At 43.1% G+C, this 144,179-nt stretch overlaps 4 protein-coding genes across 5 annotated transcripts in view; 2 read left to right on the forward strand and 2 right to left on the reverse strand.

Moving 5' to 3' along the window:
* Positions 1-1,440: 1,440 nt before the first annotated feature.
* IRAG2 (inositol 1,4,5-triphosphate receptor associated 2) lies at positions 1,441-66,497 on the forward strand (the record flags this gene model as incomplete). Its single annotated transcript, XM_081330669.1, has 38 exons — positions 1,441-1,774; positions 2,401-2,511; positions 5,007-5,211; positions 6,343-6,389; positions 7,555-7,621; positions 8,138-8,296; positions 10,371-10,488; positions 12,212-12,262; positions 15,114-15,286; positions 16,642-16,705; positions 17,633-17,689; positions 22,737-22,796; positions 22,917-22,981; positions 23,088-23,190; positions 24,322-24,435; positions 25,791-25,889; positions 27,506-27,669; positions 29,834-29,940; positions 36,105-36,368; positions 37,781-37,842; positions 40,206-40,277; positions 42,309-42,393; positions 44,093-44,234; positions 45,104-45,185; positions 46,224-46,261; positions 46,345-46,406; positions 48,047-48,166; positions 49,895-49,955; positions 52,796-52,823; positions 55,337-55,477; positions 56,579-56,710; positions 58,782-58,929; positions 60,654-60,691; positions 63,009-63,086; positions 63,181-63,242; positions 63,563-63,664; positions 64,743-64,844; positions 65,588-66,497. The coding sequence occupies 38 exons, from the start codon at positions 1,441-1,443 to the stop codon at positions 65,829-65,831; spliced, it is 4,161 nt and encodes a 1,386-aa protein (XP_081186795.1). The 3' UTR covers positions 65,832-66,497.
* On the reverse strand, positions 66,491-92,431 carry DNAI7 (dynein axonemal intermediate chain 7). Its single transcript, XM_081330994.1, has 13 exons — positions 92,399-92,431; positions 89,290-89,391; positions 88,147-88,284; positions 86,567-86,713; positions 85,845-85,948; positions 84,297-84,558; positions 82,816-82,921; positions 80,235-80,398; positions 77,759-77,909; positions 76,057-76,271; positions 75,414-75,584; positions 73,873-73,986; positions 66,491-66,788 (listed from the first exon to the last, which is right to left on the reverse strand). The coding sequence occupies exons 3-13, from the start codon at positions 88,216-88,218 to the stop codon at positions 66,510-66,512; spliced, it is 1,785 nt and encodes a 594-aa protein (XP_081187120.1). The 5' UTR covers positions 88,219-88,284; positions 89,290-89,391; positions 92,399-92,431; the 3' UTR covers positions 66,491-66,509.
* Positions 92,432-99,867: 7,436 nt separating this feature from the next.
* On the forward strand, positions 99,868-106,748 carry ETFRF1 (electron transfer flavoprotein regulatory factor 1). The gene is made up of 3 exons (XM_081330997.1): positions 99,868-99,957; positions 105,694-105,790; positions 106,457-106,748. The coding sequence occupies exons 2-3, from the start codon at positions 105,746-105,748 to the stop codon at positions 106,664-106,666; spliced, it is 255 nt and encodes an 84-aa protein (XP_081187123.1). The 5' UTR covers positions 99,868-99,957; positions 105,694-105,745; the 3' UTR covers positions 106,667-106,748.
* A 7,746-nt stretch (positions 106,749-114,494) lies between these two features.
* The window catches only part of KRAS (KRAS proto-oncogene, GTPase), a 39,295-nt gene continuing 9,610 nt past the window's right edge, over positions 114,495-144,179 (reverse strand). Inside the window, exons 2-6 of one of the 2 annotated variants that reach the window (XM_081330995.1) lie at positions 139,927-140,048; positions 134,112-134,290; positions 129,927-130,086; positions 120,396-120,519; positions 114,988-115,107 (exon numbers count right to left, since the gene is read on the reverse strand). In XM_081330995.1, coding sequence (XP_081187121.1) covers positions 120,400-120,519; positions 129,927-130,086; positions 134,112-134,290; positions 139,927-140,037 — 570 coding nt within the window. In that variant the 5' untranslated portion in view covers positions 140,038-140,048 and the 3' untranslated portion in view covers positions 114,988-115,107; positions 120,396-120,399. Of the gene's footprint in view, positions 115,108-120,395; positions 120,520-129,926; positions 130,087-134,111; positions 134,291-139,926; positions 140,049-144,179 lie in introns of both variants that reach the window. The other variant, XM_081330996.1, reaches the window with a different exon arrangement.

Consider the following 144,179-nt stretch of genomic DNA (forward strand, 5'->3'; position numbering starts at 1 on the left):
ATCCCTGCTTCAGACAGGAAGGCGGTGCAAAGGGTGGTGAGGATGGCAGAAAAGGTCATTGGCAGATCATAATAAGCGTTGCTTGAGCAGGGTCTACAGGATTGTCTGGGACGCTATACATCCTCTTCACGACCTGTTTTCCTTGTTACCTTCTGGGAGGATGGGGCTCCGTGGTAGACAAAGCAGAACATCCAGATTCAGCCACATGTATCATCATCATCATCATCATCATCATCATCATCATCATCATCATCATCTGCGTGATTATGGAGGAAACATGTAACAGTGATACCCATTGTCATCGGGGCACTGGGAACTATGTCCCAAAACTTTGCAAAACACATCAAGAAATTGCAGCTTCCTGCAATAACTCCAGCAAAGCTACAAAAAACTGTACTATTCGGAACCTCTTACATTTTAAGGAGATACCTGGTTGATACCTAGGATGCTGGCAGCAACCCGTGTCAACCATTAGTGCCAGTCAATTTGAGTGTTCAGTTGACTGAGTTTCATGTTTAATGAATAAAAGTTTTATAATAATAATAATAGTCCAACCCCCTGCTCAGGCAAGAGTTCCTATAGCACTTCAGACAAATGGCTGTCCAGTGTCTTCTTAAAAACTTCCAGTGTTGGAGCATTCACAGCTTCTGGAGGCAGGTTGTTCCACTGGTTAATTGTTCTAACTGTCAGGAAATTTCTCCTTAGTTCTAAGTTGCTTCTCTCTTTGGTTAGTTTCCATCCGTTGCTTCTTGTCCTGCCTTCAGGTGCTTTGGAGAATAGCTTACAATTGTGTGGGGGGGTGGGGGGGTATGGGTGTAGGTATATACATATGTATGTATATAGCATGTGTCTAGGTGTGCTTTGTATGTGTGTGGGTAGATGTATACTTTTGAGAGCAGGCAACAGAATTTCATTTTTAATGTGTGCCAGTGTGCCCACCGTAAAAAAATGGCAATAAAGGTTATCCTATCCTATCTGACCCTGAGATGCTGCTACTGTCATAAATACATGCCAACTGCCAAATGCCATGGCCATGGGATGCTGGGATGGTTATAAATGCGAGGACTGGTGTTAAGTCTCTTTTTTCAATGCTGTTGTAATTTTGAACAGTCACTGAATGATTGCAAGTCAAGAACTTCTCATATAAGAAGCTGAAAGACTCTGTAAATCTTGAATTATATGGATAGAATGATGGGATATATACATTGAGGGGGCTGACAAAGTTTAGAGACCTGACCGGCTAAATTATATTGTTCCCACTGAACACTAAAAACCTGAAAAATTAGTTAAAATGGCCATCTCATTCTTTTAAAATTAAGTTTGAGTGCTCTTGAACTTCAGCTTTGGCTACATGAGGAGTAACAGAAGGTTCAATCTTTTCATTTTTTTAATTTCTACCTTCCCCCCCTTTTTAAGGTGACCTCCCAAACAAGGGGCAGAATGTCTTCCAAAGATACTTGTGGGAAACGGCATCATCCTGTGGCCAGCCTTTGCAGGAAGCTCCAGGCTATCAACATGATGGACCAAGCTTCAAATCCTGCCTTGCAGATTCCAAAATTCCAATCCAAAAACTTTGACAGTCCACAGAGTAACACAAAGAAGAATCTGGAGGAAATCCTGAAGAAAAGGACACTCAAAAGCAACAGTGCCCTGGATACCGACCTCTGTTTGCTAAGCCCTTCCAGTGACAACTTGTTCTCTCCAGGCCCTGGCATGATGCAGACACCACGTCATCGACGTATTTCAGATATTCGCTCCGAGTCCTTTTCACTGGGTGGGAATAAAGAGAAGCCGAACAAATCATGGGTCTTGGTAAATCAGAGAGGGAACGGTTCACCACATTTCATTAAACCTGGAGAGTTAATGTCTGATTATCTTTGTGACAACTCTAATATTGAGCCAAAGGTCGCATCGCCTCTGGAATGCAGCTATTTCACGTCGAGTCCAGATTTATCTATCCAAAGACCCAAATCCGTACAGCCCACTTTTCCTTCTCCTCCACCCAAAAGATTCTCCTTAGGTAAGGACCAAAGAAGGACATGCGGGCTGCTTTTGTATTATTTTACGTCTGGGTTTTTTTAATGAATATCCTGCACTTTTATGGTATTACTTTGGCCGGTTTGCAGAAACTAACAATGAGGTGGCATTCCTGCAAAGACAAAATGGCTGTTTCAACCTGATCACCGATGTAATCGGCGTACAAGCTGAAGGAAAGAAAAGATGAGCTTGGGAAGGGCTGAATTTGAGAAGCAGCATTGTTTAGCTTCAAAATTCAGAAAATATTTGTTCTAGATAAATATACATGACATAAAAAAGTAAGCAGGAAAGCCAGTTAAAAGCAACTCTCTTAGCTACATGTGGAAAAACAAACCGGCTTCCAATATTCTTTTGTCTTCGTAGGAAGGAAGCTGGCAGTGGACAACATAGATGACGAAGACTCTGACATAAGTCTGATCTGTGAAGAAGACCTCTTGACTACCATGTTTTCTGCATGTGATGTGGAAAGAAGAGGTAATTTAACTGTCAACACTGCTAACATCAGATGTTCTTGCTTTGACAATGTGGAGAGGCAGTTTTGCTTCTTTAAAACTTGTGTGTTACTTTTAAAGTTAGAATTAGTTGATAGCTGGGTGGGGAGTAGGAAGAACTTCTCTCAAGGCTGTTTTGAAATAAGAGAAGATAAGAATTTGGTGGTGTTGTGATTCAGTGTCAGCCTGTGCAACCAGCAGCTGAGTCTGAAGAATCTGAGGAGGAGGAGGAGGAGGGGTTTGGAGAGCCTTTAGTGTTGGAGGGAGGCTCTGATGCACCACAGGACTCTCAGCCTGGCCCCACCAGTCGTGTTCCTCATGAGGCTCAGCTGTGTGAGGAGGAGGTGTCGGACTCAGAGGAGTCACAGCTGAATCTGCTCAGAGACACTAGAAGCAGAAGGCAATCCAGCAGAGCTGAGCAGAGAAAATCAGTGAGGCAACTCAGTGAAAAGAGGAGAAGGCATTGAGAAGCCACGCCTTGGGACAGATAATAAAAGGGGAAGGTGTGGGCGGTGCTGGTTGCTGAAGGCAACCGTTGGTAGACATTCAAAGAGAATCCTGGTCTGTTCTTGCTAATCTGTTTGACTTGTTTGTTGTTGGACTCTTGTTTGCTGTTTTGAATTATGTATTGGAAGAAAATATTCTGCTGCTTTTTTGTTCGAAACACTTTATCAATTTGGAACTGTAAATAAATTTGGGTTGGGTTTTTTCTAGCCTATTAATTTGTCAAAAAGAAAAAGGGGTTGTCCCTGTCACACAAACAAGGCCGGTCATAGGCTGGAACAGAACAGGTGGGTTGTTTAACAGAAGGGAAAGCGTACAATTCCAACTAATTGGAGAATGTGATTTAATTAGAGGGAGGAACTGCATTTTGATACTGTGTGCTTAGATTTCGGCTTGACCATGTACATGCCGAAACTATGCTCTTTTGATTAAAGACTCCTTAAGGTAAACAATGCCTTCAAGTTCTTAGAAGAATTTCATCTGTCGGAACCATGACATTAACAGCTGAAGGGTTCCAAAAAGAATTTGGAAGTCTACTTATACAGGTGGTCCTCCATATATGACCATTCAAACTTACAACAGACCTCCCCAGAACTATTTACAATCTGGATTCACAGTTTTGATGGCTACCCCCCCCCCCAGTGATATGATCGCATTTGGGGTATTTGGCAACTGGCCTACACTTTCATCTGTTCGCAGTCTCCTGCAATAGAGCCAGTTTGGTCTGGTGGTTAAGGTATCAAGCTAGGAGCCAGGAGACTGTGAGTTCAAGTCCCACCTTAGCCATGAAAGCCAGCTAGGTGACCTTGGGCCCGTCACTCACTCTTTGCCCAACTCACAGAATTGTTGTTGTGGGGCAAATAGGAAGAAAGCGTATTGGATACGTCCACCTCCTTGATAATCATGAGAGAATATAAATAAAATACATGATCTGCATGTACAAAATCCTAGATTTTTCTCCTCCCATAGATCTGGAGAGGTAAAACATAAAAGACAAAGGAGTCACTGCGGATTTTACTCCGCTAGTTGTTGCCAACTGTGCTCATCTCTGTTTCAAAGGCCTGCATGACGACATTTCCGCAGTCATGTGGCCAGCATAATGTCACAGAGTGATTAAGATGCTGGGCTGTTGCCTGGAAAGCTGGCAACTCAGGTTCGAGACCCGAGCCCCACATGACAGGGTGAGCTCCTTCTTTGTGTCAGCTCCTGCCAAACTAGCAGTTTGAAAGCAATGCAAATGCAAATAGGTAAATAGGTAGCACTTCATTAGGAAGATAACAGCGCTCTGTGACATCGTAGAGCTGGATAGGGTTAGAAAAGAATTTGTTCCAAAATCCTTTGGAGCCACTGCAACTTAATTTAACAATTAAGATGCATAAGTCTAGCAGCTTCTCATGTTCCTTTTTGGGACTCTTGCATTTAAATTCCAGAGCTGCTTTTATCTTCATTGTTATCTTTTATGTTACGGGACTCTTATGTGCCTGCTCTTGGAGGTAAGCCAGGAGCAGATAGGGAACCAACACAGGGCAATGTCTGCATGTCTCTATAATATAATTATCTTTCTGTCTTTACTGATTTAGTGGAAAAACACACAGTGGCCCAATCTGGATTACATCTACAGGTAGTCCTTGACTTAATTCGTTTAGTAACCATTCGAAGTTACTAAAGTGACTTACGACCGTTTTTTACACTTACAACCTTTGCAACATCTCGATGGTGGTGTGTCAAAATCTGGATGCTTGGCATCTGGTTCATATCTACAACGATTGCAATGGCTGAGTCTCTACAATGCGAGTTTTAGCAGCAAATTGTGTTGCCGAAATTTGTCAGCGGGGTTTGCAGTTAAAGGTCAAGGGTTTGACAGCTGCAGCCAATTGGGCTAATTGTCTACCCATCATTTAAAGCAAGCTACATTTAAAGGATGAACGTTGTTTGAACATGAACCTCTGTGTTAACTTTCATTGTTATGTCTAGGCAAAGTTGCTGTTTCTAAATTAGTTGACTTCCTGAGGAACACAACAAGTCGGAGTTCAGAAGACAGTGGTCTTGAAGGTTTATGCAACATGCTTGATCCTGATCATAGGGATATTTCTATGGACATGGAGACCTACCATGCCATCATGAAAGAATGGATTGAAGATTGCAGAAGGAACTGGTACCTGGCCATTATCTCTTTTCTGTAACGCAAGGCATGATAACCCATATATATATATATATATATATATATATATATATATATATATATATATATATATATATATATATATATATATATATATATATATATATATATATATATATATATATATATATATATATATATATATATATATATATATATATATATATGTGTGTGTGTGTGTGTGTGTGTGTGTGTGTGTGTGTGTGTGTGTGTGTGTATGTATATTAATCCCATTTATATCCCGCCCTTCTCCGAAGACTCAGGACGGCTTACAATCTAAGCACAAATCAAATGTGCTTAGCAATAGCCTTCATTCTATGTATATGCCTGCTTATTAGGGCTTTCGCCCCCCCCAAGCGGCATTATTACAAAGTCAGCTTATTTGAACAAGCTGGCCTGGTCTGATGGGTTTGGGGTTTTTTTAATATTAACTGTATTAATTGTATTGGAATTGGGCTGTATTATTTAATTCTTTTTTAACTTTTGTACGTTGTATTTTTACTGTATTTGCCCTGTACACCCCCCTGAGTCCTTCGGGAGAAGGGCGGTATAGAAATTAAATTATTATTATTATTATTATTATTATTATTATTATTATTATTATTATTATTATTATTATTATTATTATTATTATTATTATTATTATTATTATTATTATTATTATTATTATTCCCAACAATCTGGGTCCTCATTTTACCTACCTGGGAAGGATGGAAGGCTGAGTCAACCTTGATCTTAACTCTGTTAATACCCTTTACATAAATTTTAAAAAAAACCTCCAACCTTCTAGATCTCTTTGAATCCTTAATGGATTCCATATCTGGTGGTTCTCCATTGAAAAAGTAATAATGTATTCCTGCTTTTTATTTTCTGCTTTTTAGCTAGTTAACAAACCATTAAAAAAACAGATCCTTTTATTCCATGGGGACTAAATATATAAGATTCTTTGGTAAGAAGTTAGGATGCCGTGTAATTACCGGTATAAAGGTTATAAAATTGAAAATAGGCCACAAACCATGAGAAAGAAAAAGTTTTTTCAGTATTAAAAATGCAAAAATGTTTAATATCAATTCAAGCCATTTCTGTTATTTTGTATTCAATTACACCTTTCCCCCTGCTGTTTTTCAGGCATGAGCTACCCACCAAGGAGGCCAGCCCTGAAAATAATTTCTCAGGTGTGTCTTTATTAGATTTATTGAGCCGCATTCAGAACAATGAATAAAAATGCAAACAAATTAGAATAATATTTTGGGTATTCTGGAAAAGTTAAATTTAGTGAAATGTGTTGAAAGTGCTAGTGCAGTGATGGCGAACCTTTTAGAGACCGAGTGCCCAAACTGCAACCCAAACCCACTTATGTATCATCCGGTGCCGGGTGGGCATGGCCAATTGGGTGGGTGTGGCCATTTGGGTGGGTGTGGCCAATTGGGTAGGTGTGGCTGCGGTGGTAACGGCAGACTGGGTGGGACTAAAAAGTTCAATCCATCGATTCCAACTTTGCGAGACTTTTTTTCCCCTGCGAGAAGTTGAAATTGATTGATTGAACCTTTTTTTTTTGGCACACGGTGGCGAAGGCCTTAAGCGAAAAGATTTTATAAATCCCAACTGAAGGCCTAGGACTGTGGGCCGCATGCCCACAGAGGTTTCCCACCAAGGTGCTAAAGGTTAAGTCTGTTTCCTGCTGTCCAATAAGAATAGTCTCGTTGGTTTTCAGACCATCGTTGATGAGTGTGTAAACCACCAGCCGGTAGAGTTCCTCATTTATTGACAAGTTATCTTCCCTCCATTGTAGCATAAGGTTGTGAAAAAGACGTTTGTGAGGTTTCCCTGTGTCTTCAGGGTCACCTGAGTGGCGCAAATGGGTGTGGAGTCTTCTTGGCTGAAGAATGTTTTCTGCCCTGTGTCCCTTCACTCTTGAAGCCACAGGTCAGAAAACATCCTGCAGCCAAGGGGCTCCACACACATTTGCACTACTCAGGTGACCCTGAGGACGCAGGTAAACCTCCAAAAGGTCCCAGTTATTCTCTAAAAGAATGCAAATCACCAGCTGTCTGCAAGCGATGTAAATCCTTCCACTCCCCACCATCCAGTCAGAGCTGAAAGAAGCATCTTGGTTGAGAAGTGACATGTTTTCCAAGAAGAAACAAAAAAAGGCCAGTTGTCTCCTGAAGAAAAAAAAAAAACACATTTGGGACAACCATGCCTGGATGACTTAGAATCTCCATAGACATGTAATATCATTCGTACAGAGGCAACAATTGTATTTAAAATGTTTTATGGGACGGACCGGTCCGCCCTGGGTTTATTTCTTGCCTTACAACCAAAAACTTCTTTTTGCAGTGACAAGGTTGAACGTAACGTTTGGAAGCCTCGAAGCCCTCGGCGGCGACGTGTCGAGAGGAGACTTGTGAGTCCTGCTTTAGTTGACGGGTTCAGAGATGGGAAACGAAAGAAAAACTGGAAACCAAGATCCAAGATAGAATTAGGCAGGAATAATGGCTACACCAAGTCTTTGAATGACTGGAAGGATGTGATAAGAACATTTTGCTGTCTGAATGGCTGCCACACCGAAAGTTATTCTGCGTTATTTAGTCCCAGAGGGCAGGATATATAGAGCAGTGGGTGTATGAGATTGGAAAACAAAACACAGTTGAATGTTGGGGAAATAGTAGCCTAATAGTAAGATCAGTTCAACAGTGCAACCACCGAAAATGCAGAGAGGCAGTGGGTTTCTGTTGGTTGGCTGTACAGGTAGTCCTTGACTTTCGACCGTATCTGACCCCAACATTTCAGTTGCTAAGGTGCAGAGAGGGAGAAATTCTCTGAGCATTAAAACACCCATCCTGCTGTTGGTCGTCTCCATTAAAAATATGGGACAATAGAAGGTCAAAAGGATAAAGCCCTCTCGTCTTTACCCTTCCAGAGAAACATCCGACTTGATTACTTGTGTCGCGGATCTTCAGTTCAACAACCAAAAGCTTCAAGAGGAAAATGCCCAGTTGAAGCTGGCGCTGGATGCCATGGAGGAGACTAATAACAGACTGGTGGAAGACGGCGGGGAACTTCGGAATCAGGTTAAAAGGTGCAATGCTTTTGAATGAAATGATAGTTCTTTTGCGGGCTTAGCAAGGGCATCCAGTTTTGGTCATCGGGATGTAAGAAAGATGTTGGGACTCTAGAAAGAGTACAGAGAAGAGCAACAAAGATGATCAGGGGACTGGAGGCTAAAACATATAAGGAACATTTGCTGGAATTGCCTAGTCTAATGAAGAGAAGGACAATTGGGCGATATGATAGCAGTGTTCCAGTATCCCAGGGACTGCCACAAAGAAGAGGAAGTCAAGCTATTCTCTAAAGCGCTGAAGGCAGGACAGATGGAAACTAATCAAGGAGAGAAGCAGCCTAGAACTAAGGAGAAATTTCCTGACAGAACAATTAACCAGTGGAACAACCTGCCTCCAGAAGTTGTGAATGCTCCAACACTGGAAGTTTTTAAGAAGAGATTGGACAGCCGTTTGTCTGAAATGGTAGAGTTTCCTGCCTGAGCAGCGGGTTGGACTAGATGACCTCCAATGTCCCTTACAACTATTATTGTTGTTGTTGTTGTTGTTGCTCTGTGTAAAAAAAAAGTGGGAGTGTCTGGGTAAAGTCTTGTTTACCATAACCACCCATATGCAGAGGACAAATTCCTACTGTATTGAGCTTAGTTGTCCTCTGCAGATACTAATAATGTATGACGAGAAAGTCTGGCATGCACATACTTACTCAAAGTTCTATTTCCTTGCAGAGATCATTGGAAACTGATGTCGATATAAAGTTTAATCAAGGTCTAGTACAAATGAGGAATCACAGCCTTAGTATTGCAATAAATTCTTCCAGAAGGTTGCATTTTTAAAGAACCTAGTACCTGTTGTGACTCAGGGCCAGCCTGTGGGTCCGACAGCCGGGTCCGATGTATCGGAAGACTCAGATGTGGGGGAGGAGGGAAACGAACCGGCTGATGATGATTTGGAGGCTTTGCAGAGTCCTCAGCCGGGGACCTCTTCTCAGCTGTGTGAGCCCGAGAGTGCGGAGGATGATGACCCACAGCTGGCCCTGTTCAAGGACGCCCGACGCAGGAGGCAGACGAGCAGGGACAAACAAAGAAAGACTATGGGACTCCTCGGGAGGAGGCACAGGGAGACCACGCCCTGAGCTCTCTATAAAAGAAGTGTTTGGGGAGGGGCTGGTTGCTGAAAGCAACTTTTCCGCTTGAGAAGACAAGCTCTTGTGTTTTTGTTAACTGCGTAATTAAATCTTGGCAGAAGCCTTTTAGCCTTGGACGCTTTCCAGACTCTTCTTTTAATTAGGGGTTGCGAGAAGAGGGCTGGTTCAGAACAGTACCATAGGAATTTCTTTCTCAGCTTTATTATGTCTGTCTTCTTGTTTGAAGTCATTGCACACCTATGGGGGGTGGGGCCAAATCTAAAAATGCAAATGAGATACTGAATTGTGTTTCGAAATATGGAACCTCAGCACTTGATCAAGAAGCCTTGACGCTAATAAGCCCCTGGTTCTACTCAGAGAGTTATTCCATGTACATCGAAAGACCAGGTTCAAGAAATGTGTTCAATTTTGAACTGTCATTGTTGTAAAATTGAGAAGATAGAGAAATATGTTTCTGGCTGACTGAGGAATTTTGGGAATTGAAGTCCACACATCTTCAAGGTGCCAGGAGAAAGACCGATATATATATATATATATATATATATATATATATATATATATATATATATATATATATATATATATATATATATATATATATATATATATATATATATATATATATATATATATATATATATATATATATATATATATATATATATATATATATACTGTTTTAACTTTTAGTTAACTTTAATCATTATATCGAGATTTCATTTATTGTATGCTTATTTCGGTTTGCCAAGTTTCACTGCAGCTGTAGTAAAAATATATTTATTGGCATATCATATTTATACAGTCACCCATCTCACAGAACGCATCCTTGTGGCATACAATAAAATAAAAACACATTAAACAAAATCTACAAACCAATATCAGGGGGGGGGAAAAATCTTACAGGTTTCCTTCTCTACCACAAACGTTCTTCCTCGGTTTTGGCTTTCTAGCTTCCAGCAATCTGCAAGTCAGGTGAAAACATTAAAAGAGGAATTGGAAGAAGTGAAGAACACCCTGGGTAGTTCGGAGGAAAGGAGGCAGATGACGGCAATCCAGAATAAACAGCTTGTAAGTTGATGTTTGCGTGCAGGAGTCTAACCTTGGCCGTCTCTTACAGTCCAAGTTGTGTTGCAGTTTTCTGGTACAGGAGGCAAGTGCAGAATGTAAGTGAACATCAGGTTCCTGATAAGCACCTGATTCAAGACCTGTAATCTGGTCTTCCTAATTGAAAAAAAAATACTTTAGGAGTTAGGCGCTTGGGGTGATCTAAAAAAGTGTCCCTTTCTTTTGGCAGTAGCCTAAATCCCTGCCGCCTCTTGTGTGCGCCACATTTGATGCAATTTAACCAAAATCACAACAAGTGATGGACGCTTTTTGTTATACCCAGGGGTGGGATTCAGCCGGTTCGCACCAGTTCAGTAGAACCGATAGCTAATTTTTTGTTGTTGTTGCCCAGGCCCAGAATGGACTTCCGGAAGCGGCTCCCACACAGAGAACCGGTTGTTCACATATTTCAATCCCACCATTACTTACACCCTTGTGGTATCACTGCTCCACAAACTGCAACTTCCATTGAGTTCCCCAGGTGTCAAGCACCAGAGAAATAAGGGGATCCAGGCAGTTCAAATGAGTATAAAGATTCATTGTAAGCTTAAGCTCTCCACAAGAATCTGAACTACTAAGGGTCAAAGCAATTTAGCGGTAGATAAGGAATTTAAGGTGGGTTACACTTAGATCTCTTGTGGGCATGGACTCATGACTGATGATGCGTTTGACCCCTCCTTCCCTCGGGCTCAGCCTGGTCATCCCTCACATCAGGTACAATTCACTGTGCTGGTTATCACCTATACAGCCCAGGTTGTTTGAGTGGCCACTTGTGATCCATATATGATTGGGCAGAATTGCTGCACGTTGGGTCCTATTATCAATGGTAGTTAATTAGTTGATTAATGCCATCTATTGGGACCTAGAATGTGATAGAATGTGACCTTCTTCATGATAGTGTCTGCCCTCCGAAATAATATCTCCCCAGATATTTGGCTATTACCTATCTTTATTGTCTTCTAGTTGTCTTTAAAAAAATGGACTTATATTCCAGGTCTTGGGTTAGGGTGATTGTGGAGGCCCTGTTGTGTGTCTTTTTGCAGCATAGTCTGTCTGTTCCATCCTTGGTTTCTTCTTAATTATTGTCTTTACTTTTTTCATATGTAAGCCTTCAGAGTCAATTCTGGCGTCGGGCACTCTTTAAATCTCATAAATGAATGAACAAGATTATTTGCGTATGTATAAATAGATTAGGAGGAACAAGAATGTTTCAGTGGATCTGATTGAGAACACTATGATAATAGGGTGTTTTTTTTAATAGCAGTAGTGAATTTGTGCTGTAGTGAATTTTTCCTTTAGCCATCTTTCAATATCTAAAATATATCAGGCAATACCTGTGTTGACAATTGATGTACCATTTAAATGGTGGCAGAAGAATATATCTGTATGGCAGAGGAAAAATATAAAATGTATATATCGCTCAAAATAAATATGCACTTTTTTGGGAAAAATGGTTTGCAAAAGTAAGTAGGTGGATAAAATTGAATATAATAATATTTTGTTTGAAAAAGGTACAGATGCATTCATTTTGGAACTAAAATTTCAGATGAATATAGAAAAGGGAAGATCAATTTCTGGTTCAAAACTAATTCATCTTGAGACAAAGAAGCAAGTATTAATTTATTAGTTGTGTATGCTGTCTGTAAGTGTGCTATAAGTATACCAATTGCTTTCCTTTCATAATCAGGAAAAAGAGAATCAATCTTTAGTTCTTAAGATCTCGTCTCTTCAAGAGGAGGTAAGAATAAGTATGAATTACTTTGAGTCATGATAAGTGTTTTTGCTATGTAATATAACAACAACAATAATACAATAATAATATGTGTGGTAGTCCTCAACATGATCAGAACTGACCCCCAATTTTCTCTTGCTAAGTAAGACATTTTTTTAAGTCACCCTCATTTTGTGACCTTTCCTACCACAGTTGTTAAGTGAATCTTTGTACTTAGCAACACAGTTGTTAGGTCCATCTGGTTTCCCCATTAACTTTGCCTATCAGAAGGTCGCAAAAGGTGATCACGTGACCCCAGGACACTGCAACCGTCCTAAATATGAACCAGTTGCCAAGTGTCCAAATTTTGATCACGGGGATGCTGCAGTGATTGTAACTGTGACAAATCCGTCATAAGCCCGCTTTTTTCAGTGCTGATGTAACTTCAGATAGTCACTAAACAAATGGTTGTAAGTCAAAGGCTACCTGTAAGAGCCAGACACAGATGGCATTTCAGCAACCTCCGCCGAATGTACGGGCAGAACAATTAAGTGAATAATTCCCCCACATTTCTCCAGAGGAAGAAGAAATTGTCCAAGAATTTCTCAAGGCCAGGATCTGCTGCTATGGGTGTCATCCCCTGGTAGAAACTGTACTGAGAGGATAGGGTTACCTGTGCCCTATTTATACCTGTCCAGGTGGTTGAACAAATCTTTATTGTCAAAGTACAACTATGTATACATTGAGATTAGCTGAGCCTCCCTTTGTGCTCCCACCCCCCTACACACAGTGACAACAAACCCTCCATCTTACTACACCATGTGAACCACCTACGCCACACACTGGCCTCCCAAGTCAATTCTGCATAAAATTCACACAAGTTATTTCTCATTCAAAAGCCTAACAGCCTACGGATAAAAGGTGTTTTTCAGCCTGTTGGTGCGGCTGGCTATACTCCTATATCTCCTACCCGATGGTAGGAGAGTAAAGAGATACCGTCCAGGGTGTGAGTCATCCCTGAGAATTTTCCTCACTCTTCCAAGGCAACGAGCCCTGGCGTTGTCATCCAGTGGTGTCAGGGGACAGCCCACGATGTCTTGTGCTGTGCTCACTACCCTCTGTAATACTTTCCTATCCGCGGCTGTCAGACCAGCATACCAGACCACAATACCGTACGAGAGGACGCTGTCTATAGTAGACCGGTAAAAGAGGGTCATTAGCCGTTGTTCTACCCTGTTCTTCCACAAGACCCTGAGAAAGTGAAGCCTCTGTTGGGCCTTTCTAGCCACCTGGGTTGTATTAACTTTCCAGGTCAGATCTTCACAGAGGTAGACTCCCAGAAATTTAAAGGAGGAAAGTCTCTCCACACAGCCCTCCCCAATGTAAAGTGGGGCAGGTTCCTCCTTTTTCCTCCAGAAGTCTAGCACCATCTCTTTCTCTTACACTTTCCAGCCAATAGATTTAAACCTGGCTTTCCCGCCACGAGTCCAGGTACATTTCCAGCCAATAGATTTAAACCTGGCTTTCCCGCCGAAACGCTGCTTCCTGCCGCAGTAGTTTCGGCCCAGCGCCACCTGGTGTATCGATAGAGCCGATGCTTGCATTGTTATTAAACCCCATACATAACACTCTTGACCTCTCGGATTTTACGTAGGTGTTGAACACCACACTCTACCCCAAGAATTTATCCCAAAATACTTTCTTTTATGAAAACACAAAAGTATAGAAAGAGCACAGAGAAGAGCAACAAAGGTGATTAGGGGACTGGAGGCTAGGGCGGTATATAAATAAAATTATTATTATTATTATTATTATTATTATTATTATTATTATTATTATTATTATTATTATTATTATTATTATTATTATTATTATTTCTGACAAACCTGCCTCAGTGCAAGAAAAGCATCAACGGAGAGCCACAGAAACAGATTCAGAAGTTTTTTTGCCAATTGCAGCTCCCCAAGGTTGCTCTCTTCTATTGCAGAATCTGACATGTTTGTGTATGTAGGCATGTAGACCTGAAAACCTGGTTTTTTGATCTATCAGGCCTGGACTGAAGGGGTTTTAGCTTTTAATATTGTTTTAATTGTTGGGCTTAATTAATTTAATCTATTTTAATTTTATACTATTTTTATATTGTATTTTATGCTGCCCTGTAAACCGCCCTGAGTCCTTTGGGAATAGGGCGGTATAAAAATTTAATTAAATAAATAAATAAATAAATAAATAAATAAATAAATAAATAAATAAATAAAACATATGGAGAACAGTTGTAGGAGTTGGGTTTGTCTAGTTTAATGAAGAGAAGGATGAGGGGTGACAGGATAGCAGTCTTCCAATATCTCAGGGGCTGCCACAAAGAAGAGGGAGTCAAGCTATTCTCCAAAGCACCCGAAGGCAGGACAAGAAGCTAATGGGATGGAAACTAATCAAGGACAGAAGCAACCTAGAACTAAGGAGAAAATTCCTGACAGTTAGAACAATTAACCTGTGGAACTGCTTGACTTCAGAAGTTGTGGGCGCTCCATCACTGGAGGCTTTTAAAGCAGGACAACCATATGTATGGAAATGGTACAGGCGGGTCTCCTGCTTGAGTAGCAGGTTGGACTAGATACAGGGGTAGGCAACCTTGGCTCTTTTACGACTGGTGGACTTTAACTTCCAGAATTCCTGAGCCAGTCATACTGGCTCAGGAATTCTGGGAGTTGAAGTCCACGAGTCGTAAAAGAGCCAAGGTTGCCCAACCCTGGACTAGAATCTGATCTCCAAAGTCCCTTCCAACTCTGTTATTTTGTTAAAGCAATTTTTTTCATCAGATGGAATGAGAATTAGTAGAAAAGGGAACCAGTAATAACAAATGTGTCCTTTAAATCAGAACATTAGGAATGCTGTTGATTCCGACTGTCTCCAGAAGAAGATTGAGGAGCTGTCCCAGAATATTAGCGAACTCCAAGTAAGTGGTTCCTACATTTTGTTGCAGTGTGGGCGATGGCAGAGATTCAGTGCGATGCTTCAGATATTTGAAATGTTCCAAGTGATTGATTCAAGGTAATCAATTTGATTATTTTCAAAAGACCCCACAGTAATTCCTCCTCTTGAATTTCCAGTTAGGTTGCATTACAGAACCCAACGTGCCTGATCACTGGTTATGCTAGCTTGGGATGGTCAGAGATTGCAGCCTTACCAAAATCTGACAATCCACAGTTAAAACTAGAAGTGGATGTGTGCTGTTTACATTTGTAAGTTGGTGGAGGAACGTCAGAGAACCTTCAAAAAGCAACACGTAAACATGAAGATTGTGATACTGTCTTCTAGCTGTTAAATTATATCTTTAAGAGGAATTTGAGCTGAAACCTAACTAAGCCTAGATTCTAAGCATTATATTTACATCTCGCTTAGCAAACGTTCCGGGTCTGAATAACAGATGACGGTGTTAACAATGGTGGGATTTTCTGTCTCCATCGCTTGAGATGTGCATAATTGGATCAAGAGATTATTATAACTTTCTTAACTACAGTTAAGGAGAACTTTCTCCCACAATCTCTTGGTCAGCTCTGAGATATTTCATTATTTTGATGATATCCCTGTTAAGATTCTTCAGCATTTCTGAACAAAATGGGCCATCAGCACAGAACACCATATAACTAATTAGAGCATGTAAGATTTTGCAAAGCATATTGGTGTGAGCGTTAAAGTGTTAATGTATGCCTGTCTTCTGAAACACTTGACACGGTTACTTCTAAGGCTTTCTTCTGATTTCTCCAGTCAATTATTCATTTACAATCATTTTTCTGGTGCTCCAGTTTGTGCAAACAAACACTCCAGGGTACCATTGGGACTTATGTGTTCCCTTCTGCAGAAACGAGGGCTTACCAAAACAGATGGTGGTCAGGGTAGTGTAGTCTGTTGATTTTTAATGTGATGCACATAAACAGGCACAGAAATTCACAGCGTAATTTTGAGCCAGTCCCCCCCCTCTCTCAACCCAGAAGCCAGAGAGGTGTTGTCAACATCCAGCTCAGGAATCCAACTACAACTCCAGGTTCATTCTGTTTCCAAAAATCTTACTGTTTATTGAATACACTGCATGGTAATGTCAAAGTAAAACTAACTCGGAGGTTCCCAGACACTGGTTCATAGAATTAAACAATAATTTCTCCAGCCAAACTCCCAATCTCTCACGTAATCCAGGTAAACTATTTCACTTTGTTATGGGAACCGTCTGCTTCCTCTCCACACCTGCTGCGGTGCCCTTGGAGAGGTTTCAGGCTCTCACGATCTTCAGCAGAATCGTAGAGGTTTCCTTTCTCCATTCTAAAGAAACCTCCCCACCCCTTACTCTAATGGCAAGTTGAAACGATGAGGCATGTACGGTACCTGCCAAAGTTTTGTTCTTGGTTCAGTGGCTTAATGACGCTGGAGACGGCCTTTGCTCCAGTGGTTCAAGTCCTAGCACTGCGCGGCAGGGTGAGTTCCCATCACTCGCCTCAGCTTTTGCCCAGCTAGCAGTTTGAAAACATGTTTTATGAGAGTTGATAAATAGGTACCACTTCAGTGGGGGGGGGATGAACCGGCATTATGTGTGGACAGTTAGAATCCTGCTGGCGATGGACCTTCCCAGTTGCAATTCTCGTTTGTGAGGTGGCTTCAGTGGACAGAGAGGGCTCCAGATGACAGTTCAGGAAAGGGACTTGTCTTTCTTTTTGGTGCAGAGCTAGCTCTCCCTCATGCGGTGCACCTTGAGAAGCACATGGGCGTTAACCAAACAGGGTAGCCAAACAGCTACTCTGCATTAGCATTGTAGCCTCCTGGCTAATATAACTTCACCATACGTTAAAATAAGTAAACAAAACACCCAGAAGCCAGCAGGATGTGGTTAGTGAAGGTGCTGGACTGCGAGCGATACAGGTCCTCGATCCCCCTCAGCCACAGAAATGTTCTGGTGATTTTGGACCAGTCCCTCTTTCTCAGCCCCAGACTAAGAAATGGAAATACTTCTTTCTATCAACTCATGCTCAGTGGTGGGATTCAGCCGGTTCGCACCACTTCGGCAGAAGCGGTAGCTAATTTTTTGGTTGCCCAGGCCCAGAACGGACTTCCTGAAGCGGCATCCACACAAAGAAACCGGTTGCTCACATATTTGAATCCCACCACTGCCCATACTGGACTAATGTGGCAGATTATACAGTAGTTCATAACTCTCAGCGAGGAAGCCTTTATCGTTTGATGGGTTGATTAGGATTAATGATAAGAGCACAACAAACAACACGGCAGTTCTTCTGCTTAGAAAAAAACAACCACCCATTGAGGGAAAAGAGAAATAAAATAATTTTAGTGTTGTTTCTTCCTGCCAGAATGCAAATTCATTGCGGGGCATTGTTCTTCTTTTCGCAGATCCAAGCACACCTTTATGAAAGCAAGATGAGAAATAAAGACACAGCACTCCTGAAGGTTCGTGGGTACTAGGACTCATTGAAGGCTTTCTGGCCTGGTTAATTTTGGAAAGGTTGGACGTAGCAACATTTCAGTGTATTCTGGAAGGGGTATAAGTAGTTTTCATTTAACAACCACTGATTAAGCTACTATTTGAACTTAAGATTGCTCTGAACAAGTAATAGTTATGACCAGATCTCATACTTATGGCCACTGCGGCTTCACCATGGACATGTGGTCATGATTTGCAACCTTCCATGATGGTTTCTCACAAGCAAAGACAGTGGGGAAGACTGCAGGAAATCAGAATAGAATAGAATAGAATAGAATAGAATAGAATAGAATAGAATAGAATAGAATAGAATAGAATAGAATAGAATAGAATAGAATAGAATAGAATAGAATAGAATAGAATAGAATCTGGAAGGGACCTTGGAGGTCTTCTAGTCCAGCCCCCTACTTAAGCAGGAGAACCTATACCGTCTCAGACAAGTGATTGTCTAATGTCTTCTTAAAAATTTCCAGAAGTCACAGTCACATAAGGTTCTTGCATAGCAACCCATCTGGTCCTCATTTAGTGATGGCAACTGGGACTGCTGGAACTGCTGTTGCTAAACAGCATGGTCACATGGTTTTTCAACTTAACTGTGTCACTTAACGAGGAGGTTTTGGCTCCCAGTTGGCGTAATTAAACAAGGACTACATTAGGGGATTAAGAGAAATATATTCTTATGGAAACGAATTAGATATTGCTCTATAGCAGGGGTCTTCAATCTTGGCCCTTTTTATGACTTGTGGACTCCTCAACTCCCAGAATTCCTCAGCCAGGCACGCTGAGGAGTTGAAGTCCACAAGTCATAAAAAGGGCCAAGTTGGAAGACCCCTGCTCTACAGGCTCTTGACTGACGGTTATAAAGACAGCTGTGGAAGAGTTTGGGATGAAGTCAGTTAGTACAGGATGGCCTTAAGACCCATCTCTGAGGTTTTGAAGAGCTGTGGTGGTGCTGTAGTTAGAATGCTGCAGGCTACTTCTGCTGACTGCCAGCTGCCAGCAGTTCGATTCTGACCGGCTCAAGGATGACTCAGCCTTCCATCCTTCCGAGGTCAGTAAAATGAGGACCCAGATGGTTGGGGGCAATATGCTGACTCTGCTTACAGAGGGCTGTAAAGCAGCGGTCCCCAACCCTTTGGGCACCAGGGACCAGTCCTGTGGAGAAAGGTTTTGTGCGCTGCCTGCATCCCACAGAGGCGGCTTTGCTTGTTTGCATGGCCCGGTTGCTGGCATGCTGCGGACCGAGACCGGTCCAAAGACCGGAGGTTCGGGACCTCTGCTGTAAAGCACAATGACACAGTATATAAGTCTAAGTGCTATTGCTATTGCTATTTTGCATTCCAGACGTTTGCAATGCAGATACTACTAGGGGATGTAATAGCTACTTGTTTTCATATTTACATAATACCCATTGATGCTTAGAACAAATGAAAAGGACACGAATCCTCAAACAATCAATGTACACAACACAACAGGAAGTAAAACCCAGTACACTGAAACAAAAGCAACATCTGAAATAAGAGGCTCTCCAGCAACAATGCGTTAAAAACCAACCTATTACAGATGAACCTCGACTTGCAACCACAGTGAACCCCAAATTCCCATTGCTAAGTGAGACAATTGTTAAGTGAGTTTTGCCCCCCCCCCCTTTTATGACCTTTCTTGCCACAGCTGTTAAGTGAATTACTGCAGTGGTTAACTTAGTAACACGATTACCAAGTGAATCTGGATTTCCCATTGACTTTGCTTGCTAGAAGATCACAAAAGGTGATCACCTGATCTCAGGACGCTACAGCTGTCATAAATACGAGCCAGTTGCCAAGCCTCCAAATTTTGATTCACGTGATGTGGGGATGCTGCAATGGTCGTGTGAAAAAGAGTCATAAGTCACTTTTTTCAGTGCCATTGTTACTTTGAATGGTTACTAAACAAAGGGAGGGAGGGAGAGAGAGAAGAAGAAGAAGGAGAGAAAAGAGGAAAGGAAAGGAAATAAAAGGAGGTTTAATGAATTAGAAATTTCATTCTTGCTAAAGAATACAGCACAGGCATACAGGAAGGAAGGGAGGGGGAGGGAGGGAGAGAGAGAGAGAGGAGGGAAGGAAGGAAGGAGAGGAGGGAGGGAGGAGAAAGGAAGGAAAAAGAAAGGAAAGAAAGAGAGAAAGAGAAAGAAAAAGAGAAAGAAAGAAAGAGAAAGAAAGAAGAAAGAGAGAGAAAGAAAGGAAAGAAAGAAAGAAAAGAGAAAGAAAGAAAGAAAGAAAGAAAGAAAGAAAGAAAGAAAGAAAGAAAGAAAGAAAGAAAGAGAAAGAAAGAAAAAGAAAGAAAGAAAGAAGAAAGAAAGAAGAAAGAAAGAAAGAAAGAAAGAAAAGAAAGAAAGAAAGAAAGAGAAAGAAAGAAAGAAAGAAAGAAAAGAAAGAAAGAAAGACAGATGTCCACACAGTTCTGGAACTCAAGAGATTGTACTTTGGGCACCGAAAATGGGAAAATTCATCCTTAGGAGTAAACTTTTAACTAATTGGCAGGCCTACTTAGGGCCATACACCTACAACTTTGCATCTCACATGAAGTATTTATAAGAGGGCATGTAGATGATGAACAGCTTTGGATTGAGGAGTGAGATGATAGAGTGATCAGGGAATAGATGTTAGGATGAAAAGAGAGATAATTGAAAGGTTAACCGGAAGGGAATAGGTGTAACTAGGTAGAATTCTATACTATTTTATCTATATCTGCTGCTTCTCCTGTCGTCCTCCTACAATTAGTTAGGCATTTGTGCTTGGAGCCCAAATACAAATTGACAACTCGTGCACCAAAATGTAATGCAGTAACAGAGAAGTGACCCAGGTTGTTGCAATAGATACGTGCAATCTATATTCCGGTTTGGGGCTTGATCCCTGCAAATACATCGGACAGCTATGCAAACCCAGGCTTAGAATAGCCTGTATTTGTGTACACTTTTTCCCTAAAAAGCCTTTGCTATCCAAGCCTCTGCTTTGCATAGATTTGTCTTCCTTTTCTTCCAAACTCTTGCAGCTAATTTGAATGTATGTAAAAAAAAAGCAACTAACCAAACATCATTAACCCTGCTGGGATAATATCTATTTTGCAACAGTGTTTTGCAATGATGAAGCATCATTCCATTTTTGTGTTAGTGTACATCTCACCTGCACTGCAATCACATCACATCAGTTTGGGCTTTTCCTGTTCTTAGAATGAATATGGATTAGCCTCAAGAGCTATCCTACTCAGAAGCAATCTTTATCTGACTATTGGATGTTTATGGTTAAAGAGGGATAGAATTGTCTCTTTACTCCCCATTCACACGACTGCATTTCAAGGCCCTTGGCAACCAGCTCGGTTTACAACTGGCTGCAGTGTCCCTTGGTCATGTCACCACAATTTGTGATTTATTTATTTTTTTGCCAGTTTCTAGTGTTTTTCAGCACAGCCGCTGTTTGGAAAAATAGCTTTGCTTAATGACCACTTCGTTCACATAAAAACCATCACAAAAAATGTTCAAGACCCAGGTCTGGATACATGGGTGCTTCAACTTATGACCTCAGTGACTGACAACCAGATTTCCCGTCCCAATTGCGGTTGCAGGTTAAAGGTACAGGTATTGTACAGCTAGTCCTCAACTTAACGACCATAAATGAGCCCCAAATTTCTGTTGCTAAATGAGACAGTTGTCAAGTGAATTTTGCCCCATCCTATGATCTTTGTGGGACGCGGTGGCTCAGTGGGTTAGGACGCTGAGCTTGTTGATCAGAAGGTCGGCAGTTTGGCGGGTCAAATCCCGAGTGCCGCGTAACAGAGTGAGCGCCTGTTATTCGTCCCAGCTTCTGCCAACCTAGCAGTTCGAAGGCACGTAAAAATGCAAGTGGAAAAATAGGGACCACTACGGTGGGAAGGTAACAGCGTTCCGTGCGCCTTTGGCGTCTAGTCATGCCGGCCACATGACCACAGAGACGTCCTCGGACAAGCGCTGGCTCTTCGGCTTTGAAACGGAGATGAGCACCGGCCCCTAGAGTCGGAAACGACTTGCACGCATGTGCGGGGGAACCTTTACCTTTACCTATGATCTTTGTTGCCACAGTTGTTAAGCGAATCACGTCATTTGTAAAGTTAGTAACGGTTGTTAAATGAATCTGGCTGCCCCATTGACTTTGCTTGTCAGAAGGTCGTAAAAGGAGATCACATTACCCCAGGACACTGCAACTGTCATAAATATGAGTCAGTTGGCAAGCATATGAATTTTGATCACACGACCATAGGGATGCTGCAGTGGTCACGTGTGTGAAAAACGGTCAGAAACTTTTTCCAGTACTGTTGTAACTTTGAACAGTCACTAAACGAACTGTCGTAAGTGAAGGACTACCTGCATAATTTCAGCTAAGCACCCTAGGGAAAGATTTAAACCAGGAGTCTTCAACCTTGGCCCTTTTATGACTTGTGGACTTCAACTCCCAGAATTCCTGAGCCAGCATGCCTGGCTGAGGAATTCTGGGAGTTGAAGTCCACAAGTCATAAAAGGGCCAAATATGAAAACCCCTGATTTAAACCCTCATCATTGCTTAATAAGTATCATACTGTTCATTTTAGCTAGCGTGGATGAGAAATTGTTTCAGTTAGCATTTTAAGACAAACAAACCCCAATATATATTCCAGCTGCAGTGTAGTTAGTCTTACTTTCAGGCCAAGTTTACATGTTATGCTAAAAAGTCCCTAGTTGAGAGAGATGGGTAGTTCAGAAATGTCAAATATAAATCAATAAACCCTAGTGGGGCTCACTCACAGCTTAAAAACCATAATTCATGGCTTAGTGCAGTGGTCTCCAAACATGGCAAGTTTAAGATTGCCAGAATTCTGGGAGCTGAAATCCGTAAGTCTTAAAAGTTCCCAAGTTTGGAACTTAGTGTGTTGGGTAAAGCCAATTGGGAGTTGATTTAATAAAACGTGGTTACTTAAGGCGTCACCTGGTGTAACTACTTCAGTCTTACTCTTCAATCCCTGCAGAAGGAGTTGGATATACGAGAACTAAAGTCTTCCTTGAAGGAACACACATCAGTGATAGAGGTAATGTTACGATACTTCTGTGGGGAAATGAGAAGAAGGTAAGGGATTGCTTGCTATTTGCTCAGAAAGCCTTTTTCTAAACATCTTTTTTGGGGGGTGGGGGGGCGATTCCAACCGTAGACTCTGCGCATAGAGAAAAATAAATTGTTGAACAACGTTCAGCAGATGCAGCAAGAACTGATCTCGTGAGTATTCTTGGAAATCGAGAGAAAAAAGACGCCGGTCGTGGTGGTTTCTGCGCTCTAGATGTTTAACTCTTTAAATGTCCATATCTACATTTTTTTTTGCTAGGAATGGTATCAACTTTCCCTTAATCTACAAGTTCAACAGCAGCTTCCTTGAAGCCACCAATTCATTGCATTGTGAACTGGAACTTGCCCAGGAGCCATCAGAGGTCAGAAACGTCTTTCAAAGGATGGGATGATGAAATGCAGATATAAAAATCTCAGGGGCGCTTGTCTGAGCACTTTCAAACTCCCCTTGCTAAGCCAGACTTGGGATCCCTAGTGCAGGGGGGTCCCCGGCCCCCGGTCCGTGGACCAGCACCAGCCCACGGCATGCCTGAAACCATCCGCGCAAACAAGCAAAGCCCCATCTGCAGGATGCAGGCAGTACGTGAAACCACGCCCCCTCCGGTCCACGGAAAAACTTTTCTCCACGGAACCGGTCCCTGGTGCCCAAAAGGTTGGGGACCTCTGCCCTAGTGGGAAGGAAAGAATCTTGAACTATACTTCTGTGTTGTTCAGGTACTCCTCGACTTATTTTAGTGACTGTTCAAAGTTACAACAGCACTGTATGTTTATTGTTTTTATTGATTAGCCCTTGGGCCATATGAAATACAACAGCATTGAAAAAAGTGACTTACGTTTTTTATACTTAACGACCGTTGCAGCATCCCCATGGTCACATGAACAAAATTTGGATGCTCAGACACTGGCTCATATTTATGACGGTTGCCATGTCCCGGGATGTCATCACCCTTTGCGGCCATCCGACAAGGAAAGTCAATGGAGAAGCCAGGTTGACTTAACAACCGTGTTGCTAACTTAAGAACTGCAGTGATTCACTTAACAACGCTGGCAAGAAAAGTCATAAAATGGGGCAAAGCTCACTTAGCAACTGTCTTGATTAGCCCCAGAAATGTGGTCAATTGTGGCTGTAAGTCGAGGACTGCCTGTAATATCCCCTCTTTAATGAAGCACAATGCAAACATATCTTAGCAATAGTCTTGTTCAGCTGGGTCCCCGGCATCATTTCATCCCCAGTTTCTATCCAGGAGTATGGAAAGATTCTTAGCTTGCATTTTGTATGTGCTTCTAGGCCAGGGGTAGGCAACCTTGGCTCTTTTATGACTCGTGCTGGCTCAGGAATTCTGGGAGTTGAAGTCCACGAGTCATAAAAGAGCCAAGGTTGCCTACCCCTGGCCTAACCGAAAAACAAATGTTTTATGTTCGGTGTAGTGTAGGGGCCGTGTTCCAGGTCAGGAGTATAATGTGACTTTTTCAAATTACTTTTTCTCATTAAGATCCCTGGAATTGAGTGGACAGCACTTGATGAATCACTGGACAGAGAAGTCCTCCTGCTTTTTGAAGGGCCAGAGCGAGTAGGAGAAAAGTTCAAGGCCACCATTTTAAACCTGGTAATGGAACATGGTGGATGTGGATAATGAAGGAGACTTGAAAACACTTTGTCTAAATTTTTACTAAATTCAACAACATTGTTTGCTGCTTTTCCTCCCATTTGGGTAACATCTAGGTTCTTCTCACTAATCAATACTGCTAGTTGTGTCCAGTCTATAAAAGACAATATATCATATAAATCAATATATCATATAAATGCTCTGTTCTAAGTGTTCCAGCCATTCCATTCCATTATTTCCATCCATGCCATCCCATCCCATCCCAATACATTCTGTTCCGTTCCAATCCAATCCAATCTATTCCATTCCATTCCCATCCCATCCCATCCATTCCCGTCCAGTCCAGTCCAGTCCAATCCAATCCAGTCCATTCCACTCCAATCCGATCCATTCCAATCCAATCCAATCCAATCCAATCCATTACATTACATTACATTTGATCCTCTCCGTTACATTCCATCTATGCCATCACATGCCATGCCATCACATCCCATCCCAATCCAATCCAATCCAGTCCATTCCCATCCCATCCCATCCATTCCAATCCCATCCAGTCCAGTCCAGTCCAGTCAATCCAGTCTAATCCAGTCCAATCCAATCCATTCCATTCCAATCTATTACATTACATTTGATCCTCTCCATTACATTCCATCCATGCCATGCCATGCTATGCTATCCCATCCCAACCTTTCCATTCCATTCCATTGAGGTAAGACTGGGAGGCTGCTAAAATTATAGAATTCCCTCCCCAGAGAGGCCCGCCAAATACATCCTTATTTTTCCACTTTTAAATATTAAAGTTCTTCCGTTGTTGTTCTCTCAGGCACTTGCATGCATTTCTTTAGAAATACTTGGTGTTTTGTTTTGTAAGCTCTCCTGAAGCGTAGCAGAAAAACAGCTAAAATAGCCACTTGATCTCAGCTGTGCCTGTTGAATCCTGCCTTCTGTCCTGAAAGGCATAGTGGAGACAGACAGGTAACAAAAAAGAGAACAGTGGGTTCAAATGACTTAAATCCTACAATTGCTTTACAGTTTCATATTACTCTGTACAGTTTGTTCTTCAGACTGGAAGCATAAGACCAGAATAAGTAAATTAAATTCTTACATTGATGTCTGCATGTGGGCGGGGGGGGGGGAGGTGTCTGCCATCCTGTGGTCCATGGGGTTGTGAAGAGTCAGACATGAATTAGTGACTAACAACAAGAAAAACGTGCTATTTGCAACTCAAAGCAGGGGTGTATAAAGACATCCCAGCTCCAAGACTCCTCTCAATCCAATGATTCTTTTATGATACCTTGGGATGTTTCCCACGTTCTGAAATACAAACAACGATCTACCTCATTCTTTCTTTGCAGCAAGAAGAACTTTCTCAAGTGGAGGCTTTAGCAGGGCTGCCTTTGCTGAACCCAACAGACAATTTGGATCTGCCAGAAACTTATCAGAAGACCTTGGTGGTAAATAATCCTTGAATGGCAGGCAAGCAAGCTCTTAGGTTATCTTCCCCTGATGAAAAATTCACTCGTTGTAAGCACTGGCTCACCTTTCATTAATCTGGCACCCTTCAAATGTGTTGGAACGTGAATTCCCAGCAAACACGCAGTGGCAGATATCAGAACAATTTAGATCTGTGGTTCTGCAGTAAATTATTTTTGCCTCACAACTTTGGGTCCTCTAAGGGGACTGGTAGCTTGATGGCTTTGCAGCTCCCTCTCAGTAGATCAGGGGAAATAGGCACAGGCAGAATTGAAAGATGTTCAGCTGACAAAAGTCCAATCTGTTTTCAGATTATTTTCTTTCTTTTTTCCCTTTCTGGGGGTGCTAATGTTGTGGGGATTTCTGTTAACAGGAGGGCCTAGCACTGATTCCTCTTCGTTCTCAGAATTTCTGAAGCAGCAGAATCACTTCTGTGGTTTACAGTTACTGTCAGGATTCCACCAGTGTACTTCTAAGGATCTGAGGAGAGAGAGCCTTGATGGCACATAAATTCCATTCGAGAAATAGAATTTCATGGTTTCTGGTAGAATCCTGGTCATAATTACAATCCCAGTATGCATTCCCATTCCTAGGCCTTCAGCTGAGTTTTATAAAACCTTTTCGCTTTAGGCCTCCGCCGCCGTGTGCAAAAAAAAAAGGTTCAATCAATCAATTTCAACTTCTCGCAGGGGGAAAAAGATCTCGCAAAGTTGGAATTGATTGATTGAACTTTTTAGTCCCACCCAGTCTGCCGTTACCCCCTCAGCCACACCCACCCAATTGGCCACACCCACCCAGTTGGCCACACCCACCCAATTGGTCACACCCACCCAATTGGCCACACTCACCTGGCACCCGACAATACATAAGTGAGTTTTGAGTTGCAGTTTGGGCACTCTGTCTCTATAAGGTTCGCCATCACTGACCTAACTTAACTACGATAAGCTTGTCTTAGCACATTGTGTGAACCAAGCAATCAGGCTTTATTTGGAACGTGAACCCAAAAAAATGAGTTTTGTTAAACTGGGTTTAGTTTATAACAAAATACTGGTGTTGCCTTAAGCAAACAGACAATAGGAGGGCTTTGCCAGGGAGAAATAATATGGGTGTAATTGAAGATAATCACCATCCCAACATGGCAATAGCACTTAGGCTTATACATCACTCCGTAGTGCTTTACAGCACTCTCTAGGTGTTTTACAATCTGAGTCCTCATTTTACTGACCTTGGAAGGACAGACGTCTGAGTCAACCTTGAGCCGGTCTGGATCGAACTCCAAACTATAGGCAGAGTTAGGCTGCAGTACTGCATTCTAACCACTGCGCCACCAGGGCTCTTGAGCTACTTTTCTGAACTTCTTGGAAAAGAAAGAACTACGATGAGGTGGTGGTGGTAGCCTCATGAACTTTGCTCCTGATAAACTACACCCCCCTCCCTAAAAAAAACCCCCAAAGTTGCCCATTTCCCAAGCAGCCTGTAAGCATGTGATGTTTTATGTGTGTGTGATGGATGTTGAATACAAGATGGAAGAGCTGTGAGCTTAATTCAATCAAGAGATTGCTGTGCTGTATAGATATTTGTGTTGACGTCCACACAGGACCTCAAGAAAACCCTGGAGAATAAAAGAACACTGTGGCTTCAGAAACTAAAATTTTTGGAAGCTCAGAAGGAATCCCTGGATAAGGAGCTCGTTAAAATGGCAGGAAACCTGCGGAGGATGAGAACCGAACAGCTACATTTAAAGAAAACGCTTTGGTCCAGGTTGTTCTCCTTCGTTGTATAGAATGTATGGTTTCTGTATCTACTCAGTTGCAAATTCCTTGCAGTTCAGTGAACAATGCTCTAATTTTGGCTTGCCATGTGGTAACATCTCCATAAGATGAAACCCAAAGAGGATTGGTAGCTCATAATAAACCACATGATGCATGTCTGTTAAGAGAGGTAAGAGAGCATAGGACAGGGATGTCCAACCTCAGCCACTTTAATACTTGTGGACATTTAACTACTAGAATTCCCAGCTAATATGTTGGTTGGGCAATTCTGGGAATTGAAGTCCTCATGTCTTAAACGTGTTTCACTTATGCCAGGGGTGTCCAGACCTGGCAACTTAAAGAATTGGATATGTCCAGTTGAATGAATAAAAAAGGACTAGGGGTGACATGATAGCAGTGTTCCAATATTTTAAGGGCTTCCACAAAGAGGGAGTCAAGCTATTCTCCAAAGCACCTGAAGGCAGGACAAGAAGCAACGGATGGAAACTAATCGAGGAGAGAAGCAACCTAGAATTCAAGGAGAAATTTCCGGACAGGTAGAACAATTAATCAGTGAAGTGACTCGTCTCCAGAAGTTGTGGGGGCTTCTTCACTGGAGGTTTTCAAGAAGAGATTGGATAACCATTTGTATGGTCTCCTGCTTGAACAGGGGGTTGGACTAGAAGACCTCCAAGGTTCCTTCCAGCTCTGTTATTCTGTTAAGACTTGTGGACCAACTCCCAAAATTCATGTTGGCTGGGGAATTCTGGGAGTTGAAGTCCACAAGTCTTAAAGTTGGCAAGGTTGGACACCCCTGGTGTAGGTGAAGGAGATGACAGCCATTTGTCTGAAATAGTATAGGGCAGAGGTCTTCAAACCTAGCCCTTTTATGACTTGTGGACTTCAACTCCCAGAATTCCTCAGCCAGGCACACTGGTCAAGGAATTCTGGGAGTTGAAATCCACAGGTCATAAAAGGGCCAAGTTTGAAGACTCCTGGTATAGGGTCTCCTGCTTGAACAGGGGGTTGGACTGGATGACCTCGAAGGTCCCTTCCAACTTTGTTGTTGTTGTTATATTTCTATCGCCAGGGGGAAGGAACTAGCAATGCGTCTCTGCCAAAGAAAATGAAAGAACAAGACTCTTCATTGTGTTAGAGAGGAGATATATATGTGGGTAAAGTCTGGGAGGTGTCAGAATATATCAAATGGCAGATTAAGAACGTTTGTTAAAGGGCAGCTTTAAAAAAGACTTTTAATTAGCTTCATTTTTAAACTCGACTGAGTAGAGTTTTCTTTAAAATGGCTGACCTCCCTCTGCAAATCCACATTAGCAGATGGAAGGAGAGAGGCTTAGAAGTTGAAAGAAGAATGATAAAGTAATAAAAATACGAACGTAATAAAGAAAGAGGGTGCATGTATATACAGGTCGTCCTTGACTAATGAGCATTTATTAAAAGTACAGTTCAAAGTTATGACAGCCTTGGAAAAAAAAGTGACATGACCTGAACGCGCACTTATAACCATCCCTGACCCTCGCTGTCCTATGATCAATCATAATTCGGTTGCTTGGCAACTGGCTCACCTTTACAACTGGTTGCGGCATCCTACGGTCATGTGATTGTGATTTGTGTCTTTTGTGATCAATTTCTGGGGGAAACTGGTTTGCTTATTGACCGTGTGATTTGCTTTATGACTGGGCGGTTCGTTTATTTATTTTATTTATTTATTTTATTTTATTATATTTATATACCGCCCTTTCCCGAAGGACTCAGGGCGGTTTACAGGGTGGTTAAAACAAAAAATACAAAAGTTAAAAACAGATTAAAAAAAATTATATCCGTCCCTGAACAAATAAAACCCCAGTTAAAATTAAAATTAAAATTAAAATTAAAATTTTAAAGTTTAATCACCACCGTAAAAATTGTAAATTTGGATCCACCTCAACTTATGAACCGTTAACAGCTTACAACAGAAACTCGAGTCCCAATTGTGGTCCTAAGCTGGGGACTGCCTGTAAGGTGATTATCCTCAAGTATGTAGCCCATAATGCTTGTAAGCCTGGAAATGCCTATAATTGAGCAAATGTGAATCACTTGCAAACTCGGAGAGAGTAATTCAGCCCCGAATAACATTGCTGTCCATTGTTTTTGGTCTTTTGCTTAATATCTGGAAGACAACATGAGATCCATTCAATCAAACAGCTCAGAGAAGATGCTTTGGCAGAAGCAGAAGCCTTGAGGTTGAAATTGCAAGAGTTAACTGAACAATTAGAGGAAGCTGGTAAGAGGGTAGGTGTCCTGCGTTGTACTTTTTATGTCTTTAATTTTTTTAATAAAAAAAAGATAGAACAATCTTTAGAGATGCCAAAGTGTGAAGTAGTGTGAATTGTCTGACCCAGATATAATTCGGTGCATCCATGAATCCTGTGTGCCCAGAGGGCAGCCCACCTACTATTTTTGGAAGACGGGGCGGGCCTGCGTCATGCTAACATGCTTCTAATGGTAGAAAGGCCCGCCTCCATCCTTATTTCCTTGCTCTGTATCAAATGTTGTGATTTCCAACTTCAGTTGGCACAAGCGAAGCTGTGTGGGCAGCCTTCTCGTTTCATTTTGTTGTAGGCAAGTGCCTCTGTTCGGACATGGCTTTTGTCCCCTGGTCACGGGTCTCTGTAGCCATTTCATCCATGGCTGCTGGGCCACCTTTGAAAGGACCCTTCCCACATTAAGCCTGTGCTCCAAACACAGAAGGAAATCAGAGGGAAACGTTGAACTGTTGGACTCTGCCCTCTTTCCGATGGGAGATTGAAACGGTGGACCTTCCTTCCTTTCTTCTGTTGAAGAAAAAGTCTTCATCAGGGTTCAGTCCAAGCCGGGAATAAAGAACATGGTGACTGCTTTAGAAAGAAGGTTGTAGTTTATTGAAGAAGAGAGCCAGGCAGAAAGATGGCTCTGAAAGAAAAGAGAGAGAGAGCACATGTAGGGAGTGGGTTTTTATACCCTCTGGGGCTCTTGAGGTTGTTTCCTGGTCCTGTGTCATGTACTTTGACCTGACTCTGAGTGTGCCTCTTTGGCATCTGTGGGTTAATCCTATTATGTACTGACTTAGAGTTTGGGTGGGGTATGTACAACCCTGACTGTTCTTTAGAAGGCCAGATCCTGAAGCTAAAACTCAAATACTTTGACCACCTAATGAGAAGGAAGGACTCATTGGAGAAGAGCCTAATGCTGGGAAAGATTGAGGGCAATAGAAGAAGGGGACGACCGAGAATGAGGTGGCTGGATGGAGTCACTGAAGCAGTAGGCGTGAGCTTAAAGGGACTCCAGAAGATGGTGGAGGACAGGAAGGCCTGGAGGAATGTTGTCCATGGGGTCGCGATGGGTCGGACACGACTTCGCAGCTAACAACAACAACATGTACATTTTAAGGGTCTTGTCTTCCTAAGCTTCTAGCTGGAAGGCTACAACCTTCCTGAATGGATTATTACATCTGCATTTCTACAGAGCTGGTTTCTGCTTGGGGAAGAGAGACTTGGGGCTACTAAGAAAAACTGGGCATGCTTTTCTGCCTCTTTAAGATTCTTTGAGGAATTATAATATTCTGCCCTTTTAATATTTCCTTCTCTGGGGGGAGGCTGACTTCCCACATTTACTTACTTACTTCCCTCCCTCCCTTCCTCCCTCCCTCCTTCCTTCCTTCCTCCATTCTTTCCTTCCCTTCTTTTTCCTTCCCTTCGCCCAAAGAGTGAAATAAGGGAAAAGAAATAAATAAGGAAGTCACTTCCAATCAGTACTTTATCTTCCATGCACAGAATTGTCCATGTGTGGACTAAGCATGTGTAATGTTTTGCATGTGTCTGCCCACCTTTGTTGGTAGCTATACATCTCTTCTGCTGACAACCGTAAACTGGATTAATCAGACTTTACTAAAAGGCAACCGACTCATAAAAATAGGCTTTACTTCTGTTGATGTCTCAGTTCTCCACGCAGCTTGGAAGCTTCTGTAGACATCCAGAGAGACCGTAATCTGTGGGGGGGGGTCCCTGGTGCTCTCTGAGCTTGGTTGTTTTCTTGCAGACGTTTCCTTACCCAGCTAGGTAACATCACCAGTGCTAGAATGGAGTGAGCCCCTGTTTTCTTTTTTATCTGTCTGCTGGCAAACCTATAAAAAGTTGGAATAATAACAAAACACAGAGAAAGGACTCTGCCTCCCAGCTGCCAGGTACAGAGTGAAATTCTGGGTTGACATTGACAAATATTTTTGCCAATTTCCCCTTCTAGCTCACGGGATTGCAATAAACTCTCTAGTCTAGTGTCTTCTGCAGGATTAGTGAAACTCCTCCGAAAACAGAGAGGCTTCATAAAAAAGGCCTCATAAAAACCATCATTTGGGGTTTGCAGTAGCTATTCTTCGAGCAGAACACTTAGCCAGGATCCCTGGGAAAGCTGAAGGTTGAACTCCAGAGAGCAATTTATTTATTATTTATCAACTCTTATCAAATTGCTTAAGCTGGCTTTTTTTTCCAGCCGGATTTAAGCTGTAACGGATACGATTCTTTATCCAGGAAAAGAATTACCTTTGACTTGAGGTAACTGTCCAAGAAATTGGACAGATGAAAATGTACACGTTTGGACTCCAATTCTGTTTTGGTAAAGCTTTCAGGATGTGTGTGTGTGTGTGTGTGTGTGTGTGTGTGTGTGCCTTTTGAGTCACTTTTTAATCTCCTGACAGCTGCCAGAACTAGACTGTGCAGTATCCTTGACAAGGTATTTCCTTGCCATTGCCTGCTTTCTAGGGCTCAGAGAGGAGGACTGGCTCAAGGTCACTAATTGGCTTTCTGCCTAAGGCAGGTCTAGAACTTAGGGACAGGCTATACAGAGGTGTCCCTCAACTTACAGCCATTCATTTAGTGACCATTCAAAGATACAGCAGCACTGGGGAAAAAACCTGACTTTTTCACACTTACGGCCATTGTCACATCCCCATGAACACGTGATTAAAATTCGGACCCTTGGCAACTGACTCGTATTTATGATGGTCGCAGCGTCCCGGGGTTCGTGTGATCCCCTTTTGCGACCTACTGTTCTGAACCAGCCCTCTTCTCGCACCCCTAATCAAAAGAAGAGACTGGAAAGCGTCCAAGGCTAAAAGGCTTCTGCCAAGATTTAATAGTAAACACACAAGAGCTTATCTTCTCAAGCAAAAGAGTTGCTTTCAGCAACCAGCCCCTCCCCAAACACTCCTTTTATAGAGAGCTCAGGGCGTGGTCTCCCTGTGCCTCCTCCCGAGGAGTCCCATAGCCTTCCTTTGTTTGTCCCTGCTCGACTGCCTCCTGCGTCGGGCGTCCTTGAACAGGGCCAGCTGTGGGTCATCATCCTCCGCACTCTCGGGCTCACACAGCTGAGCAGAGGTTCCCGGCTGAGGACTCTGCAAAGTCTCCAAATCATCATCAGCCGGTTCGTTTCCCTCCTCCCCCACATCTGAGTCCTCCGATACATCGGAGCCGGCTGTCGGACCCACAGGCTGACCCTGAGTCACAACACCTTCCGACAAGCAAAGTCAAGGGGGAAGCTGGATTCACTTAACAACCGTGTTACTACCTTAACAACTGCAGTGATTCACTTAAGAGCAGGGGCAAGAAAGGTCGTAAAATGGGGCACAATTCACTTAACTGTCTTGCTTAGCAACGGAAATTTTGGGCTCAGTTGTGGTCGTAATTTGTAGCTACAGGTTTTGATACAGGTGGTCCTCAACTTAAGACCACAACTGAGCCCAACATGTATGTTGTTAAGTGAGACATTTGTCAAGTGAGTTTTGTCCCATTTTACGACCTTTCTTGCCATAGTTGTTAAGTGAATCACTACCCTTGTTAAGTTAGTAACCGGGCTGTTAAGTGACTCTGGCTTCCCCCATTGAGTTTGCTTGTCAGAAGGCCGCAAAAGGGGATCGTGTGACCCCCGGGGACACGGCATCCGTCATAAATAGGAGTCAGTTGTCAAGCATCCGAATGTAAATCACATGGCCCTGGGGCTGCCGCATGTGAAAAACGGGCATAAGTCACATTTTTCAGGGCCGTTGTAACTTTGGCCAGTCATTGGCACAACCCAGAAGTATAGATCAAGATTCTTTCCTTCCCACTCGGGGTCCCAAGTCTGGATTAGCAATGGGAGTTTAAAATTAGACTAAAGGTTCCCGCACATGCATGCTAGTCGTTTCCGACTCTAGGGGCTGGTGCTCATCTCCGTTTCAAAGCCGAAGAGCCAGCACTTGTCCGAGGACGTCTCCGTGGTCATGTGGCCGGCATGACTAGACGCCAAAGGCGCACGGAACGCTGTTGCCTTCCCACCGTAGTGGTCCCTATTTTTCTACTTGCATTTTTACGTGCTTTCGAACTGCTAGGTTGGCAGAAGCTGGGACGAGTAACAGGCGCTCACTCTGCTACGCGGCACTCTGGATTCGACCCGCCAAACTGCCGACCTTCTGATCGACAAGCTCAGCGTCCTAACCCACTGAGCCACCACGTCCCTTAAAATTAGACTAGATAACCTTTATTGTCATTTTTTCCTGCAGGCTCAATGGCACGCATGAAAAATGAAATTTAGCTGCTTGCTCTCAAAATGTACACATACCTAATACACATTTAAAACTTGCCAAATGCAACATGTGTACAGAACTACGCCCTTGCATATAAGTAACATGACTGGACAGCCAGTTGTCTGAAATGGTATAGGGACGTGGTGGCAAACCTATGGCACGGGTGCCACAGGTGGCACGCAGAGCCCTCTCTGTGGGCATGCGCACCGTCGCCCCAGTCCTAGGCCTACAGCTGGGTTTTATAAAACCTTTTCGCTTTAGGCCTCCACCGCCGTGTGCAAAAAAAAAAAGTTCAATCAATTTCAACTTCTCACAGGAAAAAAAAAGATCTTGCAAAGTTGGAATTGATTGATTCAACTTTTTAGTCCCACCCAGGCTGCCATTACCACCGCAGGCACGCCCACCCAATGGGCCACACCCACCCAATGGGCTACACCCACCCAAAGGGGCCAGGCCCACCCGGCACCCGACAATACATAAGTGGGTTTTGGGTTGCAGTTTGGGCACTCGGTCTCTAAAAGGTTCGCCATCACTGGTATAGGGTTTCCTGCCTGGGCAGGGGGTTGGACTAGATGACCTCCGAGGTCCCTTCCAAATCTACTATTATGATTGCGATTAATCACAATAAATATTAATCACAAGTGCTCAGACAAATGCCCCTAAGAGTATTAGGGCCCCTAAACCAACTATTGTAAGTTGAGGACCGCCTGTGTTAGGAAGTCTTAACCCGCAGTCATGGCGCAGTGGCTGCTTGTGTTATTTCTTTCGGTATGTCAAGGCTGCCTTCCGCATGGGGCTCTCTTTCCTTCTGTAAATAATAATAATAATAATAATAATAATAATAATAATAATAATAATAATAATAATAATAATAACAACAACAACAACAACAACAATAACAATAACAATAATAATATAAAGTTGGAAGGGACCTTGGAGGTCATCTAGTCCAACCCCCTGCTCAGGCAGGAAACCCTATACCATTTCAGGCAAATGGTTGTCCAGTCTCTTCTTAAAAACCTCCAGTGTTGGAGCATTCACCACTTCTGGAGGCAGGTTGTTGATTAATTGTTCTAACTGTCAGGAAGTTTCTCCTTAGTTCTAGGTTGCTTCTCTCCTTGACTAGTTTCCATCCGTTGCTTCTTGTCCTGCTTTCAGGTGCTTTGGAGAATAGCTTGACTCCCTCTTCTTTGGGGCAGCCCCTGAGATATTGGAACACTGCTATCATGTCACCCCTCACCCTTCTCTTCATTAAACTACACATACCCAATTCCAGCAACCGTTCCCTATATGTTTTAGCCTCCAGTCCCCCAATCATCTTGGTTGCTCTTCTCTGTACCCTTTCTAGAGTCTCGACATCTTTTTTACATCGTGGTGACCAAAACTGGATGCAGTATTCCAGGTGTGGCCTTACCAAAGCATTGTAAAGTGGTATTAGTACTTCACTTGATCTTGATTCTATCCCTCTGTTAATGCAGCCTAGCACTGTGTTGGCTTTTTTGGCAGCTGCAGCACACGGCTGGCTCATATTGAAGTGATTGAAGTGATATAGGGGGGAATGAGCTTTTTACAGGGGCCAGCTGTAGGTTTCACAAAAGCAGAACCTGCCTGCTCGTCTGGAACTTGCAGAAGTGCGATTGCAGAGGAAGTCGAAGCTGAGCTGGGCCGGTGTGTGTGTGTGTGTGTGTGTGTGTGCAGGGGGTGGGGGGTGGCAACTTCGAGTGCTCTGCACAGGAAAAGAACCGCTTGGTGCACATCAACAAGCAGAACCTGTCCCTCAAAATGCAGAAGCATGAAGAGTTCATGGCTTCCGGAAAGAGAACAAATGTGTTTTGGGTCTCTTTTTTTTAAAGCTGCCCATAGGGGCTTACAGACCGAGCATGTCTTGCAGCATTTGATGCCGGAAATTTTTTGCATTGACCTGCTGCTGCTGCTGCTTCTGCTGCTTTTTCAGGTTAAGGATCGCGAGAGTGACTTTCACGCTGCCCGTGAGGAAGCAGAGTCTTTACAGAAGAAGCTAGAAGATAGCGTGGCCGAGCAAGGAAATCTCCGGGGTAGAAATATAGATTTAACACGGACTTGCCGACAGCTGGAACTGCAAGTTAAGGAACAAAGTAGTAAGTATCTCACAGCTCTTTGGTTTCTTCCATCCTCTGGGTTAATATTTTGTGGAGGGCTAACCTGCATTCGTCTCGGGGTCAGCCATTTCCCAAAAATAATTACTGTAGTCGGAGATTCTGCCATGATAGCTATACACACGTAGCCCTCGACTTAAGGCCATCTGTTCTGTGACTGTTCAAAGTTATAGCAGCCTAAAAAGTGTGATTTACGACTGGTTCTCACACTTGTGGCCATTGCAGCACCCTCCCACCGTCTCCTGGGAAAAATTTCAGAAGGCTTGGCAACTGGCATGTACTTACAACAGTTGCAAGCCTCCTGGGGTGAGGTGATCCTCATTGCTGACTTTCCCAGCCGGCTTCCGACCAGCAAAGTTGGTGGAGGAAGTTGGATTTGCTTAACAGCTGCGTGATTTGCTGCAGTGACTCACTTCACATCAGGGCATGAATCCCTTTACAACTGTTCTTGTTTAGCAACAGAAATTCCGGTTGTAAGTTGAGGACTAGCTGTATTCTTTCGAATTGGGGAGCAAAGAGTTGGAGAGGGAGAAAGAACTTTTAGAGCTAACTGGTGCTCTGCAGTGCTCATAAATGTGAAAAAACGGTCATGTCACTTTTTTTCAAGTGCTGTTGTACCTTTGAACAATCAATCAATCAATCAATCAGAATAGAACTGGAAGGGACTTTGGAGGTCTTCTAGTCCAGCTCCCAGCTCAGGCAAGACATTTTATACCAGGTGCACGCTAGCTGAGGAATTCTGGGAGTTGAAGTCCACAAGTCATAAAATGGCCAACAAGTTTGAAGACCCCTGGTTTATAGCGTCCCATTTAGCTCTCTGATTTCTAGAGATGCCTCACACTTGTGCAAGAGGAAAGTTGCCGCATTACTTTAGGTTCCTGGTGTGGTCCAGCACATGGCTCCAAAAACAAGAAAAGTGTGAAGGCAACTTCTCTCTGTTATTGTTCCTCAAAAACTGTACTTGGAGAAACATTGCCTCTGGAAACTGGGACCTTGTGATAGGTCTGTCAGTGGCTTGATTGACAGAGTTTAGAGCAGGGCTTTTCAAACTTGGCAACCTTAAGACTTGTGGACTTCAACTCCCAGAATTCCTCAGCCAGCCCTAGCTGGCTGAGGAATTCTGGGAGTTGAAGTCCACAAGTCTTAAGGTTGCCAAGTTTGAAGACCCCTGGTTTAGAGCGTGGGTGGTGGTATGTAGGTAGTCCTTACCTCGCAACTATTCTTTTAGTGAGCATTCAAAGTTACAACGGCAATGAAAAAGTGTGCTACTATTAGACGGAAACTTCCTCATCTGGAATATTTGTTTATTGAATATGGTATTTTTGCTAGTTAAGGATGGGAAAGCTTTAGCTGACAGATGCTCACCAACTGCTGTCTAATGCCTTGTTTTGTAGCTGCTCTAGAGTCACTCAAGGAGAAGTGTTTAAAAAGACTCTTGTGTGGTGTACTTTGTCAGGTACGGCATCCATTCATTTATTTAACAATGCATTTAACTGTTTATTTTTAGTTAAAGGGTAGGACTGAGATGCCCAGGAAATCTCCCAGCATCCTCCAGTGACAGTACCCAGATTGCACTGGATAGCCCTAGCACAGCCAGAGGCATGCAAGGGACTATTGTTCCTATGCTTCCTAGGCGCACAAACTGGGCATTAGGAGGGTTGTGTTCCAACACAAGCTCCAAGATGGATAGGCTTCCTTAGAGGAAGCTGCAAAGTCTCCGTTGGATTTAAACCAGTAAGTTTGCAGTTTAAAATTGGATTGGAAATATATTTTCTGCCTCATAAGCTGGAGTTCATCTTTTAGGGGGTCGATTGGAGCATTAAAGCAGAAGTTTAATTAATCGATTAATTAAATCAATTAAAGCAAGCCTACAGAAGGGGTGAACTTCCACCATCCCTAATTGTTGGCTGGGTGGAGGGGTTTTGAAGGCTAGCAAGATGCAGAGAGCTATGAGTCACTCCATGTCTCTTTCTAACCACATTTGTTTAGTTTGTTTTTATAAATAACTCAAGACAATCCTACACAATACTCCTTCCTCCTACTCCTCTTTTCCCCACAACAATAACTGTGAGATGAGTTGGGCTAAGAGAGAATGGTTGGCCCAAAGTCTTCCATGTGGCTTTCATGCCTAAGGAAGGACTGGAACTGGAACTCACAATCTCCTGGTGATTGGCCCAAAGACACCTTGCTGGTTTTCATGCCTAAGGCAGGACTAGAACTCACCATCTCCCAAACCAGGGGTAGGCAACCTTGGCTCTTTTATGACTCATGGACTTCAACTCCCAGAATTCCTGAGCCAGCCACGCTGAGGGGAAAGGGAGAGGTTTCCATGCTGAGCCATGCTGGCTCAGGAATTCTGGGAGTTGAAGTCCACGAGTCGTAAAAGAGCCAAGGTTGCCTTCCCCTGGCCCAGACTGTAGCCTGATGCCACTAAACCAAATTGGCTCTGATGTCTGTGTTTCCCCGCCATTCTGTCATCGTATAATAATAATTCATTAAGCTAAATTGCTGAATTCTCAGAGAGTCTGGGCAGGGTCCCCGACAATGAAAAGCATTATAATAAAATCAATAAAACATTTTTTTTAAAAAAAGATAAAAGATGGCAAGTGTAATGAATCAAGAAGTCCCTGGAGAGGCAATCACTTACTCTCAGTCCGACCCACTTCACAGGGTTGTTGTTGTAGTAGGGGAAAGAGTGCCACCTGCCCTCACAGCTAAATGTAATAATGAAGTTTGATACTATTTGGGTGATGCAATGAAGCAGGTGCTGGTGATGACCTATAAAGCCCTGAATGGCTGGGGTCCGGGATATCTGAGGGAACACCTGCTGCCAGCATCAAGCTCCCTTCGTCCAGTGCGCTCCCACAGGGAGGGTCTTCTCAGGGTGCCGCCGATAAAAGACTGTTGGCGGATAACCCCCAGGGGAAGGGCCTTCTCTGTGGGTGCGCCTGCCCTCTGGAACCAGCTGCCCGTGGAGCTTAGGACTGCCCCCGACCTCCGCCCATTTCGCCGGGACCTGAAGACCTGGCTCTTTGAGCTCTCCGGCCCAGGCTGAGAATTTTTAACTGGGTTTTTTTTTAATTTTAGGGATAATTTAATCTTTTTAAATTTGTTTTTAACTTTTGTACTGGTTGTTTTAAATACCCTGTAAACCGCCCTGAGTCCTTCGGGAAAGGGCGGTATATAAATCTAATAAAGTAAAAATAAATAAATAAATAAATAATACCTTTATCCTGAATGCTTTTCCTTTTAAACTGGGCTTACTGATAATTGCCGGTCTGTCATTTGCCAAATGGGACCGTGTCAATTTATTTGGGTGGGTGTGTGTGGGGTGGGGGTGGGGGGGTTTGTCTCCGACACAATCAGAACAAGAGCTGGGATTTTGGCTCCCAGCTTTAATGGCTGCTGGCTAGCAGCCCTCTTTTCAAGAAAAAGTGTTCTCAAAGGATAATTTTCTTTGGTTCCTAATAGGGCTCTATTGCTGAACAAACCACCACCAAAAATGCTTATCAGATCTAGAACAGCATCCTCTTGTGTTGATTGAAAACATCAAGCAGGGATTTTCCCAGCCCTAAAATTGAGAGGCAGGTTACATTCAAGGCCTTTGGCACGCAAAGCCTGTATTCTGCCTTTTTGTTTGTGTTCTTGAAAAATACGTTTCTACACTCCCTCAGTGGACCAAACTCTGTTCTTTTCTTGCTTCTGCCGTTTAGCCCTGTCCTGTTGGATAGCAACCGGGCTTCCAAAACGTAGCTAGGTTTTCTTGGTGAACTGACTTTTCTTTCAACTGACCAGCATGCTAACTTTCTGTCCAAACAGAGCTGTGCCTTTGATGATGAGAGCCCTTTGTCCCGCTCAGATGTCAGTGAAGAGATAAGAACAGAAGAGCAGGTAAGCACAGGCAAGGTTTCAAAGTCTACGTTGGAAGAGAAGCTGAAGAGGAACGAACCATTTGCAACATTTTCAGTGATAAAATTGAGTTGGTGGAGGTGATAAATAAACTGAATGTCTCTGTCTAGGAACAACGTTTTGTCCCAAAGATGCTTTCCCAAATGGCAACTGAAGGTTTCGCTTCTCATCCATTCAGTCCAAGTTGCCTTTTGGAAAAACAGCTTTGGGACAACCAAAGTTGTCCACGGCGAGTTGGCTGATGGCGAGTTGTCATCAATCCAGCCAGCCAAGCTGGCAGCCAGCAGTACAATAATGTTCCTATGATGCTGACTTAGTTAGAAGCAACGGATGGAAGCTGATCAAAGAGAGAAGCAACTGTGGAATGAAGGAGGAACTTCCTGACAGTGAGGACAATCAACCAGTGGAACAGCTTTGCCTTCAGAAATCATGGGCGCTCCATCACTGGAGGTTTTTAAGAAGAGACTGGACACTCACCTGTCTGAGATGGTGTAGGTCAGGGGTGTCAAACTCAATTTCATTGAGGGCCGCATCAGCATTGCGGTTGCCCTCAGGGGGCCGGGTGGGTATGGCCTGGGTGGGCGTGGCCTACTGGGTGGGCGTGGCTAGAGTGCGTATGGCCTACTGGGTGGGCGTGGCCAGCTCTACATCGTTCGCATCAAGGGTGCCTATGGGGGCCTGGGCAGGAGTGGAACAGATCTGAGGGTCTCTGGCAGAAGGAGGGTCTCTGGGCCAGGGCCAAGGCAGTGGGGGCCGTTCCCTGTTTCCAGGATGGCTTCGCGGGCCACATGAAACCACTTCGTGGGCTGGATCTGGCCCCCAGGCCTTGTGTTTGACATGTCTGGTGTAGGTTCTCCTGCTTGAGCAGGGGGCTGGACTAGAAGACCTCCAAGGTCCCTTCCAGCTCTATTCTATTCTATTCTAAATTCTAGTTCAATAACTAGTCCACGTGTGAGGCAATACAGGATGAGTGCTGACAGTTTTGAACTCTTGGTGCTGAAGTAGACTCCAGAAAAAAACTGTAAACAGCCAAACAAACCAATGGATCGTTGAACAAATCAACTCAAGAGTTCACTTGAGGGCATGAACGACCAGGCTCAAATAACAGGCAGGGCTCAATGAACTATCCTTCTTCAGTGACTGGTTGAAGTTCCAGCTGTTCCAGCAGTTGCACAGTTTTGTGATCACAATTGGGGTGCTTGGCAAACTGGCAGACATGCCGGTTGCCAAGTGTCCGAATTCTGATCACGTGACCATGGGATGTAGCAATGAAAAACGGTCTTCAATCCCTTTCCCCCCGTGCTGTTGTATCTTCAAATGGCCACTAAATGAATGGCTATAAGTTGAGGACTACCTGTAGTGCTTTGTGGTCAAAATGCAGGCAGCGGGGCCCAATTATTCCGAAAAAAGAGCCATCTGACCACATGCTTGTTTCCTGCTAGAAGGAATTTCCTATAAATTAGTTGAGCTGCATGCTGCATGCTGGAGAGCCGTCTCCTTGCTTTCAATTCTCTGATGAGGGCGAAGTTTCGTTCTCTGAGCTTCTGGGTTGGTGTCCGAACATTTCGTTACCAGGCTAGGTGACGTCTTCAGCGGAGTTGAGGGGATGTCAGCGTTCTTCTCTTGATAAGGGCTTCAGGTGTGGGTGAGGGTCTTGTGATGGGTCCGATGGGAGTCATCAGCGAGAATCGTGTGATGGGGAGGTTACACCAGGTCAGGGTCCTTGGGAGGTGAACTGCTGGTGTGGGGGAGAGGGGGCTTCCGTGGGATGGTTGGGGGTCAGTTGTGTCTCTGGTTGGGTGTGTAGTTGATTTGGATTGTGAGGTTCGTAGGCTGGTTGATGGGTCAGTGTGTCTGTCGATGGAATTGCTTGTGGAGGGCCAGCTTCGGTGAACTCACGAGTGTGGCGGGTGGTAGCGTGGCCGATGATTTTAGTGTTACTCCAGTCGAACTGGTGTTGTTTGGTGTCGGTGCGGGTAGAGGTTAAGGATTTCGATTCTCTCATCTTAATAGGAAACCTGTTGCTCTCAAAGACTAGGAACCCAATTGTGCTGGCCTTGGAGTACGTGCTGGTCCACACAAGATATCTTACTGCTAGGTAAGCTTAAAATATGCACTGGCTGCAAGTGGGTTGGCTAAAAGGAGGAGCACGCAGCCTTGGAAGAAGAAAACTTATCTGATTTGCATGTTGCTATGTGTTATTTTTTCAAAATTTGAATTTTGTTTTAAGAAAAGGGTAAGGTGAAAGACATGGAAGCAACGTGGTCAAAGTTGGGGATTTCCTCTGCTTGTAACATCATTTTCCAGGTTCTTTCATCCCCTTTTATTATTTATTTATTTAATTAGTTTTCTATACCGCCCTATTCCCAAAGGACTCAGGGCGGTTTACAGGGCAATGTTTAAAAGACAATATAAATTAAGATAAAAATAGAATTAAAAAGAATTAAATTAATAATAGCCCAACAATAAAACAATGTTAAAATTTAAAACTAAAACCCCCCTCAGTCCAGGCTGGATAAATTGAAAAGCCAGGTTTTCAGGTCCCGGCGAAACGAGCGCAGGTCGGGGGCAGTCCAGAGTTCCACAGGTAAATCATTCCAAAGGGCAGGTGCGCCCACAGAGAATGCCCTCCCTCTGGGGATCACCCGCCGGCATTCCCTGACCGGTGGCACCCTAAGGAGGCCCTCCCTATGGGAGCGCACAGGACGATGGGAAGTTGATGCCAGCAGCAGGTGTTCCCTTAGATAGTCCGGACCCAGGCCATTTAGGGCTTTATAGGTCATCACCAGCACCTTGAATCTCACCTGGAGGGCAACTGGAAGCCAATGCAGCTCGCGGAGAAGAGGTGTTACACGGGAGTATCAGGAGACTCCCATCACAACTCGTGCGGCCGCATTCTGCACCAGCTGAAGCCTCCGAGTGGTCCTCAAGGGCAGCCCCATGTAGAGAGCGTTGCAGTAGTCTAACCGGGAGGTCACGAGCGCATGAGTGACTGTGCGTAGGGCATTAAGTTATGATCATTAAGTTCAGTTAATGCTTTTTCATTAATGTTATTGTACGTGTTTATGCTTTTGTTGATTAGCATTTGCATCTATCATCCATCTATGGGTGAAGATTAAAGTATGCGTCCTTTTTTAAAATCGTGCAGCTCAGGAGCAATTAGAAAGGCTCTGATTGAAATGAGCTTACTGAACAATTAGTTTTTTGAGAGGTCATTTGTAAGTTTGTGCAGAACTCTCAGATTACAAAAAAAAACTATTTGAAATTGGCCACAGGGCTTACATCTTGGAGGATCAAACCGTACTTTGCAATATCCCAACTCAATTATCCCAAAGTTGTTTTCTTTCCCAAAAGGCAACTGGACTTTCTTGGTGTTTCCTTTGAAAATGTTTCTCTTTTCATCCAAGAAACTTCTTGGATGAGAAGTGAAATGTTTTCAAAGAAAACACCAAGAAGGTCCAGATGCCTTTTAGAAAAAAAAAACTGTGGGACAACCATGACCTAGATCAGGGGTAGGCAACCTTGGCTCTTTTATGACTCGTGGACTTCAACTCCCAGAATTCCTGAGCCAGCAGGGCTCAGCTTGGAAACCTCCCTTTCCCCTCAGCGTGACTGGCTCAGGAATTCTGGGAGTTGAAGTCCATGAGTCATAAAAGAGCCAAAGTTGCCTCTCCTTGATCTAGATGATTGAGAATCTCCATAGACATCCCAACTTGATCTGCATGATTCCAGTCACATTTTCTGGGTTTCCTCTCATTAATAATTCCGCCACCTCTCCTTCTCTGTCTCTTTAACAGAAGCTTTGTCACTTGATTCTCTGCAACTGCTTCGAAGAAGCTCTCTACCCGGGACTGTTGGAAATTCTCAAATATTATTAATATTCGGGAAAGAACACTTAAGAAATGGAACCACCTCGGATGTGATGTTGGATGAATACAGGTAAGATCAGAGACCCAGCTTTTAAAACCTTGAGTCTTCCAAGGTTGATAAAGGCTACACACAGCTCAATGGATAATTCTTCTCCTACATTGCCAGTATCTTCTCATTTGATTCTTACGATAGTTACCTGTTATAATCCTAGTGACTTCTGTTCCCTTTTATGTGTAATTCAAATAAGCAAATCACTTCTTTGGAGCTTAAAAAGACATTCATAGACATTCAATATCTAACAGCCCATTTTTTCCTTTATGAAAGTGGGCAGTTCGTGTGAACATTTCCAGTCATTACCCATTAATTGGGCAACTCTTGGGCCAAAAATCTTTTACAAATATCGTTTCTTTTTGAGCAAGCAAGGTTGTTAGAAGCTTCACTGTTCCTCTGGGTGGTGTTATCCCCATACAATTACCGGTACTATGTAGATCGATAATGTGTTACTTTTCTTTAGCAGCCTGCTACTCTGAACAGCATCTTAACTCAGATATTTTTTTGGTGTTAAGGTTACTTTCCTTCAGTTATAAGAACTGAGCACAGAATATTGTGAAAGGTCATCAGATGGACCCATCACCCACTATATGAGAGGCATCGTCTGAATGTTGTCTCTCCTGGCTATGGACATTCTTGCTTCCAAAAGTCAAAATTCTGCAATTTCATTATTATTACCTCAGCTACAAGTGCCTCTGACTTGTTGCTGTTGTACAGGCCCTTGAAACTAGTGACAACTCTACTTAGTCTTGTGCTGGTTTTGTGTTGCAGCTAGGGATGAATTCTTTGCTTAAGTGAAAGCTGTAGATAAAAATAACCCCCAGTGTTTCACTTGAGGGGAAGGGAAAGCTGAATAGCTGCCATATGCAAATCTTGCTTTCTGCTAGCAGGTGTAATCACCGTTCGGTTGGTAACCAGACAGATGCAGATCTGATCTCGGCAATAAGGATGGATGGTGACTCTCCCAAGGTTAGTTTCATTTACAGATTTCTGTTGCTAAGCGAGACCCTTGTTAAGTGATTTTTACTCCATTTTACAACCTGTCTTGCCACAGTTGTTAGGTGAACCTGGCTTAACGGTTGTTAAGTGAATCTGGCTTTCTCATTGACTTTGCTTGTCAGAAGGTCGCTAAAGGAGATCACGGGACACTGCAACTTTCATAAATACAGGCTAGTTGCCAAGCATCCATGGTCACATGACCATGGAGATGCTGCAGTGGTCATAAGTGTGAAATGGTATGTATAAGAGTTGGAGGGAGAGTAAAATCCCTACTTTTGCTTCGGGGAATCTATGGTACTGAATGCTGGAGACCAGATAATAAATCTGGTATTCATTTGTAAAAAAAAAAGTTAAGAAGAAAAAAAATGGTTAAATGGGTCCTTCCGATAGAGATTTGTCTTTTTTTTTTTAAACATCTCCTGGGTGTTTTTTAGAGAACAGCTGTTGTTAAAATAAACCAAATAAAACAGTGGACTCTGCTCCAAAGCAAATGTCTATGGAAATAAATATTACCACAGGAAAGCTGCACAATCAAATTGGTCCCTCACAGTGTTTCTCCCAAATAACTAAGCCTTAGGTTGATTTTATTTATTTATGAAATTGATCTGGTGGCATATTGATTATATTAGGAATAGAATTTATTGTAGGAGATGAACAGACTGGGATGGAAGGTCGGGTTAAACATGTCATTTGTGTGGAGTCATCGCACAGCCACAAGAGTCCAGCCCTCCATGAAATCTGTGTAGGCCTTATCTAGCACCAATTTAGCTTTCACTGTTGACTAGATTCTTGTATATTAGCTAGCCACAATAAACTTTTCTGTGCTTTGAACTCAACAAATGCTCCTGGTTGTTGGCTCCTGACATTTATAAGATCATCAAATCAGAAACTGAAGGCAGTACCAAGGAAATGTCCCCGTGCCTCGTTTTTTTATATATCTGTACAAATAAATGTTTCCAATGCTTTTCGTTTGGCTATAAATGCTAAGATGTTTCATCTTTTTCCAAGGAGAGTGATGCCAGAGCATTAACAGATAACTTATTCAGGTAAGAGAAACATCTATTCATTTCCTAATCCACCCTGTTTTTCTGCTATTGGATTGTACACTCATCTCTCATTCTTTTCCCAGTGAACTACTTCCATCCGAAGAAACTTTTGTCTCTGCCGCAGAGGGCATTAAAGAATCACAAGGTATGTTGAAGTAGAGATGAGTGGTAAGTAGAGCAAAGAACATTTCAAATTTTTGTGGGTTTCCGCAGCAAACGACAATGACCCCAGAATGACAACTCATGATCAGTGATACCATCAGAAAGAAGCATTGGCTGTGATTGTTCCAATAGTAAACCTCTCTGATCTGAGCAGGGGGTTGGACTAGAAGACCTCCAAGGTTCCTTCCAACTTTACTACTACTACTACTACTACTGTTGTTATTATCATTATTATTATTATTATTATTTGTTATGTATGCAGGCACCTGCATAGCAACAGCCACCAGGGGGCGTTGGCCTGAACGGTTTTTGGCGGGAAACCCAGTTTTCGGCGGGAAACCTAGGGCCAACTCCATTGGCTGTCCGCTTACCTGGCTAGGTATTTAAGGAGGCCAGGTAACCCTCATCTCCCAGTACGCTACCCCCCCCAATAAAGAGCTGAACACGTACTCCGGCTGGCGTCTCTTCCTTGCGTCAGACCCACTACATTGCAGCATCATCATTATTATTATTATTATTATTATTATTATTATTATTATTATTATTATTATTATTATTAATTGCACAATCAGCCAGATGTTCAGACTGGATTTGGCATTTTTATTTGCCTATCAAGTCCTTACCAAGGACCTGGGGTAGGCAGATGTTTGAATTGATGGTATTACAGATCTCGTCGCAGGATGGAAGCTGTTCCCAGTAAGGCCGCCTCTTGCAATTGACTGATGGTGAATTTGTCAATGCCAATGCTGTCCAAGTGGTGCTCCAGTTGTTTTGGGATTGCACCCAAGGCGCTGCTTCTTCTTCTTCTTCTTCTTCTTCTTATTATTATTATTATTATTATTATTATTATTATTATTATTATTATTATTATTATTATTATTATTATTATTATTATTATTATTATTATTATTATTATCAGCAACAAAATAGACGAGAAGGAACTGGAGAAGATAACAGAATACAAAGACCTACAAATAGAAATAGAAAGACTGTGGCAAAGGCAAGCAAGGGTAGTACCAACAGTAATAGGCGCCTTGGGTGCAATCCCAAAACAACTGGAGCACCACTTGAACACCATTGGCATTGACAAATTCGCCATTAGTCAATTGCAAAAGGCGGCCTTACTAGGAACTGCTTCCACCCTGCGACGCTATCTGTAATACCATCAATTCAAAAATCCACATCTGCCTATCCCAGGTCCTTGGTAAGGACTTGATAGGTCGACAGAAATATCAAATCCAGTCTGAACATCTGGCTGACTGTGCGATGAATAATAATAATAATAATAATAATAATAATAATAATAATAATAATAATAATAATAATAATAATAATATATCTTCCACAGATTACGGTGAGAATCCAGATCTGTCTTTTCCAACATCTATAAAGAACTAAATATTTATTTCCTAACTAGCATTTTTCTTCCTTCACAACCAAAGAATTCTGTAATTTGGGGGGGGTGGTGGTGAATGCAGAGAGACTCAGAAACGTGGTTGAAAGCCATCAAGTTATGCCCACTTAACAGGAGCCGGGGCTTTCCTCTATTGAAATGTATGAAAATCTTTAAACATCTGGATGTCATATTAGCATTTTTTCCCCCCTCGTCTTCTGCCTTTATAGATACGGAGTCTACACTACTGGAATCGGAGGGGGAAACACACCTTTCTACTTTAGGGTTGCCAGAAGCAACAGCTGTTTCAAAAGAGGAAGCTGTAGAAGATGCCTCCAACAACAAGACTGGTATTGTTGTTACTCTTTTTTTCAGATATATGAGCCCCTTGACAAGCAGGAAGCTAGTGAGTGCTACAAGTAGTCCTTGACTTACAACAGTTCATTTAGTGAGTTACAACGGCACTGGAAAAAGTGATTTATGACCATTTTTCACACTTACAACTATTTCAGCATCCCCAGGGTCACGTGTTCAAAATTCAAATGCTTGGCAACTGGCTCCTATTTACGACGGTTGCAGCGTCCCCCGGGGCCATGTGATCCCCTTTTGCGACCTTCTGACAAACCAAGTCAATGGGGAAAGCCAGATTCACTTAACAGCCGTGTCCCTAATTTAAGAACTGCAGCGATCCACTTAACAACTTTGGCAAGAAAGGTTGTCAAAGGTGGCAAAATTCACTTAACAACTGTCTCATAGCAACGCTCAATTGTAAGTCGAGGACTACCTGTATTCCTGGAGTGTGGATTGAACCAAAATAGGCTTGCTTTCACACCTTGCATGAAGCCATGGCTTACAAGTCACAATGCTTGACTTAACAGACTCAGTCACACTCAGCCAAGATCTCAAGAAGGTTTCATCCAGCATGTAAAGCCAGCCATGTCCTTAAATTGGACAGGGTTAACCACCACTTTTTTCTAATTGTAACCTACATTGAACAACTAAATAGTCCCTTCAACTCTTTGATCCTCAGTTACTATTTGTTTTATTTTTGACACTCTGTTCCTCTTAAGTAACTATGAAAATTCTCAATCATCCAGGTCACGGTTGTCCCAAAGGTGCTTTTTCCAAAAGGCAACTGGACTTTCTTGAGGGTTTTTTAATTTAAAAATATTTTGTTTCTCATCCAATAAGCTTCTTGGATGAGATGCCAAACATTTTCAAAGGAAAACACCAAGGAAGTCCAGTTGACTTTTGGGAAAAGCACCTTTGGGACTGTTTGAAAGAAAAACCTTCATCAGGTCCAGTCCAAGCTGGGAATAAACAACATGGAGACCACTTTAAAAAGAAGGTTGTAGTTTATTGAAGAGGAGAGCCAGACAGAAAGATGCCTCTGGAAAAAGAGAGTGACCACATGTAGCAGGGAGTGGTGGGTTTTAATACCTTCTTGAGCTTTTTGGGGGGAGCTGTTCCTGTGGCATGAACTTTGACCTGAGTCTGAGTGTGCCTTTCTGGTATTCTGATGGTGGTGGGTTAATCCTATTATGTCCCAAAGGTCACATCCTGCTTCCCTGGGGGTGCGACTGTCCTGTGTTGGATTTTTTGGGTATGAGGGATTGTTGATTCTAGAGATCTTTGTCATCCAAGCTTCCTGGCTCCAATCTTTCTTACAAGATTATCACATCTGCATTTCTGCAGACCTGGTTTCTGTTTGGGGCAGAGAGAATTGGGGGCGGGGGTGTGTTGGTTTCTGCCTTTAAGATCCTTTGGGGAAATATAATAATTCTGCCTTTTAATATTCTGAAAATGTTTTCTTTCTCGGGGTTTGGTGGGGGGCTGATTTCCCCCAGGACCTCCACTTAAATAATCTTCCCTCCCAACTTGTAGTCTTTGCAGGCACCGAAGGAGTTCTGTAATAAGAGTAATAATAGTCATGAACAAAACAGTCTCCTCTGACTGCAGGGGTCTGATCTGAGCTTTTGGAGAGTCTTCTTGGAGTTTTCCACTCATGCAAGTGGGCCCTAGCAGAGCATCGGCAGAAGACAGCCATCTCAATGCTCGCGGCTTCTCTTCTTTTGCAGACGATCCATCTTCATCTCAGGATCTGTCAAGCAGTGTCGTGTGCCAAAAACCCCAGGATAAGTAAGTATCAGGTTTCAAAAATACACTCGAGTTATGGGGGGGGAGCCCGTAAAATGACTATAGCAGTGTGCCCGGTGCTTAGCCTGTTTTTTCCGTGTGCTGCAGCTTTGTTTTTGCACCGTTCTCGATGCCATCATTTTTGTCTACCCCCTGTGGATGCCCCTGTTCAGGTTCTACGCATGCAGAGAGTATCAAGCTTCTCGCCCGTCTAGTAGCCCGAGCCTCTCTTTTGTCTGGAATATTTGTGGGAAATAAAGGCAGTTCTCGACTCACGACCGCAACTTAGCCCAAAATTTCCACGGCTAAGCGAGACAGGGATTAACTGAGCTTTGCCCCATTTTACGACCTTTCTTGCCACAATTGTTAAGGGAATCACTGCAGTGGTTAAGTTAGCACGTGCCGGGGAAATCGGGAGATTCGGGCTGTTCAGATGAGTACGAAGATTTAGTGCAAACTTAAGCTCCCCACAGGAATCTGAGCTACTAACGGTCGTGAAATCATGGGAATTCAGAACAGAAAAGAATTCAAGGTGGGCTGGGCTTAGATCTCTTGTGGGCACTCAAGGACTCATGACCGATGACGCCTTTGACCCCTCCCTCAGTCTCAGCCTGGTCACATCTCCTACAGTAACATGGTTGTTAAATGAATCTGGCTTCCCCATTGACTTGTCAGAAGGTCCCAAAAGGGGATCACATGAAAACCACCACCCCACCCCCCCCCCGGACACTGCAACCATCATAAATATGAATCAGTTGCCCAGGGTCTGAATTTTGATCACGTGACCATGGGCGTGCTGGAGTGTGAAAAAGCGGTCCTAAGTCCCTTTTTTTCAGTGCTGTTGTAACTTTGAACGGTCAGTAAATGAACTGCTGTGAGTCAAGGGCTACCTGCATCTCCTAAAGAAGGATGGAATGCAAAGCCATAGAAACATCCATCCCAGCCTTCTAATTTCTTTAGCCTGCAAACGCATCAGGATGTTACCGTTCTTTTCGCAGTGCCCTGTTTTATTATTGCTGGATGCGTGCAACTTACTGTGAGTGCAAACTAGATGCTAGAGGAGCCCTGTGACACCAGAATGAGGCTTCCTGGATTAAACATCCCAATAAAATCCCTCCTCTCCTCCCAGCTTGATTTGGCTTCCTGCAAGAACTGTGTAGTCCTTGGGTTTCAGTCTCCCCGAGCATTGAGAAGTTGCATCTCTCTGCCCCATGCAGCTTACCACTGAACAGAATAACAGAGTTGGAAGGGACCTTATAGGTCATCTAGTCCAACCACCTTGTTTAAGCAGGAGACCCTATACCAGGGGTAGGCAACCTTGGCTCTTTTATGACTCGTGGACTTCAACTCCCAGAATTCCTGAGCCAGCATGGCTCAGCTTGGAAACCATTTCTTTCCTGTTACCTTTATTGATTTCATTGCAGAGATGTTAACATAGGAAATAGATTATTTTGTTATCTAATTTTACCTTCCAAAAGACAGAAGCAGATGAAAAATGTGAGGTTCTTTCCTGTTGGCTTTTTTGAATTAGCTGTTTTAGATTCTAAAAGTTTAGTTCCTAAAGAAGTAACCTTGTAAATAATTTTATTGTCCTCCTCTAGTGCAGGGTAGGCAACCTTGGCTCTTTTATGACTCAAGGACTTCAACTCCCAGAATTCCTGAGCCAGCATGGCTCAGCTTGGAAACCTCTCTCTTTCCCCTCAGCGTGGCTGGCTCAGGATTTCTGGGAGTTGAAGTCCACGAGTCATAAAAAAGAGCCAAGATTGCCTACTCCTAAAGCCAATAGAGCAGACATGTCAAACTCGCGATGTCACGTGACGTCGCGCAACGTATCGGGACGGTTTTGCCATTGCCAGCAATGGGGTGGGCACGGCTTTCAGATGACACGTCCAGCCTGCGGGACAGCAGTTTGACACCCCTGCAATAGAGGGAGCTTTTTTTTGCAAAAAAAAAGATGCCGGAATGCCGTTCTGAGCGTTCTATGAGAAAAAAAGCCCTGGCCTGCCCTATACCATTTCTGACAGATGGCAGTCCAGTCTCATTTTTAAAAGCCTCCACCCACAACATCTGAAGGCAAACCATTCCATTGGTTGATTGTTCTCACTGTCAGAAGATTTCTCCTTATTTCTAGGTTGAATCTCTCCTGGATCAGTTTCCATCCATTGTTCCTTGTCTGCACCTTCAGGTGCTTTGGAAAATAGGTTGACCCCCTCCTCTCTGTGACAGCCCCTTAAATATTGGGACACTGCTATCATGTCTCCCCTGGTCCTTCCCTTCACTAAACTAGCCATACCCAGTTCCTGCAACTGTTCTCCCTATGTTTTACCCTCCAGTCCCCTAATCATCTTTGTCGCTCTTCTCTGCAGCTGATGTTGAGACTCCTTCTAGAGTCTCAACATTTGGTTATTTCCAGTGCCAACACTGCTTGCAATCTGCCTCCTAATCTTCCTTAAAGCCTTTTTTTTTCCTGGAGGACCTTCTGACTCTGTGGCTTTTCCTGGAGTACCTCACCAGGTATTCTGCTTTAAAACTCCATAGTCTGTGCTTTAGTTGATGTGCCATTGTGGATCTGTTCAACTGAAATGTCAGCAGTTTGTTCCATCTCCCGAGGGCGTAAGGATTGGTCTGCAGATATTCCCTTCGAGTAGACATTGTTCCATCTTGTGAGATCCCTGACCCCCTTGAGATGTGGTGGTGCTGGGACTCCAGGCCTTTTGGCCAGAATGGTTATTAAATGAGGAATTTGGAGAATTGCAGTTCCACTTAATCTTAATCTGGCCTTAGAAGGATATTTCAGGTCTGTGTATCTACTAATATCCTTCCTTTTGTTCTTCTCATTTCAGTGGCTGTCCCAATGAGAAAGAAGTGGAGGTAAGCATAGGGTTTTAGATTTTAATTAAGGATAATTTAATTTATTTTAATTTGTTATTAACTTTTGTATTGTTATATTGTTTTAATCGCCTTGTGAACCGCCCTGGGTCCTACAGGAGAAGGGCGGTATATAAGTTGTTAATAATAATAATAATAATAATAATAATAATAATAATAATAATAATAATAATAATAATAATAATAATAATAATAGGTGTGTTTGTTGCTTTTTCTACCTCCTCTTCAGTGGTGGGATTTAATAGGTTCGCACCGGTTCAATAGAACTGGTAGCTAATTTTTTGTTCAGTTCGGCAAACCAGCTGAATTCCACCACTGGATGGCATCCACTGAAGCTCTAGTCTAGCCCTTTTTTTCAAGGCCCAGAACGGCCCTCCAGAAGTGTGTGGATGCCACTTCCAGAAGTCCGTTCTGGGCCTCAGAGGCCTGGAGGAGGCCTCCCAGGCTCAGAACGGCCAGCCGGAAATGTGTGGATGCCACTTCCGGATGGCCTTTCTGGGCCTGGGAGGCCTCCTCTGGGCCTCCGAGGCCCAGAACAAACTTCCAGAAGTGGCATTCATGGAGAGAACCGGTTGTTCACGTATTTGAATCCCACCACTGCTCCTCTTTTTTTAAAAAAATCCCATTTATATCCCGCCCTTCTCCAAAGACTCAGGGCGGCTTACAATCTAAGAAGCACAAATCAATGTGCTTAGCAATAGCCTTCATTCTATGTATATGCCTGCTTATTAGGGCTCTCGGCCCCACCCCAAGTGGCATTTTTACAAAGTTAGCTTATTGTCCCCAACAATCTGGGTCCTCATTTTACCTACCTCGGAAGGATGGAAGGCTGAGTCAACCTTGAGCCTGGTGGGACTCGAACCTGCACTAATTGCAGGCAGCTGGTGTTACTTGGTATATCCTCATACTTTTTAGCGGTGTTTCCAGGGGGGTTGGGGGAAGAGAAGCAGGATTTTGTGTGTGGGATCATGACGAGTCCAATGTTTTCAGTTTGAGCATCTGCTAGTATTTCCTAAGACAAGGTGGCAGGTTAGGACCTGGTTAACTGGAGACAGGATGTTAATTTGAGCTTCTTTGTTCCATCTGTTTATATTCTATGTCAGGGTGATACTTTCTCCATTTGAGGTAGGTTTGGGCCATTGGAATTCATGAACTAACAAACAGGAATGTCTTAGGAAACCCTCAGTGTTGAATTAACTCCCAGGATTAGTGTTTAACTAAATGTAAATAAGTGAAACAAATAGTTACTTTGGGCACTAGTGCCCTCTATTGCTTATTAAATTAACCGTGCGCAAAACTATTTGAGTTGAACTCTTTGAATTAAAAAATCTGATTTTGAGCATGAAGACACTTTTCGGAGTGGAATACAACCACTGTAAATGCGAAAAGAGCCTCCCCAGCAGTTGGATGTGTGTTGTGTTCCGAATACGTCTGTTTCAAGAGCAGGACAGCATTCGAAAATCAAAAAGTTTGGAGTGTGCTTGAAACAGCCCGTTTCACACTTCAAACGGTTGGTTTGACCTTATATGTGGATTATTTCGGAATTGAACTGACATTGAATTGAAACATTTGGCACCTCCTGCATTGCCACCCAGATACAGATGCAGAATAACAAGAGTTGGAAGGGACCTTGTAGGTCATCTAGTCCTACCCACTGCTCAAGCAGGAGACCTTATACCATTTCGGACAAGTGGTTGTCCAGTCTCTTCTTGAAAGTCTCCAGTGATAGAGCATCCATAACTTCTGAAGGCAAGCTGTTCCGTTGGTTGCTTCTTCTCACTGTCAGAAAGTTTTTCCTTATTTCTAGGCCCAAGATCATCCGGAATTCAACTTGAGATTCTTTCCTGCTGGAAGCAATAATAGATTTTTACTTTACTTTACTTTACTATTTTATTTTATTTTATTTTATTTTATTTTATTTTATTTTATTTTATTTTATTTTATTATTTTATTTTATTTTATTTTATTTTATTTTTATTTTATTCTATTTTATTATTTTATTTTATTTTATTTTATTATTTTATTATTTTATTGTTTTATTTTATTTTATTATTTTATTTTATTATTTTATTATATTTTATTATTTTATTTTATTATTTTATTTTATTATTTTATTTTTTTATTTTATTTTATTTTATTTATTTTATTTTATTTTATTATTTTATTTTATTTTATTATTTTATTTTATTTTATTTTATTATTTTATTTTATTATTTTATTTTATTTTATTTTATTATTTTATTTTATTATTTTATTTTATTTTATTATTTTATTTTATTTTATTTTATTATTTTATTTTATTATTTTATTTTATTATTTTATTTTATTTTATTTATTTTATTTTATTTTATTATTTTATTTTATTATTTTATTTTATTTTATTTTATTTTATTTTATTATTTTATTTTATTTTATTATTTTATTTTTGCACAGAGAGAGATTAATCAACTGGTAATCTGCCTAGTAAGGATGTCTGCTCCTCTTTTGTTCTCCAGGCAGAATTTCTACGGCTGTCTCTTGGATTCAAATGTGATCTCTTTACTTTAGAGAAGAGACTCAGGCTTGAAGAACGATCTCGGGATCTCGCGGAAGGGAGCCTGAGGAAAGAAATTGCTGGTGCTTTGAAACTACTTGACGTAAGAAGGAGGAAGATGGGTTCTGTCGTATACATCTATTGCTTCAGAGGGCGAAGGCAGACTTAACTTCTAGATCAGTTTTTTTCTCAGCTTTGGCCATTCGTAAAGTGGGAGAGTAAAGGATAGCAGCAAATGTCCTGTATCTAAGTCGGAAGCAGAGGGACCCAGAGGAAGCTGATTCTGCCAAGGAGGCCAGGATAGTAAGCGCTAGTGTGGGATATGTCTGTGGAGAGTCTCAGTCATTCAGGTCAAGTTATCCCAAAGGTGCTTTTTTCATGAGGCAACTGGACTTTCTTGTTTTTCTTTGAAGACGTTTCGCTTCTCATCTGAGAAGCTTCTTCAGCTCTGACTGGATGATGGGGAATGAAAGGATTTATGCTCCTTGCAGACAGCTGGTCATTGGCCTTCTTTTAGCAAGTTGATGATGCTACCTGGAGGCTTATCTGTGTCTTCAGGCTCACCCGAGGGGTGCAAATGGGTGTGTGAAGCCTTCTTGGAACTGTTGAAAGGCCTGTGTTGTGGACTGGAGATTAGTGTGGGATAATGGTGAAGGTCTTGGACTAACAAAAGGAAAACTCGGCCTCTAGTGTCTAGAGCAGGGGTCTTCAAACTGAGCCCTTTTATGACTTGTGAACTTCAACTCCCAGAATTCCTCAGCCAGGCATGCTAGCTGAGGAATTCTGGGAGTTGAAGTCCACAAGTCATAAAAGGGCCAAGTCTGAAGACCCCTAGTCTAGAAGGTACCTTGAGGCATTGGGCTAATCCTTAATAGACATTTATTAATGTTTATTAATTAATATTGCTTTACAGACATGGTTGTACAAATCTTTAGCCACAGACAAAGATATTTCTCTGTACTGTATGTGGGCGGGCTTACTGATATGAACGGCAATTATACTCCTGTTGCAAACAGAAGTTTCAAAAATCATTTGTAAGGCTAAAAAGCTAAAAGAGAGAGCTTGCCAGAGGGTCATCCCATTCATTCATTCATTCATTCATTCATTCATTCAGAGGTTGTCCCATTCATTATCTTCATTCGTATAAAGCACAATGCTTGTCTTCTTTATTTTTGCATGCACATACTGGCTGTTCCTTCTTCAGTCTTTAGCCTCTCTAAGTGAAGATAATCAGGTGCAGGAGATAGTTAAGAAGCTGCAGAAGAGTTTGGACCTGCTGGATCAGCATGCCACCAGGATTGCTAGCAAAGCAGAAATGCTGGGAGCTGTTCATCAGGTAGGTTGACTGATCCAAAATTGTAAAGAATTTTTTTAAAAAAGTTCTTCTCCAAGTTGAGTTTGGTTCCTGGCAACTTCATGGACACACCTGCTGTCTTTTTCCAATATGCACATGTGGGGAAGGCAGGGGTTAACACTCAAACCAACCTACACTCCTGGGGTATCTTTGTCTCTTTCACAATGATAGATCAGGCCTCACTTAGCTAGTCAACACAGAGCAGAGTTGGTTAGACGTTGCCACCTGGCTGGATTTTATAGGTGTCCCATTCTTTCAAAGAATCACGCAGGAAAAAAATTATACAGGACTGAATATTCCTTACCCTTGGTTGAGTTGGCAGGATGTTCCCAGATCTTTGGAGGTCTGAACTGATAGGGTAAAATGAAAAGTTCTTTGAAAGTCGATTCTGGAACAGTGTTTCTCAACCTTAGCAATTTTAAGATGGGTGAGCTTCAACTCTCAGAATTCCACAGTCAGTATGGATGACTGTAGAATTCTGGGAGTTGAAACCCACCCATCTTAAAGTTGCCAAACTTGAGAAACAATGTTCTGGAAAAATCCCATCTTAGCAAATTCTGTTTGTAAATGATGTGGGGATTTTGAAAGCTTGTGGAGCAAGGTAGCAGAGAAGTTAATAAGCCAGAAAGAAAAATGAAACAAGAAGATAAGGAAAAGGGGAAACAAACATAAGGATATAAGAAACTTAATATTCTTAAGTTTCTAGTGAAAAAAAACATCTAGATTGATTCAAAAGAGCAAGTTGAATCTCTATAAGTTTGAATAAATCTGCAAAGACATTTCTGATGCAGACTTTGTGGCTTTTGTTACTTCATGCAATCTGTAAAGGCATATATTCTTCTGATTGTCCTTCGCATTATGTTGATGATAGTTTTAATCCTGATTTACTAGGAAAGTCCAAGCATTACTGTTAGACATTACAGAGGTACAGTAAAGCTGTTGTTCAAGAATTTTAAATACTGGACTTGGTCTAATGTAATTGGGAAGTTCTAGAGATGAATAGAAGCACCGTGTCTTTACAATATTTTAGTTGATCTTTTAACCTGTAAAGAAGCTTTTCATCTTACCCCAAACGCCCTGCAACTGAAATGTTCTGTATAACATTTTGCCTGAAGAATCCTTCTGGCATCTCAAAATCTTATTTTCCTGAAGTTTGAAAAGGATGAACTGCTTATTGTAATATCTGTTCCTCCAAGACAATATTCAAGTCAAGGTGTCTCGAGCTTTTAGAGAATCGCTTTTAGCATTACTGATCCAGCAGTAATTCTTGATTTGTAGAAAAGATGGTACATACAATGTGGAATTTGCCAGTCTTTCACTGAGTCACACACACTGTTCTTTGAGCAAAATAGGGAGTTTATCTTTCTTATTCATCCGTGATAAGGAGAGGAATAGGAACTGTTTAGTACAGGGGTCTTCAAACTTGGCCCTTTTATGACCTGTGGACTTTAACTCCCAGAATTCCCCATCCAGTGTGCCTGGCTGAGGAATTCTGAGAGTTGGTCCACAAGTCATAAAAGGGCCAAGTTTGAAGACCCCTGTTCTAGTAAGTGGCTGGCACAGAACCCCTCCTCCTACATACCTTACCACCATACTCTTTTCCTTAAAAATTACATGGCAGTCAGCCCAACCATTGGCCCACCATCCCCACCATCAAAGGCAACTGTGGTTAGAGAATCCAGTAGACCATCATAAATCACCACTAGCGTCAAGGTGGAGCCCCAATACTTGTTGAGTTTATTTCAACTTTTAGATACTTGAATTTTATTCTTTCCTGTCCTCTTAAGGTCATCCCTAAGTCTCCAGAATTGAGCCAATTTGACTTTTACATCTTCTCAACCTTCTCTGGAATCCCAGGCTTTGCAGAGTTTGAAAAACAACACAGCACGTGGGATGGCTTGGGTACCAAGCCTTTGAATTCTTTCACCCAAAATAAGATGGGCCACTTGGTGTAGGATCATGCTGATACCCGCTTTTCTTTCCACTTCCCCCAACAAAACAGTCGTTGAAGTCTCCAGTTGGCTTCTGTCCTTCCCTACCTTTTCTTCCTTAGGAAAGCCGGGTCAGTAAGGCAGTAGAAGTGATGATTCAGCACGTGGAAAATTTAAAGCGTACATACGCAAGAGAGCACGCAGAACTGGAAGAGCTGAAGGAGCTATTACTCCAGAATGAGAAGTCTTTCAGCTCTCTGGGGGACCGAGGTAACAGCCAAGGTTGACGTGGACTGAAATGATGGCTACATCATCTTTCCCGCCTTTTCTCTCGAGTCCAAGATTGGTGGTCTGAATCGGGACTCTGGCTGGGGAATTCTGGGAGTTGAAGTCCACAAGTCGTAAAGTTGCCAAGTTTGGAGACTCCTGGTCTAAATAATAAGATGCTGAGTAGGATGACTACAGGGACGCGGTGGCTCAGTGGGTTAGGACGCTGAGCTTGTCGATCAAATGGTCGGCAGTTTGGCGGGACAAATCCCGAGTGCCACGTAACAGAGTGAGCGCCTGTTACTCGTCCCAGCTTCTGCCAACCTAGCAGTTCGAAAGCACGTAAAAATGCAAGTAGAAAAATAGGGACCACCACGGTGGGAAGGTAACAGCGTTCCGTGCACCTTTGGTGTCTAGTCATGCCGGCCACATGACCACGGAGACGTCCTCGGACAAGCGCTGGCTCTTCGGCTTTGAAACGGAGATGAGCACCAGTCCCTGGAGTCGGAAACGACTAGCACGCATGTGCGGGGGAACCTTTACCTTTACCTTAGGATGACTACTACATGTGAAAGTGCATTCATGCGACATGTTGTGCATGGCCTACCCCTAGGCTCAAATCAGACAATGGGGTCTCCTTCAGCTATTCCCTTTATTACGTGATCATGCTCGGCCTTTTCTATGAAACACAGCCCCATCCATCAACCCAACGTAGTTGATTTTGACTGGGGCAAAGGGAAAGGGGTCTTAGTGCTTCCTAATAACAGGTTTTATTTTTCTGATTTGTAATTCCAGACCTGCCTGCAGGGGAGGGTCAAAACAGCCACAAGCATGCAACCAAAACCCCACCCCTTTTAAGGCATATTGTCTATAAAAAGGGGTGAGGTTTCAGTCACAGTTTGTAGCCATCCTCTTGACCTTCCTCTTGACATCTTGGTCCTACTTCTTCCTTACCTGGCAGGTTCCTCTGTTCATGGGGACCTTCTTGATAGACCTGCTGGCTCAGGAATTCTGGGAGTTGAAGTCCATGAGTCATAAAAGAGCCCAGGTTGCCTACCCCTGAACCAGGTCAGGGTTGTCCCAAAGGTGCTTCCCCCCCCCCCCCAAAAGGCAACAGGACTTTGACTTTCCTTGAAGACGTTTCACTGCTCATCCCAGAAGCTTCTTTGGTTCTGACTGAACGGTGGAGGATAGGAGGATTTATATTCCTTGCGGTCATCTGGTCGTTAGTACTCTCTCTGAGGATCATTGAAGCTGCTTGGGAGATTTCTCTGCGTTAACGACCAGATGACTGCCAGGAATATCAACCCTCCTGTCCTCCACCGTTCAGTCAGAACTGAAGAAGCTTCCCAGGTGGGAAGTGAAACGTCTTGAAGGAAAAGCAAAGTCCAGTTGCCTTTTGAAAAAGCACCTCCGGGACAACTGGCGTTGGAGGATGCTGCCTTGAGGCAGGTGTCATGGCGGGGAGGCTTTGTGGCTGATCTTCAAATCTGTTGGTCTTCACTCGCCATGCCAGGGAGAGGCATCCAAGGAAAGGCAAACAAATGGGCATGATCTCAGCAACAAAGAGGGGAGCCCACTCTGGGCACCTTCTCCAAACCAATTCCATCCCCTCGATCCAGACTCAGCTACAGAGATTCACTGTCCTACAAATCCCTCTTCTAGTTTTATTGAAGCCATTGCTTCCTTGGTTAACGTACCTTCTTCCATTTCTCTTGCACTTCCAGACGACTCTTCAATTAGAAAACTCTCTGGTTCCCTCAAGGTACCCTTGTTACAAGCGTCTTGCTTTCTGCACACTCTTCTGTGTGGCCCCTTGCCTTCCGATTGCGATGCTTTCGAGCAATCCTTGCAGTTTCTTCTTCTTTTCTTTTTACCCCCTTTTTTGCAGCCTCGCGAAATGCATAAACTGACTCCTGAAATTTCCAATTACGTCCCTGAACATCGGCACCATTTTCTTGCATAACGCCTTGAACCTGCACTATTTTGTGGCCAGGTTTTTTTCAATTCAGTCTCTTTGGTTTTTGTTTTTAGTTTTATTTTGTTTCCCAAATTGCTCCTCTTCATGTTGAACAGAATCCTGTAATTGGTGGCCTCTCTAGAGTGTAATCAGGGGTAGGCAACCATGGCTCTTTTATGACTGGTGGACTTCAACTCCCAGAATTCCTGAGCCAGCCACGCTGAGGGGAAAGGGAGAGGTTTCCATGCTGAGCCATGCTGGCTCAGGAATTCTGGGAGTTGAAGTCCACGAGTCATAAAAGAGCCAAGGTTGCCTACCCCTGAACTAGAACAAGGGTGCTGGTTATTATTATTATTATTAGCATATGGCAGGGGTAGGCAACCATGGCTCTTTTATGACTGGTGGACTTCAACTCCCAGAATTCCTGAGCCAGCCACGCTGAGGGGAAAGGGAGAGGTTTCCATGCTGAGCCATGCTGGCTCAGGAATTCTGGGAGTTGAAGTCCACGAGTCATAAAAGAGCCAAGGTTGCCTACCCCCAGTGTAGATCATGAGATGGGCAATAAAAGTATTGCAATTTTCAAGGAATCACAAAACCAAATTCCCAGCTGGGAACGTGATACTTTTTTTGACCTTGTTTTCTCCCTAGCTCACTGAGGTAAATTGACAAATATAAAATGGTACACACCCCAATCAACAACTAAAAAGCCACACCCAACCAGGCACCATATAAATACCGCACACAGAGTAGCCCAAAGCATACGCCCTGCTAGAGAGAAATTTCCTAAGGCTGGGCTCCTGCACGAGTTGGAAAGCTTGGAAGACCGACCCAGATTGGATCTTGCAATTGAGAAACATCCCCTTTCACTGGCTTTACTAAGAACTAAATTGGTGTTTTTTGGGAAAGAAAGGAAGTTGCGCTAAATAATTTGACCTGTAGGACTTTGAAAAAACTGTATATTAGTTAAGCAGGAAACTCAAGTTAGTCGTAAGTATTAAAAAAAATCAAGGGAAGTGTCTGTGCATTGCTTTAGCCTTTTATCTGTGCTATTTGTTCATTTGCCAACCAATTCCTAGCCTACAATTCTCTCTCCAAAATCATTCTTAAGTATGAGCAAAATTACAGCTTGAATTACAAATATTGACTCTTGTCAGTCAAATTACAAATATCCCTAATAATCAAGTTTCTGCAGCAGTTAGGATAATCTCATATGTAATACATATGTACGAACCAGTGGATTTTCTTAAAAAATTGAAATAATGAATATATGGCAGTCTGAACCATATATTCCTTTGGAAAACTGTTAAATATTTGTAACATTTTATCTGCATTTGATCATCCGTTGCTACTGGCACTTTTGTTGATGGAAAAATGCAGATCACATTTCATTAAATAGCTGCTGAGGAACTGGATGGAAAATGTAATCCTTTACTTAGCTAAAATCTGTGGACCTTCTTCTCTTTCGATGCTCTTTCAATGTTGCTTTGAATATTTGCTTAGATGCCATTCTTTACAACAGGGGGTCCCCAACCCCTGGGCTGTGGACCAGTACCAATCCTCGGCCTGTTAGGATCTGGGCTGCACAAGCAAGTGAATTTCATCTGTGCATGCATGGGATCTAGGTAGCGCAAAAAGCCACAATCGCTGCTTTATATGGCCCAGATATGTGGATCCGCTGCTTTGTATGGCCCAGATGAGTGAAGTTCCTTTGCACAAAAGACCCTCTATGTGTTCTTCTATCTCTTTTTATTTGTACTATTGATAATAATAAGAGAGGCTGGATATGGAAAGTGGTGCTGGGCCCAGGATTTCAGCTTTTATGGTATTTCGTGTTCAGTGATGAGTACCCGTTTGTGAGATCAGTGATTAATTCCATGCCAACTTCTTAAATCTGTTTAGAACACTTTTTCAACCTCCTCCATTTTGGGATGGGTGGACTGCAACTCCCAGAATCCCCCAGCCAGCACCGCCGGTCCTTGGTGCCTGCAATTCTGGGAGTTGAAGCCCACCCATCTAAAAGATGCCAAGGTTGAGAAACACCGGTTTAGCACAGAAGACCAGCAAGACACTGCCAGGATATGCAATACCTAACTGATCAAATAGTATTTCTTGTTTTATGTAGCCTTCATCACTACGCAGAGTTAGCATTGCGCCCTTGCCTAGGAACAGTAATGGAAATGCAATCACTTTTTTGCAACTGGTATGTAGGTGTTTTCCAGAATTGACCGTTCCTTACTTTAAAAGTATTGGATGCATGTAAATGATGACCTCTCCCCATTCCCTGTTCTACAAAGGCTCAGATGAATGAAACGGACGGGAACAACCGGAACGAAAAATTCAACAGGCGCTTGAGTTGGTACGTATGACATTGTGTGTTTGTATATGTGTGCGCACATAAGCGCACACGTTCCAGCTCCAAAATCTTACTGTTTATTGAATACACTGCGTGGTAATGTCAAAGCAAAAGTCACGCTGAGGTTCCAACACCAATTCGTAGACTTAAGCAATAATTTCCCCAGCCAAACGCCCCACGTCTTACGTAGTCCATTTAAACAACGAACTGTTATAAGTCGAGGACTACCTGTAAATTTTTTTGGGGGGGGGAGGAATAATTAATTTTAAAAAGCAATCAAAACTTCTTTTTAAAGAAGGCCCATTTGATTCTCCTGCCTTTAGGAGTCTCAAAGGAACCAAACCAGGAGAAAAACGGCCATCGCTGCAGCGATTCATTAGCTCAACTTCCTGGACCGAATCGGAGGAAGAACAACCTGAATTAGAGTAAGTCTCATTTTTCCTCCTGGTGCCCGAAAGACAGAAGCTTTCCCCTAGAAGCCACTAATTTCTCTAAGCATAGAAGGAAGCAGGATAAGAAGCAATAGATGGAAACTAATCAAGGAGAGAAGCAACCTAGAACTAAGGAGAAATTACCTGACAGAACAATTAACCAGTGGAACAATTTGCCTCCAGAAGTTATGAATGCTCCAACACTGGAAGTTTTTAAGAAGAGACTGGACAGACATTTGTCTGAAATGGTACAGGTGTACCTGAGAAAGGAGTTGGACTAGAAGACCTCCAAAGTCCCTTTCAACTATATTCTATTCTATTCTATTCTATTCTATTCTATTCTATTCTATTCTATTCTATTCTATTCTATTCTATTCTATTCTATTCTATTCTATCCATTTCTGATTCTATTCCTATTCCTATTCTATTCTATTCTATTCTATTCTATTCTATTCCTATTCTATTCTATTCTATTCTATTCTATTCTATTCTATTCCTATTCCTATTCCTATTCCTATTCTATTCTATTCTATTCTATTCTATTCTATTCATTTCTGATTCTATGCTATTCCGATTCTATTCCGATTCTATTCTATTCTATTCTATTCTATTCTATTCTATTCTATTCTATTCTATTCTATTCTATTCTATTCTATTCTATTTGGTTAAAGAATAAGGCAGGTGAATGTTGACTCTGGTGTCAGTCTAGAACAGGGGTCTTCAAACCTGGCCCTTTAATAACTTGTGGACTTCAACTCCCAGAATTCCTGAGCCAACCACGCTGGCTGAGGCATTCTGGGAGTTGACGTCCACAAGTCATTAAAGGGCCAAGTTTGAAAGACCCCCTGGTCAAGAACAATGTTTCTCAACCTTGGCAACTTTTAAGACCTGTAGACGTCAACTCCCAGAATTCAACAGCTGGCATCCTGGCTGGGGAATTCTGCAAGTTAAAATCCATACATCTTCAAGCATTCCGGGTTAGGGAATTCTGGGAGTTGAGGTCCCTGGATGTCAAAAAGCATACTGGACGAGCAGGGGATTTTTAATCCATCCTCTAAATCACCCTTTACAGGGCTTCTCTTCAGGAACCGGCAGCTCCAGAGATCCAGGGAAGCAAAGCACGAAAGCTGAGCGAAAAGGAAAGCAACACAACTAAAGGGGGGCTACGCTCGCTGTAAGTATAGCAAGAACGCAAACAAAGGCAAAAATTGCTTTGTGGGGAATGGGGGAAAAACATTTGGAATTTATAATTCGTTGAACTTGACAATAGTAGCAGCAATTTATCGCCTCGGATGCTGGAAAGCTGACTGGGAGCATCCATGCGTAGGACTTCAAAAAAAATATGTTCCCAGAAGTTCTATTAGCACTTTTTTTTTTGGTAAAGCCGAAGGATTATAAATGAAGAATCAGAATAGAGCTGAAAGGGACCTTGGAGGTCTTCTAGTCCAGCCCTCTCCTCCAGCAGGAGACCCTATACCGGGGGGGGGGGGGGTCTTCAAACTTTGGCCCTTTTAAAGACTTGTGGACTTCAACTCCCAGAATTCCTCAGCCAGCGTGCCTAGCTGAGGAATTCTGGGAGTTGAAGTCCACAAGTCATAAAAGGGCCCAGTTTGAAGGCCCCTGCCCTATACCGTTGCAGACAAGGGGCCGCCCAATCTCTTCTTGAAAGCCTCCAGTGATGGAGCGCCTGCAACTTCTGAAGGCAAGCCGCTCCACTGATTAATTGTCCTCCCTGTTAGCACCCTCCACTGTTTCCCCTTACCTGTTTATTTTTCCCCCTGAAGAAATTTAGATTTTTGTAGTCCATTGTGTCCATGTATCGGGAGTGTGTGAATTGCCACTGAAGGTAGATCTTGGATGAAAAAGACCCCATGTCTACTTTTCCTTGTCTTTTTTCTTCTTCTTCTTCTTCTGCAGATGTACGAGAGTATTTTCTTGGGCCTCCTCTCTTAGGACTTCCTTCTCCGGGATTAGCAGAGCCCTCTGCGTCTCCCTCGTTGCAGTTGTGTTCTTTGCCATTCTGCTGACTTTTTTCATGGGGTTTTCCTTCCATCAGCCTGTGGAAGCCGCTCCTGATGGCACCGGGACCGCTTGGACCTCAGTCCAGAAATTCCTGTGGCCATACACACGTCTTCTCCACCAAGGACCACCGCCTGTATAATTTAGCAGGATTCAGAAGGGATTTTTCTAGCGCAGGTTTTCTCAGTCTTGGCAGCTCTAAGGTGAGGGGACGTCAACTCCCAGAATTCCTCAGCCAGCATGGCTGGCTGGGGAATTCTGGGAGTTGACGTGCACCCACCGTAGAGCTGCCCAGGTTGAAAAAAACACCCCCTCTTATAGTGCCTGTTCAGCATGTAGTCTGAAATTGAATAATCTAGCAGACGGGTGAAACGATTTAGGTTGATGACATTTTAAATTTCTGAATGGAACCTTAATGCATCGTCTTAACATTTCTGTTCATAGTTTAAGGACCACATCTTTCAGTAACAAGATACGATTCCGCCTTTTCCAGGGCCAAGCGAGTCGATCTTCTGAATGATTGCAGCTCTTTTTATTTTTTAATTTCGTTGGTCTCTTCTCTCCTTCCCCTGCCCCCATCCCGCCCCCAAAATCTCACTAAAAGAGCTTATAGAAACAAGATATATATATATATATATATATATATATTTAAAAAAAATCAGGGCACGTGGTCTATCCATAAATAGCTTAAGGGATATTTATTTTATTTTTCTTTCTATTAAAAAAAGAGAGATGTCTGAAGTGTGATTTCTTCCACCTCTGGTCGACTGGCGTGTCTTTTGAACTCAATAAAAGTTTCTTAAGCAGCTTTTTGGCGTGTTTAGGAGTATGTCAGCACCCTGGTGGCAAGGAGCATTTGGTAGACGGCATCGATGAACAGGAAGTTGCTCTGTCTGACCCGGTCCATTGCCGTTTTGCTCCCAGCATCTTTCAGGAGATGATAGAGAGTGGAGTGGAACTCGGAGCCTTCCGCAATGTTCTTGGAGAAAGCGTCGCTGTCTTCGTCGATCGCCAGCTTCTGAGCTCTTTGGCCGTTGAACATGTAAAGAGCCCAGGCTTCTTCTTGGATCTGTTCTTCTTCGGTCAGATGTTCACAGGCCTGCAGATGGGCGGGAGGAAGGGAAAGAGTGGACAACTGACCAGATTCCGAAAGGGGTCCTGGCTGCTCTCCGAGCTTGGTTGTTTCCTTGCAGACGTTTCATTACCCAGCTAGGAAACGTCATCAGAGCTTAGCCCTCTCTTTTACGAGGGAAGGATTCCCTGGTGGCACAGTGGTCAGAATGCAGCATCGCAGGCTAGCTCACCGCTCGCTACCAGGGATTCGATTCCTTCGATCCGGACCAGCTCAAGGTGGACTCATCCTTCCATCCTTCCGAGGTGGGTAAAATGAGGACCCAGATTGTTGGGGGCAATTAAGCTGACTCTGCAAACCGCTTAGAGAGGGCTGTAAAGCACAGTGAAGCCGCATATGTCTAAGTGCTATTGCGAGGGAGGGAGGGAGGGAGGGAGGGAGGGAGGAAGGAAGGAGATAAAAAATGAGGGAGGGAGGGAAGAAGGGAGGGAGGAGATAAATGGAGGGAGGGAGGAAGGGAGGTAAATAAAAAAATGAGGGAGGAAGGGAGGAAGGAAATAAATGGGAGGGAGGGAGGAGATAAAAGGGGGAAGGGAGGAAGGAAGGAGAAAAAATGAGGGAGGGAGGGAGGGAGGGGGAGGAAGATAGAAAAGGGAGGGAGGGAGGAAGGAGATAAAAAATGAAGGGAGGGAGGAAGGAAGGAAATAAAAATGGGAGGAAGGAAGGAGAAAAAAATGAGGGAGGAGGATGGGAGGGAGGAAGGAGATAGAAATGAGGGAGGGAGGAAGAAAGGAAATAAATGGGAGGAAGGGAGGGAGGGAGGAGATAAATGAGGGAAGGTATGTCTAAGTGCTATTGGAAGGGAGGGAGGAAGGAAGGAAATAAATGGGAGGAAGGGAGGCAGGAAGGAGATAAATGGGGGAAGGTATGTCTAAGTGCTATTGGAAGGGAGGGAGGAAGGAAGGAAGGAAGGAAATAAAAAATGAGGGAGGGAGGGAAGAAGGGAGGGAGGAGATAAATGGGAAGGAGGAAGGAAAGATAAAAAAGGGAGGAAGGAGATAAAAAAAGAAGGGAGGAAGGAAGGAAATAAAAATAGGGCGGAAGGAAGGAAGGAGATAAAAAATGAGGGAGGAAGGAAGGAAATCAAAAATGAGAGGGAGGGAGGGAGGAGATAAAAAGGGGAGGGAGAAAGAAAGGAGTTAAAAAAGGAGGGAGGGAGGGAGGAAGGAAAATGAGACCCAGATTGTTGGGGGCAATAGGCTGACACCGTAAACTGCTCAGAGGCACTATGAAGCGGTACAGAAGTCTAAGTTGCAGGATCCAATCTGGATCGGTCACCAGGACCAGAGGTTTTTTTTTTTTTGGTCTTCTAAGCTTTCGGACCCGTGCTGAAGCCCTTCTTCAGGGCGCTTCCCTCTAGCCTTTATAAGTCTAGAAGGTGCTGTTGCTTCTAACGCTCATGATGTTACCTAGATGGGTAATGAAACGTCTGCAAGAAAACAGCCAAGCTCAGAGCGCACCAAGGATCCCTCATTTCCACCCTGAGCTACAAATACTATCCTTTTTAGTCGCTTCTGAAGGAACTGTTGGGCTTGTTCCAACCGTTTTTAAAATGGAAGAGTATAATGGGCAAAGCTGAATGTTTCCTGGCAAAATTGACAGTGGGACACACACAAACAGGCAGGGCCTTGTTTGCGTTGTCACAGCCACCAACACGTCCTCTTGGACTTGAGCACTTAGGATCCAAGGACTCTACTTGTCATCTAAACCACGGTTTGCAGAAATCCCTGGTTGCTTGACTGGCTTTATCGCTGGGTTTTTTTTTGGGGGGGGGGACTTTAGCGATGTGAATGATTGGCGCTATTTTGATTGGTTTTGACCTCCTGTATGCCACCCAAAGTCATCTCTGTTATGGAATTTGTTGTGCAGAGGTCTCCTTGTGCTACCAAAGAGTTGCACAGACAAGGAAGGGTACTGAGAGCAGCAAGAGTCACACAAGAGTACACTGAGTAAAAAAGTAAAAAAGTATTTTACTTTGAGGTGGTGTAAAAACAAAAATGCACAGTCAAAAATAAACAGTCCAAGTCATACACAATAGCAACAGTCCAAGGAGTAATCCAAACTACAAAGTCTTCTTACCGGTCCAGAGGTCAATACACAGTTCAGGTTTACAACAGTAGTAAACCAACAGCAGAGCAAAAACAGTAATAGTAGAGATCAGTGAATTCAGAGAGAGAAAGAAGCTACGTTCCTAGCTTCCTCTTATGGCCATGAGAACACTTACACACCCATTGGCCAATTAACAACTTAAAGACATAGCATTATGGTTAATATATTTTCAACCCAACATTGTAGGCTAACACCATATGCCTAACATTCTCCCCTTTGGGTAGAATAATATATAACTCTTACAATCTTATGCACATTCTTTCACAATTAGCATTGTGTTTCACAGCACTTTGTACCTTCGTAAAATGGTCTGCAATATTTACATCAGATGGACAATACTCTAACTGTATTAATTTATCTTTGACACATTGTCTGACATTTAAATAACGAAGATCAGTATGTTTAGATCTTGTTCTTACTGCAGCATTATTAGCCATCTTTATTGCAGCTTGATTGTCCTCATACACAATGAATGGATCATTTACATTTAAACCCATATCTAACAATAATTGTTTGTACACTAGCAGTTCTGTACATAACACTGATAGACATGAAAATTCAGCCTCCATTGTAGATAAGCTTATGTGTTTTTGTCTAATAGACTTCCATCCAATCAAAGAATCACCCAACATTATAGCCAACCCTGAGGTAGATTTACGAGTGTTTGAATCAGAGGCAAAACTCGCATCTGCATATGCAGTAAGGATTAACTCACGATTTGGCTCTAAATATAACGAGTAGTGAATAGTTTGCTTCAGATATCTTAATACTCGTTTAGCTGATTGCCAGTGTCTAACAGTTGGATTATTGTTGTACCTAGCTAATTGATTTACACAGTAAGAAATATCAGGTCTAGTCCAATTACTCAGATACATAAGACTTCCTATCAAAGATTGGTACATAGTCTTATCAAATACAGGACTCTCAACATTAGTGTCCTTAAAATCCATAGCCATCGGAGTTTTAGCTGGTTTACACATTTCCATGTTGTATCTCTTTAATAACTGAGATATTTTACTGGCTTGTGACATCTTAAAACCCCTATTTGTTTTCACAATATCTAACCCCAAATAGTGGCTAATTTCTCCAAGATTTCTAATTGTGAATTTATTTTGCAATCTTGAAATGATAGTTTGTGCTTCTAACTCAGTTTTTGTTATTATTGCAATATCATCTGTGAATAATAAGAGAAAAGATAATGCTCCGTTGTGTTCTCTTCTAAACAAACAAGGATCAGCATTACTGGCTACAAAACCTATTGCACTTAACTCATTTACTATACATTTGTTCCACTCATAGCCTGATTGTTTCAATCCATAGAGGCTTTTCTTTAATTCCCAACAATCATGGTCTCTATCATTGGTCAATCCTGGTGGTATTCTTAAATAAATAGTATGTTGCAATGGAGCATGTAGATATGCAGTTTCAACATCTACATGATTAACCATATATTGGTTTTTAGCCGCCCATACTAAAGCTGCTCTTAAAGTAGTTGCCCTTAGACTGGGTGCAAACACTTCGTCATAATCCTCAGTAGTTTGGGCAAAACCTTGTGCAACCAAACGTGCCTTATGGGTTATAGTTCCATCTACACCCTTCTTTATTTTATATATCCATTTACAACCTATAGCTTGCTCACCAGGTGGCAGTTTTGCTTTCACATAAACCTTAAGATCCTGCAAAGAATTCAACTCCCTGTTCATTGCAGCTTTCCATGATGCTTGTTCCTTTTCAGGATACATCCTGATCTCATCATAGTTAGATGGCTCTACACTAACTTGACATACTATACTAGCTTCATAGCGATCAGGTGGATGTCTGATACGCATTGAACGCCAAGGAATTACAGGGCTTTGAATGTCTGTCTCCTTTCCTTCCTCTGATTCATTTTTAATCTCCCCTATCTCCTCTTCATCTTTTATATTTACAGGAGATGCATTATCATTACTAGTTACGTTATCAGAGGAGTCCTCAAACACTAGAGGATCAGTATTAACAGTTACTTGCTCTAACCTATCCCAACCAACGTGCTCAAGGAATTTTGCACTCGCACTGTTATATACATTAGTTGTGCCTCGTTCCCAGAAACGATAGGATCTATGGTTAGCTTCATAACCTACGAAGTATAATTGCCTAGCCCTATGTTGGCCTTTACTCCTGAGTTGTGCAGGAATGTGGACCCAAGCTGGGGTGCCAAACGTGTGCAGGTAATCAAGGTTTGGTCTTCTACCATGCCATATTGTATATGGTATTTTACCAGTAGAAGTATTAACAACTATATTCAGAACATGGTTTGCACATTTTGCTGCCTCCCCCCACAGTCTATCTGTTAAGCCAGAATCTCTTAACATGGTTCTAATCATGGCTTGTAACGTTTGCCCACGTCTCTCAACAAAAGCATTATGTTGAGGCCTATAAGGGGCTGAACGTTTATGCTCAATGCCAGCTGATTGTAGCATATCAACAAAACACTTATTTGTAAATTCAGTACCATTATCAGTAATTATGCACTGTACCTTTCTCTTTGTTTTTCTCTCCACAAACCTCAGCCAGTTTGCAAATTGTTGGAAAGTGTCTGCCTTTGACTTAAGCAGATAACAAAATCCATAACGAGAGTAGTGGTCAAGGATACTTAAAATATAACATGACCCTCCTAAACTTTGTTTCATGGGTCCAATTAAATCAGCAAACACAACTTCCAAAGGTACAGTTGTTTTGAAGCCGTTTAACCTGTTTACAGGAGTTGCCTTACTCTTTTCCTGATTACAGGCATTGCAATTCAAATACTTACTACATGGCTTCAGTTTAATTCCCTCTACTAATTCCACTGTTTTACGTAGTGAGTTAAAGTTTACATGCCCTAACCGCCTATGCAATAAATGTATACATTCATCATGTGGCTTCTTGTTCTCACATATCGAGTTAGCTTTAACTGTACTAACCTGGTTACTTGTGAGAACGAATAAACCATTTTTCAAATTAGCAGTTACACAGGTTCCATTCCTCTCAATAGTGCATTGCTCCCCTCTGAATGTTACCACAAACCCAACCTTAACCAATTCCCTTACAGATAACAGGTTGAATCTTAGCTTAGGTATATATAACATAGGTAACTGTTCATTAATGCATGGACAATAGGAATTACCTTCACCAGAGGCCTTCATCCTCCAACCGTTTGCTAGTGAAACATATTGGTTGCTGTTTTTCATATTAACAAACCTCTTTTTCACTTTAATAATGCATTGTGAAGCCCCACTATCAACAACCCACAATTCATTATTTCTGGATGTTGATTCACCAGAAATAGCCAAACCAATGCCCTTCTTAGCCTTCCCACTGCTATTCACATTCTGTTTTTTACCCTTTCTACAGAATTTGGCTATATGCCCTATAGCCCCACAAGAATAACATTTCTTGACGTTGTAAGCAGTGGTGAATTGCTGCTTCTCTCGTGGCTGTGTCTCTCTCAGCTGGTCTCTGTCACGCCTCCTTCTGGACTCTTCCAGCAGTCTCCCAGTAATGTTAGTCAATGTCAGTTCCTCTCTGGTCAGGACTTCCAAAGAAGAAACATATCCATCATAACTCTCATCCAAAGATGACAGAATAATGTAGACCTGATGCAACTCTGAAAAAATCAGCTCCTTTTCATGAAGCTCTTGAAAAATTGCTTTCATGTAATTTAAATGGGTCAGCATATCTCCATTCTTCTGCAGACGAGCCCTAAACAGCTTACGTGTAAGGTGTATATGTGCACCCACACTGTCACGAACATAAAGCCTTCGCAAAATATCCCAACACCTAGCAGCAGACTCCTCACCACGAATATGGACAAGCTGCTGGTCATTCAGTGTTAGTCCAATAATGCAAAGAGCTTTCTCATTGCTTCGTTTAAAGTCGTCTAACTTCTTTGCATCCTCTTCGTCATCTGGATCCCAAGCAGTAGTATCTGGTGGGTTATTTACAACAGTCCATAGTCCTTCCTTGCGCAAAAGCAAGCAGCATTTTGTGGACCAGGAAACATAGTTTGTCCCATCCAACCGGGTTATCCAGGAGATGCCTGACAACAGTTCCTGTGCCATTTTACACCAAATACAAACTCAGCTAGGAATACTGTGTGTACTAACTCTCAGTACAGGCCTGGGCCCATAACCAGTGTTATGGAATTTGTTGTGCAGAGGTCTCCTTGTGCTACCAAAGAGTTGCACAGACAAGGAAGGGTACTGAGAGCAGCAAGAGTCACACAAGAGTACACTGAGTAAAAAAGTAAAAAAGTATTTTACTTTGAGGTGGTGTAAAAACAAAAATGCACAGTCAAAAATAAACAGTCCAAGTCATACACAATAGCAACAGTCCAAGGAGTAATCCAAACTACAAAGTCTTCTTACCGGTCCAGAGGTCAATACACAGTTCAGGTTTACAACAGTAGTAAACCAACAGCAGAGCAAAAAACAGTAACAGTAGAGATCAGTGAATTCAGAGAGAGAAAGAAGCTACGTTCCTAGCTTCCTCTTATGGCCATGAGAACACTTACACACCCATTGGCCAATTAACAACTTAAAGACATAGCATTATGGTTAATATATTTTCAACCCAACATTGTAGGCTAACACCATATGCCTAACAATCTCGATGAGGTGGACAGTCAAAAAACATTTAAATAATGACTGACCTGGTGGTCCATCCCTGCCCTAGTGGTTTCTCTCTTGCTGCCCATTTTTTAGAAGAGGAGGAAGAGATGGAGGTTGCAAGTCTTCCCTCTGATCTTGCTTGCTTGGGAGTGTGTGTGTGTGTGTGTGTGTGTGTGTGTGTATGTCTGTGTGTAGAAGACACGAAGAAGCGATGCCAGGGAGACTGCAGGGACAGAGTGGGGCCTTGGAGCCAGCTCTGCTTCTACTTAACAAGGAGACTAGGCAGGGCTTGTGGTATCACCACTTACACCTACCTTAAAGACCAGATTATCCTCTCCACTCTTCAGATTCCATTTGCTCCAGCCAAAGGCAAAAGAGGTTGCAACAAGAGACATTTGCTGATAAACCATGATTTCTGCCAACAGTGTCTGTAAAAAAGTAGATAAAAATATCCAAAGTCAATTGCGAAGGAAACTTGGCTTAGGAACAAGGCCCAAGCCTGATTTCTCTCTCTTGATGCTGATCTATATTATCTATCTATCTATCTATCTATCTATCTATCTATCTATCTATCTATCTATCTATCTATCTATCTATCTATATCATTTGTCTGTATCATCTATCTATCTATCTATCTATCTATCTATCTATCTATCATCTATATCATTTGTCTATATCATCCATTATCTATCTCTATCTCATCTATATCATTTGTCTATATCATCCATCTCTATCTATCTATCTATCCATCATCCCACCTCTATCCTCTCTATCATCATATGTTAATCATCTGTGATCTATTATCAATGTCATCTATCTATCATCTATCTACCTCTATCCTCTCTATCATCATATGTTAATCATCTGTGATCTATGGGTGTCAAACTCACAATGTCATGTGACGTGTCGCGACGTATCATGACTTTTTTGCCATTGCCAGCAATGGGGTCAGCACAGTTTCGCTATGATGCCGGCAGTTCGCTAACGGCCAGCAGTTTGACACCCCTGGTCTATATCATCTGTCTATCTATTTGGATGGATGGATGGATAGAGCTGAAGATGATGTATCTATCATCTAAAAATCATCTGATAGCTAGCTAGATAATGGTAGCGATAGATTAAAGAGATAGATGATAACTAGACAGACAGATGGACAGATAAAACTGCAAATGGTCTAATCATCATCTCTCTATATTGTGCAGAGTCCACAAGTCTTAGGTTTGCCAAGGTTGGACACTCCTGGTATAGGTGAAGGACTTTTAAGACTTGTGGACTTGGACACTTCCATGCTAGAGACTTCCAGGTTGGCTGAGGAATTCTGGGAGTTGAAGTCTACAAGTCTTAAGTTGCCAAGGTTGCACACTCCTGCACTAAACCATGGTAAAAGGTAAAGGTAAAGGTTCCCCCGCACATGCGTGCTAGTCGTTTCCAACTCTAGGGGCCGGTGCTCATCTCCGTTTCAAAGCCGAAGAGCCAGCGCTTGTCCAAGGACGTCTCCGTGGTCATGTGGCCAGCATGACTAGACGCCAAAGGCGCACGGAACGCTGTTACCTTCCCACCGTGGTGGTCCCTATTTTTCTACTTGCATTTTTTACGTGCTTTCGAACTGCTAGGTTGGCAGAAGCTGGGATGAGTAACAGGCGCTCACTCTGCTAAGCGGCACTCGGGATTCGACCTGCCAAACTGCCGATCTTCTGATCGACAAGCTCAGCGTCCTAACCCACTGAGCCACCGCGTCCCTTTGAGCGATAGACAACCATGGTAGACAACCCCAAATGACTGCATTCATACATTCTTACCCAAACAGAACACAAGAAATGAGGAAATGACAGAAAACCATTTCCCGGCTGCTTACTTTTTTGTTCACGCTGACATACTTTGAGGAGTATTCAGCGGGGAAGATGTTCATGCCGGCTCTCTTCAGGGTCATCAAGAGGGCCATGGGCGTCATCCATTTTTCTCTCAGCCCCATAAGCAGGTCAGAATCTTCGACGGTAGCCACAGAATAGATCATGCATTGATTTTCCTGCCTCAGAAAAACAGAAGAGCCGCTAAACAACTGTTTCATTCTTTCCTAAGCAGTGAGCAAATACTTCTCGACTTACAACCACAATTGAGCCCGAAAATGAGACGTTAAGTGAATTTTGCTCCATTTTACGACCTGCCTTGCCACCGTTGTTAAGCGAATCACTGCAGTTCTTAAGTTAGCAACACGGCGGCTAAGTGGAATCTGGCTTCCCCATGGACTTTGCTTGTCAAGAAGGCCCCCAAAAGGTGATCACGTGATCCCGGGACACTGTGACCGTCATAAATATGAATCAGTTGCCAATCTTCCGGATTGTGACGGGGATGCTGCAAGGGTTGTGAGTTTGGAAAACGGTCATCAGTCGGGGTTTTTTCCAGTGCTGTGGTAACTTTGAACGGTCACTAAATGAACTGTTGTAAGTCGAGGACTACCTGCACCCACACCGCAGCTCTGCCGGTTGTCTCCCACGTACCTTGATATGGATCTGGACCTCAGCAAAGGTGGTGAGGATGGTAAAAATAGCTCTGTCGGGGCCTACAGGCTGGAGCTCCCAAGCTTGATATGGCATATTGAGGTGAGCATCTTGAAGCAACGTGACGGTGAAGAAGCCGTTCATTCTAAAGGAGATCTCCTTCTCATTCATGCTGTAGACCACCTCTCCAATGTCATCGGTCCTCCAGTATTTATCTTGTACAGGGAAGAAAAGGAAAAAAGACTGCATTCATTCCACACAGCTCTTTAAATCTGTTAGGTAAAGGTAAAGGTTCCCCCGCACATGCGTGCTAGTCGTTTCCGACTCTAGGGGCTGGTGCTCATCTCCGTTTCAAAGCCGAAGAGCCAGCGCTTGTCCGAGGACGTCTCCGTGGTCATGTGGCCGGCATGACTAGACGCCAAAGGCGCACGGAACGCTGTTACCTTCCCACCGTACTGGTCCCTATTTTTCTACTTGCATTTTTACGTGCTTTCGAACCGCTAGGTTGGCAGAAGCTGGGACGAGTAACAGGCGCTCACTCTGCTATGCGGCACTCGGGATTTGACCCGCCAAACTGCCGACCTTCTGATCGACAAGCTCAGCGTCCTAACCCACTGAGCCACCGCATCCCTTTAACTCTGTTACAACTGCCCTATTCCGACGGACTTCATACTTAATCGTAACCCTGTCAATTTACGAAAACAATTTTTACGACATGCAAATACTGTGGGTTGATCTCACAGAAAGGGCTGGACAAGGGTCCCAAAATAGAGCTATTAAATAATCTCCATAAAAAGGAATGCTTAAAAAAAGAACAGAAGAGGATTTTTATTTTTATTTTTTTAAAAAAAGGTGGAGACTTAATATTCTGGAGACAAACGGAGGATGTTTTACATCCCTCCGGATGAAATGAATTCAACGTCTCAGGATGAAATGTTAAAAAAAGTTACAACAATGAACAAATGTAAAGTTAGAAGAGTAAAGTTTTGGTAACTCAGAATTTGCTCTTCTGTGGTTCTTCAAATCCAGTATGAACTTTGGGGAGAACTCAAGCAGGTTTGCTGCTCAAAGGAATTCTGAAACAGAGGTTGTTTTATGCTGCCATATCCTGATAGCTTTATTTCTTACAAATTTCTTTTTGCCAGCTGGTTTTTGATCTCAGAACTGCTTCAGGAGTCACGCTCAGAATAAAGCCACCCAAAAGAACTAAAGGACAATTACAGATTCGACTTACAACTGAGCCCACCATTTCTGTTGCTAACTGAGAAATTTGTTAAGTGAGTTTTGCCCCATGTTTACGGCCTTTCTTGCCACAGTTGTTAAGTGAATCACTGCAGTTGTTAAGTCAGTAACACAATTGTTAAGTGAATCTGGCTTCCTCATAAACTCTGCTTGTCAGAAGGTCACAAATGACCCCAGGACACAACAACCGTTATAAATGTAAGGCAGTTCCCAAGCATCTGAATTTTGATCACGTAACCATGGGGATGCTGCAACGGTCGTTAAGTGTGAAAAACGGTCATAAGTCACTTTTTCAGTGCCATTGTAACTCCGAACAGTCACTAAATGGACTGCTATACGTCGAGGACTGCCTGTAAAATATTTCTACCAGTTGTCTTCTCCAGATATCCATCACTAGCAGAGGAAAGTGGAAACTAAAATCTAGCTCATTCTTGCAGCCGTTGTTAGAAGTGTATCATACCTTGATTATCCCACCTTGCTATCAGCGGCTCTTCAAAATAAATCACGGAATCAGTAAGATGGATTGTGATCCCCACCGTCACGGCTGAGTTGTCTTCAGATTCCTCACATGTCGCAGTGTAGGGGTAAGTCTCTAATCCTGTATCCAAGATCTTCAAGCAAGGAATGAAGAAAATTTAGCTGTTTTACAGAAATAACTCAAGTCACATCTCTCCTTGAGTTGAAACCATATGATGAATGATTGAGGGAAACAGGTATGTCTAGTCCATGGGTAGGCAACCTTGGCTCTTTTATGACTCATGGACTTCAACTCCCAGAATCCCTGAGCCAGCCATGCTGAGGGGAAAGGGAGAGGTTTCCATGCTGGCCATGCTGGCTCAGGAATTCTGGGAGTTGAAGTCCACGAATCATAAAAGAGTCAAGGTTGCCTACCCCTGGATTAGGCCGAGGCCGCTTTATGACTCGTGGACTTCAACTCCCAGAATCCCTGAGCCAGCCATGCTGAGGGGAAAGGGAGAGGTTTCCATGCTGGCCATGCTGGCTCAGGAATTCTGGGAGCTGAAGTCCACGAGTCATAAAAGAGTCAAGGTTGCTTACGCCTGGTCTAGCCTAATGAAGAGAAGAATGAGGGATGATATGATAGCAGTCTTCCAATATTTGAGGAGCTGTCACGAAGAAGAGGGAGACAACCATGGATCACTAATGAGAGATCTAATCTAGAATTAAGGAGATTTTTTTTTTGACAATATGAACAATTAGTGGAACGGTTTATCTCCAGTAGTTGTGGGTGCTCCATCATTGGATGTTTTTGAGAAGAGGCTAGATGGCCATCTGTCCAGAATGCTATAGGGCAGGGGTCCCCAACCCCTGGTCCATGGACCAGTACCAGGGCGCAGCATGCCAGCAACCGGTCCACATAAACAAGCAAAGCCCCATCCATGGGATGCAGGCAGCACACAAAACCACGCACTCTCCAGTCCATGGAAAAACCTTTCTCCACAGAACCGGTCCCTGCTGCCCAAAAGGTTGGGGACCTCTGCTACAGGGTCTCCTACCATGGGCAGGGAGTTGGATGAGAAGACCTCCACGGTCCCTTCCAACTCTTATTATTCTATGTTCCAAGGTAGATCTCTGCCCAGCTCAGTTACACATCAAGTAATAATGTTCCTGTATTTTCTTTTAACCACAATGAAAAGATTATTCCAACCGTGCACAACCATTGTTTCTAACATGCTTCTGACCCCTGTTAACATTCACTATCGCAAATGTTCTTCTTTAAAGAATTTAATCCTAGTTAGCGGAAGACATTTTTTATCTATCTGGCTGCCTTCTTTATGCTGACCAACCACTTTACTTGCCTGCTAGTTGAATCATACCTACAGTTTTTATACTGCTGCCAATCAAAGCTATGTAAAAAAAATGGGGGAAAACCCACCATGCACCATTTATTTTTGCAAATGCCTATCCAAATGCATATCTATCCCTAAATTTTATAGATAATTCCCCCTACTTGTTTTTTTTATCTTTATAGTTAGAAAAGTGGGCATGCTTCCAAAGGACTGGATTGCAATTGCTTGCAAGACTTGTTTTCCAAGAAAGCTGATGCAAAGTGGTAAAAAAAAAGTCAAGATGGTGCTGGCAACTCTGGGATTGAAGCTCCATGATCTTTTCATAGAAAACACAAGTAAAAATGAGGCGGGGCTTTGATTGCTCTGTGGTGGACCTTTCTAGAGTAGAGAGACCAGGGAATCTGATTCCACAAACACACCGGTCTGCTTCCAGCAGCACCCTTAATGATCCCAGTTTGACAGAGCTTGCATGTTCCATGAGGTTTAATGAAATAGAAATATTGCTTGCTAAAGAATACACCATAGGAATACAGGGAGGGAGGGAGGGAGGGAGGGAGGGAGGGAGGGAGGGAGGGAGGGAGGGAGGAAGGAAGGAAGGAAGGAAGGAAGGAAGGAAGGAAGGAAGGAAGGAAGGAAGGAAGGAAGGAAGGAAGGAAGGGAGAAGGGAAGAGGAAGAAGGGAGGAGGGAGGTGGGAAGGAAGGAGGGAGGGAGGGAGGGAGAGGTGGAGGGAGGAAGGAGAAAGAAAGAGAAAAAGGAAGGAAGGAAGGAGAGGAGGAGGGAGGGAGAAAGAAAGAGAAAAAGGAAGGTAGGAAGGAAGGAAAGAAAGAAAGGAAAGAAAAAGAAAAAGAAAGGAAGGAAGGAAGGAAGGAAGGAAGGAAGGAAGGAAGGAAGGAAGGAAGGAAAAAGAAAGAAAGAAAGAAAAGAAAGAGAAAGGAAGGAAAGAGAAAGAAAGAAAAGAAAGAAAGAGAAAGAAAGAAAGAAAGAGAAACAAAGAAAGAAAAAGAAAGAAAAGGAAGGAAGGAAGGAAGGAAAAAGAAAGAAAGAAAGAAAGAAAGAAAGAAAGAAAGAAAGAAAGAAAGAAAGAAAGAAAGAAAGAAAGAAAGAAAGAAAGAAAGAAAGACCATTACTTCCACCATGGTCCATCCTTTGACTTGCTTGGCTTGAGGTGGGAGCTTCAGCAAATCACAGCAATAGACGCCTCCCACTGGCATGAACTGGTGTAAATCCACCGTGTAATCTTCGAGGATATCCAATTCACTGATATCAAAGAGCCGCAGGGCTGAAACGTGAGCTGGAAAAGGATACACAGGTGGGAGGTCTGTACCGTAGTTCTAAACTGCCGTCATTTTTCAGGTGAAAAGCAAGCCCCTCCCTTTACAGATCTGCTTGCCAAGGCCTGGCAACACAGAATGTAAAGTTAAAGCGTGCAGAGCGTACTCCGCTAAGTCATTGCTGGGGTGGTGCTCATCTCCATTTCAAGGGCCGTTGAGCCAGCGCTGTCTGAAGATCTTTCCGCGGTCATGTGGCCAGCACTTCCCCCCAAAGTGGTACCTATTTATCTACTTGCAGCTGCATGTTTTCAAACTGCTAGGCTGGCAGGAGCTTGTCAGGGTAGTAATGCACTCACTACAGAAGTACTAGAAAAATACTGCCAGGATTTAGGGAGGGGGATGTCTTTTCAGCTGCTTCTTCCAGCTCAGTGATTCAAGGCTAGCCAGTCTTTTCACCCTTCCCCTCAATTCCAGATTCCAACACAAAGAGGAAGTGGCACAGCAGTGGCCAGTCCAGCACAAGAGTGGGATACAAGCCCAAAATGCACCTGTTCCTCCCCACCCATCCTGGTTTGCTCTTCCCTCCACAACGCAGCTTGCGTTCCGCAGGCCCACAGGGACTCCCCATGAGCTCGGCACAGCTTTGGAAAGAAGGTGTAGGAGAAGGACAAGTAGAGCCTGGTGGGTGGGTTTAAGAGAGTAATCAGCCTAGAATCCTTAAGTTCCCACAGATGATCCAAATCCAGACCCTCTTGAATTCCGCTAATTCTTATCTAGCACCAATATAATGCTGAGCATTAGATGACTATATTGTTGTGTATATGTTTGAGCAATAAATCAGCTTGACTAGAACAAAGCATGGTCTTGATTCTTCAAACCTGACAGAAGGGCAGCGTTTCTCTTCAGGAAGTAGGGTGGCTAATTTAGTCACTGGCATTCTTGCTTAACAACCCCCCAGGATTTGCTTAATAAAGATAACCGGAATCACTGGAATTACTGTCATTAAGCGAGGCCATCATGTGATTTGTTTTTGCATCTCTATACCCTACAACCGTGGTGGTGAACCTATTGCACGCGTGCCACAGGTGGCCCGCAGAGCCCTCTCTGTGGGCACGTGCACCGTCGCCCCAGTCCTAGACCTTCAGCTGGATTTTATAAAACGTTTTTGCTTTAGGTCTGTGCTGACGCATGCAAAAAAAAAAGGTTCAATCAATTTCAACTTCTCGTGGGGAAAAATAAGATCTCGCAAAGTTGGAATTGAACTTTATTTTTAGAACTTTATTTTCAGCGGCGGAGGAAGTGACACGGAGCTGGAAAGAAGGTACCACGTGGGGTGCGGGGAGTGGCAGGAGCAGGGCGCTCTGCAAGGGTTGGGTCGGAGCGGTGGGAGGAGGGTGCTCTACAATGGTTGGGTTGGGGTGGCGGGAGAACGGCGCTCTGCGAGGGTTGGGTCGGAGCGGTTGGAGAAGCGTGCTCTGCGAGGGTTGCATCACCCCGATCGGTCGGAGCAGTGGGAGAAGGGTGCTCTACGATGGTTGGGTCAGGGTGGCGGGAGAACAGTGCTCTGCGAGGGTTGGGTCGGAGCGGTGGGAGAACGGCGCTCTGCAAGGGTTGGGTCAAGGTGGTGGGAGAACGACGCTCTGCAAGGGTTGGGTCAGAGCAGTGGGAGAATGGCGCTCTGCAAGGGTTGGGTTGGGGCAGCGGGAGAAGGACACTCTGCAAAGGTTGGGTCGGGGCAGCGGGAGAACAGCAGTCTGCGAGGGTTGGGTCGGAGCTGCATTGGGCGCAATACGCAAGGCGGCAAACAGCCGTGCCACGCCAAAACCGACCATTTGCCATCTCCATTTGCACTTGGTCTCTAAAAGGTTCACCATCACTGACCTACAATGAACGTCTCTGCATTTGCAAAGAGGCAGAGGTAGAAGACCTGGCTCACATCCTATTTGATTATTGCCTGTTTAAGAGGGTGAGAGACAGGTATCTTGGTCTACATACCAAACGAATGACCCATTGGGATCCCCATATCAAAACAACTTACCTTATGTGCAGCCACAATCTGAAAACAACATTTAACACTGTACAATACTTAAGCAAAACGGTTCAGTTGAGTCCTGCATATGTGGGACTGATTGGGGTAGATTGCAGGGGTGATGCCAAATATAATTTTATCATATTTTAAATGATTACATTCTATTCCAATTTCATTTCAGACTGCAATTTATACCAATTTCATTTTATTTCATTCGAATTCCATTTTAAATGGTATTTTATCCAATTCCATTTTAAGTTGCTTTCATCAAATTTTAGTTATAATTTGTTTCTGGAACTTTGCCCTTTGATATGGCCCAAGGACTAATCGATCCATCAATCACTATATATATAGTGATATACTGTATGTTAATTGTAAAGAGATGTCATTATTCAGAGACCGCATTACCTCTGGAGGTGGACCGAAGGACAAAGGAGCTTTTATTGTAAGGATCTTCTCTACTGCCAGAGCTGCTTCTTCTTCTTTCTGAAAAGCTGAAGACATCACTGAAGGTCTACAAGCAGGAGAAGACATCAGCCTGTGACAATGTTAGCCAGTTGAACGATATTTATAAATCACTTTTGGAGGCTGTGTAAAATGCTAGTCCTTTCCGACTCTAGGGGCCGGTGCTCATCACCGTTTCAAAGCCGAAGAGCCAGCGCTTGTCCGAGGACGTCTCCGTGGTCATGTGGCCGGCATGACTAGACGCCAAAGGCGCACAGAACGCTGTTACCTTCCTACCGTAGGGGTCCCTATTTTTCTACTTGCATTTTTACGTGCTTTCGAACTGCTAGGTTGGCAGAAGCTGGGACGAGTAACAGGCGCTCACTCTGTTACGCGGCACTCGGGATTCGACCTGCCAAACTGCCGACCTTCTGATCGACAAGCTCAGCGTCCTAACCCACTGAGCCACCGCGGGTGTGTACTCTCCTCTAATTAACAAAATATTAAAATTGCTTAAAACTGGCAAAATCAGTGGAAGACCCTGAGTTCAACCCTACTGTTCAAACCAATCATCTGTTTGCTTGTAAGCAAACAGAACCCAGCTCTTCTACTCGCTTATCCAGCAGTTCGGCAGTTCAAATCTCACTGGCTCAAGATTGACTCAGCTTTCCGAGGTCGGTAAAAATAAGATCCAGTTTGTGTAGGGACAATAGATGGACTCTGTAGACCAGGGCTTTTCAACCTTTTCACCCATTGTGCCACTTTTAGGATATGGCAACAGCCGAGTACCACCAGTCACCTAGCAAGGTGTCAAGGTGTTCATTGTTGTGAGCATTTCTGTTGAGGATTGGCAGCTGGGGTGGGGTGGGGTGGGTGTTTGTTTTTTATTCCCCCTGTCTGCTGAGTGGTTGCAGCAGGTTTTGGTCACATCACATGACCCCGGGACACTGTGACCGTCATAAATATGAATCAGTTGCCAAGCATCTGAATGTAAATCAGAAGACCCTGGAGATTCTGCAACATTCCAGCTGATCGGCACTTCTTCTGGGCTCAGCAGAAGTGCCAGGATTGGAGCCTGGCACTGATCCTGGCACTTCGACTGAGCCTTGACAGCCCAGAAGAAGCACTGATCCTGGCCCTTTTGCTGAGCCCTGGCCCTTTTGCTGAGCTCCAGCCGTCTCTCGCTCAGGCTTGTGCAGTTCAGCTCATTCCCCTCCCCCGCTACCACTTTTCTAGAATGGTTGCATACCACCTGCCAGGTGCCAGGTGGTACCCGTACGACTGGTTGAAAAGCCCTGCTGTAGACTGCTTAGACGTGATAGATGTCTGTTATTTACTATTGCTAAATTTCTCTTTTGCTTGACCAGCTTAGAAAGCGTGACAACTGACGGAGACTGCAAGTCCTCGTAATGTCCCTTCTCCTGCAATCTTCTGCTCTGTCTTACCATCGTTCTGGTTGAGGTTTCTGTTTTGATCTCAGACATGTTTTCACTTGGAACTACTTTGTCCTCGATGGGCTGAGGGACTTCCTCTGCGGACGGGAGGTCCAGCTTTGGGGGTTCTCTGGGGAACGTTTGAAAAGGCGACAAATGGTCATAGTGGGTGTGCAAGATGCGTACAGCCACGTCGCAGGTGGTCAGTGGCTTGGGAAGTTCAAATGCATTGCAGGGCTGCTTGTTCTCATCGTAAAATAATTGGCTCCGGAATCTGACAGAGAGAAATTGCAACCAAGGTTATACGGCTACGGGAGTCCTCACTTTACGTCCACGATTAAGCCCAAAATTTCTGGTGTTAGTTACGACATTTGTTGAGTGAATTTTACCCCATTTTCTTGCCCCGGCTCTTAAGTGAACCACTGCAGTTGATTAAGTTAGTCCAACCGGCTGTGTTAAGTGAATATGGCTTCCCTCTTGGCTTCGCTCATGAGAAAGTTGCAAAAGGGGATCACGTGACACCACCCCCACCACCCCGGGACACAGCCACGGTCATAAATGTGAATCAGTTGCCGAGCGTCTGAATTCTGATCTCGTGACCGCAGGGATGCGGCGAAGGTCATAACTGCAACATTGCAACAAGCACATTGAATGGACAAGCAAGCAGCAGCAAAATTGCCAATCACAATGATTGGTGATATTTCGGTTAACAACCATTGTGACTCAGATAATGACCAGATGGGGGAAAAAGGTCACAGTCATATTGTTGAGGCCAGGGATTTTGGCACTGATTCTGAAGGTGAAGAAGCGGCTCCAGCAGAACCTGTGAAATGGCAGCCTCGGGAGACACAAAGATAAGAGCCACCTGAGACTGATCAAACACAGGTGCCACAGCTGGAGCAGTCAGATGATGGTGCCATAAGGCCAGCCAGCCCTCACACCTGGTGAGTACAAGGCAAAACAGAGATGTTGTATGAGGCTCCTTGCCAAGCAAGGGACTAAATCTCTTGATTAAAGATGGCTGGCTGCAGCCTGATTTAAGAGACAGTCTTGACTCATGATCTTCATTGGAATTAACCATCTGAACTCCGGCTCTTGTGTGATGTTTTTTGGACCCTGCTTGTGGAATTGTGACCTCTGGATTGGCTGACAACCCTGATTTGGCTTTCAGAACCTTGGCCTGGATTTTGACTATTTCTGTACGTGCTCCTTTTAAAAGCAAACATTCAGGCAAGTTCTTTTAAGAGACTCTGCTTTGGTTTGGTTTGGCTTGCTTTCCTTGTCTGCTGTAATCTCCCTGATCTTGAGTAAACTGCTAATTGCCATAGCAACTATGTATGTGCATTAGACACCAGGAACTGGACACACGTGATTTTCGCTTAGTGAGCACGACACTTAGCAACAAGTTGCAGGTAAGTGAGGTCTACCTGCATGTCAGAACAGACTGCATCACTGACACATCCTTGAGTTATTTCCCAGTTGTGGCTCATCTCAATGGGATTATAACATGAAGCCTTGTTACTGTGTCTTTGATGGGTTAGCAGAGAACTGTATTTCTACCTTGCATTCTTCTTGAGATTGGCCCAAAGGCATAGCGTCATGTCCTTCTCTTTCATGACAAATTCCATATTTCCACTTTCGGATTCTCCATAACTACTGGCTTGCTGTGTAAAGAGCATTGGAAACAAAAAAAAATCAAAAAGTTGCACCAATCTGCCCAAGAAATTGTCTGAGATGGATAAAGTCTATCTCTAATTACGGTTGGAAAGATAACAAACCTGAAAGGGCATTTGATGATGCATGGTGGACTTGTGAAAAAGTGAAAAGACACTGGACACAAATACATACGGGGATGCAGAGACTTTTAAAAATTAATATGCAGATGAAACCAGATTTTTTTTTCTTACAAAAACCTATGGGCAGTCAATTAGAAAAGGCTTGTAGACAATTTGAGAGAACCAAATTAGAAATAAGGAGAAATTTCCTGACAGTGAAAACAATTAAGCAGCGGAACGACTTGCCTCCAGAAGTCCTGGGTGCTCCAAAACTGGAGGTTTCTAAGAAGAGATGGGACCACCCTTTGTCTGATATGGTATTGGGTCTTCTGCACGAGCAGCGGGCTAGATTAGAAGACCTCCAAGGTCCCTTCCAGGTCTGTTGTTGTTGCAATTAAAATTAAACTGAGGAAGGAGAACAGCAGCTAACCTGGGCAGAATGGGATGCACATCAATCCATGTAATCTGAGGATCAGAGAAAAACCACAGCCGGGGGAATGGACTCACCTTCAGCAGATGTTCTGTTGCTTGGTTGTATTTGTGGCGAAGCACATTCTGCAATTGCACAATTGTCTCCTGGTACTGAGCTACATCGTTGGAAGGAAGCTCTTCAAACGGGGTCTCCAACACATACATCTCTAACTTGGCAATAAGCTGGAAGACATCCCACTCCGTTAATAGATACGGGCATTCACAACACACAGCCATTGTGTATTGTGTATGATCTCCCTTTCTGCCCTGCACTTATCTTCCACTTACTCTTGCACAGGCAGTCCTCAGCTTACAATTTGTTTAGCGACGGTTCAAAGTTGCAACGGCACTGAGAAAAGCAACTTATGACTGTCTTCCTCACAACCCTTGTAGCATCCCCCTGGTCACATGATCAAAACTCAAGACACTTGGCCACTGGCATGTATTTACGACGGTTGCAGTGTCCCAGGGTTATTTGAGCATGTTTTGTGGCCTTCTGACAAGCAAAGTCAATGGGGGGAAGCCAGATTCACTTAACAACCGTGTTACTAACTTTACCTCCACACTGATTCACTTAACAACTGTGGCAAGAAAGGTAAAAAAAATGGGGCAAATCTCACTTAACAACTGTCTTGTTTTACAACAAATTTTGGGCTCAATTGAGGCCATAAGTCAAGGACTACCGTTATGTATTGTATTTTTACAGGGTTTTTATTTTTTTCTCTATAAACCACACCCAGAGTCACACTGAGAGCGAGTTGGACAGCATCTAAGCTAAAAAATAAAATAAAAAATAATAAAAAATAAAAAATAATAAAAAATAAAATAAAATAAAAAATGAAATAAAATGAAAATAAAATAAAATAAAATGATATAAAATGAAATAAAATAATAAAATGAAATAAAATAATAAAATAAAATAAAATAATAATAAAGTAATAATAAAATAAAATAATAAAATAAAATAAAAAATAAATGAAATGAAATGAAATAATTAATAATAATAAAAAATAAAATAAAATGGACAGGGGACAGATTGTACCTGCCCTCAGTGTGGAAGGTGCTACCACTCTCGAATTGGCCTTTACAGCCACACCAGATGCTGCTTTAGGACCCCTTTCCCAGCATGATACCATAGTCTCTTGAGACTGAAGGATGCCAATGATGAAAATAAAATAAAATAAATAAATAAAATAACATAAATAAAAATAACATAAAATAAAAAAATAAAATAAAATAAAAAAATAAATAAAATAAAATAAAAATAAAATAATAAAATAAAATAATAAAATGAAATAAAATAAAATAAAATAATAAAATGAAATAAAATAATAAAATGAAATAAAATAATAAAATAAAATAAAAATATAAAAATAAAATAAAATAAAATAAAAAAAAATAAAATAATAAAATAAAATAAAATAAAATAAAATAAAATAAAACAAAATAAAACAAAATAAAACAATAAAATAAAATAAAATAAAATAAAATAAAATAAAATAAAATAAAATAAAATAAAATAAAATAAAATAACAATCCTGCTCACCGTGAGAAGGCACATTTCCTATCTCTGGCTGGAGGAATGACCATTATGGGGTATCATGGGAGGGACTTACTTCCAGCACCTTGCTGCCTTTCTTGACCACCGTTGTAATATCATTCTGGGTCTCTTCCAGCCACAAAGTCATAAAAGTATTGATTTCCTGGGGTACTGTTGGGTCTGGGCTGCCGTCGCAACGGGTGTAATGTTCCCACTGGAGAAACAGCAAGACATGAATTTGTGAAGGTGGAAAGCAGAGAAGATCCGGAGGGATTTGAAACAGAGGCAGGTAAATAGATTCGCAGGACTGCTCACTTGTTTACAGATAGTCCTCGCTTAAAAACTACAGGGAGTCCTCCATCTACAACGGTTCAATTAGTGACCAAAGTTACAACGGCACTGAAAAAAAGTGATTTATGACCATTTTTCACACTTAAAACCATTGAAGCATCCCCAATTTTGGTCACGTGATCAAAATTCAGAAGCTCAGCAACCGGTTCATACTTATGACCAATGCACTGTCCCGGGGTCATGTGATCCCCTTTTGCGACCTTCTCACAAGCAAAGTCAATGGGGAAGCCAGATTCACTTAACAACTGGGTTACTAACTTAACAAATGCAGTGATTCACTTAACAACTGTCGTAAGAAAGCTCGTAAAATAGGGCAAAACTCACTTAACAAATAACAACATACATTTTGGGGCCTGTCCTCAGAGTTAATACTGTCACCACCACACACAACAGTGTGTAGTGTGTAGACTTACAACCAATATTCTAGGCCAGGGATCTTCAAACTTGGCCCTTTTATGACTTGTGGACTTCATCTCCCAGAATTCCTCAGCCAGCATGCCTGGCTGAGGAATTCTGAGAGTTGAAGTCTACAAGTCATAAAAGAGCCAAGTTTGAAGCCCCTGTTCTAGGCCATGGGTGGGGAACCTTGGCGCTTTTATGACTTGTGGACTTCAACTCCCAGAATTCCCAGCTGGGCATGCTGGCTCAGGAATTCTGGGAGTTGAAGTCCATAAGTCATAAACGAGCCAAGGTTCCCCACCCCTATTCTAGGCTAATTGTAATAGCAAATCGAGGACTATCTGTATAGTGAAAATCTTACAGCAATGTAGATTTGTTCATAAAAGACTTGTAGCCTTTAAAAATTACATGGTGAATCCCAATTTTCCCTCATAGGAAGCCAGACCCAAATATCCCAGGGCACGTGTACCTTAGCAAGGGCTCTACTTTTCAACTTCCATTGGCTTGCAAGGAAAAAACTCTCTTCTAACTCATAAAGTTCAGCTAACTCCTCACCCCGGCGTTCTTGATCCTGAATGGGACACAAGAAAGAGCTCTTTTATTTATTTTAAGCCACTGGACTCACCGCTTGTCCTTGAAGATCTCTCAGAAGCTGCAACTGATAAAAGATACAGCCTGGTGAGTATTTATGAACCCATCTTGCTTTATCCAAGATAAATGCACAGGTATAGTAGTATGCACAGGTGGTAGTAACTGCGCGAGGGACCTTGCAGTCCTAGCGGACAATCACTTAAATATGAGCCAGCAGTGTTCTGCGGTTGCCAAAAAAGCCAACACAGTGCTAGGCTGCATTAACAGAGGGACAGAAGATCATGTAAAGCAGGGGTGTCAAACTGCCGGTCCGCGGGCCAGATGTGTCATCCATAAGCCACACCCACCCCATTGCCAGCAATGGCAAAATAGTCCTGATACGTCTCGCGACATCACGTGACGTCGCAAGTTTGACATGTCTGATGTAAAGTGTTAATACTACTTCATAATGCCTTGGTAGGGCTACACGTGGAATACTGCATGCAATTTTGGTCACTAAATTATAAAAAAGATGTTAAGACTCTGAAAAGAGTGCAGAGAATAGCAACAAAGATGATTAGGTGCCTGGAAGCTAAAACATATGAAGAACAGTTGTAGGAATTGGGTGTGTTGGGTTTAATGAAAATAAGGACTAGGGGTGACATATTAGCAGTGTTCCAATTTCTAAGGAGCTGCCACAAAGAAGAGGGAGTCAATTTATTCTCCAAAGCGCCTGAAGGCAGGACAAGAAGGAATGGATGGAAACTAATCAAGGAGAGAAGCAACCTAGAACTAAGGAGAAACTTCCTGACAGTGAGAACAATTAATAAGTGGAACAGTTTGTCTCTAGAAGTTGTGGATGTTCCATGACTGGAGGCTTTTAAGAAGAGACTGGACAGCCATTTGTCTGAAATAATATAGGATTTCCTGCCTGAGCTGGGGGTTGGACTAGAAGACCTCCAGGGATCCTTCCAATTCTTTTATTCTCTTAGCCATGGAAGGGGAACTGGCTAACAGTGGACTTTGGGGTTCAGTTCAAGATGCTGGTTGTTAGCTATTAACTCTTTGTGATTCAGATCCAGATGTGATTAGTAAGACTCAGGTGGTCCTTTCTGTCACCAAACTAATCTGTTTCTAGCACAACTTGATTCTTGATAGCACTTCCATTTTGAAATGACTTCCTAAGCCAGGGTCTTCAAACTCGGCCCTTTTATGACTCATGGACTTCAAATCCCAGAATTCCTCAGCCAGCATGCCTGGCTGAAGAATTCTGGTAGTTGAAGTCCATAAGTCATAAAAGGGCCGAGTTTGAAGACCCCCGTACTAAGCTATTCAATAAACTCCACTTTGAATAAAATGGGTGGCCACCTGGGAAACCATACTTTGATCTCACAGTTGCCCTAACAAACTACACTTCTCCTCATTTGGGTGTTGCATAACTCCCCAACCGTATCTGCAGGGAGGATCAAGATGGCAGTCAGTGTTACAATCCAAAACCCAATCTTGTAAAAAATAAAAAAGGGGGGAGGGGGGAGTCGGGTTGGAATAAGTCCCCACCATCTTTCAATGGCAATCTCTACCATGAATTCACAAATGAAGGATATTCGAAAAAAGCAACAGCAATAGCTTCGTAGTGTTTTAATACACTTCATAAAACGCTTCATAGCGTTTTATAGCCCTCTCCGAGCGGTTTACAGAGTCAGCCAATTGCCCGCAACAATCTGGGCCCTCATTTTTACCGACCTCAGAAGGATGGAAGGCTGAGTCAACTTTGAGCTGGTCAGGATCGAACTCCTGACAATGGGGCAGAGTTAGCCTGCAATTCTGCATTCTAACCAGTACGCCACCAGGGCTCCTAGAAAAAGACGTTAGATATTCTCTGGAGTTTTTCTAATAATATGACGTCCATTCTATTTGGTTCTTCGCCTTTTTGACTGAATTTTGACTAGGACTTTGGAATGTACTTTGTTTTATTGACCCTAAGCCTCCTGCAGTTACGCCATGAGGTGGTACACCAGTGATTGCCCTAAAAATGGGGGGGGGAGTAATTCAAGGTGCTGGTAATAACCTTTAAAGCCCTACATGGCTTAGGCCCGGGGTACTTGCGAGACCACCTGCTGCCATTGTCAACCTCCCATCGCCCAGTTCGCTCCCACAGAGTCGGCCTCCTCAGGGTGCCGTCGGCCAGGCAATGTCAGCTGGCGACCCCCAGGGGGGAGAGCTTTCTCTGTGGGCGCGCCGACCCTCTGGAATGAACTGCCTCCGGAGCTGCGGACGGCCCCTGACCTTCGGTCCTTCCGCCATGACCTGAAGACTTGGTTGTTCCAACAAGCGGGCCTGGACTGACTACGGTTTTTTAATTAGGCTTTTTACTGGGTTAAATTGTCTTGTATTTATTTATTTATTTATTTATTTATTTATTTATTTATTTATTTAGATTTATATACCGCCCTTTCCCGAAGGACTCAGGGCGGTTTACAGGATATTTAAAAGAAAATCAATACAAAAGTTAAAACAAATTAAAAAAGATTAAATGAAACCCTGAGAGAAAATAAAAAATAAATAAAAAATAAAAATTGCATCTATTGTTTAATTCTTTTTTAAAAAAATTACTTTGTGTTTTTTAATTTTTATGGTTGTGAGCCGCCCTGAGTCCTCAGGGAGAAGGGCGGCATATAAATTTAATCAAATCAAATCAAATTTTCCGAAGAAGCCATGTGTTGTGGGAGGACGAACCCATAGGCCTGCGAAGATGCACAGGCATGCACACATACACATACATAAAACAGTCAACTTCAAGAAAAAAGCAATCCATGTGGACCAGACAAGGACAGCAAAAAGGCCGGATGTAGCTCAGGGGACATAAGATGCCCAGGTTTTCCCTTCAGGGGTAGGCAACCTCAGCATAGCTGACTCAGGAATTCTGGGAGTTGAGGTCCACGAGTCATAAAAGTGCCGAGGTTGCCTACCCCTACATAATATCCACAGCAAGGCCTGAGGGAGCTCACTTTGGCTTCGAGGCGTTCTGTCTTCTCTCTTTCAATACGTTCCTTTTCAGCCTTCACAGCTTGTTCCTGCTCAAAACGTAAGCGGGCTTGCTCTGGGAACAAAATAAAAGACACAATTAACGAGGTTCCATTTACTTAATCAATCAGCCTGATTCCTCAAACGCAAACACAGGTAGTCCTTGACTTATGACCACAACTGAGCCCCAAATTCCCGTTGCTAAGGAAGACAGCTGTTCAGTGAATTTTGCCTCATTTTACGATCTTTCTTGCCACTGTTGTGAAGTGAGTAACACTGCAACTGTTCAGTGAGTAACACAGTTGTAAAGTGAAGCTGGCATCCCCATTGACATTGCTTGCAAGAAAGTTGCAAAAGGGGATCATGTGACCCCCCCAGGACGCTGCAACCGTCAGAAATATGTGTTCTGTCCCAGCCTACATACATCTTTGTTACTTCACAAAGACAAACCCCTCTTTTAACAAGTAGGCTGGAAAACCAACCCCTTTTATTTGAGTTACAGACCTGATAATTGTCCCAAAAGCAAAAGCAACGGAACATGTTCAAAAGCAAAACGGAGCATGAGTCAAACAGGAAATAGTTCACAGGAAAAGCAAACAAAACATGATCCCTTGAAACTGGAGTCCTTTGCAAACGGTTGCCTTCAGCAACCAGCACCGCCCACATTTTCCCTTTTTGTTATGCAGTCCCAAGGCGTGGCTTCTCAGTACCTTCTCCTCCACCCCTGGAGCCGCCCCATTGCCTCCCTCTGTCCTGCTCTTTTAACTTGTCGGCATTTGCAAGCATCTATGATGTCTTCCAGCTGTGAGTCCTCAGAGTCTGACTCAGCTTCCCAGCACATCTGAGTCTCATCCTGAGCACGAGTGGAGGAGCCAGGTTCTTCATCAGATTGTAAGCCCTGGATCTCATCAGAGCCTTCCTCCGACTCCGATTGCTCCCCAGGCGCCTCCTCCTCCTGATTCCCCAGACCCGTGGTGGCGAACCTATGGCACGTGTGCCACAGGTGGCACGCAGAGCCCTCTCTGTGGGCACGCGCGCCATCACCCCTGTCCTAGGCCTTCAGCTGGGTTTTATAAAACCTTTTTGGTTTAGGCCTCTGCCGCCGTGTGCAAAAAAAAAAAGGGTTCAATCAATCAATCAATTTCAACTTCTCGCAGGAAAAAAAAAGATCTCACAAAGTTGGAATTGATGGATTGAACTTTTTAGTCCCACCCAGTCTGCCGTTACCACCACAGCCACACCCACCCAATGGGTCATGCCCACCCAATGGGCCACGCCCACCCAACACCCGATGATACATAAGTGGGTTTTGGGTTGCAGTTTGGGCACTCAGTCTCTAAAAGGTTCGCCATCACTGTCCGAGACTCAGCTGCCGGGATCACAGGCTGGCACGGAATCACAACAATATGAGCCAGTTCCCAAACATCTGAATTTCGATGACACGAGTCACGGGGAGGCTGCAACGGTCGTTAAGTGCGAAAGACGATCGTAAGTCACTTTCTTCAGTGCCACTGTGACTTTGAATGGTCACTAAACGAACTGAGGGTCAAAGGCCACCTACCTTCCTCAAGCATTCGACGTTCTTCCTCCTCTCTTAAAAGCTTCATCCGTTCCGCTTTGCTAATCTTCTTACTACCAGCAGACTGAACGCAAACAAAATAGTGGAAAGGAAATTAAAGGACAGTGCCAAAAAGGGACTTGATATATTTCTTACCCTGAACCACCTTCTAGCTACAGGTTCTTCACTATTGTACTAGAGTTCATCAAAAGTGTGTTTTGTCTTCCCCACAGAATTAATCATATGGTCAAGAAGAAAGAAGCAGAATTTGGGTGAGGAGAAGATATATATGACTGTGGAGGATGGGGAGATACTGGCAAGGCACAATGGCCACCTGGAGGGAAGGAGAAAGGCAGGTGGCAGGATGAGATGAGCTTTCCTCAGCTGTGCCAGAGGAAACCCTAGGTAAGTCCGTCAGAACTTCAAACAGTCACTAAGCAACCGGTCGTAAGTTGAGGACTACCTGTATGTGCTTCTTCTGAGGTAGGAATCAAATCAATAGCATTTCAATCATCTCAGAAATCACACGTGATCGTGGAGGTGTGTCAATTTCACAACCCCTGTGGTTACAGAAGGTGAAAGTCTAACCACAGAAGTATTAAGGTGCTCCAGGTGTTGATGCACTACAGCAGGGGTCTTCAAACTTGGCCCTTTTATGACTTGTGGACTTCAACTCCCAGAATTCCTCAGGCAGGCACGCTGGGTCAGGAATTCTGGGAGTTGAAGTCCACAAGTCATAAAAGGGCCACGTTTGAAGGTACCTGCACTACAGCTTCCAACACCGCACCATTGGCTATGCTGGCTAGGTTGATTGGGAACTGTAGTTCACCAACACCTGGTGCTAGCAGGGTGTGTCAACAAATATAGGTCACATTGAGGAGGACTGGAGAGGCTGTAAACGTGTTAATCATTCCTGCACTTAAATTCTATGTCATTAAAAATAACTGTCAAGTTTATCCTAATGCAGTGTTTCCCATCGTGGGCAAATTCAAGATATGTGGACTTCACTTCCCAGAGTTTCCCAGTCAGCAATGCTTAAATATCTTTAAACTGCTAAGGTTGGGAAACTCTGCCCCAAAGGATTGAAATGCATTGTATGAACTAATGTACTTGTAATATATTTTGTTAAAGTGGACCATAATTTGAAGTTATAATCTATATCAACATTAAATATATGAGTTATTGGTAAGTATGAAGTGATAAGTATTAAGTGATAAGAGATTAAGTATTAAGGGCTAAGTATTAATGCCTCTAAGATTAAATATTAAGTGTTAAGTATTAGTGCGCCTGAGATTAATTTAGCTATCTGTCTACCTACATACCTTTTTCTTTTTGGGACCCTAAATGCAGAGAGAGAGAAAAAAAAAGAAGAGGGGGGGAATCAGAAAAATACAATAAAATTGTCAAGAGGGGAACAAAGTAGTCAGAATTCCATCTTACCATCAGCCTACTGGCTGTGTTCACACAAACACTCAACTGGATTCTTGAATTAACTCAAACCCAATTAGCTGAACCCACAGAATGGAACACGGAAAGTCTCAAACCTCTTCTAAGGCTTTACAAAATGGCCTGTCTTACAATATAGCTAGTCCTCACTTAACAACCAACCACTCAGCAACCAAACTCCCCAGAGCTATCTACTGTAAGACTTGATTCTGGAGTTTCCACAGCCATACACTCCCACATTCACGTGACTGTGATTTTCAGTGGGTTGTGTTGTTGTTTTTTTGGCCTGATTCTGGCACTTACATATTTCCAGTTTCTGGCAAAAACACCGATTGAATGAAATGAATGCCACAAAAAAGGATTGTAGAATCAGATGTGGTCCCATGGCGACACAATGACCACCGCAACATATGACCCTAATCCCAGGCAAAAAGGTTGTAAAATGGGATCCTTTGCAGCAGACATATAGTCCCAATTGTGATTATAAATCAAGGACTCTTTGTATTAGGAGGACAGGCAGGTGTTTACAGTAATATAATCTAACTAAACTGTAAACTTATCCAAATGGTGTTTTTCCTTCACACAAACCTGTTATGCCACAAAAACCAAACATTCATTGTTGTTTGAAGGATGACTCTGAAGTTGTCACTAACCCGATTAAACACAAACCATGTTGGCTGAACCCATCTGATCTCTGTCATGTTTGGCAGAAGCAGCTGGTTTAAAATTTTGATTTTAGGAATTCGGCTCCTCTTTAAGGAAATTGAGATGCCTTTGTAAAAAAAAAGGCTGACACAGAAAAACATAGTTATAACCCTCACATTTGAGGTAGTACGGGTGGTCCTCGACTTGCAACCATTTGTGTAGTGACCGTTTGAAGTTATAACGGTATTGAAAAAAGGGACTTATGACTGTTTCTCACACTTACCACCTTTTTTAAAAAAAATCCCATTTATATCCCGCCCTTCTCCGAAGACTGCAGGGCGGCTTACAATCTAAGCACAAATCAATGTGCTTAGCAATTGCAGCATCCCCAGGGTCAGGTCATCAAAATTCAGACGCTTGGCAACTGACTCGTATTTATGGTTGCAGCAACCCAGGGTGGTCGTGTGATCCCCTTTCGTGGCCTTCTGACAAGCCAAGTCAATGGGGAAGCCAGATTCACTTAACAACCGTGTTACTTAGTTAACAACTGCAGTGATTCACTTAACAACTGTGGCCAGGAAGGTCATAAAATGGGGCAAAACTCAGTTAACAACTGTCTTGCTTAGCAACAGAAATTTGGGGCTCAGTTGTGGTCATAAGCCGAGGACTGCCTGTATTTGCTTTCAAGGAATCAGGTTGATCAAGGGATCACTGAGGTCATAAATAGGAACTGTTTCTACAAAGGGAGAGGGTCTCATGAAGGGATCAGCCATCTGCTGGATCTCCAGCAGTAGATCAAAATCTACCTTCAGCACAATTCAATTCTGCACTACTACAGAAGGAAGCCACAGAATATAGTAGACGGCTTACCACAACTTACTGCCTACACAGCATCCTGCATGGAGACTACACCCCCCATAAAGGTCCCTGAGTGGGATGGGCACTGTAGTCCAAACATGAGGCTGAAAGTTGATCTAAAAGGCAGCTGGAGACTCTTGTTCCTTTTTTGCTTGCCACAAATGGCAAAAATCTGTTTTTTACCCAGTTGTGTCCAATCGCAAAGGCAGGTTCGTGCAAACTTGGATTAATCAAAATTAACATTGCACAGATATACCATGCACTGAAGATGTCCCCGCGGATTACAGAACTCTCTGGCAGCCAATAAAACAAAAAGGGGGGAAAGGGGCAGGTGGATATTCCACAGGTGAAATTCAGTGTGGAAGATCAAGGGAGGGCATTACCTGTGGGACATCCACCTGCCAGGTAAAGCCACCGCAGGTTGAAAACAACCGAGGCATGAAGTTTTATTGGGGTTTGACCCAATGGCGTCATTCTTGCCTCCACGTTAGCATCCCCAAATGGAAATAAAACATTTTTAGGGGAAAAGGAGCCTTGGTGGAGCAGTGGGCTAATGCCTCCTTAAGTAACACCAGCTGCCTGCAATTAGTGCAGGTTCGAGTCCCACCAGGCTCAAGGTTGACTCAGCCTTCCATCCTTCCCAGGTAGGTAAAATGAGGACCCAGATTGTTGGGGGCAATAAGCTGACTTTGTAATAATGCCGCTTGGGGGGGTGCCCTAATAAGCAGGCGTATACATAGAATGAAGGCTATTGCTAAGCACATTGATTTGTGCTTCTTAGACTGTAAGCCGCCCTGAGTCTTCGGAGAAGGGCGGGATATAAATGGGATTTTTTTTTAAAAAAAGGCAGATTAAGAAAAGAAAGAAAGAAATCAGGCTTATTTTAAAAAAAAGACACGAAGGTTATAGCCTCAATGGGGACGGAGGTGTCAGATCCACCAACTGCAGTTCACGAGGTGAGTGGCTGCGTTCGCACAACACGTTGACCCACTCGCGTGCTTCATCTCTTTGGAAAGTGTTTACAAACGAGACGCGCGGGGTGTGTGTGTGTGTGTGATCTGCATATGCATATAAGATATGCAAATAAGCCCACCCCCAGGTTGGGGAAAGGGCGTCACTCACCATTTTTTCCAGCGGCGCCCCAACAACCCGGGCTGAAAAGTTGTTGATGGCCCCGCCCCTCCGTTTCCGCGGCAACGAGTCCCGCCCCTCCACCAGGCGCTCCGAGAGTCCCGCCCCTTTGACGCTCCTGGCAAACTTGAACGAATTCAACCCAAGAAGTTGGAAGGCTAGTTTGTAGAAACACCTCCGGTTCCCAAATGAACTTTATGGAGGTAGGAACTCTTTGGCTCCCCCACCCACGCTAGTATTTATACAGAAAGAGCTTTGAAAAAAATGGTATTCGTGGTGCTTTGGATGGAAAAGAAGTAAGGATAGGGTTATTTTTTTTGGGGGGGGGGGCACTCCGTGCAATGATGGAGGTTTGGCCAGTGCGAACATTGAATCGAATTCGGAAGTGATGACTGGGTGGCAGCTTTCATTTTGTTCTTCCTCTATGATTGAATCCTTTCCCGTCTTTGTTATATGGCAAGTCAGCGCAGGCGCATTACTCCAAATGCAGACATGCAATAAACTTGACCAGTATTCTCGATTCAGGGGTCTTCAAACGTGGCCCTTTTATGACTTGTGGACTTCAACTCCCAGAATTCCTCAGCCAGGCACTCTGGCTGAGGAATTCTGGGAGTTGAAGTCCACAAGTCATAAAAGGGCCAAGTTTGAAGACCCTTGAAATCTATAGCACCGTTTCACAACCTCAACAACTTTAAGATGTGTCGACGTGCTGGCCGGGGGAATTCTACGAGTTGAAATCCAAACATCTTAAACGTTGCTGAGATTGAAAAACACTGATCCAGGGTTTTGCAAATAAGATGGGTGGTATATTATATATTATATGTTTCATCTGTTTTTTACATACTAACATGCGACCTGCTACCTGGGATACACAGGGAAGATTAACAGTTGGAAGGGACCTTGAAGGTCATCTAGTCCAACCCCCTGCCCAAGCAAGAGACCCTACACCATTTCGGACAGATGGCAGTCCAGTCTCTTTGTTGAAAGCTTCTAGTGATGAAGCAGTGAAAGTTGGACCATAAGAAAGGCTGAGCGCCAAAGAATTGAGGCCTTTGAACTGTGGTGCTGGAGAAGACTCCTGCGAGTCCCTTGGACTGCAAGGCGATCAAACCGGTCAGTCCTAGAGGAGATCAATCCTGACTGCTCTTTAGAAGGCCAGATCCTGAAGCTAAAACTCAAATACTTTGGCCACCTAATGAGAAGGAAGGACTCACTGGAGAAGAGCCTAATGCTGGGAAAGATGGAGGGCAAGAGAAGAAGGGGACGACAGAGAAGGAGGTGGCTGGATGGAGTCCCTGAAGCAGGAGGCGTGAGCTTAAATGGACTCCAGAAGATGGTAGAGGACAGGAAGGCCTGGAGGAACGTTGTCCATAGGGTCGCGATGGGTCGGACACGACTTCGCAGCTAACAACAACAGTGATGAAGCTCCCACAACATCTGAAGGCAAACTGTTCCATTGGTTGATTGTTCTCACTGTCAGAAAACTTCTCCTTATTTCTAGGTTGAATCTAGGTTGAAAATCTAGGGGAAAAACTGAGCACCCTTTTAAAATTAACCAACCTTTGCCTATTGTGTGAATGGAGCCGCCAACTCTTGCTGATGATGAATTCCATTGATGAACGATGAATTCATTCATTCATTCATTCATTCATTCATTGATAATGATGTGATGAATTCCATTAGGTCAAACGGGACTCTTTTTCGCGAGAGCAGAGGCACCCCTCTTCCCTTTCGTAACTCTATCTCTCCCTGCCTGCGACTCTTAGGCGATGCCGTTCGGGACGTTTGAAGAGTCGTCTGTCTCCGCCCCTCCAACTCGTGCGCAGGCGCAGTAGCCGTCAGACGCCCTGGGCGGGGGGGGGCTGTGCGAACAGCTGGTGAAGTTGGAGTTCTTGGACTGCGCAGGTTAGTGGATTTTAACTCAAAATTAGTGAAATTGTGATTTACATTCGCACCGGTTTGGGGGCCTCCCAGGCTCCGAGGACTCGATTTGATTGGTGGGCAGCTTGCAGCTGTAGCCTGCAGCCCTCTTTGATATGTTGAAGTACTACAGCTCCCATCATCCACAGGCCTGCCTGGCTAGCCAGGTTGACTGCTGAATAGGAAATCTCTGAAATTAGCTGGGTTCAATGGTGTATATTTGCAGGAGCTCGACAGGTTGCAGAGCACTCCTTTTCCCTTACAACAACCCTGTGAGGTTGGCGGGGGGGGGGGGAATCTTAGGAAGGGGCCAAAGTCGCCCAGGGAGCTTCTGTGGTTGTGGAGGGACTCGAACCTGGGTCTCGCTGTTCTCAGTTCAGCCCCTTCTCCACTGCTGCACCCCTAGTGGGGGCAGGTCATAATCAATAACTTTTTCCTATAACTTTTTATGACTTTTCCAGCCAATTAGTTTTCCTTGGTTGATTTTTTTTTCCTGCAAACTCCTGCATTCTTGCCTAAAATCTTTTTTTTTTATGTGCATCTTCCATCACTGGAGGTTTCAAGAAGAGACTGGTCAGCCATTTGTCTGGAATGGTATACGTAGTCATAGTGTCTCTCCTGCTTGAGCAGGGGGTTGGACTAGAAGACCTCTAAAGTCCCTTAGGTCCTTCCCAATCCTGTTATTTTATGTTCTGTGTTTGGAATTTTCTCGTTGCCTGTTATGGTCACGTCCCAAGTCTTCTCATTCAGATTGTGGAAACATTTAGTACAATTCATCACCAGCTATTGCTGCTGGGAGTCAGCCAGCCTATAAATATATGTTATTATAAATTTAATAAATTATTATCACCATTGGTCCATAAATGTATGTTCCATAAAGGTGGAGTATCAGTTCTTTTCTTTCTATCCCAGTTAATCCAGTTTTGAAGTGTTGAGAGATTGATAGTATGACAGGTGGCTCTTGACTTACAACCATTTATTTAGTGACTGTTTGAAGTTTCAACAGCCCTGAAAAAAGTGACATGATCGTTTTTCACACTTATGACCATTGCAGCATCCCTATGGTCACATGATCATAATTCGTAGAGTCAACTGGTTTGTATTTGTGACGGTTGTCATAAACGGACGCACGTGATTCCCTTTGGTGACCTTCTGATAAAGTCAGTGGGGAAGCCAGCGTCATTTTATAAGTGTGTTACTAACCCAACAATTGCAGTAATTCCCGTAACAACTGTGGCAAGAAAGGTCGTAAAATGAGGCCAAATTTCCTTCACTGTTTTGTTTGGCAAAGGAAATTTTGGACTCGGTTGTGATTATACGTTGGGAATTATCTGTACTGCTATATTTTTTGTTGTCGTACCTGTTAGAATATGTTGTTGAAAAAATGGTTTGTTTAACAGAGTATTATTAATACACAGTGGAAGTTGAGCTGGGACTTTTAGGCAAACAGTAATGCACTAACACGAGTTTTATAACTTATTTTTACTCAGACAACAAAAAGAAACACAGTAAGAAATAGTCCAAGTATCAATCCAGTATCATGCACATAAAAGTCAGTCCATAAAAAACATAGTATCAAAATACAAAAGCTGCTTACCAATATCAAAAACAATATACACTGTAGCAAGCAGTTGATTCTTGAGAGAATAAATATCAAGTTAGCAAACAAGAGAACAAGAGGTATCCAAACACTAACATCAAACACATATACAAGAGCAACTACGTGTAACATCTAACTCTCTTTTATGTGGAATAATTACAGCCACACCCTTAGGCCGTTTAACTCCTTAAAGGTGCTTTTACTCCATTATATAATATTGTCACCCAAATCAAGTTTAATCTCTAACAATCTCCCCTTTTGGGTGGCATATTATACATATATTTTTACAATCTCAAATTACACATATCACAAACAGATTTATGCTTTATAGCACCCTGAGCTTTAGTAAACTGGTCAGCAATATTATCTTCAGTTGCACAATATTCCAGTTTAATCAAATTATCTTTAACACATTGTCTGACATTTAGATACCGTAGATCCGTATGTTTTGATCTAGTTTTCACTGCAGCATTAGTTGCTAATTTTATAGCTGCTTGATTGTCTTCATACACTTTTATTGGTTCATTACAATTTAAACCCATATCAAACAATAATTGTTTCCATACCAATAGCTCAGTACATAATAAAGATAAACAGGAAAATTCGGATTCAGTTGTTGATAAGCTTATATGCTTCTGTCTGTTAGACCTCCATCCTACTAAAGCATTTCCCAATAATACAACCAATCCTGAAGTGGATTTCCTGGTTACAGTATCAGATGCAAAACTAGCATCCGCAAATGCTTTTAGTTCCAATTCCTTTGTTGGCTCTAGATATAGAGAATAATGTATGGTGTGCTTCAAATATCTTAAAACTCTTTTCGCACCTTGCCAACATCTGGTTGTAGGATTCTCACAATATCTAGCTAAATGATTAACTGTAAATGCTATGTCAGGTCTTGACCAGTTACATAAATACATCAAGCTGCCTATTAATGATTGATATATCTTTTTGACAAAGTAAACCTGCCTCAAAACGATCAGGCTGTCGTCTTTCCCTGTTAGACCTTCTGAGAATTATTGGACTTATAGGTACATTTACATTATTATCTTCTTCCTCTCCTGTCTCCACTATCAGTGGTTCTTGTTTGATCTCTCTAGCAGGTTCCTCCTCTTCTTTATCACTTTCATTTGAGGAGTTAGTTAAATCTTGTTGAGGAATATATACAATATCTTCTACCCTTTCCCAGCCTGACTGTTCTTGAAAAACAGCGCTAGAACTACAATAAATGTTTTTAGTACCTTTCTCCCAGAACCGATAAGACTTATGGTTTAACTCATAGCCAACAAAAAATAATTGTTTAGCTCTATGTTCTCCTTTATTTCTTATTGAACTTGGAATATGTACCCAAGCAGGTGTCCCAAATGTGTGAATATAACTAAGATTTGGTTTTCTCTTATACCATAAGGTATAAGGAATTTTACCTGTAGCTGAACTAACCACATTGTTTAAAATATGATTAGCACATTTTGCTGCTTCTCCCCATAAGCTATCAGGTAAACCAGAATCTTCAATCATAGATCTAATCATAGCTTGCAATGTTTGGCCCCTCCGTTCAACAAATGCATTATGCTGAGGTCTATAAGGAGCTGTACGTCTATGCTCTATTCCCTCTGAAACTAACAGCTCATTGAACTGTTTATTAACAAACTCAGTTCCATTGTCTGTTATTATGGTTTTTACATTTAACTGAGTTTTCCTTTGTACAAACTTGAGCCAATTAGATATTGTTTGTATAGTTTCAGTTTTTGACGTAAGGAGATAACAGAACCCATATCTGCTATAATGGTCTAGAATATTTAATATGTAGCAAGCACCCCCTAAACTGGGTTTCATAGGACCTATCAAATCCATAAATACCAGTTCTAATGGAGTTGTGGTTTTAAATCCATCTAACCTATTAGCTGGTGCTGCCCTGCTCTTTTCTCTACCACATACATTACACTGTAGATATTTCTTACAAGCCTTTAACTTAAACCCATTAGACAAAGCTACAGTTCTTTTTAGTGTATTAAAATTCACATGACCCAATCTTCTATGTAATAAATGAATACATTCATCATGTGGTTTTTGATTTGTACAAGTAGTAGCCATTATAATAGGATCATTGCTAATTACAAACAAACCGTCTTTCATATTAGCTATTAAGTTCACTTCATTCTTTTGAATAAGACATTCCTCCCCTTGGAAAGTAACTTTAAAACCTGCTTCCAATAATGCCTTAACTGATAATAGATTATAATCACATCTGGGAACATATAGCATTTCCAAATTTTGTTTTAAAAATGAACAGTAAACCTTACCCTCTCCAGAGACCTTGACTCTCCAGCCATTAGCCATAGAAATATATTTTTTACTAGACCTTATATTCTCAAAATCCCTTTTTATTTTTGAAATAGTGTGTAGCTCCACTATCTACCACCCACCAATTGTGGTTATTAGTAGTTCTATTAGCTACAGCTACATTAATCAGCTTTTTATTCTTTCTATGGCTTTCCTTTCTCTGACAATTACTATTCTGACAAAACTTAGCAATATGTCCCTTTAACCCACAATTAAAGCATTTCCTTAAAATATAAGCAGATTCAGTCTTCTTTATTTCTTGTTGCAATGGCTCTCTCAACTGTTTTCTCTCCATACGACATCTTGATTCTTCCAACAACCTTCCAGTTATTGAAGAAACAGTTAGGTCTTCTTTGGACAAAACCTCCAAGGACGATACAAAGGCATCATAGCTCTCATCCAATGATGATAAAATGATGTAAACCTGGTGAAGCTCTGAGAAAATAAGTTCTTTTTCTTGCAGTTCCAACAAAGTTGCTTTTATAAAGTTAAGGTGAGCTAACATATCGCCATTCTTTTCCAGTCTAGCTCTAAATAGCTTTCTGGTAAGATTTATATGAGCACCAACACTGTCCCGAACAAAAATCTTCTTCAACTTAGCCCAACATTTAGCAGCAGATTCTTCTCCACGCACATGGACTAGCTGTTGGTCTCCTAATGTTAGCCCAATGATAGATAAAGCCTTATCATTATCTTTATTGAAGTCTACAATCTTCTTGTTATCTTCTTCATTAGTTGGATCCCAGGCAGTTACATCAGGAGGATTATGGACTATTTTCCAAAGACCTTGATTTTGTAATAGCAAACTACATTGTGTAGACCAAGATACGTAGTTTGACCCATTAAGCCGGGTAATGCAGAATGGATTGAAAAGTCCTTGTGCCATTGTCTGAATTTGAAAACTCAGTTAGAAAATATAAATACAATACTGTGCCTGTCCTCAGCACCACACTGGATCTGGGCCCATAACCATTGTTAGAATATGTTGTTGAAAAAATGGTTTGTTTAACAGAGTATTATTAATACACAGTGGAAGTTGTGCTGGGACTTTTAGGCAAACAGTAATGCACTAACACGAGTTTTATAACTTATTTTTACTCAGACAACAAAAAGAAACACAGTAAGAAATAGTCCAAGTATCAATCCAGTATCATGCACATAAAAGTCAGTCCATAAAAAACATAGTATCAAAATACAAAAGCTGCTTACCAATATCAAAAACAATATACACTGTAGCAAGCAGTTGATTCTTGAGAGAATAAATATCAAGTTAGCAAACAAGAGAACAAGAGGTATCCAAACACTAACATCAAACACATATACAAGAGCAACTACGTGTAACATCTAACTCTCTTTTATGTGGAATAATTACAGCCACACCCTTAGGCCGTTTAACTCCTTAAAGGTGCTTTTACTCCATTATATAATATTGTCACCCAAATCAAGTTTAATCTCTAACAGTACCTTCTTGCCATATACAGAGAATAAATTAAGAAAATTTCCCTAAAGAAGACAGTAACATATTTCTTCTGTACTGTTGCCAAAAGACACACACCCTCCCCGTCCCTATAACATGTCCTTGAAGTCACCTGGGGTGAAAAAAGGCTATTTTTAATTATCTAAAGTGAAAGGCCGTTCAGAGATTTAATCGGACCAAGTGGTGGAGAAATCAGCCTGGCGTAGACAGTGTAAGAAATTAATTGAATCTGAGAGGGTGATTGTCAGTCATGCAGAACCGTTCAGATTATGCAGCTCATTTTAAAATGATTGTTCTCCAGGTAAATATGCCAGTCCGCATGAATAAAACGGACGTAGGTCTCAACTGACAAGATGGCCAACCCACTTAGATATGAAGTACTGAATCTGTACAAAAACGTAAGTTCTGAGCACTAACTCAGCCCTCTCCCAGTGGTTGACCTCTGAATATCTTGATCTGTACTCCTTTAATCCCCAGCCTGATGGAAGCTTTTGTCCAGCCATTGGAAGGACACCTGGCTAGGACAGACAGAGATTCAAGGTTTTGGTGATGACCTATAGAGCCGTTAATGGCATGGGTCTGGATTATTTTCGGGAGTACCTGCTGCCAGCATCAACTTCCCATCGTCCTGTGCGCTCCCACAGGGACAGCCTCCTCAGGGTGCTGCCGGTCAGGGAGTGCCGGCTGGCAGCCCCCAGGGGGAGGGCATTCTCGGTGGGCGCGCCTGCCCTTTGGAATCAGCTGCCTGTGGAACTCCGGATGGCCCCCAACCTTCGCTCGTTTCGCCGGGACCTAAAAACCTGGCTGTTCGAGCTTGCCAGCCTGGACTGAGGGTTTGGGTTTTTAGTTTTAAATTTTTGAGGCTATTTAATTTAATTCTATTTTAACTTTGTATATGGTATTGTTTTAATTGCCCTGTAAACCACCCTGAGTCCTTCGGGAAATGGGCGGTATATAAATCCAAATAATAAATAAATAAATAAATAAATAAATAAATGGACCTAGGTAAGAATTTCTATGATTTGTTGGTTGTGTAAAACGCAACCTTTTCTTGTGTTTCGAAGCTTCTGTATCTGGGAAAGGAGTACCCCAAAGGGGCTGATTACTTTCGAACCCGACTCAAGGCAGCCTTCCTGAAAAACAAAGACGTGAAGGATCCAGAAGAAATCAAACGACTGATTGCCAGAGGCAAGTTTGTCATTAAGGAACTGGAAGCCTTGTACTTCCTCCGAAAATATCGAGCTCTTAAAAAACGATACTACGAGGACAGTTGAGCACCCACCAGTTGTAAAATCTGCAAGGCATTCGTAGCCAGTGGATGGGCCTGTAGTAATGATAATAATAAAATCTGTTGAGTGATGGATTCATTTGTTCGTTCGTTCGTTCGGCAGAAACCAGGGGTTGAAAGAAAACCAGAGTGGCATTAGCTACCATCGGGCTGGGTAGCGGCTATTGATTGAGATAGATTTAAAACTATTTGTTGTGATTCAGGGTCAGCCTGTGGGTTCGGCAGTTGGGTCGGATGACTCAGAGGAGGAGGAGGGGGGTGTTGAAGACCTTGCTGAGGGGGTTGAAGATCTTGCTGATGATAGCCCTCAGCCAGGCCCCTCCCACTTGGTCACCACGGAGACCCAGCTGTGTGAGCCTGACAGTGTGGATGAAGATGACCCACAGCTGGCCCTGTTCAAGGACGCCCGAAGCAGGAGGCAGTCAATTAGGAGTAAACAGAGGAAGGCAATGGGGCTTCTCGGAAGGAGGCAGAGAGAAGCCACGCCCTGAACTCTACAGCAGGGGTCTTCAAACGTGGCCCTTTTATGACTTATGGACTTGTGGACTTCAACTCCCAGAATTCCTCAGCCAGTGTGCCTGGCTGAGGAATTCTGGGAGTTGACGTCCACAAGTCAAGGGGTCTTCAAACTTGGCCCTTTTATGACTTGTGGACGTCAACTCTCAGAATTCCTCAGCCAGGCACGCTGGTCTACAGAATGCTGGAGAAGAACAGTCATAGCCCAATCCTGCCTCAAGGTTTTGTTCTTAATATCCCCATAATTAGAATCTCTCAGGAATTCATCCGTGACATTCTCCAATTTGTGTCATCTAACCACTGGTATATTTAAAGAGTTGGTAACAGGGTCTATAAAGGTTTATTGAACTCTGAATACCTCATCTGACCCACCACCAAAGTGTCATCTATTGACAATTATTGGCATACACAGACATCCCAAAATTAACCCACTTCACTTCTTCACAATCGGCTGTAAGTTAATTAAATATGCTGGGTTATCCTACTTTTGTCTTAATATTTAACAATAACCCAGTTTCTTTTCACTTTGAATTTTAATTTTTACACCTTTTCTTTGGCTAACAAAGTGTTTCACCTGCATCAGAGTTTTTCAAACACTTGGCAACTTTTAAGATGTGTGGACTTCCAACTCCCAGAATTCCTCAGCCAGCTGGAATTCTGGGAGTTGAAGTCCACACACCTTAACAGTTGCCAAACTTGAAAAACACTGGACTGCATAAATAGTATTTGTTGGTGTTGCAGTCTCTTTTTCAATTCCATCTCACCTTTTCCAGTTTTTGTCATCAGAAAGTGCACAGACACCACCCTGGATCATGTGACCAGAAAATAGAATTTGGATACCGGAGTCAATAACTTCATGAGCCCAGCTGCCCATAAGGATGCATACGGGGAAATTTTATTTTTTTCCCCTCAGCATCTTCTGGAATCTATCCAGCCTAATTTAGAACTTGGAACTTTCTTTTGATGGCTCATCCTTCATGCCAAAATTGGTGGTCTATCTAATCAGAAATCATTTAACATTTTTTTTCCCAGTTTCATGCAAAAAGTGTCTAAGGGTTTTGCAAATCATCAATAAACATAGATGTTTTCTCTCTTGATCATCTCCGCACATTTCATCATCTTTGGAAATTTTGCTTCCCAGGGCAAAGAAATGGGGAAGGATGCACAAACTCTTTTCCTTTTTACTACGTACAATGACAGCGATATCGTCGTTGATGTGTAGTTTTCGTAGCATTTCACAGCACGTGCAGCTAGTAAAACTTTTGCAAAGGTTTAAGTCAACAGTGATTGTACTTCAAACGCCAGGGACCAATATATCCTGAGGTCACGTGACCAAAATAAAAGGCAAAACCCTTGTATCATTCAATTCTGCCTCAAAATAACAACAAAAAGAAGCACAATGTACAAAACACGTTTTTGTTTATATTATGCAAAAATAGTTAAAATATGTTCTAGGTAAACACACTGCATTTTAAGAGATAGTCCTAGTAAGAAATTTGACTTCTGAGATAAAGGGGAGCAGGTGAGGCACAGATTTTGTTTGCTAAATGAAATCACAACAGTGGAATTAAATTATATAAGTTTAAGCAGGTTTAGGAGAGACCTAGCACAGACTGAAAGCAGGTGTTCATTTCAATATTGTCTTTTAGAATGAAATCAGTAGGAAACTTGTTACCACATTAGATTTGGAAATTTATCTCCAGATATACATTCCTTCCAGCAAACCAATGTTGCTCAACCAAATCCAAGTGCAGACTTCAACTCCCAGAATTCCCCAGGAAGCTACACTGGCTGGGGAATTCTGGGAGTTGAAGTCCACACATCTTAAAGGTTGAGAAACATTGCATTAAGCCTTTTCTCCGAATGATTACAGTATTAATATTAACAGTAGCAACTGCGAGGGGGATCTTTGAGTCCTGGTGGACAATCACTTAGATATCAGCCAGCCGTGTGCTGCAGCTGCCAAAAAAGCCAACGCAGAGCTAGGCTGCATTAACAGAGGGACAGAATCAAGATCACGAGAAGTGTTAATACCACTTTACAATGCCTTGGTAAGGCCACACTTGGAATACGGCATCCAGTTTTGTTCACCAAAATGTAAAAAAGATGTTGAGACTCTAGAAAGAGTACAGAGATGAGCAACAAAGATGATCAGGGGACTGGAGGCTGAAACATACAAAGAAGGGTTGCTGGAATTGGGTATGTGTAGTTTAATATAAAGGAAGGGCGAGGGATGACATAATAGCAGTGTTTCAGTATCTCAGGGGCTGCCCCAAAGAAGAGGAAGTCAAGCTATTCTCCAAAGCACCTGAAGGCAGCACAAGAAGCAACAGATGGAAACTAATCAAGGAGAGAAGCAACCTAGAACTAAGGAGAAATTTCCTGACCATTAGAACAATTAACCAGTGGAACAACTTGCCTCCAGAAGCGGTGAATGCTCCAACACTGGAAGTTTTTAAGAAGAGACTACACAGCCATTTGTCTGAAATGGTATATGGTTGGACTAGATGACCTCCAAGATCCCTTCCAACATTAAATTAATAAATTAATATTACTGTCCAGCTAGTCGACTTACAACCACAATTCAGCCCAAAAGTTATCTCGCTAAGTGAGACAGTTTAGTGAATTTTGCCTCATTTTATGACCTTTCTTGCCACCGTTGTTAAGCGAATCACTGTAGATGATCCCATGACACCCGGGCATTCCAACGTTGTAAATATGAAGCCGTCACCAAGCATCCAAATTTTGATGGGGATGCTGCAACGGTCCTAAGTGTGAAAAATGGTCATGGCATTCTTTTCAATGCCGTCACACGTTCAAAGTCACTAAACGAATGTAGTAAGTCAAGGACTCCCTGTATCTATGCTACAGATGCAAACGTAAAACACAGAAGTGAATCTGTGTTTTAATTTGTGGCTTAGCTTGCATTTCCCCGGGTCAGCTTCGGAGATGGTAAACTCACCACTCTTGAGTTTTCCTTCCTATTTTCACATGCTGAGAAAAAAAAAATGCCTTGTGCTCATCGTAACACCATTTCAAAACTCTGTGTAACAATGGAGTTACACCCAGGCCACAGGTAAAGTGTAAACTGCATTTGGATACGGGGTTTCCTGCTAATGTAAACCTCACTCATATATTCGATGCTCCATTGAGAATAAGGGCTGAAATAGGATTCGGAATCTGTTTTAATTCAGGGATACTTTAAGTGTGTGTGTGGGGGTGTTGTTGTTAAATTTCCTGCATTAAAAATAGACCACTTTTTAGCGGGGGTTAGACGAGTAACAGGCGCTCACTCTGTTACGCGGCACTCGGGATTCGACCCGCCAAACTGCCGATCGGAAGGTCGGCAGTTTGGCGGGTCGAATCCCGAGTGCCGCGTAACAGAGTGAGCGCCTGTTACTCGTCCCAGCTTCTGCCCACCTAGCAGTTCGAAAGCACGTAAAAATGCAAGTAGAAAAATAGGGACCACTACGGTGGGAAGGTAACAGCGTTCCGTGCGCCTTTGGCGTCTAGTCATGCCGGCCACATGACCACGGAGACGTTCTCGGACAAGCGCTGGCTCTTCGGCTTTGAAACGGAGATGAGCACCGGCCCCTAGAGTTGGAAACGACTAGCACACATGTGCGGGGGAACCTTTACCTTTACCTTTTTAAAAGCATTAAGGCATTCATATCAGCTACCTGGGAAACAAAGACATTCGGATTTTTGTTACAGTGACTTTACATGCATTTAACCAAGTGGAGACGCGGTGGCTCAGTGGGTTAGGACGCTGAGCTTGTCAATCAGAAGGTCAGCAGTTTGGCGGGTTGAATCCCGAGTGCCGCGTAACAGAGTGAGCGCCTGTTACTCGTCCCAGCTTCTGCCAACCTAGCAGTTCGAAAGCACGTAAAAATGCAAGTAGAAAAATAGGGACCACTACGGTGGGAAGGTAACAGCGTTCCATGCGCCTTTGGCATCTAGTCATGCCAGCCACATGACCACGGAGACGTCCTCGGACAAGCGCTGGCTCTTTGGCTTTGAAACGGAGATGAGCACCGGCCCCTAGAGTTGGAAACGACTAGCACGCATGTGCGGGGGAACCTTTACCTTTACCTAAGTAAGCCAAAAGGCTCATTACACTAATGTAAGAAACGGCAGTTTAAATCGATTGAGGCACCATAATTCCCAGAATTCACCTCTCTGGTTGCATCAAGACCAGCAAGCTGTTGCAATGAATTGGAATCATCTCCGTCACCAGGCTAATAAGAATACAGCCCCTGAATCCAGTCATATCTGTGGGAATGAATCCTATTTTACCCGCACAGGCATCTTTGCAGAGCTGACTAATCGAACAGCCACCTGCCAGAACCAGTTCATAAACCGGATTATTTCCAGAGAGCTGTTGAAGGCAACACCTGCCTTATCTGAACTGGCTTTAGGCTGACTGCATTCCCACAGCACAGATCATTGGCCGAGTGATCCCAAAACACCTGTTCACACAAAACAAGAAATCCTAAGTAATAGGACTGTGCAACGCTTCAGAACCCATTCTGAAGTTAAGTGCTTTAGAGCAGGTAAAGACACCCATATAAACAAACCACTTTGAGATTAGTTGACCCCCTTCTTGATTGCCTGTGAAACTTAGCCACTGGCAGGTTCTTGATCCGGAGATCAAAATTAGGTGAGCAAGAATAAAAACAGATTGAACAAATCAAAAGGGCTTCAGCCAGATCTCATTCTCAAGGGCATTTTAGAGATCATTCTTACTGCAAACCGTTTGTGTGAACGAAGAGCTTGCTCTGTTAGCTTTTGATGGCTACAGTAGGATTCCAGTCTAGTAATACGACAGCCTTCTTATGAAAGCAAGCTTTGGAATTGAAAATGACAAGTGTCAATCAGAGTAATAGTGACTGTTAACAGTAAAGTGTCTGTTTAAAAAAAAGATGGAGAAATAATAGATAGACCTTTCTTTCATTTGTTAATGAAGGATGAATGGAAGCAAGAAGCAGAAATTCTGGAAATTCTGGGGTTGGACTAGATGACCTCCAAAGTCCCTTATTCTGTTAAATAAACAATCCCGTATTAGGATAAGCCAAAATTCCTGCAGGGATGAGCTTTTGAGAAATGCTCAGGTCATTAATATATGGCTTATCATCACCTCCACCCCTTCGTGTTTGTTCTGTCACCTGACTTGGCCTTTTTATTTTTTCGCAAAAATAAAAAAATAAAAAGAAATGGGAAGCTGATTAAAGCAACAGCCTCCAGCATCATCTTTATTTAAAATAAAGGTTTCTCAGTATTTTAGCAGCTTCTAAAATATTGAGTAAGATGGGTCGGTGCCACTTGACTGATGCCTTAATTTGTTTCTGCTTTCACAACTGTACAGCGAATGACGAACTAGCTTCAAGGGCTGGATTCACACAACATCCTCATAAAACCTCCCCAACCAAGGCTAATGATAAACTAAGCATATTTTGTAAGTATGTCCACATTAAACCAGTCTGGTTAAGCAGGTTGGGTGATGAAAACTACAAGGTGATAGAATCAAGAAACTTTAGTGCTAGTCAATTTCTCTTGGCAAGACTTGATTTTTTAAAGGAAAGACCAACTGGGGGAATAACTAAATAATCCATTTCTCTGCAAATTCAGGATCCATCGTGATCCATGTGACCTCACAAGAGAACACGCCTGGCATTATCTTAGCAGCCTCCTCTTTCCCACAACTGGGGAAAAAAAGAATTCATCTTGTTATAAATGGTCTAAATCATATTTGATTCTATGACAGTTCTCTGGCTATCTATAACCTGCACTCAACTGGGATCTGATTGCTGTATTCTTATTTCTTTCCCCTAAATTACAGGTAGTCCTCGGACGTACGACCATAATTGAGCCCCAAATTTTGGTTGCTAAGAGGCAGTTGTTGTGAGTTTTGCCCCATTTTACGACCTTGCTTGCCCCAGCTGTTAAGTGAATCACGGCAGTTCTTACATTAATGACACGGTCGTTAAGCGAACCTGAACGTCTGTTTGTGACCGTAGAGTCCTTGGTGCCCTCTGAGCTTGGTTGTTTACTTGCAGACATTGTGCCACCAGAACTAGGCAACTTGTCAACTTCCAGCTCTAGTATCCAAATAAAAGTCTAGGATTATTTTCATTTCTGAAAAGCTTACTGTTTATTGAATACACGGCCTGGTAAAAAGGCAAGGTAAAACTAACTCTGAAATCCCAAGGCATCAGACCACAGCATATATTAGCAACTTTCCCACCCAACACCCCTCCCCCAGAGGTGCACGTAGCTCATGTAAAACATGTTCTCTTTGTTATGGGAGCCGTCTGCTTTCTTCTTCATACCTGCTAGAATGTCCTTGAAAGGTTTCCATTCTGCTGACTCTCAGCTAAGCTTCCGTAGAACTGGAAAGGTTTCGTTTCTCTAACTAACCCATTTGAAAACAACACCTCCACCCACCCCCCATTCTAACGGCAAGAGGAACTAGCTGCCAAATTTTCTTTCATCAGTAACACTGTCAGTGTTAGAAGGGAGTTGGGTTCACTCTCTGTTTACATACAGTGTAGGTTAGAGGTTTATATTTAGTAGATTGTTCTATCAGTGCTGGAGGGAGGGATTAAGCCTAATCCGGGAATGATTAAGGAGAAAACACCCACCAACAACAGGGAAACTACTGCATATAAAATGAGAGCAAACTCTACTCCCTTCTAGCACCAATGATGCTACTTAGATTGGTCATTAAACATCTGCAAGCAAACAACCAAGGTCAGAGAGAACCCAGGTTTCCACAGTTCGACCTCACAGTCTCTTCTTTTGGAAAATCTTATCCCATTTAAGAGGAAATTCCCTGACAGTCAGAACAATTGATCAGTGGAACAGCTTGCCTCCAGAAGTTGTGGGTGCTCTAACACTGGAGGTTTTTAAGAAGAGATTGGAGAACCATTTGTCTGGAATGGTATAGGGTTTCCTGCCTGAGCAGGGGGTTGGACTAGAAGACCTCCAAGGTCCCTCCCAACTCTGTTATTCTATTCCAGGGGTCTTCAAACTTGGGCCTTTTATGACTTGTGGACTTCAAGTCCCAGAATTCCTCAGCCAGGCATGCCTGGCTGAGGAACTCTGGGACTTGAAGTCCACAAGTCATAAAAGGCCCAAGTTTGAAGACCCCCTGTTCTATTCTATTCTATTCCAGGGACCCAATTTCAGAAGATGTAGGGGAGGGGGCACCAAATGGGACTGAGGTGATCCAAACGTCAATGGAACATTATATTCTATCTGGAATGGTAAATCTGCTGTCCTGGCTGAGGGAAAAATGCTCAGTTCTTCCACCCTACGCCTGGAGGAAGGAACATCACGCACAAACCTGAGCTCCAGAGGAGGAAAACAATGTTTATTTGCTACCACAACCGATGTTCCAGCCTCCATTTAGCTCTAAGGCTGGTCCTCAAAAGTGCAGAGAAGTCTCAACGTTCTGGGCAAAAGGAAAACAAAATGGAAACGAGCCAGAAGACCGTTAGAAGATTCTGCGTGCACCATGAGACTCTGAAGAAGAACTTTCTGGAAGATCTGTTGCTTTGTTTCACAAGCCTGGAGAAGTTGGAGAACCAGCTTCCTAGGATGATTTACACTTTTTTTCCCCCCTACCTTGAGGAAAATAAGTCGTGCTTGGCAGGTTCAGGAAACAATGCGGCGGAAGAAAAAGTGATGTTAAAAACGTTCGTTCTAATAATTTAGAGTGACGGGTAGAAAAATGAGTCGGGATCACCGCAGGACTCTTGAAGGGTAAAGGATGGACAGTATTTTGTGTTTGTTTTACACGATTATACATTTCGTCTTGGACTTCTTTTTCTTCTTTTTGCCGTTTTTGCTCATCTTCTCTTTGTGCTTTCGGATCTCTCGAACCAATGTGTAAAAAGCATCATCCACACCCTGCAGAGAGAAGAGAGAACAAGAGAAGAGTTAACAGAATAACTGAGTTGGAAGGGACATCGAAGGTCATCTAGTCCAACCCCTTGCTCAGGCAGGAAACCCTATCCCATTTCAGACAAATGGTTGTCCAGTTTCTTCTTAAAAACCTCCCGTGTTGGAGTACCCACTACTTCTGGAGGCAAGTCGTTGCACTGATTAATTGTTCTCACTATCAGGAAATTTTTCCTTAATTGCAGGTTGCTTCTCTCCTTGATTAGTTTCCATCCATTGTTTCTTGTCCTGCCTTCTGGTGCTTTGGGAAATAGGTTGACACACCCCCCCCTCTTCTTTGTGGCAGTCCCTCAAATATTGACACAAACGATACAGGATCATCTGGGGTCCCTTATTCCTGTGCCCCAAAGTTTTAGCAAGTCTACCTCTTTTGTTCCCTCTAAGAAACTCGATGTATTTTGCTAAATTTTATAGCCTGCTTCCGGTTTTCCTGAAAATCTTTTAAGAAACAATTCAATTTATGATCACATGACCGTGGGGATGCCGCAACGGTCGTGTGAAAGAGTCCCAAGTCACTTTTTAAAATGCGAGCGGAACTTTGAACGGTCACTAAACCAATTGTTGTAAGTCAAGGCCTACCGGTTTAGAGTAGTTAATGCAACCTGATAGTATCTCGGGGCAAAATATGGTCCTCAATTTACAACCATTTCTTTAGTGACCGTCTGAACTTACAAAGGCGCTGAAAGAAATGACTTACAATCTGGTCCTCGAGCTTACAACATTGCAGCCTTCCAACAGTGTGATGCACAGTCACGTGATCAGAATTTGGGCACTGGCGTGTAATTTATATGTCGGTGTCTTGAAATCATGTGACCGCCATTCACGAATTTCCCAGCTGGCTTCCGACAAGCAAAGTCAATGGGGGGGGGGGAAGCCAGATTCACTTAACGACTGCACCGTTCATTGAAGAAATATAGTGATTCACTTAACAACTGTGGCAAAAACGGTGGTTAAAATTGGCCATGGCTCACTTAAACCACGGCCTTGCTTAGCAACAAAAATTCTGATCCCAATTATGTTTATAGGTCGAGGACTATTTGCACACTGTAACAACAGCTTGCAACAGAACGTAACTCCAGGCATCTATACTCAAGGCTAATTCTTATGAGATTCAACAGATCTACTCAGAAAATGGGATACCGGCCTCAATTTTATGGACACTTATCCTGATCAATCAGGGTTTCCCCAGGGCCAATCCAACACCTTTACTATGATTGTTACATGCTGGTTTTCAATAAGGCTTATTGCTAAGGAGGAGGAATGTAAATATTGCCCATATTCCCCAACACGCAAAGACCTGATGGCTTCGTTCACATAATATACTAGGCTTGGTCAAGCTCTGGTTGCTAGAGCATGTTGTGTGAATTCAGCTCATAAGGTAATTTATATTCAATGTATTGTAAAAAACCAGAAAATGGCTCATGCCAATAAGCCAGTTAAGTCTGTCGTGTAAACCTAACAATTATGTACAACGGCAACAAGAAGCCAGGATAAAATGTAAGGTTTATTATTTATTTATTATTTATTTATTAATGGGATTTATATCCCGCCCTATCTCCCGAAGGACTCAGGGCGACTAACAACAAAACATATAATAAGTACAGAAATTAAGATAAAAATAAAATTAAAATCATCTGTGCAATAAATTAAAATTAAAAACTAAAAATAAATTAAAAATTGTAAATATAATTAATTATTAGCATGCATTTCCTAGATATTTTACTTTCCAAAAGAGAGGAAAAACAGCACTATGTATTTCTGTAAGATATAGAGAAGCTAGGAGCAAAGGATCCAATCATTTAATAAACCCAAGAAGCCACAGTGAAATACTTCCAATTTTTAGTCAATCAGATAATATCCATCAATGAAAATCTTACATTCACAAACATGGAATGACACATTGATTCCCATTATGGAAGAAGTAAAGGAATTAGCAGAAATAGTGAAATTGTCTCTTTTAATCAAAGAAAGGAATTTATCTAGCTTTGTTTCTATTTGAAAACCACTTCTGGTCTTTTTACTTGAAACTGGGGGAAAAAAGTGAAACTTTGATTTTATAATGCTTTTGTAATTATAGAAACAGTTGAAATCTTATAAAATGTAAAGCAAAGGCCTGTGGAGATCATATATATAAATAACTTTTTCATCACTGTTGTAAATTCAAAAAAACGCTGCATGAGGCAGTCACTCAATGAGGACTACCTGCTTGACACTTGCTGGTAAAACAAATGGAATGTTGGGCAGTCTTTCAGAAAGCTGCCCGGACAAGGAACCAATCAGGACTTAGCTGCTCAAAGCAACCAACCAGAACCCAGCCCAAGCAACGAACCAATCAGGAATCAGCACTGCAAAAATGCTTTATTAGAGAAAAGACAATTTTCTATATTGATTGGTGACTGGAAACCCTGCATGGATTTTCTGCATAAAAAAAAACAACTTTTGATTTATGGTTTTGATTATTACACAGGATAGTTTATAGAAAGAAGAGAGTCATGATGTCACTTTAGAAAGAAAAGCTGATTTACAATCGTATTTTTAACTGCTGTAAAGAAGATTGGAAATCACCTGATATCTTTCCTTATATCTTTTGTTTTTACTTTCTTTCTGGACTTTTAGCTTTTTCTTTTTTTTCTCCCTTTCTTGCTTCTTTTTCATTCTATTTTAGTTTTATTCTATCTTACTCTGTGTGTGTGTGTGTGTGTGTGTGTGTGTGTGTGTGTGTACACATGTATACACACACACACACGGCCCAATTGGTAAAAGAAAGCTCAGGATATACACAAACACACACACACACACACACACACACACGGCCCAATTGGTAAAAGAAAGCTCAGGATATACACAAACACACACACACACACACACACACACACACACGGCCCAATTGGTAAAAGAAAGCTCAGGATATACACAAACACACACACACACGGCCCAATTGGTAAAAGAAAGCTCAGGATATACACAAACACACACACACACACACACACATGGCCCAATTGGTAAAAGAAAGCTCAGGATATATACACACACACACACACACACACACACGGCCCAATTGGTAAAAGAAAGCTCAGGATACACACAAACACACACACACACACACACACGGCCCAATTGGTAAAAGAAAGCTCAGGATATACACAAACACACACACACACACGGCCCAATTGGTAAAAGAAAGCTCAGGATATACACAAACACACACATACACACACACACACACACACGGCCCAATTGGTAAAAGAAAGCTGAGGATATACACAAACACACACACACACGGCCCAATTGGTAAAAGAAAGCTGAGGATATACACAAACACACACACACACACGCAGTAAGCTCAGGACACACAAACACACATTATAAATTATATGAACAGCTATACAAAAATGATCAATCATAAGACCAAGAAGAAAGAATCAATCAGGAACCAACAAGACCAGAACAATATTTAATTGTTTTTTAACTTTTTAACTTTGTCTTTTAATATTTATTGCCCTGTACACCGCCTTGAGTCCTTCGGGAGAAGGGCAGTATAAAAATTTAATAAATAAATAAATAAATAAATAAATAAACCAATCAGGATTGGATCCCAGTCGGGGACCAGCCCTCACCAACCTGCCCCAATTGGAAAGCATCTTGGCTGAAGCCCAATCAGAAGTCAAAACGCCCGGTCATAAAACATAGCAGGCCGTTTTGCCTCTGGAGATGCCAGGCACAGTTGCTGGTGAAACGTCAGGCAATCTCCAGATTATGGTGACTTTAAAACCTGAAGCCCAACACTGTCCAATAGATACTGGCCATGAAAGCCTAAATCCATAGAAATGATAATCTATATTTTTTCCAACCATTGTTATTTCAGTCACAGTGCAGTGGTCTCTGCTACAGGAAGTCCTCAACGTAGTGACTGTTCAAAGTTACGACACGGGGAAAAAGTGACGTAATTCTTAACCGTTGCAGCATCCCCGCATGGTCACATGATCCAAATTCGGAGGCTGGGCAACTGGCTTATATTTATGACGGTTGCTGTGTCCCGGGGTCATGTGAACCCCTTTGGCAACCTTCTGACAAGCAAAGTCAATGGGGAAGCCGGATTCACTTAACAACCGTGTTACTAACAACTGCAGTGATTTACTTAATAACGACGGGCAAGGTAAGTTGCAAAACGGGATAAAAACTCACTAACATAACTTACTTAACAACAGAAATTTTGGGCTCAGTGATGGTCATAAGTTGAGGACTGCCTGTGTGGAGACTATTTCTTACCCATGCCACTTTTAACTCTAACCCTGTTGACCAATAATCTACGTACGTGCTTGGAAAATCAGTGAGATCTCACAAAAAAAGCATCAGCTTCTTATGAAGCACTGTGACCTCGGCGATTTTTGGAAAACGTAATTTTGGAATTACATAGTTAGAGAGTAACAGAGTCGGAAGGGACCTTGGAGGTCTTCTACTCTAAGGTCCTGCTCAAGCAGGAGACCCTACACCATTTCGGACAAATGGCTGTCCAGTTTCTTCTTGAAAACCTCCAGTGATGGAGCATCCACAACTTCTGGAGGGAAGTTGTTCCACTGATTAATTGTTCTCACTGATAGGAAATTTCTCCTTAGTTCTAGGTGGCTTCTCTCCTTGATTAGTTTCCATCTGCTGCTTCTTCTCCTGCCTTCAGGTGCTTTGGAGAATAGCTTGACTCTCTTTTCTTTGTGGCAGCCCCTGAGATATTGGAACAACTGCTATCATGTCGCCCCTGGTCCTTCTCTTTGTTAGACTAGACATACCCAATTCCTGCAATCCTTCTTTGTGTGTTTTAGCCTCCAGCCCTCTAATCATCTTTGTCGCTCTTCTCTGTGCTCTTTCTGAGTCCCCACGTCTTTTTGTTTGTTTGTCTGGACATTTTGGAGAGGCAATTGATCCAGCATTGCACCCAATTAAGTTCCTTCAAATGTGTTGGGACTACAATCCCTAACATCCCCAGATCTTCTCCGAGTAGGCAATGAGAGATCCAGCCCGGCACGATCAAAGAGGACCAAAAGCTCCACAGCAGCAAAACTTTGAAAAGAATTCAATCAGCAGCGGCTTACAATCATTCTGAAATTAGGAGAATTCATCATCAGAGAAAAGCTGGAAGTTAGATTTGATTCACACTGGTCGAAGACATTTTTTTTCTCCTGTCAAATGCTTAGGATATTAAACCCACCCCCCCACCCCGCTTAAACAAAATTGAAACTTACCCGGTTACATTAAAAGGCATTTTTTAATTTTCACACACCCGGGAGTCTTTTCTTCGGTGATGACTTTTGTCAATCGGTACTGCTGAATCTCTCGGACCAAGGTATAGAAAGCATCTTCCACTCTCTGTTGTTGTAAGACACAACTCCTTTAGAGTCGGTTTTCGCTTAAGCAGGCGATAAAGCAAGGTCTCGCCCAGGAGCCAGGAGGAAGTGGAAATTGGCTACCGAGCTTTGGGGAAAAGCAGGGGAGATGGGTCTCCAGCCTTTCCTGGTGAAAATCTTGGGGTATCACCTGCATTCACCATGGCCGACGGCAAAATAGATCAGCGTTCAAAGAAACAACCTTCCATACATTGCAATCCTTCAGATAGGCTGGCTCCACAATGCATCTACAGAACATCTGTTCCTACAGGTTTCAGTCCCAAAAGTGCTTTTCCAAAAGGCAACTGGACTTTCCTTGTTTTTCCTTAAAAGACATTTCGCTTCTCATCCAAGAAGCTTCCTCAGTTCTGACTTGAACGGTGGAGAATGGGAGGATTTATATTCCTTGCAGTCATCTGGTCGTTAGTACTCTCTCTGAGAGTCATTGAGGCCGCTCGGAGGTTTATCTGTGCCCTCGGAATCACCTGGCTGGTGCAACTGGGCGTGGAACTTTCTTGGAACTGCTGATAGGACACAAGGTCTCCTCTATGTTCTGTGTTTACACGAGACCACAAGCAAAGCCCAATTTTGCACGATTCATATTATGACACCATGCATACGACGTCATGCTTTTAAAGCAGACGGCTCTGCTTGGAGAAACATATGGCTGCTTTCCAGCTCTTATAGATCTGATCTAATATGTAAATGAAGGTTGAATCATCCCGGCCAAAAGTATCTGAAAAGGTTAAATCAGGGGTAGGCAGCCTTGGCTCTTTTATGACTCGTGAACTTCAACTCCCAGAATTCTGGGAGTTGAAGTCCACGAGTCATAAAAGAACCAACATTGCCTACCCCTGGGTTAAATCATGGCCACTGGACCAAAGTTTATTAATACTGAGACGTTTCATTTCTCATCCGAGTAATGTCTTCCGTCAACGTGAAAATTTGGGGTAGGCAAAGAGTCAGAGCTGTTGTTGGAAAGAACCAATTCTTGCCATACAGCCTGCAGGGGCTTTCTCCCCAAAATGAAAAGCAACATGTAAATGAACTTTAGTAATAATTTAATAGCTGTTAATACTGTTTGAATAAACTTTGGTCCAGGTGCCACTGCTGAAAGGACTGTGCTGTAAACAGGAGATAGGTGATATTCTATCCTTCTCCCTCTGTTGAGAAGACTGTTCAATTTTAATGTAGATGGCCTCTTTGACCCCTCTTTCAAACCAGCAGTCCCCTCTATCCAGAACGTGGACTTTGCTGTTTTCAAAAGACTGGCCGTTGTCTTGTTTTTCAAATGAAGATGGAATGCTGAATCGTGTCCTGATGGGTTTGTTCTCCTATGTTGTGCCATGCCTTTGTGAAGTGGTTGTGAAGTGGTTGTGAAGTGGTTGTTTTGTTTCTCCAACGTACAGATCTGCACAGGTCTCAATGCATTGTCCTGCACACAGGCACGCTTTAAACCCAAGAATATACAAAGCAGAAGCTTGTCCGCCCTGAGGATAAAACACCCAGACCCAAACTGAGCAATGTGATATATGCAGGACAATGCAGTGGGACATTCAGTCAGAACCGGAGAAGCTTCTTGGATGAGAAGCGAAACATCTTCAAGGAAAAGCAAAGAAAGTCCAGTTCCCTTTTGAAAAAGCACCTTTAGGACAACCATGACGTGGATGACTGAGAATCGCCATAAACGTCAGGTTTTAGCTTAGTCTCTCAGGTTAAGCCACTGTGTGATTAATTTTGTGGGTGTTGGGACTAGACTTAAGTCAGTATGGTTTGTTAAACATGGTGTGTGGCAGGGGTCTTCAGACGTGGCCCTTTTATGACTTGTGGACTTCAACTCCCAGAATTCCTCAGCCAGCGTGCCTGGCTGAGGAATTCTGGGAGTTGAAGTCCACAAGTCATAAAAGGGCCACGTTTGAAGACCCCTGGTGTATGGTTTCAGCACAGTGTGGCTTTTTCAAGGATGAATGAAGTGGATCCAACCAGATTTAATTTATTTGACTATGTCGAGTGCCCACAAACAATAACCATTTAGGAGCTAAATCAAGTGGTCTTGAACCCTTTCCACTTCAGGACTCATTTCAGCCTCAAGCCATTAAACAAGGATCTCTAGTCCATACTGAATATTCTGGGTGAACTTCAGTCAATCTGGCTCAGCTTCACCTTAACATTTAGGGCTTCAGAATATACCTTCTTCCTCCTAGCTTTAGAGAAAGTGAAAACTTTCATATAAACCTATCGCCCTTTTGATTCCATCTGAAGCACCTCAGATTTTTGGAAAAGCTGTGAGCTAAGCTCCTGTAGATGTCCCATCACCAAGCGCCAAACATTTCCCATCAATATTGTCCTGGCAAAGTCACTTTGATTGAACCCCTTTGATCACCATCACGATGCCATGTGCATTCCGGATCATAACACCCTTTTTAAGCCTCCCATAACAAAAAATGGGAGACGTGGTTAATTCTGTTGTCCGTGTGCCCCTCAGTTTAGAGCATCTGGATGCTCTTTGCCCCCATTATAATGCCTGAAAATAGGAGCTGCAGTTCTTTCACCCATACAGACAAATCAGCATGACCACCACCGTGGAGATAAAGCAGAGCAATCATTGGAGAACTGCCCACTGGGGCAAAATGCTTCATCACCAAGAGGAAAAAGAAGAAGGTCTCGAAAAAGGCCTTTAAAGAAGGCCTGGAGAAGGTCTGGAGAAAAGTCTTTAAAGAGCCACCCATCACTGGAAGACCCCGTTTTTGAAGTACATCAACCAGTACGTCAATTTGTTGAGACCCCATATCTCAAATCTCAGATTAAACAACCAAGATTTCTGACTTCCAAAATCTCACTCACTGCAGAACACACGGTGACGATGTGTGGTTCTATCCTTCTTCCAGTGGCACAGCTAAAATAAAAATCTGAAAGGCCCGGAGCTACCCACCAAACACAACTTTCTATAGGGCAAGATCTGATGCTGAGAACATGTTTTGAAATCTTTGAATCCCCCCTGAAGATAGAAGCGGCAAATCACTTCTGTATTTTTGTTGATGATGCTCTTGCGAGAGAGATCCAGGTGATCAACCAAGAATCCAGTTTAACTTGAGATTGCTTTACAATTCAAAGATATTTACAAAATGTCTTGTTCTCCTATACGTTGAATTGGATGTCTGTAATGTATTTTTTACTGGTTTTACTGTTTTAAAATGTGTTGATGTTTTTTTTGTTCGTATTTCCTGAATCGTAAGCCATCCATATTACTGGACTGAGATGGGAAGCCATAGAAATTGAACAAATAAATGAAATAGAGTAAAACTGAGCTTGCTCAACTTGGGTTACAGAATTAATCCTTTTTCTAGGTTGGCATGGCAGCCTTATCTGTAAATTAGCCTAATGGTCTAGATCAGGGACGGGCAACCTTGGCTCTTTTATGACTTGTGGACTTCAACTCCCAGAATTCCTGAGCCAGACATGTTGAGGAGAAATGGAGAGGTTTCTAAGCTGAGCCATGCTGGCTCAGGAATTCTGGGAGTTGAAGTCCACGAGTCATAAAAGAGCCAAGGTTGCCTACCCCTGGTCTAGATTCACACAACTTGCTAAATTCCCATTTCTAGAAGTGGTTCATTTGCAACCCTCTAATCTTGAACTGATTTTGCTCAACCTATTTAGATGAACACAGCCTGCCATCCCAGTTGACAGACCATCTCCTTGGTCACCAGATCTATCAGCTCCACTTTTAAGGAGATCTCAACAACTTCAGAATGATCTCCAGGGAAGTCCCATTCCCTAAGAAAATCCACCATTTCTTCTTTCCTTAACTCCATCATCTGCTCCAGACTCTTATCGGTCAGAATCTTCTCCCAATATGAACAAGGCCAGGACAACAGTTCAGTCTATCTGAATTGAACCGAAAGATCACCTGTTCATCTTTCTCAACCATGGCAACTTTTAAGATGTGTGAACTTCAGCTGCCAGAATTGAAAAAGCTGTCAAAGTTGAGAAACACTGCTCTATTTTCATAACTAGCTATCATCTCCACACCTCAAAAATCTGCAGCAACAGCTCTCCAACGGTCCATGAATCCATAAGGACCCCACCTTTCCTCCATGATGCCTTAATCCTGCCATAAATTGCATGGAAAAGCACAATGACTGTTTCTTGTTTTCACTTTTGGTACCTACCCCTTTGGAAACTATTTTCCAGAAAGGACCCACTCCAATACACCTCACAACTGCAGGAGAAGGACTGACAGAGGCAGGGGGCAGAGAGATCAGCCTAGAATCACTATGTAGTCACAATTGCCCTAGGTCCCAACTCTTTTTGGCTGGTGTTGACTTTCATCTAGCCTTAATCAACTGCTGATCATTAGTTGAGGAGATTCCTGTGCATAGGCGTTTAGCAATAAATACATTAAACCAGGGATAGGCAACCTTGGCTCTTTTATGACTTGTAGACTTCAACTCCCAGAATTCCTGAGCCAGCATGGCTCAGCATGGCAACCTCTCCCTTTCCCCTCAGCACGGCTGGCACAGGAATTCTGGGAGTTGAAGTCCATGAGTCCTAAAAGAGCCAAGGTTGCCTACCCCTGCAGTTAAACCAAACCTTCACGCATGGACCTGGTCTTTCGCACCTGACAATAGCAAGTTAAATCTTTCAAAAGAAGAATTAGTTCAAAAGAAGAACGAAGGAGAAATTTTCTGACAGTTAGGAAAATTAATCAGCGGAACAACTTGCCTCTAGAAGTTGCGAATGCTCCAACACCGGAAAGTTTTAAGAGAGGGTGTAGGTCTATACATACGTCGTATATAGTATGTTTTAAATGTGTGTCAAGTATGGGTACACTTTGAGAGCAAGCAACTAAATTTCATTTTCAATGTGTGCCGTTGAGCCCACAAGAAAAAAATGAGAATAAAGCTTATCTAATCTAATCTAAATCATTTGTCTGAAATGGTATAGGATTTCCTGCCTAAGCAGGGGGTTGGACTAGATTAGAACTCCAACTCTGTTCTTCTATTCTATGAATTTATGGACAAGTAAGCCCGCTAAATAACTAGCAAACTGAAATGACTGATCTTGAAAATACTTTTTCCCATTTCTCTTCCTGCCTTTTGTCAACTCTCCTTTTTCTGTCGATCTGTCCTTGCCTTTATCCTTCTAGATCAGGGGTCTTCAAACTTGGCCCTTTTATGACTTGTGGACTTCAACTCCCAGAATTCCTCAGCCAGCCACGCTGGCTAAGGAATTCTGGGAGTTGAAGTCCACAAGTCATAAAAGGGCCAAGTTTGAAGACCCCTGTTGTAGATAAACACAGGGTAAACTAATAGAAGAAAATGTTTGCAGCTCAGGGTGGAACTCTGAGCTTGGTTGTTTTCTTGCAGATGTTTACTTATGAAACTAGGTAACGTGAGCATCTAGCACTGTTGATATTACCTAGTTGGGTAATAAAATGTTTGTAAAAAATCAATCAACCTCAGAGAGCACCACAGACCCCATAAGAGAGCCAAGGTTGCCTACCCTTGCCATAGGGCAGACATGTCAAACACAAGGCCCGGGGGCCGGATCCGGCCCGCAAAGTGGTTTCATGTGGCCCGCGAAGCCATCCTGGAAACAGTGAGGGAACGGGCCCCACTGCCTTGGCCCTGGCCCAGAGACCCTCCTTCTGCCAGAGACCCTCAGATCTGTCCCACTCCTGCCCAGGCCCCCATAGGCACCCTTGATGCGTAGAGCTGGCCACGCCCACCCACTAGGCCATACACGCACTAGACACGCCCACCCAGTAGGCCACGCCCACCCAGGCCACACCCACCTGGCCCCCTGAGGGCAATCGCAATGCTGACGCGGCCCTCAATGAAATTGAGTTTGACACCCCTGCCATAGGGCAAACTTTCAATTGGGAATCCACAGATCCAACAGGCACTTGGTCAATTGAGTCTCTCAAACCATGTTAATTTTCCAGTCTAAAATTTTACAGTGGGGTAATGAAACATCTGCAAGAAACCAAGCAAGCTCAGAGAGCACCAAGGCCCCCTCGTGTCAACCCTGAGCTACAAATATTCTCCTTTATTAGTACTAAAATATGAGAATCCAGCTAAATTATGCTATATTTCTTAAGCTTAACAGAGACAGGTTTTAAGCCTAAAACACTTCCAAAACAGTTAAGTCAACCTGCTTTGAACCTGAAATCATGGTTTCAAATTTGAAATGAGGAATTTTATTCTCAGGATGTTTTGAATTTGAATTGTTCAACCCACATTACAAGGGATGACTGAAGTAGCCTTAAATGTGGTTAATGCTGGCGCCTAAAATATCTGGACAGCCATTTGTCTGAAATGGTATAGGGTTCCCTGCCTGAGCAGGGGGTTGGACTAGATGACCTCCAAGGTCCCTTCCTCCTCCTCCTCCTCCTCCTCCTCCTCCTCCTCCTCCTCCTCGTTGTTGTTGTTGTTGTTGTTGTTGTTGTTATTATTATTATTATTATTATTATTATTATTATTATTATTATTATTATTATTATTATTATTATTATTATTATTATTATTATTATTATTAAGTTGAAAACTGGATGCATTTTTTGATGAAAAACAGAAGTCCATGCCGGCTTTCAGCAAAAACCATTATAAAATTTGTCACATGACTGTGGGACATTGCAAACGACTGTAAATGGGGCCTGGATGCTGAATGTCCAAAGTGGGATCATGCGATCAGGCGGGATAGCACTGCCAGAACTTCAGATCCAGGTGATAAATACCCCTTTGGTAGGTCCTTCAGAAATTTTAACGGTTGCTAAATGACCAGTCATAAATTGGGGACTAACTGTATTAGTGCGTAGATGCTTAACTGCAAAGGTACTAAGTTGTGCATCGTGGGATGATTCATGAATAGTGTTAGCAAATCTTGCTTTTAGATAGCATCCCAAAGATGTTTTTTTTCAGGAGGCAACTAAACTTCCTTGTTTTTCTTTGAAGACGTTTCGCTTCTCATCCAAGAAGCTTCTTCAGGTCTGACTGGATGGTGGGGAATGGAAGGATTTATACTCCTTGCAGACGGCTGGTCATTTGCATTCTTTTAGAGGGTCGTTGAGGCCACCTGGGGGTTTATCTGTGTCCTCAAGGTCACCTGAGTAGTGCAAATGAGTGTGGAGCCTTCTTGGAACCGTTGACAAGACTGTGTTGTAGACCGTAGATAATGACGTATCCCTCCCCCTCTGTGGAGAGAGGGCTGTTCAATTTTGACACAGATGACCTCTTTGACATAGATGGCCTCTTTGACCCCTCTTTCAAACCAGTAGTCCTCTCTTTCCAAAATGTGGACTTCATAAATGCATGGCACAACACAGAAGAACAAACCCATCAGGACAACATTCAGCAGTCCATCTGCATTTGAAAAACAAAGGCCACTCTTTCGAAGACAGCAAAGTCCAAATTTTGTACGGAGAGGACTGCTGGCTTGAAAGAGGGATGAAAGAGGCCATCTGTGTTCAACTGTTTGATTGGCTGCTTATTTCACATCATTTATTTGTGTTTAACTCTCTGAACAGATGGGGGGATTCAACATCACCTCATCATCTCCTCCAAGATAAAGCTCCAAGTGGCCTCAATGACTTTCTAAAAAAATGCAAATGACCAGCTGTCGGCAAGGAGTATAAATCCTTTCATTCCCCACCATCCAGTCAGAGCTGAAGAAGCTTCTTGGATGAGAAGTGAAATGTCTTCGAAGAAAAACAAGAAAATCCAGTTGCCTCTTGAAAAAAAGCACCTTTGGGATAACTATGACCTGGATGACTGAGAATCTCCATAGACATTTGGCATAGCTCTTTAAAAGGCCGGAAGAAATTTCAATATCTTACAGGATGACAGACAGTGGGAAATAAAAGAAATCAAACTTAGAAGATCAAAGCAGGATAATTCTAACACCAAATCACGGTACCCATTTAGAGCAAGCAAAATTTTAATAAAGCAAGTCTCGCCACCATGATGAAAGAACTATCGGGATAATAATAAAAACTCAAAACATCCTTACAAAGATCAAGATAATAAACAAACACATTCAAGCCTGATTTTGGCACTGTTGTCCAGTTTGGACAACTTTATGAAGCTGTGAGGAAGAATTCTGATACATTAGGCTGAACCCTTGTTCTTGAATTTTTAACAAAGATTGTCTTATATTGACTCAGACACTGTCCAAATCAATAGTTAGACGGAATACACGCCAAATCTTGAATGCCGACCTAATGCTCTATGGTTGAACTTATTTAGATGATTTTTCTTCAACTCCCAATAAAACAGGGGCGAGCAATTATGGCCTTTTACGCCCTGTGGACTTCAACTCCCAGAATTCCTGAGCTAGCCATGCTGAGCCAGTATGGCTGGCTGAGGAATTCTGGGAATTGAAGTCCACAGGTTGTAAGGGGGCTATAGTTGTTCATCCCTGCATTAGAAGAAATTAAAGATTCCTGTGTGAAGGACAGGTAATCTCAGAGTTGACAAAGAAGATAATTCAATTATACCACCAGCTAGGAAACAATCACCTCTTTCATGTTTCTGCCTCCATGGTTTCTAGTTTTATTGGGGATGGCCAGATAATGGCCATTTATTCTGGTCGTGCAATGTTTCTCAACCTTGGTAGATGGAAGGTAATTGGACTTCAACTCCCAGAATTCTCAGCAACGGCTATGCTGGTGGCTCTGGACTTCTGGGAGTTGACATCCATATACTTGGAAATTGCCAAGGTTGGGAAACCCTGTCCCATTGCTTTGATGAATACAAGTCACAACACTGACATAAATTAAATGGGCTGTCGGTCCCTTCCCTTCCCACAAGCAAAGTCAATGGAGAAAGTTGGATTCACTTAAGAACTACGCGATTCCGTTAATGACCGTGGGGAAAAAGGTGGTAAAATTGGGCACGATTCACTTAACAACCACATTGTTTATTAACAAGACGTTTTGGTTCCAATTGTGGTTATAAATTTGAGGATTACTTGTCATGTAGGGCTCAGCGAGTAAATGACCAATCAGGGATTTGGGGGACGTGCAAACAGATTAGTCAACGAAGGAGACTATTTGTAACTCAGGATTGAACTCCATGCTCTCTGAGTTTGGTTGTTTTCTTGCAGACGTTTGATTACTCAAACTAGGTAAGAGTGACTGATGAGGCGCACACTGATACCGTTATCTAGTTGGGTAACGAAACGTCTGCAAGAAAACAACCAAGCTCAGAGAGCCCCAAGGATCTCATAAATCGGTTCTCAAAGTCAGATAACACAAACGTTGATTGACTTACCTTTGAGTATCCAAAGGTAAAAAGTGCTTTGAACTACCTGAGACAAAGTCTTTCCTGGCTATTAGGAATCCTGACCTTCCCACCTGGAAAAAGACCGTTGCAGCCAACCTGGACATTTTACCTGTCGTGTTTTAGCAGACGTTTCGATGAAAGGGATCCCGTAACTTCTTGCTAAATCCTGAGCCTGCTTCGTGTCTACATTCCTGGAAGGTAAATCACATTTGTTCCCAACTAGCACCATGGGTACATCTTCGGAGTCCTTGACTCGCTTGATCTGCTCCCTGGGGGAAAAGGAAAGGAAAGAAAAAGAAGAACGAAACAAAAGTCTCTTATGTGTGTTTTTGTTTTTGTTTTTACAATGATGGAAAAAAACTATAGAAGGAAATGAAGGAGAAAAGTAGAGGTTTTTTTAGAAATAATAATAAAATTAAATTAAATTAAATTAAATTAAATTAAATTAAATTAAATTAAATAATTAAATTGAATTAAATTAAATTAAATTAAATTAAATTAAATTAAAATAATAAAATAAAATAATAAAATAATAATAATAAAATAATAAAATAATAAAATAAAATAATAAAATAAAATAAAATAATAAAATAAAATATAAAATAAATAATAAAACAAAACAAAACGGAAGAGACTGAGGCAGGTTTTTTTTTTCTTCCATGCCATCACGGAGTCCTTGACTTACGACAGTTCACTTAGTGGCGGTTCACAATTAGGAACACAGAATTAGTGAACTAATTCTCACAGGTGACAAAATATAGGGACTACTAAGTTCTGTCTAATGTGCATGCACATTAATCCATAGACTGTAGCTGTAGCACAGGTAGTCCTCAATTTACATCAGTTCATTTAGTGACTGTTCAAAGTTACAACGGCACTGGGGAAAAAAGGTGACATATGACTGTTTTCCACCACTTACGACCGTTGCAGCATCCCCATGGTCACAAGGATCAAAATTCAGATGCTTGCAACCGGCTCAGGGGTTGGGGACCCTTGCCCTATAGCGGTGGTGGCGAACCTATGGCACGGGTGTCAGAGGCGGCACGACTGTGGGCACCAGTGCCATGCCCCGGATTTGGCAACTGTCCCTCTTCAACCAGCCATGGACTGGAGATTGGGATCTAGTCCAGCCCCCCCGAGCAACATCAATGAGATTTCAGGATCTTGCAAGAACTTGTTTTTGTTTTTTTAAAGAAATAATATCACGGTAAAAAGCACTGGAGAACAACCAGCTCAGCTACAAAGGCTGAGTAGTTATGTACTCAGCCTTTGTAACTATTAGAAGGCTATAGAACAGTGGTTGCGAACCTATGGCACGGGTGCCAGAGGCGGTACTCAGAGCTCTCTCTGTGGGCACCTGCGCCGTGCCCCGGAGGTGGCAACTGTCCCTCTTCAACCAGCCACCTGCTAATTCGCCGAGGTCCCACGTGGCCGGATGCATCCCGGCACGGCTGGTTTCCCTCCCCACCACCCCGTCCCTCGTGGCCTCACATGCTCTCCTTTTGCCAGGCATGACCCACTGCATCACCTCCTCAGCTGTCGGCCGACCATCCATCTTGGAGGCGGCTTCTTTGAACTGCTGGCGACGGGCTGCGGAGCCCCGGAGTGTGCCTGTCAAGGGGCCAGCAGGCTGTGGCTACTGATGGACACCGTTGGCCCCCATGCGCAGGCTGGCCTCTGTGTGCGGGGGCCGATGATGTCAGGTAGCAGCTGCCCCAGCCCTTGCCTTGCCCCATAGCAATGGCACCCCCACCCTGCCTCGCCTCACTCCACAGGATGAGTCTCCTGCCTACTGCCCCACCTGCCAGAGACCACCTGGAGGTCCCCCAACCCTGCCCACCCCCTACAGGTGTCCCTCCCCACCTTGAGGTGACCACACCCACCTTGGCCACACCCATCCAAACTTCCATGACCACCACAGCCACACCCACCCAGTGGGCCACGCCCATCTGGCACCCAGAGATAAATAAGTGGGTTTGGGGTTGCAGTTTGGGCACTCGGTCTCTGAAAAGTTTGCCACCACTGCCCTATAGAATATTTCTGGCCAAGCAACTGCTTTTAAATACTTAGGAAAGTTGAGTCTAGAAACGAGATATATTTGTGATTTGTGTAGCGGGGAACGTTACCAAGCCTTAGAGAATGGCTTATGTGATTGCTATTCCGCCCCTCTTTAATTGTCCTGTCAAAAACACCTTTCAGGTTATTTTTATCCAGACTCTAGAACTGAGAGTTCTCGGGATTTGGAAATCCATTCAGAGAGATAATGAGAAGGCGACATAATTGTTGTTCTTTCACCAGCTTGTTCATGGCGTTCCCCAATTATATTCTTTTGAGATCCAAGGAAAATTACAGGCCTGGGAACGTGTCAGGGTTATTGTTGTGGGGTAAGTCAGAACGATTTGACTTGGTGGAAGCTGAGAGATTTATCCTGAAGTCTTCAGGAAGGCCTCAAAAGCTTCAGACAGATCCCAGAGAGAACTCAAAATGCTTCTTGGGTGGGTGGGGGAGTGGGAGCCTTTACAAGTAGTCCTCAACTTGAAACGGTTCATTTAGCGACCGTTTAAAGTTACAAAGACACTGACAAAGTGACTTATGACTATTTACCACCCTTAGGACTTTTGCAGCATCCCCCACAGTCACGTGTTTAAAATATGCACTGGCTCAGATTTATGACGGTCGCCGTGTCCCGGGGTCACATGATCCCCTTTGGCGATTTTCTGACAAGCAAAACCAATGGGGATGCTGGATTCACTTAACAACAATCCTGGCAAGAAAGGGTGTGTGAAATGGGGGCAAAATTCACTTAACAACTGCCTCGCTTAGCGACAGAGATTTAGGCTCCCAACTGTGCTCGTAAGTCGAGGATTACGTATAGGTTCCCAATTAGCTGTGCTTCGAGCCCACAGAATGGATTGTACCTCTTCAGAACAAAGATTGGGAAGGCCACTTTGGAAGACATCATAAATTAAAAAGTGGGGGATGGGGGGGGAAAAAACCCTATTCCCTTCAAGTTAGAAAAATGCCATCAGGAATTTTTATTCCTGAGGCTCTAGATTTTGATCTTGGATGCAAAGTATGGAGGACAGTTAAAAAGGGGAAACATTGAAGAAGAAAAAAATAAGGCATTCCCTGCTGACAGCCTAAAGGGGTCCAGTCATTCTCTCCCCTCCCCATCTCAGGATGGGGAGGGTCTATTTCATTGTGGTACTAGCGAGAGTCACTCCAAGTCCCATCATCTCCTTCTGGAGGCAGGACAGAAAGTAATGGAGGGAAGCTTATCAAACTAAGAGTCTAGAATTAAGGAAAAATTTCCTGACCGTGAGAACAATAAAGCAGGGCTTTTCAACCAGTGGTACGGGTACCACCTGTGGTACATTGGCACCTGGCAGGTGGTACGTGAGCATCCTAAAAAGGTGGTAGCTGGGGAGGGGAATGAGCTGAACCAGTGGCAGCACCGCACAAGCCTGAGCGAGAGACGGCTGGAGCTGCAGGTCTGTCAGGGCTCAGCGGAAGCGCCAGGATGAGCGCCAGACTCCAGCTGGAGCTCGGTGCTGATCCCGGTGCTTCCGCTGAGCCCAGAAGAAGCGCCGATCAGCTGGAATGTTGCAGCATCTCCAGGGTCTTGTGATTTACATTCAGATGCTTGGCAACTGATTCATATTTATGGCGGTCACAGTGTCCCAGGGTCATGTGAAGTGACCAAAACCTGCTGCAACCACGCAGCAGAGGGGGGGAATAAAACCCAAACACCCCCCACCCCACCCCCACCCCGCTGCCAATCCTCAACAGAAATGCTCACAACAATGAAAACCTCGGACAGGAGGAAGAGCGGCACCGGGCGTGCAGGCAGGTGTCTTGCTCGACTGTGGCTTGGGGGGGGGGCACTTTTTTCAGTGCCACTGTAACTTCGAACAGTCACTAAGCGAATTGTTGTAAGTTGAGGACTATCTGTACTTCATCACTTTTTTCCTTTTTTTTTTGGTTATCAAGTTTTTGACACCTTGCTGGGCGACTGGTGATACTCAGATGTTGCCATATCCTAAAAGTGGTACAATGGGTGAAAAACTTGAAAAGCCCTGCAATAAATCAGTGGAAGGGCTTGTGAGTGCTCCAACGCTGGAGGTTTTCAAGAAGAGATTGGACAACCATTTGTCAAACACTGTACAGGGTCTCTTGCTTGGCCAGAGGGCTGGACTAGAAGACCTCCGAGGCCCCTTCCAACTCTGTTATTCTACGTTTTTCCCGCAGAGCCGGAGAGGTACCAAATATAGTCCACTCGTCGAATGAAGCTTACCTGTAATGATGAATATCTTCAAACGATTTGGTGTTGTTTATGGCAAATACACACAAAAAGCCCTCGCCCGTTCTCATGTACTGGTCGCGCATTGCACTGTATTCTTCCTGGCCAGCCGTGTCCAGAATATCCAAGAGGCAGGTTTCGCCATCGATGACCACTTGCTTCCTGTAGGAATCCTGAGAAAAAGGGAGAGGGGGCGGGGGGGGGGAAATGTCATCCATAAAGGAGAATATTTGTAGCTCGGAATTGAAATGAAGGGTCCTGGATGCTCTCTGAGCTGGGCTGTTTTCTTGCAGACACTTTGGAGTTTTTAAGAAGAGACTGGACAGCCATTTGTCTGAAATGGTATAGGGCAGACATGTCAAACACAAGGCCCGGGGGCCGGATCCGGTCCACAAAGTGGTGTCATGTGGCCCGCAAAGCCATCCTGGAAACAGGGAGGGAACGGCCCCCACTGCCTTGGCCCTGGCCCAGAGACCCTCCTTCTGCCAGAGACCCTCAGATCTGTCCCACTCCTGCCCAGGCCCCCATAGGCACCCTTGATGCGAACGATGTAGAGCTGGCCACGCCCACCCAGTAGGCCATACGCACTCTAGCCACGCCCACCCAGTAGGCCACGCCCACCCAGTAGGCCATACACACTCTAGCCACGCCCACCCAGTAGGCCACGCCCACCCAGTAGGCCATACGCACTCTAGCCACGCCCACCCAGTAGGCCACACCCACCCTGGCCATACCCACCCAGCCCCTTGAGGGGAACCGCAATGCTGATGCGGCCCTCAATGAAATTGAGTTTGACACCCCTGGTATAGGGTTTCCTGCCTGAGCAGGGGGTTGGACTAGATGACCTCCAAGGTGCCTTCCAACTTTATTATTATTATCATCGTCTAATAATGATAATTTCATTACTCAAAATTAGGTAATATCATCAGGGCTCACTGATCACCCTTCAGCACTGATGTTTTGGATAATGAAACACCTGCAAGAAAACCAAACTCAGAAAGCATCAAAGGCCCCTCAGTACAGATAGTCCTCAACATACACCCAAAATGGAGCCCAAATTTCTTTGTTGTTAAGTGAGGCATCCCGGGGTCATGTAATCCACTTTTTTGTGACCTCCTGACAAGCAAAGTCAATGGGGAAGCCGGATTCGCTTAACACAACTGCAGTGATTCACTTAACAACTGTGGCCAGGAAGGTCATAAAATGGGGGCAAAACTCACTTAACAAATGTCTCACTTAACAACAGAAATGTTGGGCTCAATTGTAGTCGTACGTCGAGGACCACATTGAGGCCCAAATTTCTGCTGCCAAGCAAGACAGTTGTTGGGTGGGTTTTGCCCCATTTTACGACCTTTCTTGTCACAGTTGTTAAGTGAATCACTGCGGGGTTAAAGAGAATCATGCAGTCCTTAAATAAATCTGGCTTCCCCCATTGATTTTGCTTGTTGGAAGCCCATTGGGAAGCTTTCAAATGGTATCATACAACCACCGTCATAAATACATGCCAGTTTCCAAGCATCTGAATTTGGATCACATGACCAGAAGGATACTGCAATGGTCTTAAGCAAGGGGTCTTCAAACTTGGCCCTTTTATGACTTGTGGACTTCAACTCCCAGAATTCCTCAGCCAGAGTGCCTGGCTGAGGAATTCTGGGAGTTGAAGTCCACAAGTCATAAAAGGGCCAGGTTTAAAGACCCCTTGACTTTGTGGACTTCAACTCCCAGAATTCCTCATCCAGCGTGCCTGACTGAGGAATTCTGGGAGTTGAAGTCCATAACTCATAAAAGGGTCAAGTTTGAAGACCCCCGTTCTTAAGTGTGAAAACCGGACATAAGTGACATAAACCGGACATGATGTAACAAGATGGTGGGTTTGTTGTCACTGTGAGTTGGGGGGGGGGGGCGCACGAAGGGAGGCTCAGCCAATCTCATTGCACACATGTTGTACTTTGACAATAAAGTTGAAACTGAAATTGAAATAAGCCACTTTTCTCAGCGTCCTTGTAAATTTGAACAATCACTGTACAAACGATGGTAAGTCCAGAACAGTTTTTGTATCCCAGCCGAAAGCTGGGAAAGTTCACGGACACGTTTTAACAACTTTGCCCAATTCGTGCACTACCACAAACCACACACTTTGCCCACTGTTGGAAAACATGTCATTAGACGCTACTTCTGAGCCTGCCAATACATACAGAGAGAGAAGGGGGTGGGAAATGGGTGAGGTAGGAAGGAAAAGAATAGTTTTGCACAGAGATCTGATTCTGCAGCTGCTGTTATGCGCTTCCTTAGGCACGAGGCTGAAGAGGGGGAAAAAAACAGGGCACCCATGTCGGATCTAATTTAATTTTCTTTGCACTAAGATCCGGCTAAGCGTCGTTAGCCCATTTCCTCCAGGCAGTTCGTTTGCTTAACCTATGTTTGAATTTCAAATCCTTGCCACCTTGATGATCCTCTGGTCATTGGTCTTCCCACTGCTGCCTCCCAGGCTGCAAGAGTCAGTTTTTTAAATGGGCCTTTTCTTCGCCCTAAAAAGCCTTTCGCTTATGTAACTGAAACAGAGCAGCGATTATATAAAATGCAGACACCCCTCTCCCCCCCCCCCCCGCCGCACCCTGGCCAAGCTTTCCAAGACTTCTTACTCGTGACACACACCTACGAGAATTCTGTGTGTGTTTCCCGGGCCCGAGTGAACTCATCGCCTTCATTTAGAAAATGCCGCTCTCTGCAGTTCTATTCCTAAAAATGTGTGACGTTCGCAGCCGCAACAAAGGAGGAGGCAGAGGGGGAAACGGCAACCGGGCAAACCGAGCGAGCAATTATTCTTGGAAGGATAATTTAAAGAGGGAAAATAAAGAGGCAGGAAAATAAATACAAGCCAGGTTTTGCTGGGCGTCGAAGAAGCATCAGCGTCGAAGAGGTTGCTTGAGTAGGACCATCAAATTCAGCATTTGCAAGGAGTTGGTTGTCAAAAGCCAACAAATGGATGACACACCGATGGTTTGCCCCCCCCCATAGTTGGGGTAAGGAGAACTCTGAACGGGGGTGGGGTTGGGGGGGGCAAATGAGTGCTTTAGTGGTGATCAATCTACTGTCAATCAAAAGATATTCCCTCCTTTTCCACCATGTACAGATAGTCCTGGACATAACAACCCATCATTTAGTGTCCTTTGAAAGTGACAACAGCACTAAAAAAGTGACAGTTGCAGTGTCCACTTCATGCAGGTAGTCCTCGACCTACGACCACAACTGAGTCCAAAATTTCCATTGCTAAGTAAGACAGTTGTTAACCGGGTTTTGCCTCATTTTTTGCAACAGCTGTTAAAGTGAATCACTGCGGTTGTTAAGCTAGTAACACCGTTGTTAAGTGAATCCAGCTTCCCCATTGTCAGAAGGGGATCACGGGACTCCGGGTCACTGCAACCGTCATAAGTGCATGCCAGTTGCCAAGCAACGCAATTTCGATCCTGTGACCAGGGGGATGCTGCACTGGTTGTAAGGATGAATAGTCGTCATGTCACTTTTTTTCAGCGCCGTTGTATCTTCGAACTGTCACTAAACAAATGGCTGTAAATCAAGGACTCCTTGTGCTATTATTATTCACTGCTGAATCCCTACGGATTGTCGGGGTCTTACAAGGTAAGATGTTGTAAGCATGCATCATTATTTTAGTTCTTTTTCTTGCTAACCTACAGCAGACTCATTTATTCGTTTATTAGACTGGTTTGCCTACCTATCTCGCCTGGTTACGAAAGTCAAAGATCTCGTTGAACATCACGTGGTGGTTAAATGATCAAGATCGCCTTGTGCCAAATTCCAGCTCAGCAGCTCTTTGGAATTTGGAAATTTCTAATACCAGATAGTCAACAGCCCTATGTTTTGGGAGGGGTTTTTTTGTCAAAAGGCAAACTTATAAAAAAAGACGGTGGAACAAACTTGGAGCTTCTGTGGAATTCCTCGCCAAATCAGCTGATGGACTCGGGAGGTTTTACAATACCACAAGGACAACTTGTGTTTTGAAGGAGTGGCATAGGGTTTGTGGCTTGTCGTAAACCGTGAGAGCCAACTGTGCAACCGCCACGTTCTCAGGGGCTCTATCTATACCAAACTAGCAATTAAGGTTAACTAAAGAGGCAGTCTGAACTCTTGGACATGGTTACTGTGACTAGGTGGGTCTGACTTTCAAGGCCAGCAAAACATTTCTGCAACTTCTATTTATTATGCAAAGACACACCAGTTTGAAGTGAAAGGAAGAATGGAGAGAGTATAGTCCTTGACTTATTAGGCCGGTCATTTAACGACTGTTTTAGAGTTACAATGGATTCAGAAGAGGTGCTTCTGTGAGTTGCTCGGAGTCGGTCTGAGTGGGGCAGCCGTATAAATTTTCTTCATAAATAAACCAGTACAATTAATGCAAGAAGGACGAGCTAGAAAGGATGAGCCGTAGCGTATCCAACATCACTGACTAAATCAGGGCTCTTCAAACTTGGCCCTTTTATGACTTGTGGACTTCAACTCCCAGAATTCCTCAGCCAGGCACGCGTGCCTGGCTGAGGAATTCTGGGAGTTGAAGTCCACAAGTCATAAAAGGGCCAGGTTTGAAGACCCCTGGACTAAAACAATCTCACAACCACTTGAAATTTATGGCTGATTGACTTTAGTCCAGTGGACCCCAATCTTCTGGGCACCAGGGACCCGTTCCGTGGAGAGACGATTTTCCATGGACCGGAGGGGGGCGTGGTTTCGCATGCTGCCTGCATCCCGCGGATGCTTGTTTGTGCGGACCTGTTTCTGTGATGTCGTGGACCGTTGCCGGTCTACGGACTGGGGGTTGAGGACCCCTGCTTTAATCCATAAAGTCCCTGCAATCTTCTAACAGAGTTTTGATATCTGCCTGTCTCCATACTTGAAACATAGATAATCAGCATCCATTTCTAGATCTACTACCACCACACAGCTCTTTATAATTCAGGTTTTTTTTTTAATTAGTTTATCAAAATATAAAATGCAAACAAAAATGAAAATCATTGCAAAGTAGGGGAGGAAAAAGGGAAGAAGGCTACTGCTAAGCTTGTAAGCCGCCCTGAGTCTTCGGAGAAGGGCGGGATATAAATGGAATTAAAATAAAATAAATAAAAATAAGAGGAAAAAGTGTAAGGGAAAAAGGGGGGAGGGGGAAAGCATTGACTTCTGACATTTTGTAGTGCAGTAGAATACGGCAATAGCACAAAGCCTCGACTTTTTACTTTTGCACGATACAGTTCTCGACTTACAGCCACAATTGAGCCCAAGATTCCTGTTGCTAAGTGAGGCTATTGGTTAAGTGAGTTTTGCTCCATGTTCTTGCCACAGTTGTTGAGTGAATCACTGCAGTTCTTAAGTTAGTAATACAGCTGTTAAGTGACTTTGGCTTCCTCGCTGACTTTGCTTGTCGGAAAGCCGCAAAAGGCGAGATCCCGGGACACAGCAACCGTCATACACATGAGTCAGTTGCCAAGTATCTGAATTTTAATCACGTGACCATGGGGGATGCTGCAAGTCGTGTGACAAACAGTCATAAGCCACTTTTTCCAGCGCCGTTGTAACTACGAACCGTCACTAAATGAACTACTGAAGTCGAGGACTACCTGTACAATATACCAGCCCTTTTTATAACAACAAACCTATCGAATCAGTAAAACCCAAAATCAAAGTTTCAATTTTTCTCCACCTCAGGCAGAAAGTCCAGAAATGGTTTCCAAACAAGACAGCACAAAGTCCAGAAGCGGTTTCCAAAAGAGACACAATTCTTGACAGGATCTTAATTTACCTCTATTGTAGGATCGTATTCATCTACAAAATGGTTCTGAATGAGCTGAATTGTCAACGCGCTCTTGCCCACACCACCAGCCCCAACAACGACAAGCTTGTATTCCGTCATCTTCTGTAGGCCTAGGGAAGATCAAACAGAAATATCCATAATAAATACAACAGGTGAAGAATTGCAAAAAAAATAATAAGTCTGGCAACAAACCACTCTGTCTCACCTTGCCAAGAAAACTGAAGGAATTAGTCTAGGTCAGGGGTAGGCAACCTCGGCTCTTTTATGACTCATGGACTTCAACTCCCAGAATTCCTGAGCCAGCCAAGCTGGCTCAGGAATTCTGGGAGTTGAAGTCCATGAGTCATAAAAGAGCCGAGGTTGCCTACCCCTGGTCTAGGTTCTAGGCAGTTGCCAGGAGTCTAAAACCAACTTAGAATAGAATAGAGCTGGAAGGGACCTTGGAGGTCTTCTAGTCCAGCCCCCTGCCCAAACAGGAAAACCTATACCATCTCAGACAGGTGATTGTCTAGTCTCGTCTTAAAAACCTCCAGCGATGGAGCACCCACAATTTCTGAAGGCAAAGCTGTTCCACTGGTTGATTGTCCTCACTGTCAGGAAGTAATTCCAGGTTGCTTCTCTCTTTGATCAGTTTCCAACCACTGTTTCTCGTCCTTCCCTCTGGTGCTTTGGTAAACAACCTGGCCCCCTCTGCCTTGTGGCAGCCCCTCAGATACTGGAACACTGCTATCATGTCTCTCCTATTTCTTCTTTTCTTTAGACTAGCTAAACCCAAGTTCTGCAGCCATTCTTTATATGTTTTAGTCTCCAGGTCTTTGATCATCTTAGTAGCTCTCCTCTGAGTTTTTTTTCCCAAACTGTTAGGTATTGTTGTGCAGAGGTCTCCTTGTGCTACCAAAGAGTTGCACAGACAAGGAAGGGTACTGAGAGCAGTAAGAGTCACACAGTAACCACAAGAGTACACTGAGTTGTAAAAGCAAAAAGTATTTTACTTTTGAGGTGGTGTAAAAACAAAAATGCACAGTCAAAAATAAACAGTCCAGGTCATACACAATAGCAACAGTCCAAGGAGTAATCTAAAATACAAAGTCTTCTTACTGGTCCAGAGGTCAATACACAGTTGTACAGGTTTATCAAAGTAGTAAACCAACAGTACAGCAAAACAGTAACAGTAGAGAGAGCAGTGAATTCAGAGAGAGAGAAGCTACGTTCCTAGCTTCCTCTTATGGCCATGAGAACACTTACACACCCATTGGCCAATTAACATCTTAAAGTTACAACATCATGGTTAATATATTTTCAACCCAACATTGTAGGCTATCACCATATGCCTAACACAAACTCTCAACATCTTTTTTGTGATATGGTGACCAAAATTGGCTGCAGTATTCCAGGTGTGGCCTTACTAGGGCTTTATAAAGCGGTACTAATACCTTGCGTGATCTTGATTCTATGCTTGAAGGCATATACACAAAACCAAAAGAGCTTGTTTGATTAGCAAATAAATTATACATTTCTTAGTAAGTTCTGTATACCGGTAGTTCCCTCATCTTCTTTACTACCCCCTTATTGACATCATTATTATAATTGTTATTACTGTGTTGCTTTGCACGTACAGAGAGCCTCTGCACCAGAAACAAATTCCTTGTGTGTCTTAATCACGCTTGGTCAAATAAAAGTATTCTATTTCATTTCTATTTCAAGAAATGGTAAAAGTTGAGTTCAGCATTTGTAAACTAGGAAAGTGTTGTTTTTTTGACTAAGGGACCTTTTTGCCTTTGCAAATCCCACGTGCAAATAAATAAATAATAATAATAATAATAATAATAATAATAATAATAATAATAATAATAATAATAATAATAATAATAATAATAATATGTTCAAACTTTTTACAAGAATACTGGCAAATTCAGTATTCAATCATCTGATGGAAAACAATTTGTATCCAGCAGAACAAAAAGGAAATTATAAAAAATCAAGAGGAACAAAAGATCAACTGCTCATTGACAAAATGGTACTTAAAAATGCAAAACAACGAAAAACAAATTTAAATTTAGCATGGATTGATTACAACAGACATGTCAAACACAAGGCCCGGGGGCCGGATCCGGCCCGCGAAGTGGTTTCATGTGGCCCGCGAAGCCATCCTGGAAACAGTGAGGGAACGGCCCCCACTGCCTTGGCCCTGGCCCAGAGACCCTCCTTCTGGCAGAGACCCTCAGATCTGTCCCACTCCTGCCTAGGCCCTCATAGGCACCCTTGATGCGAACGATGTAGAGCTGGCCACGCCCATCCAGCAGGCCATACACACTCTAGCCACGCCCACCCAGTAGGTCACGCCCACCCTGGCCACAACCACCCGGCCCCCTGAGGGCAACTGCAATGCTGATGCGGCCCTCAATGAAATTGAGTTTGACACCCCTGGATTACAAGAAAGCATTTGACTCATTACCCCACAGTTGGATTAATGCATGTTTGGAAAACTTTGGAATCAGCAAAAACATCTGTACATTTTTGAAAGCAAATATGCAAAAATGGAAAACAGTTCTAACAGCAAATGGGGAGAACATTGGTGAAATCAACATCAGACGAGGAATCTTCCAAGGGGACTCACTTTCACCACTACTGTTCAACATCACATTAATTCCACTGACAATAGTATTACCAAACACAAAACTGGGATACCACATCTCAAGCCAGCATGGCAAGATAAACCATCTACTATACATGGATGACTTAAAACTGTATGTGAAAAGCCACACTGAACTTGAATCAATACTCAACGAAGTTCAACTGTTTAGCAGCGACATCAGAATGGACTTTGGACTTGGAAAATGTGCTATATTATCCATGCAACGAGGAAAAATGGGAAAAATTGAAGGAATAGAACTGGGAAATGGTATGAAAGCACTAGCAAAGGATGATGGTTACAAATACCTAGGCATATTGGAAGCAGATAACATCTTGAATGGAAAAGTCAAAGAGTCAACACAAAAGGAATCCATCAGAAGAGTCCGCAAAATACTAAAATCAAAGCTGAATGCTGGAAATATAATTAAAGCCATTAAAACATGGGCAGTCCCAGTGATACATTACCCAGCTGAAATTATCAACTGGACATTGGCCAAATTGGAACACCTAGACCAGAAAACCAGAATGATCTCTGGAGGGCGCGGGATAGGGGACATTCCTCTGTCCTAGTCCTATTAGACCTCTCAGCGGCTTTCGATACCATCGACCATGGTATCTTGCTGCGGCGTCTCAGGGGATTGGGAGTGGGAGGCACAGTTCTTCAGTGGTTCTCCTCCTATCTCCTGGGACGCTCGGAGTCGGTGTTGGCAGGGGGGCAGAGATCGGCCCCTAGGTCTCTCGTTTGTGGAGTTCCTCAGGGGTCGGTTCTCTCGCCTCTCCTGTTCAACATCTATATGAAACCGCTGGGTGAGATCATTCGTGGTTTTGGAGTTGGGTATCATCAGTATGCCGATGATACCCAACTTTTCTTTTCGACCCCAAACCACCCCAGTGATGCCCTCGCCGTGATGTCCCGTTGCCTGGAGGCGGTTCGGGTCTGGATGGGGAGGAACAGACTTCAGCTCAACCCTGACAAGACTGAGTGGCTGTGCATTCCGGCATCCCGGGACATTCCAAATGTTCCATCTCTTTCTATGGGGGGTGAGCTCTTACCCCCCGTGGATAGGGCTCGCAACTTGGGAGTCCTTCTAGATTCACGGCTTACTTTGGAAGAGCATATAGTGGCCGTGACTAGGGGGGCTTTCGCCCAGGTTCGCCTGGTGCGCCAGTTGCGGCCCTATCTGAACCGGGATGCCCTGTGTACAGTCACTCATGCGCTCGTGACCTCTCGCCTTGACTACTGTAATGCTCTCTACATGGGGCTTCCCTTGAAGACCACTCGGAGGCTCCAACTGGTACAGAATGCGGCCGCGAGAGTTGTCTTGGGAGTTTCCCGGTACTCCCATGTTACACCTTTGCTCCGCGAGCTGCATTGGCTACCAGTTGTCTTTCGGGTGAGGTTCAAGGTGTTGGTCACGATCTTTAAGGCCCTACATGGCATGGGTCCGGGTTACCTCAGGGACCACCTGCTGCCGGCATCGACTCCCCTCCGCCCTGTGCGTTCCCACAGAGAGGGCCTCCTCAGGGTGCCGCCAGTCAGGGAATGTCGACTGGTGGCCCCCAGGGGGAGGGCCTTCTCTGTGGGGGCTCCGGCTTTATGGAATCAA

The sequence above is a fragment of the Vipera berus genome (genome assembly GCF_964194415.1).
Source record: "Vipera berus genome assembly, chromosome: 6".
Classification (NCBI taxonomy): domain Eukaryota; kingdom Metazoa; phylum Chordata; class Lepidosauria; order Squamata; family Viperidae; genus Vipera; species Vipera berus.

Excerpts from the sequence above, each read along its gene's own strand:
- DNAI7 (XM_081330994.1), bottom strand. The coding sequence starts at position 88,218 with ATGACTTTGTGGCTGGAAGAGACCCAGAATGATATTACAACGGTGGTC. Across the intron at positions 84,559-85,844 it reads AATCTCAAGAAGAATGCAAG|ATTCCGGAGCCAATTATTTT; the intron begins GTAGAAATACAG and ends TCTCTCTGTCAG. Across the intron at positions 77,910-80,234 it reads AAGGATGGACCATGGTGGAA|ATCTTGGATACAGGATTAGA; the intron begins GTAATGGTCTTT and ends CCTTGCTTGAAG.
- ETFRF1 (XM_081330997.1), top strand. The coding sequence starts at position 105,746 with ATGGCCAACCCACTTAGATATGAAGTACTGAATCTGTACAAAAAC. Across the intron at positions 105,791-106,456 it reads TACTGAATCTGTACAAAAAC|CTTCTGTATCTGGGAAAGGA; the intron begins GTAAGTTCTGAG and ends TGTGTTTCGAAG.